Here is a 144,179-nt window from a genome sequence, read left to right as displayed (position 1 = left end):
GGCATATTGAAAATGAAAGGGCCATTTTCTCATATTTAAACATTAGCGGGTCAGAACAAAGTTTTATGAATGCAGCACCCTTGATTGACTTTCTAACACCACTGATGTAGTAGCTTTGTCTTGGTAGTTATTTGTCTGTCGGTGAATATGAATGAAAAGGCCCGCAAAAAGTGTGTCAACCTGCAAGGGATATACTTAGAAGAATTTTGAGGCATTGTAGCAACATTTGAAATAATTTCATTTTCCAGAAACTTTACTTATACTTCTTATACAAACCATGTATTGATGCTGCTTGAGCTGCCCAAATGGCCATGCTGACCCACAAAAAAAATTACTAATAGGGGGTGGTCCCATAATTACCCAACCTGACCTAGAGATGGCGGCAGTTTTTTTAAAAGTTCAACTATTAGAAAGTATGCAATCTATAAAGCATATTCTCATGTTTGAAGACGCCACGTTGTTTAGTATTTGTTTGGCAGCCATCAATATTGAACATTTTCAGTGAATTTGTGAAAATGGGTCATCGTTATGTGATACAATAATTTTATTTGATAGGCCTCAGCCCAACCAATATAAAAGATGAACTGAATTCTACTCTGGGTGAGTCTGCTCCTTCGTTTACGACAGTAAAATGTTGGGTAGCAAAGTTTAAATGAGGCTGTACGAGCTGTCAAGACTAGCATCGCATTGGTTAACGAAATGAGGTGACAACTCCAGAAACTGGTGAAGAAAATCCACGAAGTGACACTGGATGATTGTCAACTGAAAGTGCACCAGCTAGCAGACAGTAGGCATTTCAAAAAGTGCGGTGCATCGCATACTAACAAAGTTTGGACATGTGAAAGCTGTGCGCAAGATTGATGCCACATTTGGTCACACTTGAGTAGAACCAGTGCCGTAAAGATGTTTCCATTGAGTGTTTAGCAAAGTTTCACAGCAACAAAGCAGAATTTTTGTGCCATTTCATAACCATGTATGAAACATGGGTCCATTACTTCACACACGAGACAAAAGAACACTCAAAACAATGGACTCAAAAGGGAGAACCGCCTCCAAAGAAGGCGAAGACTATTTCATCTGCAGGAAGAATCATGGCGTCGGTTTTTTGGGATACGCATAGGATAAATTTCATTGACTATCTTGATAAAGGAAAAACTATCAACAGTGTGTATTATGCGAACTTAGAGTGAAGAAATCAAGCCAAAGCGGCCGCATTTGGCTAAGAAGAAAGTGTTGTTTCATCAAGACAGTGCACCAGCTTACAAATCCGTCATTGCAATGGCCAAAATTCATGGATTAAAGTTTGAATTGCTGCCGCATGCACCCTATTTGCCAGATTTAGCCCCCTTGGATTATTTTCTGTTCACATACTTGAAAATATGGTGGTAAAAGATTTTCCAACCGTGAAAAAGTGATGTCGGTAGTTAATGGCTATTTTGAGCAACAGCAGAGCAGCAAGACAGTTCTTACTGTAGAAAGGGTATCGAATGTGCTGGGAAAAGTGTATAGAGCTGAATGGAGATTAAGTTGAAAAATGAATACATTTCTCCTAAAATTTTTGTGTTTTCCTTGTTAGGTCGGGTACTTCTAGATTTACCCTCGCACATAGATACGTTGCTTAGGATAGCGGATCATGTTCACCTTTTCTTCTACGGTGGTATGAAGTTACCGGGAAAGCAAACTATTTGTAAAAGCAAAAAAGAATCTTGATCAATAGTTTATTATATGATACATACCTAATTCCTTTTCACTTGGTAGCCTTCCATAGACATTTATTTCCACCAATGCTTCAAAATTTTATGACCCAGAATTACGATTAAATGAGTTTCTAGAGGGCATCACTACTGCCTAATTAGGGCAATGCCTTGTACGCATGGTATGATGCAATAGTTTACCGCGGTCTCCACATTACATTTAGCCTGCCATTGGCTGCTTGGTTTAGACTGCTGTCAAAGTTTCAGTTATATCCATCGAATGGTTTCATTTTCCTAAATGATTCAGGAATGGGATGTTTCGGCTGGACATAGCTGATACAGCAGTGCAATAATAAATAGATTTGCTTCCCCTAAAAAAGCTCAACCTGACATCCAGCAACATAATAAACCCTTCCCAAATTGCTCATTCTTCCTTCTTTCATCCTATTCAGTATGCCTCCTCCACTACAATCCCTTCCCTGTTTCCTAATTATCCCCTATGTCACTGCGTTCAACATTGCCACTCAGAATGCTATCTAACCACCTTTCTTGCCACCATTCTAACAATCCCTTCTCCACACCCACAATTCAAAAAGCATACAATATCCACCCATCACCTTGCTTCAATGACCTCATTTCCACAACACCATGCTGCATGTAAAAGTTTAAACTTAAAATCCAGGTCATCATGTCTCTTCTACCCATGAAAGCTTCTTTGCTCAATCAAATTCTTCTTGCTCCACTATTTCTCTAGCTGACTGGAAAACTAAACCTTGATTGGAAAAAATTGCGTACTACCCCGCAGAATACATTAAACATGAAGTGTGTTTCACCAATTGTGGCATCATCAAGTACACATTGCTTTAACTTATAGCACAGGAATATATTTGCTTAAGACAGTGAAAGAGAGTTAAAAATGGCCAGAGGTTCAGGAAGGGTGGTAGGTAGGCTGATGATAGTGGCCAGAGTTATTTTGGAGCCAAAGCCAATTTTTTTTGGTTGACTTTATGTACAAAAGAAAAAAATTGGAAAAATGCCCAGGCTGAATTTTCACTATCAGCTTGCATACATTTTTGCAACAAGAATACTTCCAAACCACGAAAGGTCAGCACCACTTACATTAGTCAACACCTAAATCCTACCTAGTCAATACTAAATTATGGGCTAAGGACTAGTCTAGACTTGAAAATATTTTTTAAGAATTATAATAAACCACTTGCCTCCATCTTCTCCATCTCCTCCTGCAGAGCTTTTATGTGAGCATATTTCTCAGAATTCTCTCTTTCCAAAGCAGACACTTTTGTATTTAACTTTAAGTATTCTTCATGATCCATATATATACCATTTTTCTCCTGAGTTGCCGCTAAATCTTTTCGCAACCTCTCTATTTCCTCTGTGTATTCCTGAAAATATGAAGAGCATAAAAATATCATTAATATGCACTATTAGAAATTCATGCAACATGGGAATGTTAGCCAACTTTACATAAATTGAATATGGCTATTCAACAAAGAAATACTTCATGCAAGTCCCTGCTAGAACAACACTGTTTTCAAGACATTTTCTGCTAGTCAACTGCCACAAAACAATCAACAATGTTAAAAAAGACATATCCATGAGAAATATGAATATTGACTAGGATTTGATTATGAATAACAATTTGAGGAAGTCAAAAGTCAAGAAATCCTTTATAGTACAAAGGGTATTTTGGAGCACTACGTCACTATGAATTACGGTTAGGTAATGTTTAGCTAACTTTGACATGGTTGCCACTTATTTCACGAACAACACTTTCACTGTCATTCACTTTGAAATTCCTTAATTTTTTTAGGGTCATATGAGTCTAAAATCATTTAATCATACCCTACATTCAAAATGAAGAGCACCATGAATGTACCCATTTCAAGTATTATAGACTAAATAATCCCAATTTGCAAATTATATGGTTTTCTTCCACAGAGTGCTTTAGTCTAAGAATTTCAATAAGTTAAGAAACATTTGCAACAAATATTTACCAGCTACCATATATCAGGGAAAAAGGATTTCCACAAACATGTTACTTTTACACTGGTAGTGTTTACATATTTTTAACTTCCTAGGCAATCGAAGGCCCCATGCCGCAATCGTACATTGTGCCACCTACTTTTAGCCAGCAGAACCTCTGGCATAAAATGATAACCTGCCCCAGTTTTTTCTGCGGTATCAACACAGTATAGGAACTGAATGGACCTGTCCAAATTCAACGGATAAATTCACACTAATATAACCTCACAATTACTTTCAACAAAGAAAAGAAAAATATTGCTCATATGAAGGATAGTAATATACCACACTATTTCACTTGAAAAATGGCTTCTTCTAATCACGGATTGTTTGATGCCACTGTGAATCACCTAAATTATTGAATTCCTGATTACACACACAGGCTAGAGCAAGTTGGTGCTTTGTTTTATAAGACAAAGTAAACCATATCAGTTGTGTGCAGAAGATACAACCACAAGCCAAATTTTGTGGAAAAATTGCCTTCCAGTTTTCCAATTCATTTAAGAATCTAATGCAAATATCATCCAACCAAATTTCACCAACAGAATAAATTTGTTGACTTTTCAAGGGCTGCCAGATTTTTTAGATCAAAGGATCACTGTTTTTGAATTGGAGCAAAGCCCTTTTCTTTTTGGAATAATTAGAAAATGCTATTATTATTAGGTAATCAATCGGTTGAGGTAGGTTTTGGATGGACACAACCACCAGATTTCTTTTTTCTCTCCAAGGAAAAACAACCCAGTACCTTCCATATGCTTCCCTCCACCCTTCACATTCTGTCCAACATCCCTATCCTTTTCCTGCCCCTTCCTCCTTTTCCTAACATTCTCCCCTCTATCCCAGTCTTCAACATCCCACAGCCGATCAATTTGCATCCATTTGTCATGCCTGCTTAGGACATCTTACAAGTATATGCTCGCCTCACCCACCACGCGTAGCACTTCCTCGTTCGTTTTCCTTTCTATCCATTTCACCTCCTCCAAACCAACAATTCATAAGCCTCCAATCTATGCCTATCTTCCTCCTTCAGGCACCATGTTTTGTACATGGCTACACTCTACATCAAAGTTTAGAAGAGCCATTTCTTAACATCCTTACTCTTCGTACTACTTATCCCCATCATCAAAACACTACTCCTGAAAGCTTCTTTGCCCAGTGCAACTCTTATCCTTAAGTCCCTACTGCTTTGACCATTTTGGTCCAAAACAATTCTGAGATATATTAACTGTTCTACTTACTTTTACAGCTGTTTGATAGTAGAAATCAATACAGAAGCAGAATGTGCTATGCACAATGCAATGCCTGATTCTTCCTGTGTATTTTACAAATGGATTTCCACCAAGTATTGGTCTCAATCATTTCTCAAATTTTACTAATTAATAAATGAAAAATAAAATAAACCTACTACAAATATACTTTATACTTTCAGGCTTCCTCGGGGGAAATTGCTTGATGTGCATATTAAATGAGTGTAATTTTCAACAGACTTAAATGTACAGTGTTAAGTCCGTGGAAAATTACAAACTCATTTCACATAAACCTACTACATTCAGCCATGACATGTCAAAAACCTTGTCTCCTGAAATTTTTACATTCTCTTAGGATTGCCAATACATTAATTCTTCTCCAGAATCAGTGAACTGAGATGATATGTTGATCAACATTAGTTTTTCACACGCTTTCATCATTGACTCATTTCCCTCAAATACAAAGTTTTCGTTCAATGTGCATCATTTACTTATTCTCTCAAGATGATACAGTATTCCTAATGTTCATTCTAAGCATTCATCATTGTTGCCCTACATTCTATCATAATGCTGAAATAGTGGGAAAATATTCCGCATAGATATTGTTACATTTTTTCTTCAATGAGATTAACTAATTGCACCAAGAGGCGATTCTCATCAAGCGTGTAGACCGCTGGACTCCAGATTTGAGGGACAAGGTGATATCCCTGGGTACCCTCTGCCATTCACCCAAGCCATATGGTTTCTCTGGACAACATCTGCATGGGTGGCTCAGGGAAGGGAACTGGTAGAACCTCAACACCCTGGATGGGGTAACGCAGTACACAGGCAATGTTTTTTTTACAAAATACAATCAAACGAATTCTGTTTAAGGTCATGTATCATGATTGTTACATTAGCATGCACTCCAGCTATTTTTATCACACAAATTGTGAAATGAATGAATTTTCATAGTCTCGATCACATAAAATAATCTCAACTTATGGTATTCACTGTATGCATTGCCCTGACAATTAAGAATCATTATCAATTTTCATTCATTTGTTGTTTGTTAAATTTTATACATCTTTGTATTTCGCCATGCGAAAAAGAAACATGATCTGGTAACCAGGGAAGAGAAACAACAACATCAAAATCGCTTTAATTTCTTAGATAAATTTAAATAAATAAAAAGTAGATCTAAAACACATGTACAAAGGAAATAACATTAAAACATGAAATTACAATTGATTGAAATTGTCTGTATTATATACTTACTTTGAGACGATTTTTGGTGGCCATGATAGCTATCCTGGGTTTGCATAGATGAAATGATTGAAAAAAGATTGAATAAGCCTTTTAAAATGAAACTTATGACCGAGCTTGAGATAAACCGTTTGACTATCGCAGGAATTAAGTACACACACCTCCTCATACAGACTTCAACAAAACTATAAAAAAAGTCTGAGGGAACATTCACACTAAACAGGTCACAATTCCAACAATCACCGCTCAAAGAGACAAAGGGTCATGGAAGATAATTCTTCCTCATTCTTGCAATACACAATGCAAGGGTGAACTGTACCCTGACTAATATGCCTGCCCTACCAATCTGTTGCATGAACGAGTAGTTCTCCCCAAAGTTCAGGAGAATCGACACTTATCTAATGGTGCACATCACCGATCTCACATGCCCAGCAATCTGCCCTGTCCTTCAAAGGAATATTCACCTTCACTTCAAACAAGGAAGCAGCTACGTTTGCGCTATCAAACATTGTCAAATGCACACGTGCAAATGATGGGAGCATATTTGTTTCCTCAATACTTTTACACAACTAGTGTTATTTGAAAAGGGTTATTTAATTATTACACATACATAAGGTATGGATGATGTGTTTTCCATTTCTTTAAACGCATTTACTTCTTGTAACTTGCTTCTCAAGTAAACTTTTAATTCAAAGAGGGAGAGTTGAGAAATACATTTTAGTATTCATGCAAGTGGCGCATTTTGGTGCATTATTATTTTATTCTGAATACCCTGATTTATCTTTAGTTATTCTACACTTGCCCGATGGATATGATAAAAGGGAGTTAGTTCCCTGACTTAATCAGATCTTAATGACTTTGCTTATCACAGAAGAGAACATTGTAAATGGTATGCATGCATATACCTAATTAATAAACCAGGATTACAAAAATCAGAGTGGTGGTAAAGATAATAATAATAATAATATACTTTATTCATCTTATAATCATATTCACATATGGTAGATGTCGTCATTTAGGAACATACAGTTGTTCATAGATAATATAGTATACAGATAGAAGAGGGTGAGACTTGAAATTACCATCGAAGGTGCAGTATTTTGCCCATTTAGGAGAAAGGAGTCACATAAAGAGATTATATCCAAAAATAAGAGAAAGGTGGACTGAACCAAGATTTTTAAAAAACCGTAAGCACAATGAAAATTAAAGAAAATCTTAAGAATTGTCCAACATAACTTGAGCCACATGAGAAACATTTCAAGGCTGGTGCCATCATTCAAGTACCTCAAAGTAAGTGTTCTATCCAGTAGATGAGGAATCTAGTCACTACTAAACAGATAGGAGAGGGGTAATTGACTCAATTTGAGACTGCTAAGAACTAGAACCTGAAATAACCATTAAAAATAATAAACATTGAATTTTCAAACAGATTGGTTGCCCATCGAATATGCTTCCCCTGCAATCTGCTTTCATTAATCCCTCTTAAGTCAGCTATTATGACCTCCTCTTTAAAGCATGAACCACTTTCACTTTCATGAACTCTTTGAGCAACCCTATCCTAGTCTGTCAGTTCTCACTGGATTTAGGTGCATTGTTTGATGCAAAGCTCACAAAATTTCAAAAGCACTTTCCAAAGGCATGTCAGGAAAGCAATGGCAATAGTTTGCCTACTTTATCGCCACACCGAAGTGATCGCGATCCTCTTGCCCTCAGAATGGTGTTTTATGGAGTACTGCTCTGTCAGAATACTGTTCACCAATCTGGTCAACCGCCTGCCCAACTACTTCAGAGTTACTCGACAGACCTCTTTCTTGCCTATTATCACATCCCTTCCCTCAAAAATACAACCTATGACTATTCTCTCATCCCTTTGTATTTCCCAGCATCGATTGCTATCTGTTATGTTATTCTTACCTAACATCTTCAATGGAACACTCCGCACCAACGATCTTCTTCCTCTCTTCTCTGTTCATGTTCCCTCTCCACCAATACTTAACTTTAGCCTGATGCAGATTCCAAAATGACATCTTTCCATCTCCCAATATTCCCAATTCCATCGACTCCTTACTGCATTTATTTCCCTAACCATTTGGCATCCTTCCCTGGACCCCTATTCCTCACTCACCTCTTTCACCACCTTCCTCAAATACCAGGTAGTCATTTAGCCCTCTCTGCTAGCATATAATGCTCTCCTGCTATCCTACAGTTGTTCTTGATATTTATTTTTGTTGATTTAACACTGTCGTTGATTGCTCTCACCTCCATCTTTTTTTTGTATATTATATGCATTGCCTGTCAGCCAATATAAAACTTAGGTGCCATTTTTCGCTGCTTTGTTAAATGAAAATAGAGACAATAAAATAAACTTTTCAACAGCAACATGCAACTTCTGCGTGCAGTAATTAGTTACACGAGGTCTAAGAAACTGCCATTATACACTTAAATATTTTGAAAAAATTATTCAATCTGACGTTTTACTTATTTCCATGAAACCTATGCAATTGCATTTAATTGAGGGTACCATGTCTCTGTAACCCTTATCTTCCCACATTTCAAATTGATAGACTTAAGTAATAATAAATGAATTTAGATTCAACGTTTTAATTCACAGAAGAGTTTCAATAGTTAATTTTTACATATTTTTCAAATTAAAATCTAAGTATGGTAAGCTTTGATTATCATACCTTGGGATTTCGGAGATATCAGAGATGTATTCACAGTAATCACATGGTAGTTATTGCCTATTTTACAATGGAATCCATGAGGACCTTAGTCACTTTCACAGTAGTCACTTTCACAACTACTCCCTCAAACACCACAGTTTTCCTTTAAAACCCGAGGTGGACAAGTCAGAATGGAAAATGTCTGGAGTAAATACATTGCTGCTTGGCTAGTAAGTACTGGAAGGCAAGGGACTCTTAACCAAGGAGTTCTCACTGTCAGAACCACTTTCTTTGCTAAGACTCTCTTCTAAAAAGCTTGAAGTTAGACATTCATCCATTAAATTATGACATTCACCATTGAATCATCAAATAACATGTCCATGAAACAACTGGCTCCACTTTCCTACCCTGAGATTTCATTGAAAACCCCATACCAAGATCTTTTGCAAGAATGTTCTGAAAAGATACACTGACCCCATAGGGCTCTTCACAAAGCCATGCACAGAAAATTGTCTTGTTTTTCTAAGAAACCGTTCTTCCTCTAAAGCACTCCCCTCTTCATCTGCGCAAGACAAGATTTCAGTTGAATACATACCTTGAACTTGTAGAAACATGCACTCCATAAATCCAAAACAACTGCATCTATAGATGTATTCTTTGAGGAGGAAAAAATGATTTTATGTGGTGTGTCTATAGATACTCTCCCCATTTCAGCGTCATCTCCAGAGTGCATCTAAAAACGTACTCCCCATTCAATGGGTTAATGAGGTAGATGGGGGCTAGAGTAGAGTGACTGCTGACTGAATGATAGCAGTAAGACAGTGTAGACCATGGGCATGCCTATTGTCATTGCTAACAGCTGAAGCATAATGGTATGTCTCATTCATGGGATTTGGTCAGAGAGGGTATGCTCCCAACAGCAGGCATTTAACAATACGATGTAACCACATGTGTATGGCCATGCCTTTCATCAATTTTTACAAAGAAATCCCACATAGTAAATATATACTATATTTATTTGTCCAGCAGTCACAGTGTACAGTATTGAGAATACATGACAGGTGTACAGGAAATTTCAATGGGATATAGATCACATTACTCCCATAAAGAAATACAAAAATAGTTATGACAGGATACTTATATGAATTTAAGTTTTGATGGGCAGTGTTAGGAAGAGGTGTAAGGCAGGGTTGTCCATTATCACCAGTGCTGTTCAACGTATATGTGGAGGAAATGATTAAAGAAGCATGGGAAGAAATAGAGATAGGAATGAAAGTCGCTAGGGATTTCGTAAAATCAGTTAGGTTTGCTAATAACCAAGTTCTAGTTTGTCAGTCAGCCAAAGGGTTGCAAGCACCGCTGAGTGCATTGAAAATTCAGTGCGATAGATATGGGAGGAGAATCAATATAGATAAAACAAAAGTTATGCAATTTTCCAGAAAGAGAAAGGCTAAGCTAAACATTGAAATATGAGGGCAGAAACTACAGCAGGAGGAGTAGAGGACGTATCTCGGAAGTGTTTCGGATCAAAATGGTCAAAGTAGTTGGGATGTTAACAAAATTAACGATGTTAAGAATAAGCTCATCAAAACTTAGATATGGAGCACATTTGTGTAAGGCATGGAAAAATGGTCACTGAAGCAGGACGGTAGACATAGATTGGAGGATTTTGAATTGTGGGTGCAAAGAAGGATGGAGAAGGTGAAATGGACGGAAAGGAAAACAAATGAGGAAGTACCATGTATGGTGGGCGAGGAGAGGGGTTTGTTGGGAGAAATCCGAAGGAGGCAGGAGAAATGGATGAATGGCATATTGATTGGCAGTGGGATGTGGAAGACTGCAATGGAGGGGAGAATGTTAGGCAAACGAGGAAAGGGCAGGAATAGGATAGCAATGTTGAACGGGATGCAGGGAGGAAGGAAGTACACAGAAATGAAGAGGGACTTGTTGTAGAGTAGAATGCTGGATTGTGTTTGTTTGGAGATATTCGTTTGCTTTCCTAGCAACTGGGAGATTATCAAATAATAATTCAATCATTTGTGAGACAGTTTATAACTGCGAATTCATCTAAAATGTTCCGTTTTGCCCACAAAGTCATGTGTTTGTCATTGCTGTTCACCCCCAGAAGTTTCAGAGTAGAAATGAGGCTAAAAAGGAGATATGATGATTTTTTTGTAACAAAATGGGAACACAAAAGAGGAAAAGATTGTATTTTTCTCTTCAATATTTATGGAGTGCTAAAAAATTCTGAATATTTTAACTAATTGCCAGTATATCCATTCTGTCATTGGCAAGGTATGTCAAAAAACCACCATCACAACTGCCGTTCAGCTTCGTTGGAATAGTGGTCTTATTAACTATTACAATGAATCACTCTCTTATCCCAGACTTTTTCAAGAAGTACCCGTGGACTGTGGGGACAAAGGATATGCAATACCTAGATGGAATCAAGTGGCCACCCTATGACCTAGACCATCATGTGTGGAGAAGAACTACAACTTCCTTAAGATGACCCTGGTTCCTCAGACCATGAAGAATTTAGCATTCAAACCTGGAGTTGAAAAAATACCCCCATTACCAGTATTCAGTGACGAGGGAGACCACATTTGCAGAGTGGCGGTCACTCACAGAACTCTGGAGAATAGGAAACATCGAATTTTTTTTCATCCCTATCCATCCATGCTGGACTCTGCAGTCCATGATGTCATGGACCTTTATTGTCTCATATTGGACCTTTATTGTCCCAGTCATAACCAACATTATTTTACTGTTCTGATCACCAGAGTCAATCTCAATTTCAAGGAGGCATTGATGCTGAGAAGTTTTGAATGGAATGGTATCAGGGAATGTGACTGACCTCATTGTAAAAGTGAATCATTAGATTCTGATTTTTAATATTGTTGTTATATTATTGTGTATTTTTATGTCTGGGATTTCATTTTTCTTTATATGTTTCCCTCATATCTGCTATTGATTTCAATGATGATTTTCTTCATTTTTTAGTTATGTGTATATAAAATTCTAACTTCATGATTTCTTCAACTCACAATATTTAAATTCATTCATGAGTCTGGGATGTATGCTGTATGAAACAATTACAATGCTGCCTCTTGTGTTACTACTCCCTGATATAATTTTATGATAGCTCAAAAACATTTTTTTTGCTAATATTGCCATAGTGAGATGTGATAACATGATGCCTCCTAAAACAGCCATTTATTTGGTAAAAAGTGGGCAAAATTTGGGGAGCCTGATCCCTATAATATCCTTCCTTCTGAAGATATTGGGAAACAAATATTCTCAAATGAATAAGGGCCATTCCCTTCCAAATACCCAATCATGCATTACCAACATGCATAACAGAATAGTATAGTGATGGAATCAGGGCTCTACACACTGGTCTATACACTTGAGGGGGTACTGGACCACTTACTACAGTCTAGGCTGGAGGGGGCGGGTGAACCTATGGCATGGGTGTTCAAAGCAGCATGCAGAGCAAATATGTTGGTATGCAGAGCTGGAAGGGTACTATGGGTAATTCCACAGTGATCACTCAATGAGTTGACACACCGGAGTAAACTCATATGATGCATGTAAATGTTGGCCCTCAATCACCAAAAGATTTACCATCCCTGGTCTAGGTCAATCAATTAAATAGCATAAATCAATTATCAAACTGGTGTTCTTACAATGTCTTGGAACTCAATATTAAAAAGTGTAGCTGTATGTCATTCTATAGAAATAATACTCCTGTTTTATTCAAGTATTGCATCATGAATACACCTCTCGACCAAACTATTGAGATCAAGGATCTGGGCATAATATTTACTCACTCAATGACTTTTGACAAACATATTGATACTAGTGTTAAAAGAGCTAATAAAATGTTGGGGTTCATCACCCGATTCACCAGAGATATTTTTGATGTAACTTGCATCAAATCACTATTCACCATGCTTGTTTTACCAATTTTGGAATATGGCTGCATTGTGTGGTCACCATTTTATGAGTGTCATATTAATAGGCTTGAAAAGGTTCAAAGACGCTTTATTAGGCTATGCATGCGCAAACTTGGTGTTGACATGTACAATATTTCGTACCCAGATGCATACAAGGACCTGGGGATCTCAGTTTTATCTTCCCGGCGCATCATGGCAGATATGATGTTCCTACACAAATTGTTGAATAATAGCGTGTCCAGTCCAGAACTTTTGGAATTAGTCTCTTTGCAAACGCCTTCTTATGCTACCAGAAGCAAGTTATTATTTCACAGAGAATTTTATAGACGCAACTATATGTACCACAGCCCAATAGCTAGAATTCTGAGGGAAGGAAATGAACTTCCTCCTGAAATTGATTTCTTTGCCATGAATGCTATGCAGTTTAAGCGATGTTTGAGATACAATTTGTAATTGTGAAGAAATTTCTTTTTCTTTTTATATATATATATTCTTAAATTTTAATGGGTAATTGCCCGTGTATGTGTAATACATGTATGTATGTATGTTGTGTTGTGCAATAAAATAAAATAAATAAAATAAGGTGTTTTCATGGACATTGCAGAAGACCCAACAACACTACCTTTGCTCAAATACATTGGGAGTTAGAAATAAATGATTTTTTTGTTTTGATGCCATACCATGGCATGATAAATCTGTATTAAACTGTTCTGGTACTATTTGAGAACAAAAGGAAAAGAGATGGTCCATAAAAATAATGCAGCTGCATTGCTCTCCATCTCCTCAAGGTAGGGTTGCTGGAATAGGATAGGTAGGAGCTGAAACCAACCGTCAGGTATCTGGGATTAGCCCGAATGGTATGCAAAATACCACCAAAATATTTTCTCTATATTCTATGCTAATGCCCTCCCACTTCAAGGACTTGAAATATTTTTCTAGATTATGTATTATGTACTTTACATGAAACACATAGAGATACGGGACATTATCCCTCTGGCCTCTGGTTTCCCCATGATTGGTATAAGCATTACAGGCCAACTTGCTTACGCCCAAGGCGTAAGCAAGTTGGCCTCCTCGAGGACTTCTGCTTCATCAAAACCAATCAACCGTATGTTTTATCCAATTGGTACTCCAGCTGCATTTCTCTCCAGACTTGATCCCTTTGTATTTTCCATTATTTCCAAAGCCAAAATCTAGACATATGGATTGCCAATTTCTGATGATTAACAAGACAAGAAAAATTGTGACAAGCTATTTTTAGTGCTATCTAGCAAAATGCTTTCTAAGAAACTTTCCACAATTGGAGAAGAAGAGAACACTAACACTAATTAATAAATGCTCTATTTTTCTTTAGAGACCACTTTATTGTCTTGCACAATTGCAAAATTGAATCAAATGACACTTATAATAAAGCACCTCTGGACTAAGAGAAAAGTGGAAATTTCAGAGAGTTAAAGTTCATGTCAAGAGAATATTATAAAATCCGATACAATCAAACAAGCTTCATCTCTCAATTGAAATGAAATAATTTACTTTGTAATTCCATATACTCTATTTAAAAAACACGACCCAGGTTTCGACGTTGAATGTCATCATCAGGTGGTCCTCATAGAAGCAAACTTGGTATATAAACACCCTCTGATCAAAGGAGGGGGGGTGTTGGTCAGAGAGGGAGGGAGGTTGGAGGGGTAAAAACGCTCAAATGTAGCTGGGAAGAAAGAGAATTACATCTTTCAGTGTCAATCGTTGACTTGGAAGAGTGGTAGGTCTAGGAGTGGGGAGTGAGAGGAATACGAAATTTCATTGGCAAGTTCATCTTTGTGAAGGACGCATTTCAAAATTTCCAACTGCTCCAAACCATCGAGCCTTTGGCCTTTGTCTTCAAAATGAATAATTTTAGTCACAAAGTCACTTTTGTGGACACTTTCGATGAGGTACTTTGCAAAGAGAGATGTTATGTTCTCATTTTTTACACATGTTCGGTGTTCTTTCATTCTTTCTTCAGATTTTCGTACTGTTTGCCCAATATACTTCGTGTTTACATTCTGAGAACTTTAACTCATACACTCTACTCATCTCGTTTTTGGGGACTTGGTCTAAAGGGTGATAGATCAGATTCTTAAGGCATGAACCACTGTAAAAGGCATATTTAATTTTTTCTTTAGGAAAACTTTTAATTACTACCTACCAGCATACACTGTACATACTAAAAGTACGTGTACAGGAATTTAACCCTTAATCTCATTACCATCCACCGCAGAAATTCTGCAACGTGAAGACGTTTTTCCATCGAGCAATAACTATTGCGTACACGTTGTCTCTATCAATGGAATAAATACTGTGTTCCAAATCAATGGATACAAGAAAAAAATGAATTTCATAAAGCCAGAGGGAAATTACCTCTGAGAGAAAGTAATGGCGGATATGTAACCCGCCACTCACAAAACCAGCAAGTCACATGACCCTATGCTCCGGGAACGATTGAAAATATGGTAAGAATCTCAATAAAAAAACTAAATTCTGATTTACAAAAAGTTCGAAATATTAATACAAATGAGTGTTAAAGATTTCACTTCCGATATATATATATATATATATATATATATATATATATATATATATATATATATATATATCACGTGGACTGAGTTTGCATTTTGCATCCCACGTAGTAGTGGTAAATACCTCCGGTATTATACAGGACAATACAAATTTTGCAGAACACACTTTTGTCGGTCAATATAATAAATTGTGCTATGTAAACCGCAGATTAGGCACAAGAGAAATTATATTTCTCAGGAACAATGGGAAAGGTAACGGAAATTTTATAACATTCACAATTCCTGGAAAATGACACTTAAAAATTCGAAAGGTGTTCCGACGAAACCGTTGGGAAATTTCCAAATGTTTCTATCGTAGTATTCGAAAATTGCATCAATGAAACATGCCCACGCTAAATCCAAATTAGCGCCAAACACGCTGCTTGGGCACTGTGAAAGACCAGCTTCACATAGGATTCAATGGTTACCTGCGGGCCACACGCCCAGCCAACGTTGGTGCGCAGTCCGAGAGACACGCGGCGGGCCGTACCATTGTCGTCTCGGGCAGCAATATACGAGGTCTGTCCAATAAATATGCGAACTGGAGCCATTAAAACTTTATTTTGCAAAACCAATTTTGTTCCCTTCAAAGTGCTCTCCATTCAATGCTGTGCACTCCTTATTCCATCTTCTTTTCCACTGTTTAAAACACCCTTGGAATTCCTCGGCAGTTAGGCTTTTTAGTTTTCTCGTCGTTTCTTTCTTTATTGTGTCCAACTCTTCCCAGTGATGTCCCCTCAACACATTTTTGTATTTTGGGAATGGGAAAAAGTGGCAGGGGGCGAGATCTGGCGAATTAGGAGGATGATCAAAGATGTGATTGATTTTTTGGCCAGGAAATGGCGAACAATCAATATTATGATAAACAAATTGGCATTTTTGCAAATTTGCATGCAAAAGCCATGCATAATTCTATGCTTATGGTGAATGAATAAATTGAATTGAATTGAATTTTTCCACAGATTTATCAATCAATGCTGAATGTGCAGGTGCATTGCCATGGTGAAGGATCCATCCATCGCCTTGAGTCAAATTTGGTCAGGAAGAAATTCATAACGAAAAACACGCTCGACATCAAAGAAAACCAGGAGCATAACTTTAATTTTGGATCGTTTTTTTCTCGATTTTTTCGTTTGATTTAATCCACTTGAAAACGGATGTTTTCTTCAAAGCATTAACACCGTAAACAGCGGTCAACATTTCAGTAATTTTTTGATAACTTTTACCGCACTTCACCAAAAACCTGATGTTGATTCGTTGCTCCGTGATTTCGTCAATTTACATTTTTGATAAAAAGTAAAAACAAGGAATATAGACACTAACATAACTGGCACCATACGCACAGCTCGACGATCCGCGAAGCACATACGGCTCATTCGGTCTCATGCAACTAACGTCGCTAGAGGGCGGGGCTTTAGTCCGCGTCATTGCCCCGCCAGATTGCACCAGTTCGCGTATTTATTGGACAGATCACGCACCCTTTTTTTTCCCCCCTCTCTCTCTCTCGACGTTTGGCCCAAGAAGAGATAAACGGGACGGCTCAACTCTAAAGTATTTCTCACTCATTCGCCAGAAGCGATTCTCGAGCTTAGTTCTAGATCCTAGAGGATCACTAGTTGTCCATTCGTGGTCACAGTCGATGATACGTTGAAGAATTCGGTCCACACATTCGGGGTCGGGAATAATCGCATGTCATTTGGACAATTATGTTAACGGTTCCAGCCGAAGTACTTCCGCATGAAGTGTTTAGTGAGGCATTCCTTGAATCAGCTGATTGATAAATGCTGCTTATGCATTGAAGCACTCGAATAAAACCTGATGCCTAATTATTATGAGTGAAAATGCTTCGTCCTGATTGGTGACAGGGCAAAGGGGGCAATCCCTATCAACATTCCGCCCCGCCCCTCACCCTCCTCTCGCGTCCCACCCAATCTGTGCGGTGACACACCTCACGAATCAAGCGGAGGGAAAACCAAATATTTGTGGAAATCATTTGACTCTCGCACACACCGCTGGACTCGTAAGAGCCATTGCGGACATGAAATGGACGAAAGGGGGATTGTTTGTACATATTTCACTTATTTATTCGAGTTTCCTACAGTTAGACGGGAAAACCTTAACACCAAAGTTCCTAATCCACCCTCCTCCTATTTGCTGGGCACATTGATGATGACCTATTGGTTTTCTTTGGGCGTGGATTTTGATGCTGTAGGGGAGGTATCATCTCTGTAGTTAAAAAATGCATCTTTTAAGCGCAATTTAGAAAGTGAATGTCACGACTGTCGCACATTTTGATGAAACAAAACATTCCTGAACGTTCAATCTACCGCTGTCTGTCTCATCATCATTCTTACGATATTTTTAAGAGTCTCCTCATGACTCTAGACGTTTCAGTCTTAGACCCTAGACGCTGGTGGACTGCGGACATTTCAATCTTCCCTCAAACATCCGATGCACATTGTTAAGTACCCTTATATTCCGGAGATCATTTTCCACGTAGACACATCGACCCACGCTGATAATCAAGCACGCTTTAGGCGAGTAGGAGGCGCGGTTTATGTCAGAATGTAACAGTTTCGGCTGTTTCAACTTTGACAAAACAATGTTTCAATTTATTTAATTGAAGCCAAATAAGAGGCGTATCATTGTTAATGATAATATTGATTAACAATATTCCAATTAAGAAGGAAATAAGTATCAATAGAAAGCTGCTAACGTACCTATGTAGCGTTAGTTAAATCCCGTTATTATCCCTGTTAAGTTTATATAATTTAAAAACAAGCCATTATTTTTTCAACGTAAAACAAAAGAAAAATCTTTTATAAATACTCAATATACTATAACCATAGCTACAATATGATGCTTTTCATTAAGCTATCCAAGTAAAAAATAATAATAAAAACAAAGATAAACGAAAATATTAAATAAAACCTTTATAAATTATTTTGGATCAACTGGAAATACACAGATTCTTTGGTAAAACAGATATTTAGACCTTGTCCACCTAAAAATTCACACCACCATTGGTCAAACGAGAAAAGAAATGAGGGCAATGAAATATTTCCAGTTAAACTTTGGAATTCACGGTCGATTTATTCAGTATCATCATCGACCGTAACACGCCTCATATTTGGCTCCAATCAATTATACGGAAGCATTAAATTGCCAAAGTTTAGGTCGAAAATGTTTCTAATTTCTGTAGAAAGTAGTAGCTATCCACCAACAAAACTTTCAACCAAGAAGGCACAAATCACAGCAAGGTGGCCCAACATTCGCCCACCCTCTTGCCCACGGCTTAAGTGAATCTCTCTAGAGCCTGGAGCGGCGATTGAGTGATGGTGTCATGTTAGAAGCACCTTTGGGGAAGGCAACAAGAAACCACCTCAATAATTAACCGAAAGACAAAGATGGAAAGAGCAAATATAGATATTTTAGGTCAATGAGAGGTGAGATGGAAGGATAGCGGGAATTACTGGAGTGATACTTATACAGAATAGCGTAGCCAGTAGAGTAATTTACGAGCAGTAGCGCTCGTAAGGCGGTGGGGACGAGAGACAACTAGGGTTTGCCATAATATTGAAGAAAGAGGTAGGAATTAGCGCAGTCAACATAGAGCAAGCAATGGATAGAATAATATTATTAGTAGAAGTAAAAGCAGAAATGACAAACTTGGCAATTATTCAGGTAAACATTCCACCCAGCAACCATACGGAAGAAGAGGTCGATAGGATATACGATCAGTTAGAGGACATAATCGCGTGTGTTCCTGCGGGGAAACATTTGATAGTGATGGGGGATTGGAATGCGATGGTAGGCGAAGGAAGAGATGGTTATGAGGTCGGGGACTGCGGTTTAGGCACGAGGAATGACCGCGGGGAGAAAGCAGTTGAGTTCTGCAGGAGACAGGGGTTAGTCATTGCCACCAATTGATTTAGACACCAAAAAAGGCGTATGTATGCATGGGAAATGCCAGGTGACTAAGAAACGTATAATTTTGATTGCATTATGGTTAGGCACAGGTTTAGGAACAGAGTGATAAATTTGCACAGTTTCCCGGGAGCGGATGGGGACTCTGACCACAATTTAGTTGTCATTAAGTGAAGGGTCCGTTTCAAAAAGATAAGGCAGGAGCGGTGGTTTAAGAAATGGAATGTAGAAGCATTAAATGGATTGACAAGGAAGGAATACCAGCAGGCTATAGAGAATACCATGAAAGGGGGTAAAGAGCCTAGCACTATCCAGGAAAAATGGAAATTTATCAAAAAAGGGACATCGAAAGCCGCGAAAGAAACTATAGGAATCTGAAAAGGGAAAAGGACAACGAAACTACGGCTCACGGATGAAATGATTAGAGAGATGGATGAGAGAAGGAAAATTGGGCTAGTGAAGGATTGAAGCCTTTGAAACATGGTGCTGGAGGAGAATGCTGGAGATTGAATGTACAGACAAAGTAACGAACGAGGAAGTATACAGAAGAGCAGAAGAGGATAGGACCATACGGATAACTCTACAGCAAAGAAGAAATAGGTGGGTCGGACACACATTGAAGCACTATGAATTAATTAGGAATATAATAGAAGGAAAAATAGAAGGGAAGATTCCACAAGGAAGACCAAGAGACATGTACACAGGGCGAATTCAGAAGTACCTAAAACAGAAAGAGTAAGAAGGATTGAAGCCATTGGCATTAAATAGATTAGAATTAAGGGCTGCAATAAACCAATCCTAGGATTGAAATACTGATGATGAAGCTACAAGTAATTAGTGTGATAGGCTGCTGAACACCATTATTACGGCTTTGCCGTCAGGGTCGATTTAAGTAACACTTTATGTATATACAACGTCCTAAGACTTGAAAATGATGTGGTACATCAAAACTAGTAGGAAATCAATGTGTATTAAGTGAAAAATTCTAATAGTTTTAGTATCTGTCATTAAGCATCGAAAGAATGAGCTTGGGGGCAAGCTAATCAATAAAGAGACTGAGAGTAGATTTTATTTTTAAATTTCAAACACATACGTAAACAATGGTTGCTAGCCAAGCAAATTATAAACAAATTTGACTTAACAAAGAGAAGAGATTGGGTAACGTTCATCACATGCTGTAGTGAACAAGTCCACCACAGCATGATACGCGTACATATATGGACAATATGCAGAGTATTTGCGAGAGTGAAGTCATTTACATTTGCGCTACTATACTTTAGTCGATTGGCTTCTTCTCACGTCATAAATTGTGGTAGAGTGAATGTCTTTATGTGGGATTACTCCAGGTCTTTCGTGTTACCAGTTATTGGGGTACCGTTCAGCACAGCGTGCCTTTCGTCCGGTCGCATTCCTCCTCCCTTCCTCTCCGTCTTAACGTAAATTCTCGGTTCAACCCCGCTTCGAATATCATCACCCGCCAATCCTGACGTGGACACGAAGCCGTAAGATCCCGTCCGCCCAGTGAGACCTCTAGTGGCCTAGTCCATCCTTGGAGAAGTGACGCACTTGAGGGTCTTTTGAGTCTCCTTCAGGCGCTGACTCGCCTCCTTCAATCAGCCTCGGCACCGATCAGGAGTTTGGATGGCGCTTTCCTGCGGGAGTGTACTTTCTGCCGTCGGCCGTTCCCCCCCGTCGAAGAAGGCAGCGTTCGGCGCTGGAGGAAGCGACTCGTGCACGATAGGGCGACTCCTGTTGCATTTTTATCTCAGTTTCCCGAGAGACATATCCAAAAGCAAAGTGACGAAATGCATGCTATGGATCTTCATCTCCGTTAAGTTGCGGGGTTTTCTTCTGATCAAGAACTTGATCCAGGCCCCCGGTTGTTTGCGAAATGAGTCGAAAAAGCTTGCAACAAAACACCAATCCTGCTCTCTGTGCCTGGCAGGTAATATCCTTTAATTCTCTCTAATTGTATTCTATCCTTAATAGAAAATAATTGCCATGTTTTCAAGAGACTGCTTTTTGATTGATGTTACACAAGCAGCTCAATTTAAAATAAAAGATAAATTCAACAATATTTCTCTCCGTAGAAATTAAATGAATTTTTCTTTTCAGATATGAAGCCAACTTGGTTCCTGCATGCTATTGTGAGTTGATGAATACCTATTTTCTACGTTTTTTAGTTTGAATTTTTATCCCTGGGTGTTAATACAATGCAAAACCAACTCCACTGCCGCTGCTAGTTTCACATACATCCACACTTACAATACATATTAGCATGGCTCATTTTATGAAGTAGGTAGGCTGTATTTTTGATGACTAATCAAAATGCCCTCCAGAGAAAAGTTGGGACTAAAGGGAGCCTGGACATAGTCACATATTACAGGAATTAACCCAAGGAATGATTTGATTGGTGAGGGTAAAACTCATTTTATACCATGGCATGCAAAATTCAGGGCGAGGGTGCGATTTTTTTCCTCTGCCACCAATGGCCTCTCAGAAGTTCTGTCATCTAAATGACCACACGACATGGATGATATATCAATTGGAAGTGCCGACTGAATTGAAATAGGGAGTTCAGATAAATGGGAAACTGTAAATTTATATAACCAAAATAATTCTCATTGAGTCTTCCAGAAAAACCGTAGATTTTGGAAAATCACCGGTATTTTTTCGAAATTTCCACACTCATTAACTTTTCTGTAGTTGAAGGAAAAGGTAAATACATTGACCGCATGAATATGCCCATTCATAGAACATCTGGAAAATGAAGATGGCCTCAGGGAGTGACTCTTTGCATTAAATTGATCACAGCGGCAGATACTGCCTATTTATTGCAAATTTCTTTCCCTTTCCTTTCCTTCAGTTCATGAACCAATGTTTCATTTACCTACCAGATTGCACCCTGTCACGCCATTGAGAAGAATCTATTGCTGAGTAATCTGAAGGAAAGAAACCGGGACATGGCGTGAACAATGATCTACAGAATTGAAATGAGCAGAGATTTAATAATTCAAAAATGAATACGTTGAATATGGAATGAAACATGTGACAACTATCTAACTTTTAATATCTCTCTATGCTCCTGCGGGCAGACAATGCAGTCAGTCCGGCACCTCGGCAACCACATCCAGTTGTCCAGTCTACATCTACAGGTACATAACACCCCGCAAGCCGCCGCAAGGGCGTGTGGCGGGGGGTGTGAGGTCACCACCCGTAAAAGATAACAATGTCACATGCTCTGTGTTATTGTTATCTTTCACTCGAGTCTGCCCCAACGAGCAGGAGCATGCAGCTTCATGTTTAAGGTAACATCGAATAAATTATTTATATTATTTGAAAGTGCACTACCACCCAATTTAAGCAAGTCAATCGAAATACCATCTGGCCCTTTTTATTTATTATCCCTCATTTTCCTAATTGTTTCATAAATTTCTACGCTCGTCGTTTTAATACTTTAAGAAACTAATATTTTGTCGCCTCCTTTTTGACTCAGAGATGTGTCTACAGAATCTTTTTTGTTTACCATCCCCTTAAAAACACTTTCATACCAATTATTAAACGCATTAGCCTTTTCCGAATCGTTTATGATAAGGGTTCCATCCTCTTGTTTTTAAAGCTGTTATTTTTTCCTTGTTGTCTTTCCTTCTCCAGAGGTACTTTTAAATTTATTTCCAATATCTTTTGAGATTATGTTCTGTTGGAAAGTTTCTTTGGCTATTTTCTTTTCTCTTTCTAATGCATCACCTAATATTTTGTAATTTATGAGCCATTCCGAGCTTTCGTTCCGTTTATTTGGAATCACTCTTAGTTTTTTCTTTAAGGATCTGATATTGCGGTCGTAGAACTCTGGGTAAGTATATTTTTTAATAATTTTTTTAGGGACAAAGTTATTTAATCCCTCCTCCATTATCTCCTTAAATGTTTTCCAGATTTTTTCTACACTCTGCCCACCAATTACCCATTCCGAATACTTTTCCCTTAAAGAGGTCAGGAACCCTTCTCTATCACCGCGTTTATATGGCCATACTGTCTTTTTGTTTACTAGCCCCTTATACTGAGCCCTCTCCCAGTTTATATAAATACGCACAGCTGAATGGTCGCTTATTCCCGGAATGACCTCGACTTCCCCCACCCACTTTTTCGGTCACACAAGAATGACCTCGAGGGTGTTTCCCCCGCGCGTGGGTTTTTCCACCGCCTGCACAAAACCCTCCTCGTTATGAGACGACCAGCGATTTCTTGGCCCCCCTAGCCCCCCACCGTGACCTCGTCTGCCGACCATTGAATACCTGGAAGGTTCAAGTCCCCCGCTATGAGGGTATAATCCTCAGGGGTAGCCGAGCATTTGCCTGCTAATACCTCGACTGCGTACATCCCTTCGTTGGGGCTTCTGTGCATGGCAACTTTTGTTTAAGTTTTCCCTCCATTCCTACCTTTGACATGAACGCACATCATCTCACAATCGTTTCTTACCTATTCCAATGCACTTACTAGGTTTTTAATTGCACACATGAAAATCCCTCCTCCACGGCCATCCCTGTCCCTTCTGTACACTACCAAATTTTGAGGAAAACTCTCGTTTGACATAATGAGGTTGCTTAGCCACGACTCCTTGCCTATCACAATATCCGGATTACATGCATCAACTTACGTCTCGAAATGACATGTTTTATTTGGAATACTTCGGCAGTTAACTCGCAAACCAATTAAGCCCTTAACCTTCTTTCCTTCGATTTTGCGAGGTCCACCTGTTGTGTCCATTACAGGTTTCTACATCTACTTAATATCCCGCAAGCCGCCGCAAGGGCGTGTGGCGGGGGGTGTCAGGACACCACCCGTAATTAAAATGAAAAAAAACCGCATGCAAAAGCCACAAATTTATACCACCCACAAACAAAACATGGCATACATTCATACAAGAACACTTACACCCCACACACATGCAACTCCACCAACTAACATACACATGGACATACAAAATATACCTAATATCTTTATAATGTTAAATTTTGTTCCGACTAGTAAATTCAGTGTATTTAATATTTATAAATTGACTTTGGTTTCTTGCTATTATGATTTCTGGTTGTTCGTTCGGGATAATCCCCCTGGCATCGTCGAAGTGATTTTTAAAGGAATATTTTCTTAACTTGAAACTCGGTAAATCTAGTCTTATTGGAGAACTCCTGAAAATGTGCATTTTCCTGTAGTAATGATTGCATACGCATGTGTGAAGTATCTTACATCTACATGAAACCCCGCAAGGGCGTGTGGGGGGCGGGTGTTAAGTCACCGCCCAACATCTTTAGTCCATTATTGCCATCATATGCATCACTGAACTTTAGTGCGATATTTTCAAACAGATTAGACATAAACAGAAATCCCTTCCTATTTAAATGCACTCAATCGCGGCCGAAGGGCCTGTCATCGACACATTATATCTGGCAGCGTAGGGGCTATCCTTTTTGGTTACAGTATGCCAAATTTTGCTGTCCTTTTTAGTGATTTGTATGGGTCCTTTGCTTTTGGAGATTCAATGTCTTCCCCCCCTCTAGAGATGCATAATACTAGACGGATTAAGGAATTTAAACATTTTTCTGTTTCATTGTAAACACTTTGGCCTCTGAATAACGTAACATGTAAGTAACTTTCGATTTAAATTTGCAGAATACTAATTTAATCCACTTGACAAAATATGAAGGGGAGATCATTTTCTGCTGGGGAGAATACATTTTAAATTGAATCTGTAAATGTGGGTAATCATGCAAATGTCAAGAGAAAGAACTTGTCATAGGTTTTCAAATTGGGAGTGAATTCGAAGGCTGAATTACCATGCAAATTATTAAGGCTATCAAAGCTGTTTACTAATTATGATAAGCCCAAATTGAATTACTCGAGGAATAAATGATAAACATTAACTGAAGGAGCGGAAAGGCAATCATTCTGGGAACTCCTCTCTCCTCATCACTTGTTATGAGAAACTTTGCTCGTTGGGAAAGTCATTTTTGGAACCAAAATTTTGACCGTTAATCGAGGTTCCCCTGTGATTGCCCATTTGAGTTTACCAGATAGAGAACCAATGGGCAAACATGCAAAAGCGAAGAATTTCTGATATTCTGGTTTTGGGGCTTCAATTTGAAAGAATGATGCATGACATATCACCTACGGTACCTTTAAATTTCTCTGTCACTGTGGAATGTGTTGGTTTCCTGTTCTCAAGAACCTTAGTTGGTGGTTTGAGTGTTTGCATGTGTGTGGGGTGTAAGTATCCTTGCATGAATGTATGCCATGTTTTTTTGTGGATGTATGAATGTGTGGTTTTTTTTCTTTTCTAAATGACCGGTAGTGTCCAAACAACCCCCGCCACACGCCCTTGCGGCGGGTTGCGGGGTATTGAGTAGATGTAGAGGAGAGGTTGGAAACAGGTAAGTTTCACAACCGCGTTTCTGATGGCTAAAACAAATGGTATACTTCATTCCATGAAATTTACACCTGTTAATTATTCATTTTGCAAATGTCTGTGGCTGTTGAATTGTTTGAAAACAATTTTGGGTACGAAAAAAGTGCAATTTTGTCATAAATATTCGGGTTAAATGTGGAGAACAGTATTTTTCAGTTACATTTGCTGTTTTTTTAAAGATTGTTTCTTTTTTATATTGATAACCAGGCTATAGGGAGAAGGATGGGTGAATTGTTGCAAGCTTTTTCAACTCTTTTGCGAAATTTCGCAAACAACCGGGGGCCTGGATCAAGTTTTTGATCAGAAGAAAACCCCGCAACTTAACGGAGATGAAGATCCGTGACATGCATTTCGTCACTTTGCTTTTGGATATGTCTCTCGGGAAACTGAGATAAATATGCAACAGGAGTCGCCCTATCGTGCACGAGTCGCTTCCTCCAGCGCCGAACGCTGCCTTCTTCGACGGGGAGGAGCGGCCGACGGCAGAAAGGACACTCCCGCAGGAAAGCGCCATCCAAACTCCTGATCGGTGCCGAGGCTGATTGAAGGAGGCGAGTCAGCGCCTGAAGGAGACTCAAAAGACCCTCAAGTGCGTCACTTCTCCAAGGATGGACTAGGCCACTAGAGGTCTCACTGGGCGGACGGGATCTTACGGCTTCGTGTCCACGTCAGGATTGGCGGGTGATGATATTCGAAGCGGGGTTGACCCGAGAATTTACATTAAGACGGAGAGGAAGGGAGGAGGAATGCGATCGGACGAGAGGCACGCTGTGGTGAACGGTACCCCAATAACTGGCAACACGAAAGACCTGGACCAAAGTACAATCAATGATCACATGAAATGGCAATGAGGACAAAAGCAAGGGAAGAGAAGGAGAGAGCAATGGCAAGAACTGTTGCTGCACTTTTAAATAAGCTGGATGCACTCGAATGCTGAGATGTGAACTCCCTGATATGATGAAATACCATGAAGAGATCTCCATGGGTCCTTCGGAAGTCACCGGCAATTACGAATATAGACATCCATTCTAATTTCTATGCTTTTAATTACTATTTATCTTGTAAAAATATATTTTGTGGATGTTTAACATAATACATTGTGCTATAATTAAATTTTAGTCTAAAAGAGAAATTCCGGTTGATTTGAATTAAAAAATATTTTAAAATGAAGTCATCGAGTTTTCACATTTTTGATTGAATTAGGCCCGTTAGAAGTTATAGATAGATATTTTAGTGCCCTGCAAGGCACCGCTAGGGTGAGTGGCAGGGGATGAATACACAAAAGACTAATTTAGACCGAATATGAATCTACCGCAGTCGGACAATGGAATTCTGATCCCTTATCGTTTGAGGTCTTGAAGATGTTACGAATTAACGAAACCTAGGTAATAATAAAAGTACTCTAGAAAAAATAACAATGGAGTCCTGGTATTGATTGTTTTTTTGTGAGTAGCCTCCGATTACTTTACCCTCGGCCTGGGACGTATTCAGGATTCATGTGGGGAAGTGGGAGGGGCGCGAACCACCCTGGGGTGTAACATCTAATAAATTAGCCGCACAACACAGACGGCGGCTTTGTTTCGCAGTGCAGGTTCCAGCAAATACCTTTCCAGGTGAAAGTCTACTCAGCCAAGAGCTCTTCTCAGTGCCGACACATATTCTCACACCCAAGATGTTAGGTTGGTTTTCTCGAGTTTTCGTCTCCAGAAATGAGTTGTATTGATGAACGGATTGGGGGTCCATTATAAATCACCTAAAAATACTGGATTCACTGACGTTGGAAAGAGAAATTTAATGCTAAATGATATGTTTGAAATAGAGTTTAAATTTTCAGCAACATTTTCGAAAAAGCTTCCTCTAGATAGCTCATTCGCCTATTTCCAGTAAAACAACTCAAAACTCAAACTTATGTTCTCCATTTCTGTGTGGAATTTTGCCTCCACCATTTACACATACGCCTTCGTGAAAAAATGTGTGTAGTAAGTTACGATGAAGGCACTAAGTGATTGATCATTCAAATAAACTACAGAGAGAACACTAATCACTATCGCCACCGTGACCGAGCATTTGCCATTGGAAAATGGGTAGGGTCAGCGAATCTGTTTTGTTTTATTAATCGCTAGTTAACAAAGGCTGGCATTTCTTATAATTATTTTGAACAATAAAGCGAAAAGTTTAGGAAAAAAATTTTTATCTGCATTTAAAAGCATTTTGTATTATTCTGAAATCATATTCCTTGGACCCAATTTTTGGGGCTGATACAAACCCTGGTCTGTGGGAACCCGGTATTCGTATTAATGTCTCCCACACTTCGGACATTGGATTTCTGTGCTCAATGCCTATCGCATTTCGTCAAATAAAAAAGAAAGTTCATTATGTAATCCATGCCATTTTTTTCTTTATTTATTTTTTTAGGAGGTTTGGCCTTCAAACTTCGAAAGGTTACCAGGATTTTGCAATGGGATACTTTCGAAAGAATAGCAATAATCCCTAACGCTTCCAGATCGCTTCGGCACATTCTTGTTTCCACTATGGAACTAGCGACCGGTGGGCGAAACCAGTCCTCCCCGGCACAGTAAGAGTACCTGCAGTTATCATGGTCCCCATATCGTTAGTGTCTCCATATTCTCTAAGACTAAGCTGCTGTCAGATTTACAATTTGAAACAAATTTTGAAATCTCGTCAGTTGATTAAGCGGATATTCCAATTTACAGCGCTGATAAATGGAGCGTTGGAACATCCTTCCATCGTGAGTAGAATGAGGAAACGATCTCTGTGCACCCTAGGGGCTCAACTTTTTAGCCAGCCCGCCGCACCAAATGGTAAGGCCAGTGGCGGATGGTTGAGTGACGGCGAAAGAATTGTATTTTTCAGCGAAAGTAAGTAATTGCATTCGATATAAATCGATTAAATTCGCCCTCTCCTGGTATATGCGAAATGGGATGTTCATCTGAATTCGGTAGATGTCAATGGCCTCCCGAATGACAGATCGTATTATTGGCATTGATAGGAGTGTGACAGAGCACAAACCATCATTATCACTGAAAGTCTGGCGATGAGAAAGATCTGCGCTAAACTCGTCCGCCCGAAGGTCTTTGGACGAACGACCAAAAGAACAGAGCCATGAGTGCCCGTTTCCGAAAACCTTCTGTTACGACATCGCGACGATTTCCCAAGCCCATTACAGTCCCCCGACTTGGCCCCAGCAAATTATTTCCAATTCCCGAAAGAAAAATTTTACCTCAAAGGACACCGCCATGGGACCCTAAGCGCCGTCAAAGAAGCTTGCATACGTACCCTTAAGGACCTTCCGGAATCCGCCGAGCAGGGAGCTTTCGAGTCGTGGAAGAGCCGCAAGGGCAAAAGTGTGTCAACGCTCAAGGGAAGAAGTACTTTGAAGAATTTTGAGGCATTGAAGCAACATCTGAAATAATTATTTTCAGAAAATTTTCCCGATACCTTCATACAAACCATTTTGATTTGGAAATTGATCATCCAATCACAGAGCTCAATAAATACAAGTTAATCCTCTAATTATGGAAATTGAATCCTATTAAGCATTCATTATTGTTCAACTCCCGGATTTCATAATAAATAAAATAGAAAACAGTACCAAGATTATTATGCAAGTGTATTTAGGAGGAGGGATGATCAAAATGGATGCTTTAGAAACTGCACTGCATCCTAGGAGAGGAGGGACTGACAGCCTACATTTTACATGCATTGAAACAACGACCTCCGGCCTGTGTAGAAACATTAGGAAGATGAGGTAGAAAAGAATCAGTATGGCCAGATGGCGGCATTTCAAACGAGTTGCTCAAAATGGGTAGTAGAGCTGTTTCTAATTGAATGAATCATTTATTCAGAGTTACCAAAACAGCAATGGCCTGCCTAATGATTGCAAGAGGCAAAGGTAGAATACATATCTCCAATTTACAAAGAAGGAATTAACTTCTTTCGTTCTTTATCTGTATAGATAACCTGCCAGGTAAAATTAATCATAAAATCGGACTTTTTCCTAATTATTGTCCATCTAAAGGTGATCTAAATAAAATGGACACATAGTAATGGGATGCATATCAATGTTAGCAAATGTAAATTGAAGGATTTTGCATCATTCAGAGTCAAATGGTGCTCTCGATTAAAATGGTGCATCCATTTCTTTTGAGTAAATCTGAGCATGTCAAACATCTACATCGGCTCATCTACAACGCAAGCCGCTGCCATTGGGGTGATAGGTCACCACCCGTAAAAGAGAATAAAACCACATGCAAAACCAACAAATTCATGCAAATATACAACCACATGGGCGAATATACTCGTGCGAAAACCTATTTCACTTACACGCATGGGAAAACATAAACTATCACCGAAAATATACAGACACCTACGAATGTAGTAAAAATCCATCGAACAACGGGAAAATTTGCACACATGCTAGAGGAAGACTTGATTCAAAACTATTCAACAAACATATTAGTGATTTGTAATGCGAAAAAAGGGAATAAAAATATACCGCAACCAGTTATACGACGGGTCTCTACCATAATAAGACAAGGCATGCAGAATTGAATAGTGAGGAGGGGAAATTCTACTATCATTACTTGGACATGCAAATTAATTGTCTCCATGCCTAAAGTCACGTGTAGGGAACGTGACGCCTCGTTGTGGGCAAACAAGATACATCTTGCCCTTCAATGCTTTCGAGGACAATATTTCTGGTTTTTCCATTCATAATTGTTTTAACTTAATTTCCATTTAGGGAATTGTGAAGAAAATCCTTCTAAGGTACTCCATGCGGACCTCTTAGATGCACCAACGTGCCCAATATCTAATTGTGCCAGAGGGAAAAATAAAGTGCTCAGGTTATTTTTGTTGTTTGGTTTTTATGATCATTACATGATTGGTTACAAGCATTTTTTTAAGCATTCAAATTAACTTGTGCACAATAAAATCCATGAAATAATAATTCAGGAAATAAATGGCAAATGACTCGTAATTCGTTTCCTGGTTTGCAGACACTCCATTCCCCAAAAGCGCCGTATATCCAAATTGCAGTCAAAGAAATTTTCCGCATCCATATTTAAATGCCCGCGTTTTTTTTCCACACATCCTGTACCCTGGAGACTTTTCATACTTTCTCTGGGCACCGACCGCGGTTGGGTTCCGCGAAAACTGGAAAAGAGGAATACTTTAAATTACTTATTTCAAATAAAGATATTTACCATTTGAAGAACGTACACAGAATCATGAAGAGGGCTATAACGTTCAGTCGGAATATTCCCGAATTGAATATTAAGTCTGGACAGCCAGAGATATCAATCAGTTTATTTTCGGCTGTCATGTACTTAAATGGAAAGAAAGAAATGGCTTCCTTTTATGAGATAAATTATGCAATTTTGGGTGACCGGTTCAAATTCTGTAATAATTTTGATCAAGATACTGATATGAAAATATAATTTCGTCAGAAGGGTATGGGAACGGAGTTAAAAACTCTTATTAAGAAAAAAGAAAATCTGAATAAACGAGAATACCCGTTCCTACGAAACATATATGAATTAACTTTTACAGACTGAGTGAACAGTGACGCTTCAGAATCAATCGAAGGAGGGAATGCTGTGTCGGTGGAGGACATTGATCATCATGATTTTCATTGGAGATATCAAACAACCTATCTACATTCTTAAGTTTTGTTTCTAAGGACTCAGTGGGAAGTAGTATCGTGCAGAGCTTTTGTCCGTTTCGTGGCACTCATTCTTTGTCTCCTCTTGGTTTCCGAGGAATGTAAGGGCCTTTCGGATACGCTGCTTCAAACTAAGCCTTCGAGAAAAGATCGGTCCGCAAAGGCAAGTGTGAATAATGCACAAAAAGACGAACACTCGACCAAAATGTACCGCAAGACATCGGAACTAGAATAAAATATGAATGTATTTCGAGAAACTTTCGCAGGAAGAGTATTTCACCCGAAAGCATACAAGGAAATAATAACATAAGCGTAGAATAGGTAAAATACTTATGAGTAACGATAACTAAGGATATGTCCTGAGGAAAATACATTCGTTAATTTTTTTGGAATAGCAAATAAAAGGCTAGGATTCATGAAAAGAAGACTTTTGTTATTTCACGTTGGTTATGCCCCACCTAGAGTATGGTGCGGGTGTATGGTATCCTCATGAAGTTGGCTTAATTTTGGAACTACGAGATCGAGCGCAACGTAGAACAGCTAGGTTTGTGAAAATTTGTTATGAACAAGGTAGAAGTGTCAAGACCCTATTGGAAGAGTTAGAATGGTAAGACACTAGTTGACCGTACGTTTAAATACAGGCAACATTTACTGGGTTAATTTGACGCAGGTTACTTATTTCAAGATGTTATAGACAGATTACAGGCCCCGACTGACTACGGTAGGTCAGATCATCAACGTAAAATCAGGGAGATTTATTATAGAAACGAATAGATTTAAAATGTCGTTTTTCTTACCATTAGAGATCAAACTAAATATGACAGCAGGCGTGAAGGATACAATTAGATTTGGCAGCACATTTAAATTGAGTCGATGTCCTGCATGTTTTTTATTTGATACACGATTCTTTTTTTAACAGTTCTGCCGCATGATTTCTATGTACGTATCTTGCCATTGAAAATGCATTTATTGTGGAGATGAAAACAAAATTCGTGGAAGAGCTATTTGGGAGAGTATTCAAAGCAGTGAAACACTGAACTCAGAAGTGAATCACGGGCTCTCTATTTCCCGGGTCAATGCCCTAGTATAAGTGCATATAATATAAATTTGACTCTCTAGCACAACGAAAGGCATAGGATATGTATGGGTGAATGGCAGTGGTTGGTTTCCATGTTCCTCTCTCCGTTTCACATACCGTCATTTTTGTGCGCGCAGTTGTGGTATTCGAGCTCGCACTGGTTGGAGAAAGTTCTTCTTTCGCGTCCATTGGAGGCGCAGATGGGAGCGAAGACCCGGGGACACGAGTCGTCGCATTCGCCGGAGTTGGAAGCAGAGCTGTCGTCGGCCAAGCTGCAGCACAACACAGCCGCAAGGCACAGGGCCATCGCTTCGTGAAGGGAGAAGAAGGCGTGCATTAATATGCTTACTTCAAGTAAGAATACGATGAAATAATATAATGGAATAAAAAACAAAAGCAATCTGTCATTCAAATGATTATTGCTGGAAAAAGTCTTCGCTTTTTGGCGTGGCCTTGGTTTTGACCCTGAGGGCACTTTTGGTGCAGTTCTGATTAGATATATGAGAAGGACGGGCGGGAGAAAGGACGGGGAGGGTCGGCGATGGAGAGTTTAAAGGTGGGCATGAGGGATTGCGGAGAGAGGGGCGGGAGAGCGTGTCGGGGGCCGGGAGGAGGGGGGCGCGCGGCGGAGGGCCGGGGTCGGTCAAACGGCCGACCGACGGTCGAGCGGGCGGCGCGAAAATCACGAAGACATTACCACCCCTCGATAGTTCAATCTTAAAGAGTGCGGAAAACGAACGGCATGTTGCAAAATCTCAATGCCATGATTTCCAGACAAAAGTAACAATTTATGATGGCAATTTTATGTCAAATTCATCGCAGAAAGTGCACACTAACACGCATTGTCATAAATATTTTAAAGTTTGGTTGGTCAATGCGTCACCTTTAGTGACTCAGTAGTTGGGCAGAAATTCATTGGTGCAGCACCAATAGGACAATCACATATGTGTCACCAATTGTCTGTCTTTGACATCTGCTTCATGAACTACGAGTCGAGCGGAAATATTGAAATGTGTTTGCCAAGTGTGTGTCAGGTTTTTCGACCGGTTTTGACCAAAACTGTACTTGAAATGGGGCGAAAGAATAAAATTAAGTGTGTAAAAGTTGATACTTTGAAAAACGTAATGCTATATTGCAATGAAAATGATTACATTCCGAATTAGACTTTTAACTACACATTTCCAGTTTCATAAGCCGTTGGTGTTCAGTCTTTCGTGTACAACCCAGTATTTATCACACTACAATAAATGTCTCAAATCAATAAGAGAGTCCCACTAATCACATCGAGGATGTATTTCCTCTTTTCCCATAAATGTCTGCAAATATCAATCCCCTACCGGTGAAAATAAATCTCAAATCCCTGTTCAATTTCTTGTATGTTATTTCGGTGCACAAAGAGTGTAAAGATCAAAAGGCATTGTGAGGCAATGTACGCCCATTTTGCCAATTTTATAAATATAGAATGGCATAATAGCAGGAAGCCAAAGAGTTGGGACTGACATAAGACATTTCGGAGGAGAGAAACCTCAATGAAACAACAGCGTCGCATCCAAATTTGCATAAAGTCTTTTTTGGATCGAGAATACTGAGAGACTATGTGCTAGATGCTATAAAAATCATTTCCCCTGGCAATAAAAATGAATTTTATAATATTAGCTCATCAAGACGAACAGTAACGAGGGGTATATCCATAAAATATTAGAAAGTCCTTTAAACAAAAAATTGATGAATTTGTTTATTATGGATGTCAATCATATAAACGCAAGGTTTTTATTATGCGTTACAACATTTTCAATGTTATCAACGCAACAGACCGCAAATGATTGACAAAGAAAGTTCACTTTTTTAGGCTGTCAAAGTTGCTTCTTGAGTTCTGCAAGAGTCCATTTTAGGGCCATTGGTTCTTAATATTTGCATTGCGGACTTGACCGGTTGCCTAAAACCCGATCACGCGGATGACTGCAGGATATCAACCAATGTTAAATTGGCTAATGACTTTGCCATTTCACAGAATGATTTTAATAGTTCTTTTAATCGGGGCAATGAATTTAATGTATTCCCTAACCTTTCCAAGTGTAAAATTATCACCAACACATCAAGGAAAATGTTTTCAGTACAATAAATTCTAGATTAGCTGTTGTTCTTCTCGAGCGGATGAGTTCAATCAGACTTGAGCATTGCAATTAATGATAAGTTAAATTTTAATACCCACGTTATGTCTATTAGTTCAAAAGACTATCCTCTCTGGGGAGAGTGTTAAAGCGACAGTTATACTTCCTAATTCCGTATCGATAACATAGTACAAATATATTGCGCCGTCGTTCGGCCTGCTCTTGAATGCGGCTTTGTATTGAAGAGCCGTGTTCGAAGTGACCGTGACCTTGAATCCATGCATTTAACTTACGATATGGCTATTGAAAAAATGCGAAAACGATTAATTAAATGGCTGTATTAAAACTATAATGGCTCCTTAATTTTTCGAACTGAATTCGGAAGGGCGGAGGTCAAGGTTATATTCGAACCATTAAATGGTAAAATGACTCTGAAAATGGAAAGTTTTTTAATGGTAAAAAATGCTCTGACAGTAGGGTAAACGAGGTAGGTAAAAAAGACTAATACACGAGGAGTTTAAAAATATTTTTTCTGGCTTACCTCAGGAAAAGATATTCTACAGCTGTTTTTAAAGAAATAGTCTAACCATCACTATGAGGTTTCAGTAATTTTTTATATACATGGCCGAATATTTGTTATGCGGGATTAATTTGTTGTGCGGGGTCGTAAATATGCTATGTGGAGAGAGGAAGCTGCTAGGCGAATTTCAACCAAGGCAGAAATAAAAACTGGATCGAAAAGTTAAGAATTTACAAGTTATTAAGGGAAGTGGTCTGTTCAATGCGGCGATGGAAGTGCGGAAGGGAATACGATTGACGGAATGCACCGGGAGAGCATTAAGAAGGAAGCATTATTATTGGCCGGCCAACTAGAGGAAGCCCTTGTAATAAAGCTGTTTAGGGGTACCACACAAAACGCTGCGTCAGCAGGTCGGGATTTTACCCTCGATTTTGACATTAATGGAATTTCGGTTGGAAGTTTAAGATTAGACAGTCGTGTGTAACCGCTATCACTCATTCCCACCATAAATCTAATGCGGACCTATCTGTTATCTTTTTGATTTGATTTCAAGATGGTCTTCAAAAGTTTTACAAATAATTATTCCAGATATTTCCAGCTAGAGCACAAAAATATTTGTAAGGAAACCGACAAGGACCGAGATCATCCCATAGATCGGACACAATTTGGCCATCCGTGCTAACATGAGTAAAACCACAGATAGAGTAAAATAGGAGACAAAAGAAAAACGAGAAGCGTTCTCCTCAAATCAATGGCTATTTTTGAGTTGCATGTGTAGGTAAAAAGGGCGTCGAAAGTTCTTAAATGGTTCTCAGCGGACTGAGAGCAAGGGATCCATGATTGAAGAGGAAAGACTCACCGAAAAGTGACTTGTTCATGGCGAATCGTGCGTAGTTGTTCCTCGCCGCACTCGCTAACCGCTTCTAAGGAGACGCTTGCCGATCACCGTGATCCTACTCTTCCTTTTTAAGGCCAAAGCCGATTCTTGCTTTTCGCTCAGGTCAAAGGGGACATCATTTTATGGTACCACTTGATAAACATTACACAAAGGTCACGACTGAGACTGCAGAACGATTATGGGGCTCTTTGGGAAAATGTGATTTTACGGATGTGACAATACCACCGATAACTGCTAAACAAACAAAATTTATCAGTTTTAATGCTAATGCACTGTTAACACTAACGCTAAACAATGCCCTAGTTCCCACTCTAAGTTACCAAGTGTTAAGTTATTTTTATTTCTGTGCTTCGACGGCAGACTTCATTGACACCCTACTGGGTTCATGGAAATACGAGGGTCATCCGGAAAGTAGTACCCGTTCGTGAAATAAAGACACAAAAGTAAATATTAACAAACATAAAAAATTTTATTTGAAAGAGGATACTTTAAACTACTTCTCAACATAATCTCCAAGCAAATTCAGGCATTTGTCATAACGTGTGACAAGTTTCTGTATTCCTGCTGCATAGTCCTTCGCCGCCAGCTCATTGAGATACGCGAGGGACCCATCTTGCACAAATTTTTGCATAATGCAGATGGTGTTTAACAATTTCATGAACAATTGTTCGAGAAACATTGGGAAAATGCTCACAGATGTCATCAATTGTGACGCGCCGATCGTTCCTCACGAATTCGTCAACTGAGCTCACCAGTTGGTCTGTAATGACAGACGGTCTCTCCGAACGCTCATCGTCGTGTGTGTTCCCCCTCCCCATGTTGAAGTTGCGACACCACCGCCGAACAGACGACTCGTCCATTACATTGTCTCCATACACCTCCTTTAATTGGCGATGAATATCACATGGGCGAACGTTTCTTGCATTGAGGAATTTAATCACTGCCCTCACTTCACAACTGGAGGCGTTCTCAATTTTTTTAAACATTGTAAACAATCACAGAAACAACACAGGCAATGCTAGCGTCACGCAACTTGGCTCAGAGAAGGCAGACAAGCCACTGAAGCTATCTGACCTCGTCCAGCGGCTACTCGCGTCGTCAGCACTTCATGCGGCACGAACGGGTACTACTTTCCGGATGACCCTCGTAAGAAAGGATATTAATTCAGGTGCTAATTCATTTCGTGATTAGTCATGCGCGTTCATATTCTTTACATCTGAATGCATCGTATGAGGTATTGCACAAGCCGAAACAGGTTGGCTTCCAGGGAGTCATGGTTAATACATGCAGCATAAAAAAAGTCCTTCTTTCTTTTCATGAATCCCAGATTTTCATTTGCCATTCGAAAAATTTCACGAATGTGTTTTCCCCAGGACATATCCGTAGTTATCGTTACACCCAAGTAATTTACCGATTCTGCGCTTGTTATTCATTATAAATAAATGAAAGGACTAACTTTGTAGTTCCACACGAACGATTTATTCACACGACCCGGGTTTCGAAGTAAAACTTCATCATCAGTTTTACTTCGAAACCCGGATCGTGTGAATAAATCGTTCGTGTGGAACTACAAAGTTAGTCCTTTCATTTATTTATAATGAATCGGTTCCATAAAGTTACGCCAGAAACCATCAATGCTTGTTATGTTGGTTCCCTGTGAAGCGTGTTTTCGATTAAAATACATTTTCTCCTAAAATTTATTAAAACACATTTATTCAAATATAATTCCAGCTCCAATGTCTACGCAAACCGATGAACCGGCTAAAGAAGGAAAGAGGCAGCGACATAGATTCTAGGATTCATTCAAAGGATATTTGGGAATTATAATGAGAGGGTCAAGGAGCTTTGTTATTTCGCGTTACTTAGGACCCACATTAGAGTACATTGCGGGTGTATGGGGTCCTCATGAAGGTGGGTTAATTTTGGAACGAGATCGAGTGCCACGTAGAGCAGCTAGGTTTGTGAAAAGTTGTCATGAACAAGGTAGCAGTGTCACTATACTAATGGAGGAATTAGGATGGGAGCTTGAACTTACCTTGAAGGAGCCACCACTTGGGCTTTTTCTTGATGTCGTTGATGCTCCTTTAATTCCTAATTATCTTATAATTCCTACTTCAGCAGTGAACAAAACTGCATGTGAACTATTCTTTTTTCAGGTACAGCTCTGTTGAAAGCTGGTGGCCCATTTGCAGAGATGATTTTTGGGCCTAGAGGATACCCTTTCCAAGAAGGGTACGCGTCGGAGAGGGATGTTTCATTCTCTCTCGAGACCTCACTGTAACTACGTGCGCTTGCTTGTGCCAACCTCGTTGCTTTTTCAACCTTCGTCTTTAGTTTTACGTCCTGTCAGGTATCCTACACTTCATACCCTTCTGTCTGTTATCGGCGCTGACTGGTCGATCATTAATGAATTGAAAAAAAAGGAATCCTGGCCAAATTGAGTTACCCAATCTAGATTTAACGCATCGATGATATTAAAAAAGAGGGGATCGGGATGGTGCATTGGCTCACGTAATAGCTTCCCGCCCCTAAGGCCCGGGTTCAAATCCCAAAGGCGGCAGATATGTTTTCCACGGTATCCTGATCCCTACTTGAGGTGCTTTGTGGAGAGCACTTTGGGTTGAGTACGCCGGCATGGAGAGTAATCAATAAAAAAATTGGTCTTGGTAAGGGAAGAGAAAATCTTTCTTTTATCCCAGACACTTAGAACCCTTTATTCTTAACAGCTGTTGAAGACAATATGTTTTCTGAAAAAGTTGTTGCTCTCATTATTGGCATTTTGCTGCAACTCATAAAACGGGTGGTGGGGAAATGTAATGAAAAAGTTCAAGAGAGGTTTTATTTTGCTCTACAATTTAGACCTCATTTGGAATATTCCGCAAGTATTTGGGATCCTTGGGAGAAAATTCGGCAAAAAGAATTAGATAAAGCCCAGAAAAAAACCGCTAGATTCGTTAAAAATTGTTATGATAGGAACACAAGTGTGACAGGTCCCTTAGGGGAATTAGGCTGGGAACCACTTGAAGTACGGAGAGAACAAGCGAGGCTCAGACTTTTAGAAAGGTTCAGAACAAACGAGTTTAACTATGACACTGAAGGAATTATAATGGCCCCACACTACGTAGGTAAATCAGACCACAAAGATAAAATAAGGGAACTAGATTCTAATACAGATAGATACAAATACTCATTCTTTCCCCGAACAATCAGAAATCATAATAGTAAGATACCGAAGTCACTTTAGAAATATTGAAAACATTGAATTTGCAAGTCGGAGCAAAGTTAAACAATGCAAAGCTGTTAGGTATACTTTCAGGTGCATGTGTATGTAAGATGTAGATTGAGTGTTTGCATGTGTGTGGGGTGTATGTATTCTTGCATGAATGTATGCCTTGTTTTGTTTGTGGTTGGTTTAAATTTGTGGCTTTTGCATGCGCTTTTTTTTCTTTCTTAATTACGGGTAGTTTCCACCAACACGCCCTCACGGCGGCTTGCGGGGTATTAAAAAGATGTAGATGAACTCATCCTCCAAATAATTTAGATTTTAAATGGAATTTTATTCCCGATTGGATATGATATCGACTGCGATTTTTTTTCAATCCAACGGAAAAGAATATCTATGGTTTGTTTAATTTGCCAAACAAGGGCGGAATCAAAAATGTTATTTTTTCAGTCAAATCTGTTTTCCAAATCACAGTTCGAATTTAGATCTGGGAATTATACGATTATGGCGGTAGAGTCCATAATTAAGTATGTAATTAATGCTTTTGAAGCGAGGGAGTCCGTCTCTGTGATTTCAGTGAGGATTCCGACTGTGTTAATTATTCAATATTACCTACTTTCAAACCCAGAATATTACGTTGTCAATTATGGATGCTAATCTTCGGCTGTTTAAGCAAAAAAATATGATAATCTGTGCTTGGTCCTATACTGTTAATCATCATTACTGATGATTTGCCCAGGAATATGACATTTAAATCTGTTTTATATTCTGATGACACTAACTTTTCAAAAAAATGTCAACATCCAGAAGAAGGAAAGGGCAATATCTAGCGATGCCTAAAGAAAGGCTAAGGAATGGTTCGATATTAATCATTAAAATTTAAATGACGAAAAAATCCCAGCATGTTGCATGCAGCCTTATATAAAAAATAATTGAAACTGCTAAAATACTAGGAATTTATATTGACATAAAACTTAACTGGGAGTGTCACATCACTCGAATTTGTATTGAACTGAGTAGAGCTGTTTAGTTGCTAAGAAAAATCAACTTTCTCTTTTCAAATAATTATCTTTAATGCGCTGGCCCGCCTTCTTTCAATGTCATTTGAATCATGGCGTTAAGTTAAGGGGTCATTCCCCATATGTTAAATATATCTCGCTACCACATGGTGTTCACGGCGCAGAAACATGAACATAATGGCATGGCATTCGGCAGAAATAGGAGGCTTACGAAATTGCGCGTGGAGGATGATGAAAAAGATGAAATGTACATAAAGGAATACGACCGAGGAAGTGATAAACCCGATCGCCCGCAGGGTGGGAGAGGAGGGGGGGAGTGTTGGGAATAATTCACAGAAGGCATATCTGTTGGTTTTGATTGACAACGGGATGTAGAATTCTGTGAACATTTTAATGTTTCATTAATCAAGGGAAGTAGAACCAATAATCGATAAAACCATAAATCGATGTCTGCCTGCGTGTCACATGTTTAGTCTACACATTAAATAACTTCTGATGTTAAACCTTAAAGCTACAGGTGAATCCAAAATCACATCAATAATAAGATAGGCAACGTGTACGCAATGTTGTTTAGAGATGAACATTATTATTCAACTTAGCACCTTGAAACACTCCTCGGAAAATTCAATTGTTTCCTTCCTCTTATGTCCCAGCCAAAAACGCAACATCTTGTAGGTGCCTTGCCTGAATTCTACAACTTCTAGCAGGACAAGAGCACAGATATCTCGGCTTGTTTGGCTTCATCGGTAACACCAAATTTACATCCCTCCGCGACCTACCTGCGGGCATTCGTAAATGCGATTCATTTTCCTCCTAGTTGGGAAACATTCTTGAAGATGGCAGGGCAAGACCCGTCGAGGGGGCAGCTAGCGACACCGGCCTTATAGTTCATCAAAATTCTCGCTAGATGTCTCTGTATTTCATAAACGGTTGGGATAATTTTGAATTCTGACTGGAGCCATTTCAAATCGGACAGTGGGTGCTAGACAGTAGCGAACGTTTTGTGGAAAACTAAGCCTTAAGTTTTTCAGCGATTTTTACAGAGTTTTCGGTATTTAGTGATTTTATGTATTTTTGACCGGCTGTATGAACGAACTTCGTTATTGTTCTAATTCTTACATTGCGTATTACAGTAGCAACGTGTTTTAATTTCTTACTCTTGACTCCGAAAGACGTGTTTTATTGTTATAATCGTACGAAGATAGGATGTCTAAAATGGAAGTGAAGAAAAGAAAGCCCCAGAAGGGTACAAACCAAAATATTCAAGTATTTGTCAGGGTCAAGTGAGTTCATCTAGTTTTTAATAGAGTTATTTCTCAACTTTTGTAATCGTAGTCCTAAATTCAATCTACATAGTTAATTTGAACTATTCGGGATGTTGCGGTGGCTAACTTACAGGCTTCCCACTGAGAAGGCCCGGGTTCAAATCCTGGAGTTAATTATTTGTCAGTGGTATCCCGATCCTTACTTTGGGTGTTTGTGGAGAACACTTTGAGTGAATCTAGATGTAGATTGTGTTTAGAGGCACGTGGTGAATAATGGTTGGTGATGTTGATATTTATGTATTAGTTTGGCTGAACCTGAGGAATATATATTATGCTAGAAACTCCAGTGTCATGATTACCGCAGGGCAATTGTTCTGTGTGATTTGAGTTATTAAAGCCGTTTCCGCATATTATAGGCCAGATGATAGACATGAACACGGGAGGAGTTACCTCAACGTTGTAGAATGTCCTTCGTCCAAGGAAATTGTTGTAAGAGAGAGGCCAGCCTTTGCCACTACAAAAACTTTCAGTTTCGATCATGTGTTTGACGCGAAGTCAAGTCAGGTAAGTTATGATTACAATTTCTTCTTCAACTTTATTTCCAATGTGCAAGATGTTCCAAGGTTGCTCATTTTCATTTTTCCTCTTCAGATTGATGTTTATCGACGAGTGGTGGACCCTCTAATGGAGGAGGTGCTTGCTGGCTACAACTGCACCGTGTTTGCATATGGCCAGACTGGGACCGGGAAGACCTACACAATGGAAGGGGAGAGATCAGCAAATGCTTCAATTTCTTGGGAAAACGTGAGTGTTCAATTTGACTTGATGGCATTTTCTAGAGGTACCTATGCATGTCTCTGGAGGAAGCAAAAAGTGCCCCAATTGTGGTTGAATCATAATCATGATGAAACATGTTTTAACATTAACCTCGGTGGATCTATTGGTTCAAGAGAAGAATTTTAAATGCATGATCTGTTTTAATTTCAGTATTTGGTTTGGGCTTTCTCAATGTACATCAAAAGGTAAAATTTCCTTTATGTAATATAGGTCCTTCATTCCATTTCCTTTCTTCCCATGTCATATTCTACTTTCAAGCCAGCTTACCCATCATCCTTTCCTTGGCCACAGCTTGGAAAGCTTTGTGTGTGTTAAGATATTGATTATCCATGTTCAATATTCATTTATGCTGATGGGTACTGTGTATAATAGGTTGCATTTCTTAAATTTAATTATTTTTAGTTATATATTCTTATCAGGCGATCAGGATACAATGCAATAAGGGGTTAATTTAACATTGCATACGTTAGGCACGGCAACAGTAAGAGAAATCACCAACTACACAGAAATGCATGAAAATTTAAAACAGGTCTTACTACCAATTATCGAAAGGTTATTTTCCAGAATACTCTACTTTTGCAGTAATTCCCAGAGTTTGACATTTGCAACTGCCAACACTTTCAATTTCTTCCAGGCATTGAGGTTAATTATTAAATGATTTTTCGCCCATTGCCTGGGGTAATTTTTCAACTATGTAGTAACCCCTCCCAGCCTGCTACTCTATCGCCTAATTACCCAGTGCCGTTCACATTACCCATTACCCCACTCCTCTGCCAACTAATGGATGCCAAGCAAAACTTTTTCAACAATATATTAATTCCTTCTCCCAGCCTGCTAATTTATCAATGTTACCAATCGTCCTCCTCCGCTGCAACTCCTCTTCCTACCTCAGCCAATCCTTGCTTTCCTCCCTCCCTCCAGAGCTGTATATGCTGTGTTTGACTTGTATTTTAAACCTGATGATGTTAAACCATAACGAAACCTAGGTAGTAAATAAAAAAAAAATGTGTGGAAAAGCCAAGTGGTTTAATTTTAAGTTCAATATGAAGAATTTACACCAAGTGACGCCAGAAACTGTTTTATTTTGTGTACTTTCTGATAGTAACTAATCTAATCGTGAGATGTACATTGTCTGAAATAATTCTGCATGTGATGTCAGTAAAAATGGATATGAAAATGTGAAGCAGTCTGCGAGACCTGGTATCGCCACTCTCAGATACTAAATATGTATTGTGAAAGTCCTTCGTAATAATGGGCTGGCTAACAAATCTTTATAAAATTCCAAGGAAGTGGGGGGATGCCACAACAGTGATTTTTAATGGAGTAATCAGCTTAATTTGCATTACAATGCAGCAATTTCAAAGCATCAAAAAAGTATTAGACTTGACCGGGTTAATACGATATGAGTAATGTGTGGAATCTTTACAATTAATATCGTTGAAACTTGCCAAAATTGTAACATAAAAAGTTTTATTTCTGATACATACATATATTTCCATAATAATCAGCAATAGGGTCATCTGCCCGGGTCACTTGGATGAAAACTTGTATCCCTGCTTCTGTGTATTTTCACTCTGCTGTTTTGCTGCACCGAGTGTTCTTGTTGCAGACTTTACATAATACCTTCGTGATAATGTAACATTTCATCTGTTTCCCTGTCTTGATTCCTTCATTGCATGTAGAATTAAACTTTATATTTTTATGAATTGCAAACTGGATTGCACCTGCCTTCTTTGCCAGCATTCTCTTTTTTTCTTTGCAATGATTGACCCACCTTGAAGATTTAAATGCCCTGGCAAACGAGGTGAGGTGTCTGCCTGAGGGCATGACTAGGTGCACAAAGGAGAGAGACACCACAAGTTAGAACGCAGGATAATGGTTGGCCAGTGGGCATGTAGTGTTATATTCAGAAGATGAGGAAGATTTTTATCCCTCTGCTTGAGACCATTCTCCCATTTTAGAGTTATAATTGCTATAGAATAGGAAAACTATTGTCTTTGATTCAGTTCTTCTCTCTTGGTCTTGGTAAAAATTCTGAGGTAATTGGCAGTTTCACATAACGATTTTTTAACTCTCCATATTGCTGAATGGGGCCAGGATAATGCATTAGGTTGGTAATAAGGTTTGTGAGTTAGGACTGGGATTAATTTCAAGTCACCACAAGTAGGTTATTTTTTTCCACATAGCTTACAATCTTGGGGCTTTAGAATTTTATAAAAAGACTATATTGGGCGAAGGTATGTATTTAACTGAAATCTTGTCTTGCACAGATGGAGTAGTATCTTGGTATGAGGCTTTCAATGAAATCTCAGGGTAGGGAAGTGGAGACAGTTGTTTCATGGACATGTCATTTGATGATTCAATGGTGAATGTCATAATTTAATGGATGAATGTCTAACTTCAAGCTTTTTAGAAGAGAGTCTTAGCAAAGAAAGTGATTCTGACAATAAGAACTCCTTGGTTAAGGGTCCCTTGCCCTCCAGTTCTTACTGGGTCAAGCAGCAAGGTATTTACTCCAGCTATTTTCCAATTCTGACTTGTCCGCCTCGGGTTTTAAAGGAAAACTGTGGTGTTTGAGGGAATAGTTGTGAAAGTGATTACTTATGACTAAGGTCCTAATGGATTCCATTGTAATATAGGGAATAACTACCATGTGATTACTGTGAATACATCTCTGATATCTCCAAAATCCCAAGGTATGATAATCAAAGCTTACCATACTTAGATTTTAATTTGAAAAATATGTAAAAATTAACTATTGAAACTCTTCTGTGAATTAAAACGTTGAATCTAAATTCATTTATTATTACTTTTGTCTATCAATTTGAAATGTGGGAAGATAAGGGTTACAGAGACATGGTACCCTCAATTAAATGCAATTGAATAGATTTCATGGAAATAAGTAAAAGATTAGATTGAATAATTTTTTCGAAATATTTAAGTGTATAATGGCTGTTTCTTAGACCTCGTGTAACTAATTACTGCACGCAGAAGTTGCATGTTGCTGTTGAAAAGTTTATTTTATTGTCTCTATTTTCATTTAACAAAGCAGCAAAAAACAGCACCTAGGTTTTATATTGGCTGACAGGCAATGCATATAATATACAAAAAAAAGATGAAGGTGAGAGCAATCAACAACAGTGTAAAATTAACAAAAATAAATATCAAGAACAACTGTAGGATAGCAGGAGAGCATTATACGCTAGCAGAGAGGGCTAAATGACTACCTGGTGCTTGAGGAAGGAAGTGAAAGAGGTGAGTGAGGAATAGAGGTCCAGGGAAGGATGCTGAATGGTTAGGGAAATAAATGCAGCAAGGAGTCGATGGAATTGGGAATATTGGGAGATGGTATTTTGGAATCTGCATCAGACTAAAGTTAAGTGTTGGTGGAGAGGGAACATGAACAGAGAAGAGAGGAAGAAGATCGTTGGTGCAGAGTGTTCCATTGAAGATGCTAGGTAAGAATAACATAACAGATAGCAATCAATGGTGAGAAATACTAAGGGATGAGAGAATAGTCATAGGTTGTATTTTTGAGGGAAGAGATGTGATAAAAGGCAAGAAAGAGATCTGTCGAGTAACTCTGAAGTAGTTGGGCAGGTGGTTGACCAGATTGGTAAACAGTATTCTGACGGAGCAGTACTCCATAAAACACCATTCTGAGGGCAAGAGGATTGCGATCACATCAGTGTGGTGATAAAGCAGGCAAACTATTGCCATTGCTTTCCTGACATGCCTTTGGAAAGTGCTTTTGAAATTTAGTGAGCTTCGCATCAAAAAATGCACCTAAATCCAGTGAGAACTGACAGACTAGGATAGGGTTGTTCAAAAGAGTTCATGAAAGTGAAAGTGGTTCATGCTTTAAAGAGGTCATAATAGCTGACTTAAGAGGGATAAATGAAAGCAGATTGCAGGGGAAGCATATTCGATGGGCAACCAATCTGTTTAAAAATTCAGTGTTTATTATTTTTAATGGTTATTTCAGGTTCTAGTTCTTAGCAGTCTCAAATTGAGTCAAATACCCCTCTCCTATCTGTTTAGTAGTGACTAGATTTGTTATCTACTGGACAGAACACTTATTTTGAGGTACTTGAATGATGGTGCCAGCCTTGACAGGTTTCTCATGTGGCTCAAGTTATGTTGGACAATTCTTAAGATTTTCTTAAATTTTCATTGTGCTTACTGTTTTTTAAAAATCTTGGTTCAACCCACCTTCCTCTTATTTTTGGTTATTTTCTCTTTATGCGACTCCTTTCCCCTAAATGGGCAAAATGCTGCACCTTCGATGGTAATTTTAAGTCTAACCCTCTTCTATCCTCACTGCCACTCTGTTTTTTGTAATCCTGGTTTATTAATTAGGTACATGCATGCATACCCTTGACAATGTTCTCTTCCGTGATAAGCAAAGTCATTAAGATCTGATTAAGTCAGGGAACTTACTCCCTTTTATCATATCAATCAGGCAGAATAAAATAATAATGCACCAAAATGCACCTCTTGCATGAATACTAAAATGTATTTCTTAACTCTCCCTCTTTGAATTAATTGTTTGCTTGAGAAGCAAGTTACTAGAAGTAAATTTGTTTAAAGAAATGGAAAATACATCATCCATACATTTTTGTATATGTGATAAGTAAATAACCCTTGATAAATGAAACAGTTTCTGGCGTCACTTGGTGGAAATTCTTCATATTGAAATTAAATTTAAAATACTTCGCCTTTCCACATAAACCACTTTTATTACTACCTAGGTTTCGTTATGGTATAACATCATCAGGTAAAAATACAAGTCAAACACAGTAGTATATATAGTTCTGGACGGAGTGGAAGAGGAGGGAGGGAGGAAAGCAAGGATTGGTTGAGATAGGAAGAGGGGGCGGAGGAGGAGGAGGAATGGTAACATTGAAAAATTAGCAGGCTGGGAGAGGGAATTAATACATTGTTGAACAATGTATATTTCTGTTATTTTATATTTTCAACAATGTATTAATTCCTTCTCCCAGCCTGCTAATTTATCAATGTTACCATTCCTCCTCCTCCAATGTTACCATTCGCCCCCTCTTCCTACCTCAACCAATCCTTGCTTTCCTCCCTCCCTCCTCTTCCCCTCTGTCCAGAACTATATATACTGTGTTTGACTTGTATTTTTACCTGATGATGTTATACCATAACGAAACCTAGGTAGTAATAAAAGTGGTTTATGTGGAAAGGCGAAGTATTTTAAATTTAATTTCAATAAATAACCCTTTTCAAATGACACAAGTTGTGTAAAAGTATTGAGGAAACAAATATGCTCCCATCATTTGCACGTGTGCATTTGACAATGGTTGATAGCGCAAACGTAGCTGCTTCCTTGTTTGAAGTGAAGGTTAATATTCTTTTGAAGGACAGGGCAGGTTGCTGGGCATGTGAGATCGGTGATGTGCACCATTAGATATGGTGTACATCACTGAAGTGTCGATTCTCCTGAACTTTGGGGAGAACTACTCATTCATTCAACAGAATGGAGGGGCAGGCATATTAGCCAGGGTACAGTTCACCCTTGCATTGTGTATTGCCAGAATGAGGACGAACTATTTTCCATGACCCTTTGTATCTTTGAGCGGTGATTTTTGGAATTGTGACTTGTTTTGTGTGAATGTTCCCTCAGACTTTTTTTATAGTTTTGTTGAAGTCTGTATGAGGAGGTGTGTGTACTTAATTCCTGTGATAGTCAAACGGTTTATCTCAAGCTCGGTCATAAGTTTCTTATTCAACCTTTTTCAATCATTTTATCTATGCAAACCCAGGATAGCTATCATGGCCACCAAAAATCGTCTCAAAGTAAGTATATAATACAGACAAGTTCAATCAATTGTCATTTCATGTTTTAATGTTATTTCCTTTGTACATGTGTTTTAGATTTACTTTTTATTTATTTAAATTTTGCTAAAAAATTAAAGTGACTTTGATGTTGTTGTTTCTCTTCCCTAGTTACCCGATCATGTTTTCTTTTTGGCATGGCTAAATACAATGATGTATAAAATTTAACATGTAACAAATGTATGAAAATTGATAATGATTCTTAATTATCATGGCAATGCATACAGTGAATACCATAAGTTGAGATTATTTTATGTGATCGAGACTATGAAAATTCATGATTGATGAAAAAATGTAACAATATCTATGTGGAATATTTTCCCACTATTTCAGCATTATGATAGAATGTAGGGCAACAATGATGAATGCTTAGAATGAGTGTTAGGAATACTGTATTATCTTGAGAGAATAAATAAATTATGCGCATTGAACGAAAACTTTGTATTTGAGGGGAATGGGTCAATGATGAAAGCGTGTGAAAAACTAATGTTGATCAACAAATCATCACAGTTCACTGATTCTGGATAAGAATTAATGTATAGGCAATCCTGAGAGAATGTAAAAATTTCAGAAGACAAGGCTTTTGACACGTCATGGCTGAAAGTAGTAGGTTTAAGTGAAACGCATTTGTAATTTTCCACGGACTTAACACTGTACAATTAATTCTGTGGAAAATTACACTCATTTAATATGCACATCAAGCAATTCCACAAAGTGAAGCCTGAAAATATAAGGTATATTTGCAATAGGTTTATTTTATTTTTCATTTATTAATTAGTAAAATTTGAGAAATGGTTGAGGTCAATACTTGGTGGAAATCCATTTGTAAAATGCACAGGAAGAATCAGACATTGCCTTGGGCATACCACATTCTGCTTCTGTTTTGATTTCAACTATTTGACGCCTGTGAAAGTTTTTCCGAATAATTTCATAATCCTCTGCTCTGAGTAATATTCCAGTCTTGGTGTTGGCTCTCATGAATTTTTTGTCTACTCTGAAACATAGTTGGCAGGTAATGGACACATCTGCTGCCCCATGGATTATTAATTACTCCTTCCTCGTGTCTATGATGTTATTTTGGTCTCTCGATACTTTTGGTAATCACTAATTTTGCACAATGCCACACTTCACAAAGTAATTGCAATACAGATAGCTTTGGTGCTCTTTCTTTCCTTCAGGATCCTACAGCTGGAATAATTCCTCGTACTTTGAGCAATCTCTTCGATGAACTCCGACAGCAGGATGTTGAGTTCACCGTAAGAGTGTCATTCCTAGAACTGTATAATGAAGAACTCATCGATCTGCTCGCACCTGCTACGGATAGCATGAAATTGAGGTTTGTGGAATATCAGGATTGATTGTTTATTTCTGAAGCAATGACAATCGTGAAATGTTGAACCATGTCTCATTGTTTCTCTCCTTTGAACCAGGATATTTGAAGATTCTGCAAAAAAGGGTTCTGTAATTATACAAGGATTGCAGGAAATCACGGTGCACGACAAAAATGATGTGTATCACATATTGATGAAGGGCTCGGAAAGGAGACAGACAGCCGCTACTCTAATGAATGCATCTTCGAGGTTTGTACTAATGTGATGGTCTCATTTTGAAACGGTTGCAGAAGTGCCGGAATGATGGCATGCAATAATAATTTGTTTGCATTATTTCCCGACAGTCGCTCCCACACAATCTTCTCAATAACCGTTCACATAAAGGAGAACCTGGTCGATGGTGACGAACTACTGAAGACAGGAAAGCTTAATCTGGTCGATTTGGCTGGGAGTGAGAACATCGGAAGGTCAGGGGCTGTAGAAAAAAGGGCAAGGGAAGCGGGAAACATCAATCAGTCCCTGCTGACCCTGGGCCGGGTGATCACTGCCTTGGTGGAACGAGCCCCACACGTGCCTTACAGGTCAGTCAGTGCCCACGCAAGTCAGGGATGTGAGTTGTGGGAAGTTAGCACTGTCATTTTTCATGATGGTGGCTTTCCTCGTGAGTGTGGTTGTGGCAGTGTTAGGAAATAAGGGTGAATGAAAGGTGAAACACATGCGGGAGTTTTTGAAAAGTGGGAAACACAGGAGGACTCTGTAATATTTTCTAAAGTGTTGAGTAGTTTTTGTTGAGGTCAGTAATTAGGCTAGGATAGGGGAAAGGTAATGGAGGAGGCAATACATTGTTGGTATGGAGACGGTAGCTCTGTCTAAGTCGGCCAAATTTTGTGTTGTGGACATTTTGGCTGTCATGTTGCAGTTGGTGCTATTGTGCTTCTCCAGTTTCTCATGCAGCGAGGAGACCAATGCGATGGATGAAGCACTCATCCTCAAACACTTGCCAATTGCCTCACTCTGCCACGCCTTAGCATTTATAACCCGGGGGAGGAAGTTGGTTGCTACATTAAAGTGCATCAACCTCTATACTTGCAAGTCCCACTCTTTGCTTGCGTTCTTGGCATCCTCACCTGTACAGGAGTCCCTGGTGATGTACTTCCGCAATCTATTGCGCTGAAGGATCATGTGAGAATTGTTTTTCCAGTTGTTGTAGTTCTCAGTGCCTTCTGGATAATTTTGGCCTGGTTCACTATGTAAACCAAATGTGGGTTCCTCATGTTCATTTAGTATCCAACGATCGGATGCACTCAAAGAAATAGATCACGGTAAGCACTATGAAGATTGGTGTGGGTTTTATGAGATGCTCAGTGAATCCCTTGTGACTTTTGTTGATCTCAATGGTGTTCATGAGAATAACAAAGACATTCATCTTGTTAAAACATCTTTTGAGTGTGTTTAAAATTTAAGATTTGTGCGTAGCTCAGGATCAGGGTTGGGAATCTAACAACACATAGGGAAAGCATCAATAGTAATTAATCAAGAACAGTTTATTAAAAGTTATATTATAGGGTAAAGCAGTTAAAACTCAAATTGGTGCAAATCATGAAAGGTAGATGTATGGCAAAGTGGAAGGATTTATAGACATCGCATTTTGATATGCTGCATTCAGTGCTTGGCTACCTATACTCAGCCAACCCAGATGTTTCACTTGTTGACAAATGCTTTGAGTAAGCAGATATATTTTCCTGTAAGTCATTCACCCGGCCTGGTTATAGCATTGATGAAGTGTGGTGCCCAATTCAAAAAGATGGAAGACTGTTTAGGAAATGGAATTTGGAAGCTATATAAAAAACTGAAAGGAATAAAAGCAGGCTGTGAAGCAAATCATGAGTTAGAGAAAGGAGCAAAGTACTATCAAAGAAATGCGGGATATCAGAAAAGGGATATCAAAAGCCAGAAATGGGATTAGGGACAGTTAATATGGAAAGGGCAAGGAAACCATGGATCACGGATGAGGTTATTAGGAAGATAGATGAGAGAAGGAAATGGAAGAATGTAAACACTGAGTTTGGTAGAAGGAAGTACAAAGAGTTAAACAATAAATTGAGACTGGTGGCACACTGAGCAAAAGATGTGTGGTGGAAGATGCAGTTCAAGGATATGGAGAGTTTATGGAAGGAGAGTGGAATTGGTGTGATATACTACCTTGATCAAAAAGTTCCCGGAATAACCACCGTGTGGCGCTCCCATCGTTCCGATTTGAGTTCTGTTTTTTTTGTTAAATTGGTACATCTGTTGTTGATATTCCCTTTAAATCTTAGTGTCATAACTTGACATTTGCAAAAGTTACGTAGCCAAGAGTACATCTATCTCTGTGTGTGTTGGCGATTTTTTACAATTTCAGAAATGGATTTAAATTTGCAACAACGAACTTGTATTAAATTTTGCGTAAAAAACGGATTTAGTGGCGCACGGACGTTGGAAATGTTGGAAAAGTGTTTCGGCAACGATTCTCTAAAAACAACGGTCGTTTACCAGTGGCACGAGCGGTTCAGAAGTGGTCGTGAGTCAATCGAAGATGATGAACGCAGTGGCAGACCATCGACATCGAAAGTCGGTGAAAAAATTGATAAAGTAAAAGAAATGTTGGTCAATAACCGCAAATTAACCATCAGAGAAATAGCGGAGGACTTGAACATTGCCTATGGATCCGCCCAAGACATTGTGGTTAATGATTTGGGTTTCCGTCGTGTAGCAGCAAAGTTGGTGCCAAAAGACCTCAATTTCATGCAAAAAAGAGACCGTGTTGACTTCGCAAAAGACATGATTTGCGAGGCTGAATCCGATCCCACATTCATCAAAAGGATCATTACTGGAGACGAGACGTGGGTTTATGAGTACGACACGCAATCCAGACATCAGGCAAGTGAATGGCGTTCACCAAATGAGCCGAGACCAAAAAAACCACGTCGTTTTCAGTCAAAAAAGAAGGCAATGCTGACGGTTTTCATGGATTACAACGGTGTAGTGCATCATGAATTTTTGCCAGAAGGCCAGACGGTAAACAAAGAGTATTATTTGGGCGTTATGAGACGTTTGCGTGAAGCAATTCGCCGAAAGAGACCAGAAATGTGGGCAGAAAACTCGTGGATTTTGCACCATGATAACGCACCGTCGCACAGTGCTATCATTATTCGTAATTTTTTGACGAAAAATGCAACAAATACCATCCAACAGCCACCGAATTCACCTGATTTGGCTCCCTGTGACTTCTTTCTGTTCAATCGAGTTAAAAAACCATTACGGGGAACGCGTTTTAGCAGCCGAGAGGAAGTAATGGAAAAATCGCAGGAAGCACTGATGGACATACCGAAAACCGAATATAAAAAATGTTTCGAGGATTGGATCAAGCGCTGGCATAAGTGTGTTGCAGTCGATGGGGATTACTTTGAAGGGGACAATATAGATTTAGATGAATAAACTTGTATTTTTAATTTTCTGAATAAATTCCGGGAAATTTTTGATCAAGGTAGTACAAGAAGGTTAAAACACTTATGGGAAAAAAGAAGGGAAAATCCATGTTGATAGTTATGGATAAGCAAGGTAAAATGATAGTTGAAACAGGAAAGATCCAAGAGAAATGGAAGGAATGTATAGAAGAACTGTATGGTAGCGAACTTAGGCCTGCAAGGTTAGACGTAGTAAGAGAATATGATGTAGATGAAGATATAGGTCCAGGCATACTCGACGACGAGAAAGAAAGGGCATTGAGGGTAAAACATCAAGCAGCACTCACCAGAGCTAGAGCAATAAGAAGTTTAATCTTTTGTCCACAATTCTGCAGTAGTGTATGGGGAAATTATATCATTCTTTTTGATAAACTGAGGTAACCTTGTTTACCTTCATGAGGTGACTTAACAAGCCCTGGTTCTGCAATAAATCATGTATAGATAACACTTTGTTTTTCTCTCGATGATCAAATTTAGGGAATCAAAGCTGACCAGGCTGCTGCAGGATTCGTTGGGTGGCCGAACAAAGACTTGCTTCATTGCCACCATTTCCCCGTCTTTATCGAACGTTGAAGAAAGTCTCTCCACATTGGATTATGCGTATAGAGCCAGGGACATCATGAACAGGCCTGAAATCAACCAAAAATTGACAAAGAGGGAGCTCCTGAAGGTAAGTTTTTTTTTTAAATTTCCCTTACTTTTTTCATTGTCTTTTGCCTAAGAATTAATGGTAATTAAACTCTTTAGGAATAACCAGCAGTAATGGATCATCAGGTTATACTGATGTCCTAATCACATTCAAAATTATTTTGTTCATTATACTTTTCTAATTGACAGAATAAGTGCCATTCCAAGTGGCAGCTGATTATCAGAAGAACAAACGGCGTATATACTTCCTCTATTCCATGACCGCTCTACTGTACTGTAATCATTTTTGATTATTTCGATTACATGATTGGAATTATAATTTCAAATGATTATTATAGCAGACCTAGAATATATAAAAGAAATCAATGTTATGTAATTGCTGTCCAGAAGAGTGCTCTGGTTCTCTGTTGTTCTTACAACCAGTTTAGTACTTGAAGCCACCATTTCGGTGCTCACATCTTCAGTCCTCGTGATAGGTACAACGTTCTGGATCTGAAGCACCTCAGTGCTCAATCACAAGGGGTATGGGGAGTCTCCACATAAGTCTTAAACAGTATGTGATCAACCAGTAGACTTGTAAATTCAAAGGAAACTTTAGATAACACATAAAATCTACCATTGCAGGGCATAAGAAATTGACTGCTATAAAAAGATGTTTAGCCCTTAATTCTGATAACCATTAATGGGAACAATCCAAAGACTCTCGATCAAACTCCTGTTTAATCGAAAAGAAAATATTTAAATCTCATAAAGTAGACTGATAAATGAAAAAGAAACACTTTGTTCCAATCCACCACTTTAAAGTGGTGGATTGGAACAGTGTTTCTTTTTCATTTATTAAAATGAACTTCCACAAAGTTGAGGCTGAAACTATTGAAATAAGTAGACTGATGTTAATTTTATTTTCTTCAAACGAAGTTGATGTGCAATAATGATTATTAGGAAACAAAAAGAACTTTCAATGACAATGGACCATCTACTGCTCCATGTAAGTGAGCAAATTGTCAGTGAAATTCTCCGTAAAAGACCAAGAGGACCATAGTCCTAGCTTCTTTGATGAAGAGGACTGGCATATTATGAGGACCAGATGATGTCCAACGGAATCAGCAGATTTGTCGAATGCAGATACAGCATATACGTGAAACATTGTTGGCTGTTTGAGTGTGACTCATTTGTGTGTCAAGTGTTTTCTTGAAATCTAAAAAATGATACAAAAATATCCTGATTATGTTCGCTGTTCCCCCTTCGGCGACTTCATTACTGCTCTGGTAGAATGCTAAGTTAATGTTGCTTCATTCCATTTCCTCCTTAGTCTTCTGTTTTATCCCATTGAATGTAGTTAACCTAATTATTTTCTTGTCTTACCATAGAACGAATGGATTTTTTCATCTTAATTTCAGACAGTTCTTAATCCACCTGTATGGAGCCCCAATTCCACATTTCCCTTAACTTTCTGTATCCTCATCCTGTATTTTCCTCCATGTTTTATTTTACTCTTGTCTAATACACTCTTCAGTTTATTAGTCAACTCTTTGCATTGCCTTCCACCCAAGTATCTGCTTACATTAATCCCCTCCCTTCTCTTGTTTACCTCTCTAATCTACTCATCCATATTCAGAGTTCCTTGTCCTTTTCATATCAGCTGTTCCTTTTGTATCATTTGTGGTTTTCCTTGTGTGAGCGTATTTCTTTTGATGCGTTAATATTTTTAATGTTGTGCTCATCTCTATGTCCTCAATATTTTAATTTGCCTCTTTGTTCTCTTTCCTTTTCTTCCTGATCAATCTTGCTCCGTTCAATTTTCTTGTCTTTTTTTCTATCTGTTTATTCTCGTGAATCTAGTTATATGCATTAGTATAAATATGTAATTATCTCATTCCATATCCACATTGAGGAATCGATTTATCTTCACCAAATGTGCACATGTTGTGACCAATGTCTGCCTTGGGATGGCAATAGTTGATGCTTAAAGAGTTGGGATTGATTTCCAGTCTTAACTATGGGTATTTGAGGAAGTTGAAGGTGTGAAATAAAATGACCAAAATTACACAAGGTCAGTTTGATAGGTGATGTTAAGAGTTCGCGCAATACTGAGCCCTGTTCGGGCATTGTGAAATCCACACATTAGCAGAGTTATTAATGGGGCCAGATCCTTATTTCTCTCTGCCACTTGCAGTTTCCCAGGTAGTTCTGAAAATCAACACAAGCTCGGGTCAAGCAGAGGGTACTACCAGGTCCTTTAAAATAGTACACCAGTGTTTTTGTTGAATTTTGGCGAAAACAGTTCCTGTGATATGACATCAGAGTGGATGACTAACCTCTTATTGTGCCTTCATTGCTTTGCATGCTCAATTGCTTAATGACTGGCGCCATAAAACGATCTGCGGCCTCGCGGAATGTCGCGGGGTCTCTTGTAGATTAATTGCAGACGAATTCGGTCAATTTAATGTTTAATACGTATGCAACCAGAATTTTTCCACCGTCTCCTTTAAAACTTTCGATTGGCCACCTTCAAATTCCTGAGCTTCCCGCTGTTATTTTCGACCTTTGTAATTGGTCTAAACATTAGCCTCGCGTGCAGCACCGAGGCATGGCTATTCCATTGTTGCGCTAGTCGCGAGATCCCTGGTCGCTACTATCCGGCTTACAAAGGAAAATTCTGTTCTGTATATGTACGAGTAGAGATAACGGAAGCGCGCGGAAAATAGATGTCTCGTCCTAGTCACCGGTCTTCGTCAATCGCGCGTTTGCCATCTCCTCTGGCGGAAATCTTTGTATTTATTCAGTCCTAAAACAGCATCACGTCAATTACATTGTACAAATAGCAAAGAAAGAACTAGTGATGACAATAAAAACTAAGCGCATTAAAGCAAAAGTTGATAATATCAATCAACAATTAAATAAAAGCACTTCCTAAATGAGGTTGTTTACATGCATGAGGGAGACAGAATGATATTCAATTCGATTGTTCCCGGCTCAACTTTGTGGAAATTCATGCTAATTATAAGAAGAATACAAAGTATCAATAAAGGATAGTGGAAAGATAAATTGTATTCTGCATTTAATTAGACAGAATGATCATTGAAGGAGGTTCGAGGACGAAAAGTTGGAGGGAGTAAGAGCAGGGCACTCACTGAATGAAACTGGACTAAATACGGTGACCAGTGGCGCGAGTCTCCCATCTCTTCGTGCTCGTCCCACTTGGAATAATTAAGCATGGCGCTCCTCGGGGAAGGGTAACAGTTTGTGGTTTGAATCCGTCTTCTCCGCTCTTCGCATTCCCACTCGACGGAAATCGGGATCCCGGGTTCGTATCCTGGAGACGGCCGACCTTTTTTCAGTGCTATCCCGATCCCTAATACTTGAGGTGCTTTTTTGAAGAGCGCTTCTTGAGTACGCCGGATGGGGGGGGGGGGTTTAAAGCCGTGTTTTTAACCCCTTGGCGCCTTTCGTTAAGAGAGTTACGAGGCTAATACCGACGTCGCCGGGTTTCTCTCCACCCTTCCTCCTTTCCCACCCATCCATCCCTAATGGCGCAAATGACCTCGACAGTCGGTCGCGCCTCCCCTTATAACAACACTACTTCCTCCTCCTCCTGCTGCTGCTACTACTCTATAGTGCGCCCATGTCTGGACGTCGTAAAAAAGATGAGCGAGCAAATGCGTGTGCGGAACTAACTGAAAACGGGCCCCTCTGCAACCCCTCCTCCCCACGAGACTCATCTCTCGAGTCGCGCTCGCCGTGTTTTTATTTTATTATTCTGTGCAAATCCCCCCCTCCCCCCGTAATCTCCCCCTCCCGCTTCTTCTCTTCACCAATCGCAGTGCTCCATGGTCGTCGTTCTTTTGTTTTTATTTCGCGCGGCCGAGGAGAGAGTGCGCGCACGCGAGCGAGCGACGGAGGAAGGAAGGAAGGTTGCGTGGTGTGAAAGGAATGCTGCCCCTTCGCTCATTCGCTCCTCTCCCGCCAAACGCCGACTGCTCCTTTAAATACACGCGCGCTTCTCTCGTAATTTAAGTTTCATTCCTTCGCGTCGGAGGGAACTCGGCGTCGTCTCTTCCCTTCCTAAGGAATGCGTAGCAGAGTAGAGCGGAAGAGAATGGGGAGGAGGGGCGAGAGAGAGAGAGGTGGGGGGATGTCTATATCTCCACCCACCCCCTCGCAAGGGCAAGGTCATATCCATCGCTTGAGGAATCGTTTCATGCCGACGCTCAAACTCTTGGGACGTGGTGGTCGTCTCCTCCTGAAATGGCTGCTGCTTCTCTAAGGCCGCCCGACGAGCGACGTCCTTTCGCCCTTTTCCATCTGCTCAGTGCTGTTCCTCCAGGGAGAGAGAGGGTGGGGAGGAATTGAACCCTATGCATTCTGCGACGAAGGTGACGATTTCCCGTCCCTCCCGTCTTGAAACTCTATGCTCCCAACTGTTATGAAGACCAGTGAATACGTATCGTTCGCAAAATCTCGCTGCGGCAACTTTAATTGGGGCAAATCCTGGAATTGATTCGAGGCGGACGTTGTTTTTTTTGTATTTCCCAGTCTCTTTTCTTTCGCGATTCTTGCTCGGCTGCATCACAATTCGCATTTGAATTCTGTCTGCTACATTTTCTTTTGATTTTTCGTCTCGACCTTGAGTTAATTCTAGTGGATTAGGATGTGTCCCAAATGCGTGTGTAAGTTTTCCCTACCGATTTGTATAAGAGGAAAACCTTTAAGCGACGATAAGAGATACCTTTCACTTGTTTCTATTGGAAGTTATTTTCCTTTCTTCGTCCGCAGAAGATTACCATTGTATTGCAGCAATTATCCAGAGAGTGTATACCAGTTCCGTTCTTAAGCAAGTAAGAATCATCGTAAGAGGTCTTAACTGCGCGCGCGTTTTTGTCTGCGTGCCGCAGCGTTCCATATTTTTTCTCATTCCTCCCGGCTAAACGTTTCAACTATCATACGTCGTCTAATTTCTTGCCCTTCATATGAATTTCTTAAAGGTCAAGGGCGATAATGAACATCCTTATCTTTTACCCTGCGTTAGCCTTCCTCTTGGGCCGCCAATGGTCACCATCCTTTGCGATTTCCATGGGAATAGCATTCTATGGAGACGATGATGGAGAGTTGGGAAGGGGAGGACTTCCGTCATTGTTGCAGTATTCCAATTTGCGATTTATTCCCCTCGGTGAGTTTTTTCTGCTATTCCGCGGAGAAATTAAGGTGGGTTGTTCTTTTTCATTTGCCATCCCATTAGCTATACAAATTGGTTCCTTTCGTTCCAAATTCGAATTGATGTTCGCTGTGGCGCTCTTAATTTCTATCGTTCGGCACTCATTTTGCGGATGACCAGCCTTCTACCTCCGCTCCCGAAAATTGGCTTCAAAGATACATCCCCTGGTGGCTCAGGATACCCTCTTATTTTCGGGTCACCAAGATGACCTTGCCACACACCTTGGTGGGTGGTCCGAAAATGGTTCTCGGAACTATCCACTTGTGGTTTGTCCGTGCCAGTTACGGGCGTTAACACCATCACCTAGGTAACAAGAAATATCCTGGTGTCCTCATCTAAGAATTGGTACTGAGGTAACTGTTCTCAATTACTTGGCCCAGTGAAAAGGATGATTCAACATTTCCAATGTTTAGCGCCAATATCTCGGCAATAATGTCCTAGTTTTGACCATAGATATCGCCAGCTCGGGAATAGTTGAGGCAATCGTTGGTTAGGAATTCTTACGTTGATGCCGGTGCCTGAAATTAATGCCAGAGGCAAGGGCGTCCAGCTTCTATCCCTGGGCACTGCCACCTAGCTTAAGTTAACGCATCATCTTGCCCCGCGTTACCCCCATGTCTCACGAGTGCATAGCCTTCGTGTTTGCGTGCTTCTTAACTTTGTTGTGGTGAACTAGCCTATTCCTTTTTTCTCCTTGTGTGACAGACAGTTTAAGGGTTTGATATAAATGCAACGAGAGATCCACGGCCTGCTGTGTCGGACCGTTCCTCCGTTAGAGAGGTCGAGGGCCTTCGCAAACTACCACCTTCCCCCACCCCTTCCAACCCTCAACCGTCGCCTTCCCAACGGAGGTTCTCTCCAGCAGCAGCGGGAACCCAACGGCCTCTTAAATACCCCTCTTGGCTTTCTGATCTCCCGTAAAATCTCACTTTAACGGATATACTTTTCGAAGAATTGTCACGCGTTTCGCATTTCAGGCAATGCGATTTGTTAGACTCCTCGGCGGATCTTAGTTCTGTCCAGAATTTTGCCCCCATTTTTCCTAACTTTCAGGCTTAAGGCAATATGTCCTATTGATGTAGGGGGATCATCCCTATATTAATAATAGTTCGGCTTCATTCGGACGAGATTGCGACTGTGGCCGTCGGTTCTTCCGTCTAGCCCATCGTCGAACACATTCAATGAAAATGTGACTACGTTTGAGTGCTAAATAACATGAAAAAGAACTTGATAATGACAGTCGATTTACAATGAACATGCTCGAGTAGAAAAAAATGCAAAATTGTGGGGAAAACATAAGGAATAACGCTTTTATCCTTGACGAAAAGACCCACCCACATAATCGGATGGCCAATCAGACGACGGGTGCATTACGTAATGCGTCCGTCTGATACACAGGTGAACTGAGACTTCTACAGTTTTTATAAAAAGTTTCGGAAAAATAAGATTTATTTCATATAATTCCGCAGTGCTTCAAAATTCTTCCAAGTGTACGTCCCTTGAGCGTTTTGCCGGAGCGGTTTTTCCATGACTCGAAGGCTCCTCCCTTGTAGGCGGATTCCGCAAGGTCCTTAAGGGTACGCGCGCAAGCTTCTTGGGCGGCTTGACTTAGGGTATCATGGTGGTGGTGGCGTCCTTTGAGTGAGGGAGGACTTCAATTTAAGGGATGGGAAATAGTCCGCTGGTCGTGTATGAATAGTATCGGCAAAAATAGATTCAGATGTTGCTAAAATGTCTCAAAATTATTCAATTCGGGTGAGGAAGCGATGCCGCTTCAGAAGGTCTTCGCAAGCAGACACTCTTTAACTCTATTCTTTTGGTCGTACGTCCAAAGACCTTCGGGAGGACGAGTTTAGCGCAGGTCTTTCTCATCGCCAAATTTTCAGTGTTAGTGATAGTCACTGTCATCTTATCAATGCCGATACAATCCGCGATAATGCACACAATTAACAGACGGTCCAGACGGACTTCAGGGCTTCGTGCACACGTCAGGAAAAAATTGTTAATACTGATACTTCTTATGCAAGCCTTGTATATAGTGCTCAATCTGGAGCATGTTTTGCGACCACCAAACTGTTGTACCGAGAGCGTATTATCATATTTGAACTCATTCCTTATTCACCAGCCAACCAATTGCAGATCACCATGTCACCTCGCTGTTAAATCTCTCCTCCCTCCGGTTGATAATATTGTTCAATTAGCGTCTTCCTCGCCTCGGGAAAATGGGGTTTCTGGAACTTGCAATCGGAGTAGTTGTACGCGTTTTTTTCGTTGTTACACTTTTGAATAACTAGCATTTAGGCACCTTCTCTGAATAGTAAGTGTACAAATATCCAGACGTAGGAAATAATTATGTATTTATTCATTATGCGTTTTGAGTCAACAAAGTCGCTATATGTTGAAGGAAACACGGCCTGGGATATCCCCCCAAGGGTAGCGAGTCCGACTTCAGGGAGCCCGAGGGCATTTTCTTAATCACCACTCGTAAGTTAATTTCAATTAATTCGATTGCATGCTCTCCGAAATTATCTGTGAGCTTTAGTGAATGCATCCCACTGTGACTACTAAAACGATAGAAATATTCAATCGCAGCCATTTAACAAAGTCCTTTTGGGAATTCAAAGATACTTCTTGGGGGTATGGATAACATTCGTCTTAAAGTAGAATGGTAGAGAGTGTCGGCTCTTTGTTTAGTTATTCTGCAATGGTGGATGGGAGACACGACGGGATGGACTGCAACTTCGCCCGTTTGGCCTCATTTAAAATATGCTTCTAGCATAAATGGGATCCTCATTAAGTTGGATTGACTGCATATTTGGATCGCGGGCAGCGTAGAGGAGCTAGATTTGTAAAATCTACTGTTGTTGTATTGTTTTTGTTTAACTTGGTATGGAATACAATTAGAGGAGCTAGGTTGGGAATCACGCAACGGAGCGCAGGGTTGAATTGCGGGTTAAACTCTTGCATAAATTAGAAGGAAGTCTTTATCAACGATGTTGAAAATGTTATTACTACGGCAGGAGAGATCGTGTCGATAAAATTAGAGAGATAGTGTAGAGCAGATGGATTTAAGATGTCATTTTTCCGCGAACGATAAGGGATCGGAATAACGTTAAAAAATCAAAGCAGGGTGAACTGTTCCAGCTTTAGAAAAATTGAATTTTCTGATGATGGTCTCCATGGGAATGAGATGTCATCCTGGGAGTGACTGAGATTGAATCGGCCGGAGCCGATTAGTATTGTTGGCGGATGCTCACATGGGAGACGATCGTATAATTGCAGGAGTGGTCGTAATTCTCGAGAAGGAATGAGCTAGAGCGAGTCGAATCCGGCGGGCAATAAAATGAGAGGAATTTGATTGCTATAGGGAGAGCCTTGGGGCGCACTGCTGGTACTGGAAGTGTGGATGCCAACCACCGAGAAGAAGAGATGGAAGCAGTATACGAACAGCTGGATTATGGAGAGAGGGTGAAAGGAAAGAACCGAATTGGAGTAGATAGGTAATCGTCTTTAATTTGGCAACATAATGGGTTGGAGAGAAGGAAGCGTGGGACAGTTCGCATTGGGAGAACAAATCGTGTTGCAATTAGTTTAAAAATGCCTGTTTTTTTACGCAAAAATTGGTTTATCTGAACTCCCAAGGTGGGCATTTATGCCGTAGTGCCGTAAGAATGCTGCATCGCACACTACCCTTCCATTTTATATTGCTTTGTAGGCGGTTGATTGGGATCGGACCTTCTTGGCCCTTTCCCTTAAGGGCTTTGGGCCATGGGACACCCTCCTCCGATCCCACGTTGTAACTTTTGTGAGGAGAGGTTCAGCGAGTTTCTCTCCTACCTTGTCAATTTATCATGACGAGCTGTCTGCTCAAAATGTTTCGTTCGTCGAAGTGACAGTATCGGCCGTCTTGTCGTCGTGATTTGAAATGTTGTGATCATTTGGTATATCAGTGCCTACTCTTAGTCGCCTCTCAAAGTATATCGTCAATGTCCTCTGCTGTTAGTACATTTTTTCCATATTTGTAAATGTCTGTGAAACTCTTCGATAACTGCCGAATATTTCAAAACTTCCACATTTTTCATAAATTTTAAATTCAGTAAAGGTTGTTTCATTCTTGCCACATTGATTCTGTGAAACCGTATAGGTACTGACTGAGGCTACTTCGCCAAAAAATGCGGTTAAAGTAAAGGAAAACTAGCGGGTGTGCAAAGAAAAAACACCCAACTAAATTCCCAGACGAGGCCCTTGATTTATGAAGAGATAAAGAAGCAAAGTATAAATTCCATCATTCCTCAAAATATTAAAATTAAATGTAATAAAAAATTGTCCTGCGCGTTCTCGGGAAATTTCCACTTTCACACAGAAGGATGCAATTGGGATTTGATTTCCTCGAGATTATTTGTCGCAAAAGTCGAGAGTACAATCCCTCGTCCCTCTCCGCGGGGGGAAATTTCTGCTACCTGCAACGTTGGGTCGCATTCCCTGCCTTTTACAGACTCTTTGGGGGTAGAGTGTTTCATGGTGCATTTTCATGTGGTGTTTCAATTTCTTGCTTGTTGTGTCCTGGCTTCCGTGTTGTAGGATGGCTTTCGTGCTGCATCATGGGGTGCAGTTTTTTAGTTGTTTTGCGGTATATGTGTTTGCATGAGTATTGGATGAAGGGATTTTTGCATGAGTGTGTGCGCTGCTGTGGGTGTAATTTTCCGTGTTGTTTTTTTTGCATGTGGTATTTTTCCTTTTTACGGTTGGTGACCTAACACCCCCCGCCACACGCTCTTGCGGCGGCTTGCGGGGTATTATGTAGATGTAGACTAGCAAAGTTATCACGGTACTTTAAGTGCTGATATTGCAGTACAGGTTCCGTCGATCATCGAGTCATCTCTGAATCTGTTCTGAGACAGTTACCAGCTTACTGCAAGGCTCTTGTTATTATCTCTCGGCGTGACTTCCGTCGTAGATATAGATTAAAATTACCTCACAAGATAGGGTAGCTCCCCACATTAAAGAACGAACTAGTTTTTGGGGTGTGTTGCAGGACACTGTATCCGCACTGGGCCAAAGAATGGACAAGAAAAATTACGAAAGGCTAGATTAAAAAAAAAGAAATATTTTCTCTCGAATTTTCAAGGGAATTTAAAAGTGATTTCTTCAGGGAATCCCAGCAATGGCGGGCTGATTCTATTTCTACCTTTGTTCGCCACCAAGGAAATTCGCGGACAGAAGTAAATGGGGTGTGGAGGGGTAAAAAGGTTAAAATTGTAGGTGGGAGGAAAAGAGAATTACATCTTTCGGTGTCAATCGTTGACTTGGAATAGTTGTTTGTCTAAGAGTGTGAGGGATACAAAATTGCGTTAGGAAGTTCATCCTTGCAACGGACGCATTTCAAAATTTCCAAATGCTCGAAAGCATCGAGCTCTTTTGACCTTCATTTTCAAAATGAAGAATTTTAGTCACCAAGTCACTTTTGTGGTCACTCTCGATGAGGTGCTGCGCAAAGAGGGATGTTATGTTCTTATTATTTACTCAAGCTTTCTATTTTCCTTTCTTTAAAATTTCGTCCTGTTTGCCCAATATACTTCGTGTTACCCTCGGAGCACCTTATAAGACAATCACCGAAGACTCACACTAAAGACGAAGTCCCTAATGACAAGAGGAGTGGTGTTTTTTTCAATTAATTACTCTTTTCAATGTGGGTCGAGAGGAAGATACGCGACATAATGGGGAACGGTGAAAATTTAACATTTCTGCCAACTGAACAAATGCCTTAGGATACATAGCAGCCGTTTTAACCATTCCGAGAGTTATTTGGTAACACTGGGGTAATTGTTGAAGTAATCGTGATGTGCGAACGAGCCAAGTTGTGGCCATTTTATCAGTCTCGTGTGTCAATGGTCTGTGTTCATAATTGAAAGGGGCGCGGAATAAAATCGTCTCAGCATTTGCTGCTCGAAAGATGCCTCTACTATGAATACCTCGTTCTCAACTTGTGACCACTTTGCTGGAGCACGGCAAGATATCGAGCGATTGGATAGTTTAGAGAGTATTAACCCGCACGCGATCGAAGGTTGTGGTTCCCCGGTTTGAGGAACTGGTCTTCGGGCACGCGAGTCCCAACCGCTATGCGTGCGTCTCCGCTTAAGCGCCAAAGGGGCGGACGGGTCTTCAAACATGCCACTCTTAGAATTGGACCAATTTTTCGCTCTCGCGAGGGGCGGTGGATGTCCACATGGACGCGGATGAGGGGCGGCGATTGTTTTTCTCTGGGCGCTGTCTCCTGCCGGCGGTCGTCGCGCGTGGGACGATGACCATCACACGGGAGGTCGGCTGGCTTGCAGAGAGGGGGGCGGTCGGCGGGGGACCCCCCTCTCGCCCTCCCCGCTGGACGAGAATAAAAACGCCGGCGACGAATGGAGAGGAGAGGGAAGAGAAGTCCTGCGCGCGCCTCCTCTCTTCCTCCCCTAACCCCCCGAGCTTTCCACTTCCCCACTCCGTCAGGTGCCCTTCCTTCCAGCCCGCCCCTGCAGAACGGTCTCCGCTGCTGGAGGCACGCTGAACCCGCGTTTGTGAGTCAAACCAAACCGCCTCCCGCCCGCCCTTCCTCTCCGGCAAACACGCGGCGGCGTGGGTTTAGTGCGTATTTCGCCGGGGGAGTGCCAGTCGGTCCGTCGGGGGTTCTCCGGGCTGTGACGGAGGTTTTGACCCGAGAGGATCCCGTGTGCGAGTGCGTGCGAACGTGTTTTGTGTGTCCCATTCCGCTCGTGTCCGTATTCCGTGCGTGTTCAAATGCGGCGGGTCGTCCCCTTGGTCTCTTGCTTTCGTCGCCCGAGAGTGTCCGTCCTCGGGCGGGCGGTGGTGTTGATTCGACGTCGGTCGTGACCCGTCCCTCGCCGGGGAACTATGGAGACGGGTCTAGAATGGGTCGGCTCTCCTGGATTGCTGGAACGGCGGCATTCGTCACTTTGGCCTGGCTCCTGCTCGCCATGACTCACCTCTCCAAAAAGGTACCTCCCCCCCATTACCTCTTCTCTCCACGTTTCTCGTCGTTCGTCGCCGCTGTGAGTTCGGTGCTTTATGTGAGAGAGCACGTCTGCGTTTTGAGCATCGGTCCCGTGGTTCCGATCGTCGACGTGAGGCGTCATGCAGTGGAGGATGAGCGCGTGGACCAACTCATCCTTTCGTGTAAGGCTATTTTCGAAGACTTGTTTTCTTCAATAAAAGTTTCTGAAGACAGATTAAGAAGTCACCTTCAACGGGCTTAATCATAGGAATCACGGCGTGCCGTGCTTAATATCTATTAAGGAATTTCCTCGTTAGCTCTTTCAAAACGAACTTCACGAAGATAGAAACGATAACCTTGTGTGGGATTGTTGCTTCTTCGCCGTCCACAATGGTCGACGCTATCCTTGGCGCGTTTATTTATTTAACGACTCTCAGCGTGATACGATTTTTTTCGGGTAATGATTATGTGTGTCGCGGAAGTCCAGGGATAGAGCGTAGGACTACTGACTAGAGGGCCAAGGTTCGATTCTCAGGCACGCCTGTCCGGGCACTCTAATCTCCATTCAAGCTGTCAAGAGTTTTTCGGGTGCCAGACCTTCATGGGAAACCGTAACCGGCATAGGGAAGTGCACCCCTACTACACTGCCAATAAATATTGGAATTACCCACGCCGTCGGTCTCAGTATTGGGTCAGCCCAACCGCCATCAATGAAACTGATCGGGTTGGTCAGTAAGTTAGTTTTCGGGTTTTTTGAGTAAAAATATCAGTATTACCAGGCTCAGTACTCTGTAGCCGGAGGCCGGAACTTTAGGGGTAGCATAACAAAGGTCCAGAATTCTTTTCGAATTGCTGCATCACGCTGTCTCACCTAAGCTACTCGGTATTGATGGCACTTGCAGTTCTGATGGAATTATACATTTCGACAGACGTATTTTCATTATTCCTCAGCAATGAGAATCAATATTAATAAAAACAAAGGTTATGCGATTTTCTTGAAAGAAAAAGGCCAAGCTAAACAAAAAATAGGAGGGTAAAAACTAGAGCAGGTGGAACAGTTTACGTATCTCGGAAGTGTTTTGCACCAACACGGTCACAGTAGACGGAACTTAAGGAGAAGAATTGCGCTAGGCAAAGAGGCTTTCACAAGAAGGGAGTTGATGACAGGGACGTTGAGTAAGGATGTTAAGAAAAGACCCCCAAAAACTTTTATATGGAGCGTAGCTATGTACGGCGCGGAAACGTGGTCATTGAAGCAGAAGGGTAGACGTAGACTGGAGGCTTTTGAAATGGGGGTGTGGAGAAGAATGGCGGTGAAATGGACCGAGAAGAAAACAAATGAGGAAGTCTTTGGTATGGTGGCAGAAATCCTATGGAGGCAGGAAAAATGGATGAGGGGCGTATTGATCGGCAGTGGGGTGCTTAAAACTGAAATAGAGGGGAGAATGTTAGACAAACGAGGGAAGGGCAGGAACAGGATAGGGATGTTGGAAGGGAGGAGGTACTCGGAGATGAAGTGAGTGGAGTAGGTTGCTGGATTTTTTTTTGTTAATAGTCCCAAAATATCTATTTGGTAGTTCTGTCCATCCATAAACCTACCTTAACCGGTAGATTACCTTATAATAATTCCTCAGGAAGTAAAGCATTCGTTCGATGTGGTGTTCCCGCGTAGAAGTTACCGTTTCTTCTCCCCGTTCTGCCTTCGTCGTGTCATGCATTGGTCGTGTTCTAGGGTCATTATTTGGAGGTTTTGTCGAGGCTGCCTTATCTCCGTAACCGACAAGTCAAGCCGTAATAATTTAAGCCGACAGATCGCCGACGTGATATTTTTTCTTTCGTCTCGTACTTCGCGAGGTTGCTCCATTCATCGTTGTCAAGTGACATAACGATGTTGACTTGCCGTTTATTTTAAAGTTTTCCCGAACGACCTACATGGTGGGCCGCTGGAGTCTTTAAATCTGTTCATCCTAATACTGTCTCTGCGAAATGTACGTGGTTTTTATAAAATGTTTCGGAAAAATGGATTTCTTTCAGATATTTCTTCAGTTCCTCTAAATTGTTAGGAGTACATACCTCGAGTGTCAACACACGCTTTTGCCAACTGTTTTTTCGAAGACTCGGCTCCGTGGTAGGCAGATTCCGGCTAAGGGTACACTTCTTTCACGGCACTTCGGGTCCCATGTTGTCTTTTGATGGAGGCAGGATTACACTTGTGGCAATAGGAAATCGTTTGTTGGTGCCAAGTCGGGGAGATTGTAAGGGTCTTGGGGAATCGTCGCGATGGCGTTACTGGAGGTCTTTGCAAGCAGACACCCTCAACTCTCTGCTTGGTCGTCCGTCCAAATTCCTTCGGGAGGACGAGTTTAGCATACATAATTCGCAGTGATAATGGTGGGTGCAAATCTTGTATCAATGGCAATCTGCGATCATGCGCACACTTAACCGACGGTCTGAATTCAGCACTTCACGCACGCGTCGGGGAAAATTGTTACCGACACTTTTTATATTCAAACCATTTGTGAAAGTGATCGCGTGAATTATCCGCCGCAATGTCTAGTGCAAAGTTGCCTGTCTCGGATAGTAAAGCCTCTCCACGTCATGGCACGTTAGTGGCATCCATTTGTGGCACGTTTGAAGTAATACCTTCCCCTAAGGTAGTTCCAAGAAAGACCCATTCTCCGCAGTTTAATACTAGATTGTTAATGGGAGTGCATGTCGAAAAACCGAGAGAGGCGTCGAGTCTGCTTTTCAATGCCTAGTATTCTGAAATAATTTTGATTCATTGTGGGGCAGAATGTGCTGATTCATGGGTGGGAATAATATTAGAAAAATGGTTAAAGACAGCGGGCTACGTATTGACGGTATGTGTCGGAAACTTAATTTCCGGTTTGTTTGGTATAATGGGTCCCAGTACCGTTGTGAGATTAGAATAATATCTAGTGGTGGTGTTATGCAGCCCTTCAAGACTGTTTAGCTGTACTTCAACGAGGGAGCTATCGGGTGAAAACGTCTTTTGTCTCACCATCAAAATTTCCATGGGGGAAATCCGCCGAATAATTGTGGACCTTGGAATTTAGCAGAAATGTAAGTTTTGAAGTGTTAGTCGGGAGCATATAATATGTCGAGGATGCAATCTACCTTTAAGACCTGATCTCGCTGAAAATTTATTTTCAAAACTTCCCACGTTAATGTGCCGCCTGGACCTTCCACGAAGACCATGAAGATGGCATAACAATGTGGTGCCACGGTCATTTCAGTCCCCTCAAAGCCACCGATCGACCTCCACGACACTTACCACCCTCGTCGTAAACGCCTCCCCGTGTCGGGGGTGTTGAATGTATCGATATCCGTGAAGCGCGGGAAAAATGATTCTCGTGTGAATGTACTAGAAACGCACGGGAAAATTTAAAGCGATATGTACATGCAAAATCGTAAACACATGTATTTTACATAAATAATTTAATGCCAGCAGATGCTATATTGTTTTTAAAAATATGGAAATGCGTGTTAGTAAGAGAATACTAAACGATGCCGTTATTTAAATCATCACCATCTAGTTTTGATTTTATTCTATTTTACGGGTGGTGACCTAACATCCCCCGCCACACAGCCCCGCGGTGGCTTATGGGATATTATGTAGATGCATAATAAGCCTTGGAAGATCATATGGAGTCCACGTGACGGCGAAGAAACTAATAGACCGGTATTTCCGCAGTTATATGTGCGATAATACGTACCGGTGAGGAAATATCCACGTAAAATTTCATGATATCGTATTTTGCATGAAAAGGAATAAAATATTCAGTTTTAACTGTGCTAACTCTCATTGAGTGGTTTTGGGAAAATTGAAATCATTAATATCAGTGAGTAATTCTTTTGGAAAGGTTATGCCACCATATACTGGTGCCTGAATTTTAACACTTAGAAATTAACGAGAAAGATTGTATTTTTTTAAAAATGAAAGTGGCCTTTGAGTTTGGTTTGGAAGATTAAACTGTGTGTCAGCAGACAAGAAGGCAGCATTTTCACCAAGGGTGGTTGCCAAGGTCGAATGCACCAGGATGTTTGTATCTTGTGGAGTTGGACGTCCTGTTTATTTGCTGTAGGTTTGAAAGGCGCAGGGAATGTAGGGAGGAAGGATGTGGAATTTTTTATATAGAGTGAATTCCTTCAGGATCTGTAATATTTTGCCAAGTGGGTGGTGATAAGGTTGAGGCTATCAGGACAGTGTGTTGTTTTGGTCTGAGGACTTAATTTGGAAGTGCAGAAGGAGAATTTTGCAGTTTAAACTGATTTATCAAGGTGTTTGGAAATTTACTGGTTATCTAGGCAATCAGCTTATTTCTCTTGAGGGGGCATGATTACATGTTGCTGCTGCGGAGAGAAGAAATATGATAAAAGAACATTTAGTGTGGGACGTATGATAACTGCTGAGGTGTTGTTCATCGTTTCTGTGGGTGCAAGAAATGAGCAATTTGAAAAGAGTGAATACTTTTCTTGCTAGAGTATTGGAATGAGAAGTTGTCCTCAGTTTACTTATATCGTCAAAACCTGCTAGTCTATTTTTGGTGAGAAGGGAGCCATATGAGAGAACAATTTAAACATGTATCAGCTTCCAGATTTCGCTTGTGTGCAAGATAAATTATTGAAGGGTCGCAGAGGAGACTGCCAAGTTCTTTGACTTTTAATTACTTACCCAATGAATTGCAACTTGTATGCGTGCAAGTTGAAAAGGTTTTTGCATGAATATATGCGTCACTTTGGGTGCAGGTTTGCATAAATATGTTGGTTTTGCAAGTGGTTTTATTCTTCTATGGGTGGTGACCTAACACTTCCCATTACACGCCCCTTCCAGCAGTTTAGGGGGTATTATGTAGAAATGTGGATGAAACAAAGACTCCTCCATTGTCTGGCCCTATTATGGACAGGTAGAATAAAATGTGATGAAGAGGGAATACCTTCAAAATCCCTTTAGTTGTATATGCCTTTTGCAGAATTAGTAACGGATGGCATTGGAATATTTGTATCAATTTCACTCTTTCTCTGCCTACTTTAAGGGTTACAATTTATTTGTGAGAAAGTAAATATCCCCTTCTTTGAAGCTTACATTTCACTCTCACTTGTCAATTTTATTCACTGTGACAAAATTTCCAATCACAAAGTATATGAGTTGATTGATAGGTTGTCTGAAAACAATCTTGAATGTGATGTAAAACATTCAACTTTGTGCACACTGTCTAATGTGGACTGGAAACAAGAAAATTTCTGTTTTGGTCGTCTCAATAATTTCACTTCTCATTCCATGCTGTAAGTCAGTATTTCTCATGAAACATTTCCTGGCACATTTACCCAATGTAGAAGTGCTGGTACTATCTTTTGATTTGATTTCTGGAATGGTATTTAGTCCTCGAAGAATATTTATGTTGACTATTTGAAGTTGCCTCAATGCAAATTTGAGGTCTATTTCCGAAGTTGAATTTTCATGGATAATCAAAACTGTATCATGCGATGATGGATCATCTCCTTCTAGTGCACTAGCACTTCTTAATGATTTGTGGTCGGTTGTCATGCCAAACATCAACCAAAACATTCTTTCTCACAACTGTTGTTGTACCATATCTTAAAATTCTGTCGGAAAACAACGTTTGGTATCCATCGATAGGGTTGACAATGATTTTTAGGAAATTTAATTGAATTGTTACAATTATATTCGGATACTTTTTGGCAAGGTCAGTGGCACATAGTCTAAGAGGAAGAACATGCCAACATTCAGAAACATCATGGAAGAAATCATCCCCAAGTTTGTTTTCATCAATTAAATGACCCACTAAAATGAAACTACTTTATTGACCGGATATAGATGATTTGGAGGATATTTGAGACTTGAATTATTTAGCTGAAGACTTGAATAAGTTCAAAAACACAGATATGGAAGTCTGTACCACTGGTTTGGTGATTTTCTTAATGATAAATAAGAAGTGAATGTCGAATAAAATACTTGAATTGATAATGCAATGCAGGATGGCCGAAGAAAAATGGACAGCGGAAATGAATGAAATTATTTGATGTCCAACATTATTCTTTTAATGCACGTAATTAGAAGAAATTGCAGGTTCCCTAGAAAATGAAACCTTATGGCACCAATAAATTATAACAATAATTTCAGTCCATACAAAAATGAAATAGAAAATGGGTGTGAAATTTGCACATCTTGCATTGAGGAATGGTTTGAACATTAAGCGTAGAACTTAAGACTGAATACTGCCAGGAAGAACTTGGAACCCCAAATATTTCCAAATTAGAAATTTAATATCCAATTAGGAACTTGGAAAATAACCTGGAACAGATGTGATTTCTATAAAGCTTTTGAAAATCATAGATGAAGGTAATGTGTGCATTTTTATTGCATAATATTTTAGCAATTTATAATAGATTGAGGTCTCAAGGGGCTGGCCTCTGCTGTACCTTCACTTCCATCTCCCAAAAAGATTTAAAACTAAGAAATAAGCTAACCTTCTATGAAAGTAATCTAGGGAATGTTGTACCATGGGAAGACCAGAAAGGGAAGTGTGGATTGTGAAGTCTCCTGTCCAACCGCACCACATACGGCGACCCTTGCTTCCTATGCAGAATCTGAGGTCCCAGACCATTTATTTTAATCAGGAAAAATTCCTTACTTTGAGGGGATTCCTATGAAACTCTCACTTTTTTCAGTGTTTAATGGTTTAATACAATGATTTTGGACATTAATTTGATTTTAATCTAAAAATGACTATGCCTACTTTGAATCAAGATTAAATGGTTAATCTTTTATAACAGGGACTTGTATAGCATAATAAAAAACAGCATTGATTAATTTTGTCTTATCCTTACTTAACGTAATTGTGCTTGCATCATAGTTAGGCCCCTATATTTAGCCAGGTTGTCTTATTCTCTTTTCTGCTCTTCTTCATCTCCTATTCTGGTTTTTGTCTCTCCTTTTATATGTCTACTCTCCTGAGTATTGTGATTGTGTTATTCAGGAAACCTTTTCAATTGGTTCAGCATGCATTGGAGCAAGTCTGCTACTTTTCTGCCAACATTTTGTTAGTTTCCATGTTCTGCCAACCTGCTTGTTTAAATTTTGAGGTTGATAATATGGTATCCAAAAGTCTATGGTTCCACATTCTCCATAGTTTTCTGCTCTCCTAATGGATTTAAATATCCAGACAGTATTTTAATCATCTTATTGTTCATTTGGGGTTTGTGATAGTCCAGGGGTAGTGTTTTGGACTGCCGACCCGAGGGCTTGGGTTCAATTCATAGGCCAACCGCTCTGGTCACACTCAGCTCCACCCAAGCTGTTTTTTCTGGTACCAGATCTTCCTGGGAAACCATAACCGGCACAGGGAAAGTCACCCCTACCCTAATGTGTGAATTTCACATACGGTATAGGGTGAGCTCTTCCATCACGTACCAAACAAGCCTTTGAGATGATTACTGTGCTTATGGCTTTATTGTTCATTTAGAACTTAAATTTTGACTAATTTGTCATTGGAAATTTTTTTCTGGTATGGAGTCCATATTTGCTTGTTTCCCAATCCTCTAATGAAGTAATGTCACTGAGCTTAGCCTAATTTTGTGCACTTTTCTTGAAATATTTTCTGCTTCACTCTGGCATCCAATATATGAAGCCTATGCATTTTAGGTGTGAAAACAAAAGTGATTCTTTCTGGAACCCGATATTTTAATGGAGGGAGGCTTACAGTGCTGGCAACAGAACATGCTAAAGGATTCTTTGAGGTTTGTCAGAGTATCTGTGATTAGTCTTGTGACTCCATGTTTTGCAGCCATGTGTAACAGTGTGTGTTGCAAACCCCATCTTGGATCCTCAAATGCCTTTCAACCATAGTTATTTTCCACAATCTAGTTGCCTCTTATTTGCTATGAAGTTGTGTACTTGGACTCAATTTTTCTTTGAGGGCCACTCATAGATATTTAGTGGATTTCATTATTTTGATATTGTTAGCATTTCTCATTTGATTTTTATATTGTGTGCAAAGAACATATAATGTTTTATTAGTGGAGACTATTACACTTCATTAATAATGCTGAATCTTGCATTATTTCCACATGCCTCTTTGCTAGAATTCTATTTATCTTGTTGAATTAGATGGAATTGAATAGTCATCATCTTTAGCTATTACTGGGCAAAAATCTGGGAAATTGTTTGTGTTAAACCTGGTTCAACAAAAGATTACAAAATAGTGGTTCTAGGACTGAACACTGGGGTCTTTTTTTAACTGTTACTCTTAAGGACGTAGGTTTAAATTCCACAATTCCATTTTCGTTAAAACTGTCCATTAAATTTATCAAGTTTTATGAATTTTCAAGGATATCTTGTTTGTGGACTGAGATCCACCATAGGGAGTCAAGGACTCCATATTTGTCGATAAAGGACTAGTGGTTTATGTACAGTTATCATTGACATCCTGGCGTAGGTGATGAATGGCTAGAGTAGAATTGGAAGTCCAATTGAATCAGTATTGGTACTTATGAAACAGAATTTTTTGGTCCTAAGGAATTCTGTTCTTTCTCTAAAGATTCTTTGGAATATTTTTCTTGGTTGCAATTAGTTATTGGCTTACGGGAGCTGGGACCTGATGGGTCCGTATCTTCACACGTTAGATTTCCTTTAAAGTTCACTAATTTCCATATTTTATGAACATGTGGAAAAATTAGCCACACATTGAGAACATTGTTTAAAACATGTGATAAAACTTCAGCTAACTGTACAAGCATGAGGCTGTGGATACAACCAAGTCCTATGACCTCTGATTTCATAAATGGCTCGTAGACTTCCTGGGAGGTGAACGGATTTTTATTGGCAGTTATAGGTGGTCTGAAGAATAGTTTTTTCTCTTAATCCGGAATATTGTCCAGAAACTGAGTGTGAAGTGTGTTTTCCATTCATTCCTTCGTTAATAGGCCAGCGTTGTCTTTATTGACAGAGTAACCTTCGGATGTTTTGTATTTTTGATTTTCTTGAGAATAACTTTAAAATTCCCCGTGGCATTGTCATGGAAATTCATATTGTTGAAATTAATCCAGGGTTTAGTTTTGGATTTGGAGATTACCCCTTTGGTTTAAAGGATTTTACATTATTATATCCCTGTTTGAGGATGGGCTCATTCATGGGAATACTATTCTGGGTGATCCTTTTCGCTCAAATCCCGGAGATAGCGAATATTTTTCCTCCATTCTATTCTTATATTCTCCCTTATCTCTACTACTCCGCCCGCTCTACATGGTCGATTGCCATCTCGTATTCCAGGAAGTGCAAAAGACATCCTGATGTTTATTTTATGTTACTCACTACCAATCACTGAAATGGCATCACATTCCACTCGAATCAAATTCACTTTGTACAATTCCACTTTCAAATCTGAAAAACTGATCTGAGAATAGGAAGTTGATTTGCAACATTTTGTTATCTTCCATTGGTAATTAATAAACTACTTGTACTGCATTTGAAATTGTTGCCCAATCGGATGGTGGGGTGGCTAGCGTACTGGCTTCCCAACCAGAGGGCCCGGGTTTAAATCCTGGAGGCGGCAGATATTTTTCAGTGGTATCCCGATTCCCTCTCGAGGTTCTTCGTGGAGAGCACTTAAAGTGAGTGCGCCATCCGTCGGATTGGACGTTACACCTGCGGACCCCTTGGCGTCTTTCGTTAAGAGCAGGCCAATGCCGACGCCGGGTTTCTCTCCACCCTCCTCCTTTCCCATTCATCCCTAACGGCGCAAATGACCACGGCTGTCGGTCGCCTCCCCAAAATCAGATCTTAGCAACACCTAGAGATTACACAATTTAACTTGGGAAGGTCTTTCGGAACGGGAGAAGCCATAATTGCTTTGCATGTGCTGCTGCAAACATACCAAGATCACAGGAAAATATTTATAATGGCACATTATGGCGACGTGATGCATCAAAAATTCCTAAATAATAAGCGTTAGACTAGAATAAATATTTGGGCGTTACCCTCACTCTCGACCTCTTCTGGGTGAAACATGTGCGTGGAATACGTGGGGTAGCTAACAAATAAGAATGAATTGCTCGTATCAGAGAAACGATTTATATTTTTGAAACGTTATTACGATGGACCGAGTAGCGTTTCAAAATTATTATATAAATCGATGTTGGGAGTAACTCGAGGAGCGAAGGTTAAATTAATCGATAAATTGGATGTGTGTTTTCGATGATGTTGCATGTATTATTAGTCCCATCGCACTGCGGTAGGACATCGTGTAAATAAATTGGAGGGATTTAGTGTAAAACGGGTAGATCTAAGAGATCCTGTAAGATGTCATTTTTCCCGCGAATTAAAAGGGATCAGAATAACGCTATCCGACAGCGCTAGGATGGAAAAGTACTTTGTGTCAAATGTAGTATGGTGTGTAAGCATCTCCTGCCACACACTCGAGTGGTGGGTTGCAGGGTACCACGATTTGTCTATTGGTATGTCAGTAATCCAAATTAGGCTGGAAATTGGATGTAGAGAATATTGAGTGGCCGTGGAATTTTTTTAAGATAGCGGGGAGAACGTAAAGGAAGCGATAAATAGGGATGTTAGACGCCGGTTAACATTACGAGGGGGATTTATTGCGTCCTGTTAAGCGAGCCGTAGAAGTGTAACATTGTACATGGTCTCAGAAGAGCATGCAATTGTCCTCGATCCCATCAATAAAAAGCTCGTGTAGGGAGTGGGCTTCGGTTAGAAATGCAAAATGAGTTTTCGAAATTCGCGTTAAACATTCAGTGCCAACACACGCATTACATTACGCAAGAGTACATTATTTCCCGTGGCGGGATTATGCATTGCATTCCGTGAACATTTTCAAATGGCAAATGTCTGCCTGAGGAATGGAGCCATTCCCGGAGATGGTTATCGGGATGAAACTCCAACGGAAGCAGCGACCTCGCGTGGACGTTTAGGGCTCGAGTGATCACATTGCGTGCGTGGCGGGGGAGGGCAATTGCTGCAATTTCATCTCTTAATTGAACTAGGCACTGTTGGGCGGAGGGGGGGGGGCATTCCCTTCCCTTAACCCGCCCCGCCGTCCCAACTCTCGGCCGGTCGTCGTCCCCGCCACGCAACACGCCCGTCCCAGAAACGGAGTACCACCGTTTAAACGTACACTACTGGGGTGTAACTGTTATTCCCTAGTGCCTAGTGACTACTGCGCGGTTTCGAGGGGTTACCCTGGATAGAAATTAAACTTGGGCATCACCACACCTCCCGTCTTCCATTATCGAAGACACTGCCGCAACCACGGCCTTGGAATCATTGCTACGGCCGAGCTCCCCTCCCAAACTGAAACCCAAGCTACTGCTCAACAGTTCCATGACCCGTCCTCTCCTATCGTATGCCGCCTCATCTAGGGCCCACGCAGCTCCAGCCCACTCGCAAGGAGTCCAGTCAGCAGGCAACAAAATCCTCGGGAAATTTATCGGTGCTCCTTGGTTCATCAGAAATTCACGGACCTCAGAAAATACATGAATGTTTAACCCCTGTTCTGTACGGCGGCGGGGAAGATGATGACGCCTCTGGGGGCAGCCGGTGGTATTCTTGGTATTGGAGGAGGGGGGAGTTTGGGACGGCTCGTCTCTGTTTTCCGTGGTGAATCATTCGAGCGTCGAAAATTAAATTGAAATACTGGAGTTGAGCGTGGTTGGTGTGGCTGGATGGCATTCGCACGTGAATTTCCCTCCGAAAAGAGTTGGGGTGAGTTAACGTCCTTTCGTTCCGCCAAAATTTTCAATCGGTAGCATGTTCAGGTTCTTTTCACTTCAAATTTATTAATCGAAGGGAGGAATTCTTAACGGTAGGTGCTGAATAGGTGTGTAGTTTCGCTCTCTTGAAGAAATGTATTTTCTTAATCACCACTCGTAAGTTAATTTCAATTAATTCGATTGCATGCTCTCCGGAATTATCTGCGAGCTTTAGTGAATGCATCCCACTAGGACTACTAAAACGACAGAAATATTCAATCGCAGCCATTTAACGCAATCCTTTTGGGAATTCAAAGATACTTCTTGGGGGTATGGATAACATTCGTCTTAAAGTGGAAAGAATGCTAAAGAGTGCCAATGGGCCCTACGCTCTTGGTTGCGTTTACTGCAATGGTGAATGGAGGACATGATGGCATGGACCACAACTTCGCCCGTTGGGCCTTAGGGTTAAATTGCGGATTAAACTCTCGCATAAATTAGAACGATTTCTTTATCAAAGATGTTGAAACGTGTTAATATCCCGTCGTAATACGGTAGGAGAGATCATGTCAAAAAAATTAGAGAGATAGTATGGAGCAGATTGATTTAAGATGTCATATTTTCCACGATTGATAAGGGTTCGGAATAACACTGCCCGTCCGCGGTAGAGGCAAAAGAATTCTGGTGAAAATTAGTCTGGTGTGTTATCACCCCCTACCACACACCCTAGCGGGGGCTTTGAAGTGTACTGAAAATACCAAAGCAGTGACATTTTGAATGATTGTACATTACGTTCTCGCTTTGGGCAAATTGTAAAAATTAAATAGAATGTGTACTATATGTTGCGACAAGGAAGACTTTGTGAAAACGATGGCAATGAATGAAACCCTGCTCCCACCAACCTCAATTTTTAAAAGAAAATTGAATTGGCTGAGCTAAATGACGACCATAAATTGATAGGAAATAGTAAAGGTTGCTGGAAGTGTTTGCTTTAAAAATAGGAGGATCGGGGATCGCAGTAAGTGGGGCATGAAATCGGAAGTGGATCGGATGACCGACGCGAACAGTAGGTGCTTTTGTTTTTTTTTTTTATTTTGAGTGTGTTGTCAGCGATAATGAAAGTCAAATCGCGGAGTGAATTTAGGAGTCGTATGATTTCGGGATGAGTGGGCGGAGAAAGGTTGAGTGTCCTCGAAGAGACTTCCGTCGCGGTGTTTTAAATATATCGGGGAGGAAACAAACCGCATGTCACATTCCTACGAATGTCTTTAAGAGGCAGGAAAAGGTCCCTTTTCGAGGATGCTGTAGTGTCGAAGAAGGGAGTGGCTGTGAGTTTCCAAAATCGCAGATTAAAAATATACATCGTGGACTGTTCCGGCCGCGAAAGGGAGTGGCGTGCGAAGGTCGTAAATGGTTTCCTTGAAGTTGCGAGCGGGGCGTTTGTAGATTCGTAAGGCAAGATGCCGTGTGTGTGAGCGCGTGGTGGAAATCCATGACGGGGGGGAGAGGAGGGGACTGGCGCCGGGGTGGGTCGGGAGGGAGGGCGCTCCGCCGAACACGACCGCTCCTTTGGACATTCAAAAAGAAACTGAAGTAATGACATTTGTCAAGTGAGCTCTCTACATCACTTCATAATTTAAAATAGATGAGCGGAACTCCATTCGAGAAGTGAAATTAAGTTCGATTTGTGCCCAATGCCTTAAATATGAGAGGAGCGGGGGGGGGGGCGTGTTTCGGTGTTAGCTGTTGGTGAGCCTGGGTTAGCCCGGGCTCTTCTGGAGAGCCCCCTTATCCCCAAATGTGCCCCCCCCCCCTGGGTTCTCACCACCGTTCTAATCTGGGAAGAATTCCGTTATTGCAAGCTTGAGGACTGATTTTTGAGGATGCGACGTGGTTCCATGTAGTGAATATTTCCGCACACATCGTGCCATTTCCTAAACGCAATGGACCGCTCATTTATGTGTATTCGCATGGATCTCAGAGTATTTTACGGATTACCGAAATGTATGCCCTATGTATTTTGAGATGAGCAGCATTTGTATAGTTTATAGGAGTACCAAGTGTTTCTTTGCGGTCGCACCGCAAAGGAAAGCTTTTTCTTTTCGTAGGAGGTCGACGGGCGCCAGGAAGTGGGAGTGGGCGGAGGGTGGCGTTTTCCGTTGACCAGATGATGATTGCGTCAGAGTCGCGCGGATCTTCTCAATTTCACGGGACTGCGCCTTCGGGAGGTTATACCCATCCACCCACCCCACTTCCTCCTCTTTTCCTCCCCTTCCCCCCCCATTCATTTCATTTGTCTACCGAAGATGTCCTCCCCCGCTGGGATTGGTTTCCTTTCTTAAAGAGATTTGGCCTGTACCCTGTCTCCCGGTAATTATTTTCCTCAATCGTTTTCCTCAATCCTCTCTCTCTCTCTCCCCCCCTCTCTCCTTTCTTTTCTCTCATCCCTTCACACGCATCGTCCCATGCCGTCTATTCGCTCTCCTGATCGATCCATCCATCCATCCGTCCGTCAATCAGCCTCCCAATTGATTTCATTTGCTCCACTATTTCCAAGGGCTTGATATTTTTTTCTTTTCGTTTGCGGCAGTAAATATGCCTTTTCGCCGCGAGGCCACGCTAAACTTCACCGCTTAATTCTTAGTTCTTGCCGCCCGGTTTATACCCCCCCCTCCCCCAATTCGTTTTTCCCCGAGCCGGTTACTCGCCCTTCACGTTGAAAAATTTCCTGTTTACTCTTCCTTCAATTTAGGCCTCCTCTTTTAGTTTATTCGGCATTTACATCATGGGCTGCTTGATCTGTTCCCTGCTTCTTTTCCGTTAGTTCTGTGCTGTTACCTCGCCACTTACAAAAAGACTCCCTCCCGAGTTCCCCCTTAATCGTCACTTGCTTCTTTCCCTGGAGTTTTAGCGGTCGCCCCACAACTCTCATATTCGCCGGATTCCCCAAAAAAATGTTGACGTGTCCTCTCTTATCTCTGGTGTCTCCCCTTGCCCATGTTTGTGACTCTTGAATAAGGTTCGAAACTCCTTTGCGGCAACTTTCACGGTATGCTTCTTTTTTTTAATGTATTTTAGCGAAATTTTTGCGCGCGCAGTTAAAGTGATTCCCAGGAACATCAACAAAAGGATGAAGAGCAGGGCAAATGAGTGCATGATCAGTTGTGGTTCAGGAAAGGGGAGAGGCACGTGTGATGCCATGGCCTAAATCGGTCGCCAGCGGAGAGGAACATTGCATGCAACCCGAATGTATTTCTAGTTTTCGGAAAGGCGTGTGATCGAGTGAATTAGGCAGAATTGATTGAATATATGCATTACCGAAATAGGAGTGGGCTAGAGGGAGAGGAGACTCATCCGCAACCTGCACATGTCACGGGTGCGAGTGGGGGATGGACAGTGTTAAGATAATGAGAAAAACAAGGGTGTCCAGTATCGCATATGCCTTTCAACTTGTATGTGGCGTAAATGGTTAAAGAGACATGGAGAGAACAAAGGATGGGAATGGAAGTCGGCGAAGAATTGATAAAATCCTTTTAGTCAGTTGGTTTTCCGAACGATCAAGCCTCAAGTGGGCCAGTCAACCGAACATTTTTTAATATCATTTCTAAATACGGCGCCAGCTCCGATGATAGCTACTTCAATGTACGAGGTGGTATTTGATCGGACCCAGTCGATTCGTTGGGGTTAATATTTTTGATTTATGTACCCTGCAAGCCGCGGCTTGGGTTTGTGGTAGGGGGTAAATACACACCACGCTAAATTTTGACCCGAATATGACCCCACCGCCGTCGGACGAAGTTATTCTGATAACGTTGTCCGACATTCATATAACGGTCTAGTCCACGATATGAAATCTCAATTTTGGCCTTCGGTAACATTTAAGTTGGCCATTGGAGACAATTAGTGAGACGTTGGTGAAAAAACTCTTCGAAAGAAAGAATAATTCGATAAGGTGGCCTACTCGAAACTGCTGGTTACCCATTCGCTCTGTTCGATTTTGAGTGAATTGAGTACCCGCAGGTCTTTTTTGCTAAACACTACAACCGGATGAGACGGCCCTCGAGAGCGGGATAGGATTCCAAGGGGTTTCGACCCCTCGCACACCGCAGGGTCTTCCTTGGGTCCCCTTGCATAGTAGGAGGGGAAGAGGGTGAGGGACGGATGCCCCCGGGTCCAACTATGGGTCCCTTCGTCTCCCTATAAAGACACGAACTCGGTCGTTGGGACGTGTAGGTTGACAATTACGAGTGGCCCATGGGGTTAAGTCACCTTCAGCTGTCGTGGGCATGGGAACAAAGGGTAAAGTGCAAAATGGTTTGGAGTTAGGGCGTGAATTTGGTTGGTACATCGACTTAGGGATCGAACTCCTTACGGCAGCGTTTTGCGTTGAGCATCATTCATTCCAGCGACGACGACGACGATAATTTTCGGCGGCCTTTTCGCCATGCGGCAAACCTTGGGACGAATCCATTCCTCCTCCTTCGTTTACCTGTCAAAACGTAATGTTGAAATAGCAGCTCCTCTAGCCATTATATTTTCAGGCGCGCCTGTCTTGTGGCAAATTCTCATTGTTAGCGGAGCGTCCGTTGAGCGAATGGTTAATGGACGGTGCCGTCAGCATTTCTTTAGCCTCCCATTAATTATTGCCCCCCCCTCTCTGAAGGGTGAGTCACTTTGGTTTATTATTTTCTAACCGTAACTAAATTTATGCGAAAGGCGTAAAAGTTTGGATCTCCTTTCTGACCTCCCATTCTGGGTGTTGCCTCCAATTGGCTGGCCGTTCTAAAGATTAAGTGTGATTGTCACCGTTTATTCTTGCCGTTTGAGTCTTTCCCCCCCCCCCCCCCACCTCCCCACACACTCTTCACCCCTCGGACCCAAATGAGTCTCTCGTCACATTTCCACGACGAATCCTGCCACCAACCGAGCTCACATCTGGAAAGCGAGAGGAATAATGCTTTTTCAAACGTCGTTCTGCCGTTGATTTGTTCATCTTTCGTTCATTTGATCTTAAGAATGCTCAAGTCTCTCGCGCCGATTCACTAATCGGGGTGAATGTTGTCCAAAAGGTGCCATCCGTGCATTACCCCCTACCATTCTTTTAGACTCCTCTTGCAGTACGCCATACACAGTTTCCTCCCTCCCAAAAATTACGCAACGCTCGGCTCTTCAGCCCTCCGGTTGCTTCAAAATTTTCATGGAAAGATTTTGATCTGAGTGGGTGACTGTCGGAACTTGACGAGCTGGTCCCTCGTCCTCACCCCGATATACCCCCTAAAATATTCGTAAGTTTTCTATTTTACGTGCGAAAAGGCATATCCTTTGAAATGTGTGATTTTGTATTGAAACAGAGGTTTATTAAATATCTCTCAAATGAGTGAACTGTCAGGACTTTCAGCATTGAGAGACGGGCCCTGGGAGTATGGGAGTAATATTTCATCGGTTCTATTTCTTTTGTGCCTCTTGAAAAAGTATAAGCTAAGTATGCAATGGGGTGCACGTAGGGCAGAAAAGTGACCTGCAAAATAATTGTTGTGGGGGTATGGCGCCCGTGGCTCCGAGACGCGTGGATCGATGGAAGAGACTGAAGAGGTCTTGGAAGACGATGCTGGTCACTAATTATGAAATTAGGAAAGAAATTTATTATGGAGAGGATGGAGGGACTTAAAGCACAATGAGGGAGATAAGAACCAGTTGATGTACCTCGGCACGAAGAGAATTTGTTATTAGAAGGGAAGCCGCCGCTGTGACACGCCCTTCGGTCAAATGCATGATTGTTTGCCTGACGAGCGGCTTACGAAGGCGTAGTGGTTCGGAGGGATGCTAACAATCTCCAGATGGAAATCAGAAGAGGATCACAATAATGCCGGACCTAATTCAGCGCTGGTAGCAGTAGGTGCCGCTGTCATGCACTCGAAACATTTTACTTAATGACGTATTACCGAGAGTGGGGATTGTTGGATTTTGTAAACATCGCGAAGCAACGATGGTCAAAGTTTTGTTTCACAATGGATGGAAAATTTCGGTAATCATCTTCTATTATGAATTTAAATTATTAGCGATGGTGAAATTGTTGTAATTGCGATTTAAAAAAAGGCACACCACGTTGAGGAAACTGAGCAGAAGAAACAAAAATTGTGCTGAATGAGGGAACGGCGTAAGCCTAGAGTGGTGCTAGGATGGCCAACCAGCTCTGGAATTGGTGAAAGGACGGAGCAAGGTACTCGGAGAATCAAATCTCAAATGGCGACGGTGCTTGGGACGCTCGTCTCTTCTCGCAGCTGCTTCGTGGAGGGCCTCTTCGCGCATTGCATTAAGACTATGTTTCTAGCCTTGACGGCTGGCTGTTGTGCGTGGCCTCCTGTGTCGCCTCCTCCGACTGCGGCGAAGCCACCGCTGCTCCCCTACTTCTGCTCCCATGGTCCCACTTCCGACACAGTGGCGCCGCCGTCGTCACGAGCATTGTGGTAACTGCTATTGGCGGTGGTGTCGCCCCTCATCGAAATCGCAGACTTAACTCGTTACTTGGACGTCCATACATTGCGGTACTGTTGTGGAAAGGGGTGGTTTGTTTTTGGTTGCATCGAATTGAAGCGGGCTGAAGTCCGGAAGATAAGAGTGAAACTGGTTTTCCGGCTGACAATTTAAATAATAATTTACATACTTGTAAATCATTGTAGGTTTAAACCCATTTTGTTTTTAAAATGCACTCGTTAACCAGAAAACTAGATGAATGGATATGTATCTTGGAATTGTTTTGGACCAAAATGGTCATAGCAGTAGGGACTTAAGGATAAGAATTGCACTGGGCAAAGAAGCTTTCAGGAGTAGTGTTTTGATTATGGGGATGAGTAGTACGAAGAGTAAGGATGTTAAGAAACGGCCCTTCTAAACTTGGATGTAGAGTGTAGCCATGTACAGAACATGGTGCCTGAAGCAGGAAGATAGGCGTAGATTGGAGGCCTATGAATTGTTGGTTTGGAGGAGGTGAAATGGATAGAAAGGAAAACGAACGAGGAAGTGCTACGCGTGGTGGATGAGGCAAGCAGATTCTTGTAAGATGTCCTAAGCAGGCATGGAAAAAGGATGCAAAGCATATTGATCGGCTGTGGGATGTTGAAGACTGGGATAGAGGGGAGAATGTTAGGAAAACGAGGAAGGGGCAGGAATAGGATAGGGATGTTGGACAGAATGTGAAGGGAAAGAGGGAAGCATATGGTAGGTGCTGGGTTGTTTTTCCTCGGAGAGAAAAGAGAGATCTGGTGGTTATGTCCACCCGAAACCTACCTCAACCGACTGATTACCTAATAATAATAGCATTTTCTAATCATTCCAAAAAGAAAAGGGCTTTGCTCCAACATGATAGAACCTATGTACATAGTTTGTTAAAAAAAACTAGTTAGTTGAGCTTGAGAGACTGTTTTCTGAATGATTCTCACGATTGTAATGCATTGAATTCCTCTTAAAGGATGCTCATTTTTGTGTTAACTGAAGTCAATCAATTTTTCACTGCTCGAGTTAAACTTAAATATAATTTTCCTTGAACAAGGGAGTCGGAAGAAAAATAATGGATTACCTCTCAAGGTATGGGTTATAAATAGGGTTGTGCATGTTACTTCAATACCTAATGTAGCCGTACAGAATGCTAGGTATTTAAAGATGCATTCCATAGATGGAAATTTAATTTGAGTGGATTATAGACTGATTATGTCCTCAATTTGCTCAATATTTATCTTCCTGCTTGTACTTACCAACTGAGCTACTAAAGAACCAAACGTGGTCGGAATTTCTATAAAGTGATTCAAGGAGTCGCATTACCTTTTGTATCTAATTCATGTAATAATGAGCCTAGTTTCCCTATTTTGTTCCAACTACTTAGCCAATTCAAAAACAGTGATCCTTTAATCTAAAAAATCTGGCAACCCTTGAAAAGTCGACAAATTTACTCTTTTGGTGAAATTCGGTTGGATCATGTTTGCGTTAGATTCTTAAATGAATTGGAAAACTGGAAGGTTACTTGGTGATATGGTTTACTTTGTCTTAAAACAAAGCACCAACTTGCTCTAGCCTGTGTGTGTAATCAGGAATTCAATAATTTAGGTGATTCACACTGGCATCAAACAATCCGTGATTAGAAGAAGCTGTTTTTCAAGTGAAATAGTATGGTATATTACTATCCTTCATATGAGCAATATTTTTCTTTTCTTTGTTGAAAACAATTCTGAAGTTATATTATTGTGAATTTATCCGTTGAATTTGGACAGGTCCATTCATTTCCTATACTGTGTTGATACCACAGAAAAAACTGGGGCAGGTTATCATATTATGCCAGAGATCTTCTGATCGCTAAAAGTAGGTGGCACAATGTAAGATTGCGGCATGGGGCCTTCAATTGCCTAGGCAGTTAAAAATATATAAAGACTACCAGTGTAACACTAACATGTTTGTGGAAATCCTTTTTCTCTGATATATGGTAGCTGGTAAATATTTGTTGTAAATGTTTCTTAATTTATTGAAATTCTTAGACTAAAGCACTCTGTGCAAGAAAACCATATGATTTGCAAATTGGGATTATTTAGTCTATAATACTTGAATTGGGTACATTCATGGTGCTCTTCATTTTGAATGTACGGTATGATAAAATGATTTTAGACTTATATGACCCCAAAAAAATTAAGGAATTTTGAAGTGAATGGCAGTGAAAGTGTTGTTTGTGAAATAAGTGGCAATCATGTCAAAGTTAGCTAAACATTATCTAAACGGTAATTCATAGTGACGTAGTGCTCCAAAATATCCTTTGCACTATAAAGGATTTCTTGACTTTTGACTTCCTCAACTTGTTATTCATAATCAAATCCTAGTCAATATTCATATTTCTCTTGGATCTCTATTTTTTAACATTGTTGATTGTTTTGTGGCGGTTGACTTGCAGAAAATGTCTTGAAAACAGTGTTGTTCTAGGATGGACTTGCATGAAGTATTTCTTTGTTGAATAGCCATATTCAATTTATGTAAAGTTGGCTAGCATTCCCATGTTGCATGAATTTCTAATGGTACATATTAATGATATTTTTTTGCTCTTCATATTTTCAGGAATACACAGAGGAAATAGAGAGGTTGCGAAAAGATTTAGCGGCAACTCAGGAGAAAAATGGTATATATATGGATCATGAAGAATACTTAAAGTTAAATACAAAAGTATCTGCTTTGGAAAGAGAGAATTCTGAGAAATATGCTCACATAAAAGCTCTGCAGGAGGAGATGGAGAAGATGGAGGCAAGTGGTTTATTATAACTCTTAAAAATTATTTTCAAGTCTAGATTAGTCCCAAATTAGCCCATAATTTAGCTTTTGGTGTTGGCTAATGCAAGTGGTGCTGACCTTTCATAGTTAGGAAGTGTTCTTGTTACAAAAAAGTATGCAAGCTGATAGTGAAAATTCAGCCTGGGTATTTTTCCAATTTTTTTTCTTTTACACATAGTTGACCAAAAAAATTGGCTTTGGCTCCAAAATAAATCAGGCCGCTATCATCAGCCTATCGCCCTTCCTGAACCTCTGGCCATTTTTAATTCTCTTTCACTGTCTTAAGCATATATATTCCTGTGCTATAATTTAAAGCAATGTGTGCTTGATGATGCCACAAGTGGGTGAAACACACTTTACGTTAAATGTATTCTGTTGTGTGGTACACAATTTTTTCCAATTGAGGTTTAGTTTAGACTGTGACGTACGGGAGGGAAGACAATGAGGAAACAGGGAAGGGATTGTTGTGGAGAAGGCATATTGAATAGGGTGAAAGAAGGAAGAATGAGCAAATTGGGAAGGGTACATCATTGTGCTGGATGTCAGGTTGAGCTTTTATAGGGGAAGCAAATCGATTTATTATTGCACTGCTGTATCAGCTTTGTCCAGCCGAAACCTACCTTGGCTAAGAGCATTAATGATAGCTACATGGGATTTTATTTGTTACATACTAATTTCTAAAGGTCAGGTTGGACCCAATTTATAGTGATCGACAGAGGAGAAAGTATTAAAATACAGGGGAGCTTACATTGAACATTGCTTCTTGTTAAACAATCGCAGGTATAATAAATCTAATTACACAAATTTCTTTGTTCTTAGACCTGAAGTTGATGTTGAACATCGAAACCCAGGTCATATCGAAATAAATTTTCCATCAAATCACAAAGTTACCATTTTTCATTTCCAATGTGAATCGATTGCATAAAGCAATACACCGTAAACCATCAATTATTGAACCTCTTTCACGTGACTAGGATATAGGTTTTGTATGCAAAAGAATGGAGAGTAAATGGCTTTTACCTCTCATTATGGGAACTTTTAACTGCCCAAGCTTCAATCCCAATAGCTAATTCACTTTCGTGCATGATCTGCAACATTCTGTAGTGATTTATCAGTTATTGTGTGTGTGCTTCTCTTCTAAATGTTTGTCACTTTTGTTGGCTGTAGGAATTATGTTCAACATTGAATTTGGAAATAAATGAAAAGCAGAGCGAATTGATTCAGAAAACTGAGGTCCTCGTGGATACTGAGGATTGCTTGGAGATGACCAAGTCTGTCTTGGTGTCCACTGAGCTGCAGAAAGTGTTACAAGAGCATCTTGTCAATTACCACGAGGACAAGCAGAGACTCCTGAATGAACAGGCATCTACGATTATGAAGGCAGCAGATGTATCATCATTGGATGCTGCCCGTTTGCATGATAAACTATCAAGGAAAAGGTATGCATAGTTCCTATCCACCAATCACATTGCTCCTTGTTTGTGCAAGCAAAGTTGTCTTGTGGCATAAAATGAGGCAATGCATCTCGAGTCCACCTTCGATCTAGTCAGGGTTTTCAAGCCTTTGTGTCACTAAGGCTCCCCATCCTACATTTTAATCGGCAGCCACCGTCTGTTGTACTTGGTGGGCCAGGGGCAATGTTCCCTTGAAAAACCCTTGAGGTCTCCACAATTGAAAGGACCTGCATGTCTGCCAATGTATGTCTTCAATTATATGCCACAGATGTAGTTCTTTGCTTGCATTACCTTAACTTGCTCCTTCAATCTGCTTTTCTTTTGAAAATAGGAAAGTAGTCTTGAAGGGATCATTGGCGAAGATATTTTTCATTGGTGATTAATATTTCAACCAATATTGTCTCCTGCATAATGGTAACTCTGGGTGATATTTGCATGAATAAATTATCAGGATGAATTGATATTCAGCGGGTTCACAAAGTTACCATTTTTTCATTTCCAATATGAATAGACTCCATGAAGTTATGCTGGAAACCATCAAGAATATAATAATATAACACGATTAACTAATAAGATATACATGGTCCATGATGCAAGTAATTCGCATGGTCATATTTCTCCGTTAAGTACAAGGTTTATTGATCGTATTTGAACAAATGCTTAAAAGTCTTCCAAATTCTCTACCCCTGCATGAATGCACTTGCGTAGATGTCGGCCACGTCTGTAAGGCACCCTGAAATTGCTTGACGTAAACTTCTCTCGGGAACATCGTAACATGCTTTTTGATGTTTTCCATGGCCTCCCAATGCTTTCCTTACACCTCTCCTCAGTCGGTAAAACAAAAGTTGCACAGAGCCAAGTTTCGACTGTAATGGGGCCGAGAGACCACTGGGCCAGGAATAGGTAACACTCGTCTATATACTTAAATTCTATTTAGCCTCATTGCCAGAAAGAATGGCTCATTAATTGGTAACATGAAATTAATTACCCATATCAAGAGGCATATTCCTGCCACTGCTGGCCTCGATCTTGAAAGCTGTCTGCCTGCACTGTGACAATCTGAATGAATATATGGTCCCCAACAGTCTTGTGCTGCACTCTACATTGTATTGGTGCCTACATGGCCTGAGGATTAAGTCGTAGGTTACTCCTGATGAAGGCATAGTATTTATGGCTGAAATTTAGAACTAGACCACACACATGGAAAGTTAGTTTTTGAACCTGAATCCCTCTGTGGAATTGTAATTATCTTCCAGAGCCTTCCCTGCTGTTTTGTTTAGGATTTCACAATTCTCATCTGCAGTTATCTCCTCCCACCGCATCCATTTGTATGTAATGGCATGGTAAAAATCCTATGTTTTGTACTTGACAATGTTGACTGTTAAAAAAAACCAGATTCAGTGAAACTTCATTTTTATTTTTCAAATTTCCTCATTCATATTGTTTAACCTGGTTACTGGAGCAATCCCTCTGCATCCCATGGACGGGTGTCATGTACACCTTTCATGTGTTCTCAGTATTGTACTTGGGCATCCGCTGGACGAGCAAATATAATATACTATAATAAACACAGGGGGATATGCAATGGAAGGGAAGGGGGCAGCAAAGCATGATAGTTGTATTGGACAAAATCATGGAAAGGAAAGCAGTAGACATTGAGCAGGTGAGTGATAAAGATAACTAGAGATAACAGCTGAACCAACGAAATTGATCATATTTGCGTGCCAACAATTAACTGTAGGGGGAAGAAATAGGCATGATATGCAACCAATTTGTGCAAAACTTGTAGGTGTCGCTGGGAGAAGACATTTAATGGAGGAGGATGATTGTAACACGGCAGGAGACGAGGTGAGAGAGTACATACGAGGGCGGTTCAATAAGTACCCGTGTTTTACGACAAAAGGCATTCCTGAAGGAAGTTTGTTATCATCGTGTGCTGCCATCTATCAAACAGCGGCGAAACAAATTTCAGACTGATTTAAAGGTCGGTTTGGATTTGGCAGCCATTCCAGTAAGACATGTTTCGTGATTTTCGCTAAGATGGCAAAAGAGCAGTATCGTTTGGTAATTCGCGTTTTGTTTTTGGAAGGGAAGAAATACGAGGAGTTATAAAAGCAAAGTTGGATGCTGTTAATGGGGACACTTCGCTGTCTATGACCACAGTGAGATAATGGTTCAATGAATTTAAACATGGGCAAACATCTGTTTTTGATGAGAAGCGACCATGACGCCCGGCAGATGTGGTTACTGAGGAAATCATTCAAAAAGTCCACGCCATGATTCTTTGGATGTTGGATGCTGTTAATGGGGACACTTCGCCGTCTATGACCACAGTGAGATAATGGTTCAACGAATTTAAACATGGGCAAACATCTGTTTTTGATGAGAAGCGACCATGACGCCCGGCAGATGTGGTTACTGAGGAAATCATTCAAAAAGTCCACGCCATGATTCTTTGGATGTTGGATGCTGTTAATGGGGACACTTCGCCGTCTATGACCACAGTGAGATAATGGTTCAACGAATTTAAACATGGGCAAACATCTGTTTTTGATGAGAAGCGACCATGACGCCCGGCAGATGTGGTTACTGAGGAAATCATTCAAAAAGTCCACGCCATGATTCTCGGGGAAATCGCACTAAGTAGCAGAGGCCATGTCGACCGAAATGGCAATAAATATTTTACATGATAAGTTGGCGATGAAAATATTGTCGGCCCGATGGGTGCCGCAATTGCTCACGGTGGACAACATGCTGATCCGGCTGTCAACTTCGAAAACTGCATGAACTATGTTTGAATTGCTGCCGCACCCCCCTCCTATTAACCCGATCTGGCTCCCTGCGACTTTTTCTTATTCCCTGACATGAAGAAGACTCGTAGGGAAAAAATGTGGCTCAAATGAGTAAGCTAACGCCGAGACAGAGGTGTATTTTGGAGAGTTCGACAAATCCTATTTTTTGGAGGGGTTAAAAAAATGGCCAGAACATTGGTAGAAGTGTCTTCCTAAAATGTTGAAAAATAAAATATTTTTGAAAAAATGGTTTCTTCATTTCTAACACTTCACTAACTAGCTAACTAATCACTTTTTGGAATGAAGTCCTTCAGTATATTTGGTAAAAGTCAGTGCATAATAACCAGTAGAACATGAGAGCAGGTAATAATTGCTTTTGTAAACCTGTAGGGGTGTAATCAATGGTTTTATTCTAGGGAAAACATTGGTGAAGGTTCCCAAGAGCCTTTCACGATGATTAATGCCTTGTTGGTTGTTTGGTTAGGAATTAATGTAATACCAGTGATGGCAGAATGTTATTTCTTTCCAGATCTATTGAGGAGGGCAACAAGAACAGAGGCGAGCAATTTCGTGATAAATTCCGGAGGAATGTGAGCCATATGGAAGATTCCCTTGAGCAAATGGTTTTGGAGCATTCGCAGTTCTGTGCTAATTTGAGGACTAATCTGGGTGAGTACTGAAACAATTTTGATGCAAATTGGGAGCCATGGGCTTGTAATGCCATGAAATAATGATCTTATATGGGTCATTTGATAAGTCCTTATGGAAAAATAAAACAGCAAATTGTTTTTATGTTAAAAACATATTCTTTTGGCTAATTCTATTTTAATTTGTATTATTTTCAGTGTGGCTTTTTAACTTTTGTCAGTAGTCTAAAAATTAGGATTGCTGGTGGATTGAAATGAGACATTTTTAAGTTAAGGGAAATGAAAAAAAATGTCACTGGGGCCAAATATGGGGAATGCAGCGGCTGTTGTAATAATTAGATATTACATTCCATAATTTTTGTCATTGAAACTGCGCTGATTTACATCCTTGTTGCACACATGCATTGTCCTGATAGAAGAGAATTGTTTTCTTTACCTAGTGAGGATGGTTTTTCTGAACTTTTCTCACTCACTGGTGCAATAACAATGCTTAATACTCTCCACTTATTGTTTAATGTTTTTGGATCTATTTACTGCGGCCATCACCTTGGCGACTCATTTCACAGTCATTGCTTTTTTTTTTGAGTCGGATCACCCTTAATGTTTCACTGTTTTGATTTACTGTGTCGATAGTAGTAGTGAATCCATGTTTCGTCCACGTTTATGTATGAATGGAGAAACCTGTTTGCCCCAAACGAGCCTCAGATTGGATATTTTCTGCTGAGAGCAAATGCAGCCCTTGCTGTGATTATTTTCATGTCCATTTTTTGTGCAAAATTGAAAACACTGTACATTGTGATATGCCTGCGGCCTCAACTATTTCGCAAACTTTGATTCATTGATCTCTCGAAACAACATAACCATGAATTTTGTAATTCATTTTGGAGGAAGTCCCTTTCACTGAGCATCCCAAACAATGTTCATCATTTGCCCCATCTAAACTCATTTACTAATTGTAAACAGTTGCAGACACCAGAGCAGATGCACCATGAACTTCATTAAACTCAGCTCTGTTCTCTGTCGGTGTTAAGACTTTTTAATAGAAGTGTTAAAGTACTCCACGAAACTCATTCCATTTTTCAATAAAAACAGAAGTTCATGGTTTGAATCATTTAGGAAAATGAAACCACTAGATGGATTTAACTGAAACTTTGACGACAGCCTGTTGAAGGCAAGCAATCTCTTGGATTATCCAAGGACTTCCTAAAGGGCCCATGGGTTGAAGGCATAGTAGAGACCTGTGTAAAACATAGCTAAGATCTTAAGCAATTGAAAATGATTAAACTCCTTAGGGTGAATTTTAATTTTTCAAGCCAATCTAATTTTTGCTGGGTTTGGCAAATTTTGTATAAATTCTTTGGGGCCATTCAAACTGAAGCCGGAAATACATTTTCGAGCAGGTGACCTACAAGAGCAGAAGACATCGGAGCTGACTGTAATGAGTGAGCACCTCACAAAGCAGGTGCAGGTTTTCATGGACCTTCTGCATGGCATGGAGATGATGTCGGCTGATGCAATGCGCAACGCCCAGCACTGGATCCAGAATCATCTGGGTTATGTGCGATCTAAGGACACTTCAGTGGAAGATCTTCGGGCATCCATCACTGAACTCATTGAGCACCCTCTCCAAGGCATCTCAGAGCAACTCCGGAAGGCTATAACAGACCTGCAAGGCCTGTCCAATGAGTTAAATGATAAGGTATGGTGTGCTGCTCTTGGTAGTTTTTCTGTGCGTTATATAAATGTCTGTGTACTATGCATACACATACATGCATGGCAGAGGATATGCTTGGCATTGTACCATGTATTTATACAGCTGTAACTGGCACTAATCCTATTATAGGCCTTTTTATGGGGGGAGGCAGTTTCTTTGCCATAGTGAGCGCATGCGTTTGGGGATGCTTTGCACAAATGCGATCTGATTGCATAGGTCTTGGAATCTACCCTTAATTTATCCTAATGATTCCTCTCAACGATTCTCCCGCTCCTCACATACCATACCTAGCCATTTCTGATTTGTTTCCCTTTGTCCACTTCACCTTCATCCGACTCTACACCCACATTTCAAAAGCCTCCAATCTATGTCTATCCTCCTCCTTCAGTGACCATGTTTCTGCATGGTGGGACCTTCGTGCCCAATAAAATGACAAATACTTTCAAAAGTAATCATTGTGTATGAATCCCAATGACACTTAAAATTTAATTCAGCAATTTTATCTCCAAAACATAAAATTGTAGCCACCAACTACGTATGGGGGCTTACCAGGCAGGGTTTGACAGCTGGAAGAAACGTTGGCCAACCTCAGCCAAGGCATGTATTTTGAGGGCGATAAGTTCCATTAAGCTGTATCCATTGAAATAAACCTGTTATGAAATCAGTCCTGTCCTTTTTTGATCTCACCTTGTATGTATTATGTTAGCTCAAATACAGTAGAAGTTACTCCAGGTGTTCCCCAGGGAAGTGTAATTGGACCTCTTTTCATCCTCCTCTACGTTGACGACGTTAACTCCGTAGTCTTATTAGTTAGTAAGATTTGCCGTTTGTTTGCCAACGATGCAGTTCTTTAAATAGATATCCTTAACCCCAAGAGTAAAATAGCAATGCTATACAACGTTGGTACGATATATATATTTGACAATTAGAATTAAACTTCACAAAGTGCATAGTGATAAATTTTTGGAAAAAGAGCCCTCCAGAATGCCTATTGCATCAGGAAAACAAAAATCGAATGTATAAGTTTGATTAAATACTAAGGCGTTACCCTCACTCGAAACCTTCCTGGGTAGAAGAGTAGTCCTGGATAAATGTGATGAAAAGGTCAAATATAAATATTATCTTTCACTGTTTAGGCCTCATTTATAGAATACTACCTTGATCAAAAAGTTCCCGGAATAACCACCGTGTGGCGCTCCCATCGTTCCGATTTGAGTTCTGTTTTTTTTGTTAAATTGGTACATCTGTTGTTGATATTCCCTTTAAATCTTAGTGTCATAACTTGACATTTGCAAAAGTTACGTAGCCAAGAGTACATCTATCTCTGTGTGTGTTGGCGATTTTTTACAATTTCAGAAATGGATTTAAATTTGCAACAACGAACTTGTATTAAATTTTGCGTAAAAAACGGATTTAGTAGCGCACGGACGTTGGAAATGTTGGAAAAGTGTTTCGGCAACGATTCTCTAAAAAAAACGGTCGTTTACCAGTGGCACGAGCGGTTCAGAAGTGGTCGTGAGTCAATCGAAGATGATGAACGCAGTGGCAGACCATCGACATCGAAAGTCGGTGAAAAAATTGATAAAGTAAAAGAAATGTTGGTCAATAACCGCAAATTAACCATCAGAGAAATAGCGGAGGACTTGAACATTGCCTATGGATCCGCCCAAGACATTGTGGTTAATGATTTGGGTTTCCGTCGTGTAGCAGCAAAGTTGGTGCCAAAAGACCTCAATTTCATGCAAAAAAGAGACCGTGTTGACGTCGCAAAAGACATGATTTGCGAGGCTGAATCCGATCCCACATTCATCAAAAGGATCATTACTGGAGACGAGACGTGGGTTTATGAGTACGACACGCAATCCAGACATCAGGCAAGTGAATGGCGTTCACCAAATGAGCCGAGACCAAAAAAACCACGTCGTTTTCAGTCAAAAAAGAAGGCAATGCTGACGGTTTTCATGGATTACAACGGTGTAGTGCATCATGAATTTTTGCCAGAAGGCCAGACAGTAAACAAAGAGTATTATTTGGGCGTTATGAGACGTTTGCGTGAAGCAATTCGCCGAAAGAGACCAGAAATGTGGGCAGAAAACTCGTGGATTTTGCACCATGATAACGCACCGTCGCACAGTGCTATCATTATTCGTAATTTTTTGACGAAAAATGCAACAAATACCATCCAACAGCCACCGAATTCACCTGATTTGGCTCCCTGTGACTTCTTTCTGTTCAATCGAGTTAAAAAACCATTACGGGGAATGCGTTTTAGCAGCCGAGAGGAAGTAATGGAAAAATCGCAGGAAGCACTGATGGACATACCGAAAACCGAATATAAAAAATGTTTCGAGGATTGGATCAAGCGCTGGCATAAGTGTGTTGCAGTCGATGGGGATTACTTTGAAGGGGACAATATAGATTTAGATGAATAAACTTGTATTTTTAATTTTCTGAATAAATTCCGGGAAATTTTTGATCAAGGTAGTATGCCTCCAATATGGAATGGGATCCTCACGAAGTTGAATTAAAAACTGAATTCGATCGAGAGCAGTGTAGATGAGCTAGATTTGTAAAACGTTGTGATGAACCTTGCAGCGTGTCCAGTATAGAAGAGGAGCTAGGCTAGGAATGACTAACGGAGCGAAGGTTGAATTAATGTATATATTTTATGGATGTGGATTTAGAAATGTGTGGTAAACTTGAGATGGGATATGATGGATTAAAACTGGTGGTATCTCGCTGCGACAGATTTTAGTTTCGATGTAAGAGGGTCATCCGGAAAGTAGTACCCGTTCGTGCCGCATGAAGTGCTGACGACGCGAGTAGCCGCTGGACGAGGTCAGATAGCTTCAGTGGCTTGTCTGCCTTCTCTGAGCCAAGTTGCGTGACGCTAGCATTGCCTGTGTTGTTTCTGTGATTGTTTACAATGTTTAAAAAAATTGAGAACGCCGCCAGTTGTGAAGTGAGGGCAGTGATTAAATTCCTCAATGCAAGAAACGTTCGCCCATGTGATATTCATCGCCAATTAAAGGAGGTGTATGGAGACAATGTAATGGACGAGTCGTCTGTTCGGCGGTGGTGTCCTTTTGGTGTGGGATGACCCTCGTATATGATGATGCACCTCTCGAAATAAGTACGCAGGTTTACACGGTGCCCTCGTAATGCCTTATTCATGTGACAAAATAGCACACATCGTACTTGGTTAAACGATGCGTTTTTTCGTTGATGAAACTCATTGGCATAGATACGCGATGGAGGTCTTTATGATTCTCTTAAATATTGAGCTATAATGTTGACGAATATTTCGGCCCTTGCGCGTTTCTGATCATTTCATGAGCACGTCCAGTTGACATTATAAACTTACTTGCATTTCCGTGGAAACTTATGAAATATATGAGTTGTTTATTGAAAATCAAGTTTGGAAGTAGAAATTCTAATTTTACTGGAATTTGCAAGGTTATTCCATTTTGCAGGACTCGAAATAGCTCAACCCGTTCTTTGCAATGCTAATTCGAAGTTGACTCCCATCTACTTCAGCATTTGTGTCCGAAGCACTTGTTTGGATTCACTAGCCTGTACCATTTTTGAGGCTGCATTGAACGCCCCTCTACGCATTGGTTGAATTACAGATGAAGCATTAGTCTATTAATGCCCTCTATTAGTTACGTCTACCTGGCATGACAACTTAGTTTTTGCATTGATGGCCGCCTTTGAGGGATTTGGCCCCATTGTGTGGCTCCGCGAGATTCAAAGCCACCAATTATAATCAGCATTATTATTAGAGGTAATCTATCGGTTAAGGTTGGTTTTGGGTGGGCACAAGTATCAAATAAATACCTTGTATCTCCTAATAAAACACAACCCAATATCCTAATCTACAATCAAGTCCCTCTTCATCTCTGTGGACTTTCTTCTTCCCTTCATCCCGTCCATCATCCCTATCCCGTATTGCTGCCCCTTCCTTACTTGCCTAACATTCTCCCCTCTATTACAGTCTTCAACATCCCACTGTGAATCAATACACCCTTCATTTTTCCTGCCTTCTTAGCATTTCTCCCAACAAACCCCTCTTCGCCCTCCATACCTAGTACTTCCTCATTTGTTTTCCTTTCGTTCCATTTCACCTTCTCCACGCCCACATTTCAAAAGCCTCCAAAAGGCATCCATTGAGGTGAAATCTACATCTATCCTTCTGCTTCAGTGAGCATGTTTCCGCGTCGTACATGACTACGCTCTTCTTTTACGAGTCTTTTCTTAATATCCTTTCTCAACGTCCCTCCCATCAACTCCCTCCTTGAGAAAGCCTCTTTGCCCAGCGCAATTCTTCTCCTTGCGTCCTTACTACTTTGATCGTGTTGGTCCTAAACACTATCGAGATATGTAAACTGTTCTACCTGCCCTAGTTTTGCCCTCCTATATTAATGTAGCGTAGCCTTTTTCTTTCCGGAAAACTGTATAATCTTTGTGTTTTTTACAATTATTCTGATTCCATATCCATCGCACTAACTTCCCAATGCACTCCATAATGCTTGCAACCCCTTGGCTGACTTGGCAAACTAAAGCTTGGCAAACCTAACTGATTTTGAAAATTCCTAGCAGACTTTCATTCCTAATTTCTATCCTTCCCATGCATATTTAATCATTTCCTCCACATATATACGTTGAACAGCCCCGTTGACAATGGACATCCCTGTCTTACATCTCTTCCTAACACTGCTCATCCAGACTCTCCGTTCCTCACTTGCACACACAAAATTATTTTTTTCAGATTAAACATTTTATGCTATTTTGATTGGTGCCATTTGAGATAGCACTGTTGTAAACTATTGTAAATGACTGATATTTATTTTCAAACCCAAAATTGTTTTACATTTTAATCAAACACATTTCGAGATAAATGGATTTTTCGGTGTTAAAAGGTTAAGGTGGCAGTCTCATGCTTGAAATTCATAGCTAAAATTTTCACCAAAAATCCAAGGCTGTGCTGTTTTAATTTTTTAGTTGTTGCTAATAAAAAAGTTATTCTTTGCCTGACAAGGCCTGAATCATTTTCTCCATATATGTTTGCTACTTAGAGTAGCACCAGTGATAATTTATTACCAACCCTATTCCTCTTCTTTACACAGCCCATGTGGACTCAACATCTCTCTCTCGTAGTTGCGCGGTGTGTGGCCTAAACAGGTTTAGGCGACACACTGCACGAGGATTAGCCTCCTCTCTCTCCAATCTATTCATATATTTGGCAGCAAACTCTTTATTTTTTTCACATTCCCTCTTTCAAATGCCTTTTGATTTTTTTTGTTCCCCAATTTTATCTTCTCTCATTCTATGACATTGAAACAGTGGAAGCTTTCCTTTCATGATAACTGAAACAATTTGATGTCTATACTGTTGAGGCAGAAACTGAGATTCTCCTGCAGTAAGTAGTGTATTAAGAGGTTAAGGTGCTGGATACAGGTTGTCTAGACCCTGATATTGTCTACTTTGGCCAACTATTCCCCATGGGCACCACTTATAATCCCAGAGTGGACCCAGTTTTGAACTCCTGCTTGTATGAAAGTCTTTCAATCTGTTATATAATCATCAAATATATTGAGGAGAAATAGTCGTAAATGTTCTCTGTGCCTTTAGTCTTTTTCAAATGTCTGTGTGTGTCATTGTTAAATTGCTTTCAGTTCAATCTAATCAAGGTTAGAATCAACTATGGGAGTCTAATTATAACACTGGGTTATTTGGTACTTAAGCCATTGTATTTTAAAGACTTAAACAGAAGTCACATCGGTTTGTCTTTTTGTTGATATTCAGGTAAACGATAGGAAAATGTAATGCTAGTTTATACATCTTTTCTCTATGTCACCTTACTCTATGGACTAGACTTTCAATTATCTCAACAGAAAAAGCTTTTCTGATATTTCTCTCAGGATAATTGGCAAAAATACTCTTTCGAACCAACTTTGTGGCATTGAAAGTGGTCATGTAATTCATTTTATATCTTATTGTTCCTCTCAGATGCTTCAGTCTTGAACCTGGGGCATTCTTTGAGTGTAACTCTTGATGTAGAAAAAGTTCCTTTGAAATGATCTTCTGATCCATGTCCATAAGGAAAGGCTCATTTTTTTCTTTCCTTCCCTTGTATTTTATAGAGTATTAACTAATTTGTCTAATTTTTCCCACTTGACACTCAAGGAGTGGCTTGTAGAGTAGTTAGTGCAAGAATTTGTGTTAAAATCATTCGCCTTGACCAGGATCAGGTCAAGGTGAATAATCTTTACACTTGGAAATTATTGCATTGAATGCATATTAGCAGATCACTCCGTTAAAATTACTATTGTGAGAGTTGTTAGTGGGCTGCTAGAAGGGAAAGCCGTGTAACAGGAGTTTTACTGGAGTTAAAGGTGACAGCTGTCACAAACCATCGGGGGTTGGGCGGAGAGAAAAAATATTCTAATTGGGATGTATATAATTCTCACTTTATTTGCTAAAAAGTGTTGGATGGTTTTTCGCATACACTCGTGTACTTTCTTAATTATTTTTGTAATTGATGCTGCTTCTGAAATATATAGGTTCTTTTGGGTGTCCTCATGTATTCCTTTGTTATTTTTTACAGATAAGGGACAGAGATTATAGAATGGAGGTGTACTCTCTGGAGGCAAAAGATGCCTTAAATGGTATGGAAGAGTGTCTTACTAACTACGTCTCTCAGAGAAAGCAGGAATCAGAAAGGATTGCAACCATTCGTCGGAATATGGCTGAGGACTCAGAGGCTGAGAACATGGTAAGCACCTTTGAATGTTCGAATTTTCATTGCCATGGCAAAAATAGGTGAACTAAGAGACGAATTGTTGCCACACCTGCCTTATTTGCCTGAGTTTTGCTTCTTAAGATTTCCATCTCTTCCCCAACTTCAAATTGTTCCTCGGTGGGCGGACGATTCTCTTAAAGCAAAGAACTAACAGTTGATGTAGACTGGTATTTTTGAGGCCTGAAGGAATCTAATTTTCAAAATAGGATCAACACATTTGAAATATCACTGGACCAAGGGCATTAGTGTAAAAGGAGACTATATTAAAAAATAAAAAAGTTTCACTGAGGTAAGTCGTTTATTTCTGTTGTATTCCAAGAACTTTTAAATGACCCTCTTATTTAAGGCGAGTGCATGGGTCGAAGTTTACTAGAAAAACCAGCATCAACTGAGTTGTGAGGCATTGAAGCAGCAAGCTCAATAGTCAATGGAAGCAGAGAGCATCATCGGTGACTTCAGAAATTCTTAGATTCTTGTGAGGGTAACCGGCCTAGGGTTTTTAATTGTGACGAGATGGCTCTCCTCTGGAGGAAGATACCAAAGTGAAAGTAGAGTAATTCCACTCATAACAGTAGCAAGTATGGATAGCTCTGTTGCAAGCCAATCAAAGGCTATCCTATGCTGCAATTTTGCTCAAATTCAAGCGGCAACTTTGAAATTAAATCCGTGCTTGTTGACTTCTCGGAAACTGCCATGGGGCAGTAAGAAGTGTCACGTCTGAAACAGCTGGCCAAATGAGATGTGGAGATTGCGGTATGCATAATACCGTGCATACAAGGCATCACCCCAATAAGGCAGTGGCGATGCACTCCATTTATTTAATTTTCATTCTATTGCATTTTAATGAATTTGGAAGTGCTGGCAAAAAAATTCCTAGAAGGCTATTTAGTAAGAAGACTCGTTTGCAGCCGCAGCAACTTGTTAAAAGAGAATGTTCTACTAAACAAACAGCTTTGCGTTGTATGGAGGGAGGGATATGATGTTAGCCATTTTGTCTTATGGATGTTATGCAGTGTTGTTTCAGTTCAGTGTTCTGCACTATGAGGACTGCATATAGGAAATATAAAAATTGGCTACAAATAAATGTCAATTTTTGAATGTTGGAAAAAGGTAATATTCCCTTCAGGTTTTTTTTTCAAAATTTTCGCGCAAAATCTCATTTAAACTCCACTTGCTGGGAAGTAGTCCTTGAAAATCCTTAGATCTTGGATGTAAATTTGATCAAGCCCAAATCCAACTGGTATTAATTATGTTCATCAACTGAGAATTGTTTTCATTAACACAAGCTGCATACTGATATTCTTGTTCAATGGAGTTATAGATTTTTACCTGCTTTTTGAAAAGATAGTTTTGAACAATTAAAAGCTGCCTGGAAATCTGGATTCCTGGCAGTATTATGGTACTTTTGTATTCAAATCTCAAATTGATTTGCACCCGTAATAGTTTACCAATTTGTTTCAGGAAACCCTAGCTTATTTAGTAGCGCACAAGTTTCCATTTACATTCATTTTGCCACCTCAAAAATTAAATTACATTGGAGACCTCCAAAATTCTTTATCTTTGTACTATGAGCAGAGATTACAGCTTTCATTGTATTTGATAGTTAAAATTTTTGTTGCAAAACCTCAAAAAATTGCTTTTTATGCATGAAAATATAAAGTCAGGAGCTATGCAAGTCTTGACCAATGCATTTACATTGTTTGACTCTTTAATATTTTGAATGTTTCAGGATATGCTGTCACAGCTGCGATTAATAAAAGAAACAGTGCAGAGGATGGAGGAGAGGGTGGAGGCTAAACAGCAGAAGGCCAGCGAAAGTGATGAGTTGAGTGACAGGTTGATTCACAGCGATGCAGTGACTGAGAACTTTGCTGGAGAAATGCATAAGACAACTGGGTCTCTCAAAAAGAAGCTGACAAAATTTGTGACTGCAGAAAAGCAAACATCAGAGAACCTGCAAACGACATTACGTGGATTTGTGGAGAAGGTGATATAATGGCTGCAGCGATATTAGAGACAGTACTAGTTGCCCAAATAATAAATTGCCTTGTGAACGCACTCTTACTTGCGCTCGCTTTTCCCTGCTACTCTCTTGTTGCCCGTCTGATCTAACGATGCTTTTTCTCTTCCGGCCACAGCGAACTGCTGCAATATCTCACATGGAGCACCTGAGGGACGAAACAGTGGCTGGCTGTTGGTCGGCATTGAGCTCCCATGAAGAGCAGAGAAGGCAGTATTATGAGACTACTGAAGAGCAGCTGCGGGATCATTCCGAGATGCTCAAGAGATATCTGCAGAGCGAACAGGAGCAGACTCAGGTGAGTAAGTGGGTCATTGCACACTAATAGGAGCAGATAACGCTCAAATGTTTACATTTTGTTTTTAATGGCACAAGTGAGTTTCATGTTGATCATCCTTTTTGTCCGTCAGAAACAAATCCATCCCCAAAGCAAAGTTTTAAAGTTGGGGAGCATAAAAAAATTGCTCGGGGGGGGGGGGGGGGGGGTCAGATGGTGTGAATACGGTAAGTGGTCAACCAATTTGAAGTGCAGTTCGCTTATTTTAGCAAAGACGACCATGGAAGTGTGAGCAGGTGCATTTTCCAAATGAAAAAGTCTTTCTCTTTCGTCTTCAAACGTGGTTGCTCTCCTGCAATTTCTGCTTGCTGCTTGTCATTTAATGGTGGGCAATACTCTCCCATTAAAGTTCACCTCTCTGAAGATAATTGATGAACCCAATTCCGTGAATATCCCTAAAAACAGCCGCCATCATCACCTTCCCAGCCGATGGAACCACCTCTGCCTTTTTGGGAGCAGGTTCACCCTTTTGCAGTCCTCTGCTGCGACTGTTCTCTCATCTCAGGAGTGTATTGGTGGATCATAACTTCATCCACTGTAATGAATCAATGCAAAATATCTACTGCACTTCCTTTGAACTATTCCAACAGGGTCTTGAAGATGTTCATTCGAATGAGTTTTTGGTCCAAAGTGAGCAAATGCCGCACTTAATGAGCAGATAGGCTCAGCATGTCCAATTCTTTCGTCTATACAACAAATGCCTTATTTTGGTAATCCCATAACCTCTGCTATCTCTCTAACGTTGATTCGACGGTCGTCTGGTACCATGTGTTGAACCCTTTCAATGCTATCTGTCATTGTTGCAGTTATCAGCCACCCTGAACACTCATTATCAGGCAATGTGGTATGGCGACCTTTAAATTCAGTTGCCCAAACTTTCCTGATGGTAAATGATGCAGCAAAGTATGCCGAATTTACCTCTTTGATTTGCGCAAGCGTGTTGCCAAAGATCGCTCGTGATGTCGTTTTGTCCATGGGCTTTCCTTACAGGAATATTAAGAAAAGCTACTAATTTTTTTTGTGTGATGTTTTTCCATTCCATTCTACTATGGAGATGATATTAATAGTATTTTCCGCCCACTCTAGCTGCTTCTCCATTTGTTTCAGTGCATGCAAGTTATAATATGTTGGGCATCGTGTAGAGTTAGAATGCATTCCTCATTCACTCACTTCCTGAAATTTTATTTACTAGTCGAGAATTTGCACGTACTACGTTTTGTACCATTGCGTGTTCACTGTGAGATGGCTATGATGTTCCATTTGGGAAACTAGTAGTCAATTGCTAACAGTTATGGCTGCATTATACTAATCGTTACAATAGTGGCTGCATTAATGTTCACTATTTGCTTTTTTTTTTTAGTGATCGCTGTGATGTAATTTTTGCAAATGTATATTCCATTACAGGCTCTGTCGACAAGGGTGAGAGATATGGCAGAAGTTCAGGAGTCTTCCCTAGAATCTGGGAGAAGCAGCTTTAGGAAATTCATGCAACAGAGGAGAGATGAGTTGGAGGCGGAGTGCTCGACGGTGCATGAGAGGGGGCAACTGCTGTCAGACGAACTGAAGCAGAGAAGAATGGAGGTGGGGCATTACTTCTCCCATGACTACATGGAGGATAGTCCCACTGGTTAGTACGCCAGGAAATTTATTTGGTTGACTTCACTCTCTCCTTGCTCTCCAAAAGTTAGTGTTTTATTTATGTAATGACCTTATTGGGGTGAGATGGAGACTTTGTAGCCCCTTCTTCCATCTAACCCCTACATACAGGGTCGCACCCTAAAGTTGTAGGACTGATTTTTTTACAAGAATTTTATTGACGATATACTTACATCGACTTAATAATCTTCAAAGTATGCTCCTTGAGCTGCTACACACTTAGTATAACGTTGCTCCCATTCCCCGTACGCCCGCTAGAAATATTCTTTGGGGATGCTGTTGATGACCCTCGTCGAAGCCTCTTGAACGGCCTTTATCGAGTCAAAACGTCGTCCCTCGAGCTGTCTTTTCATCAGGGGGAAGAAGAAGTCCGGTGGTGCCAGATCGGGAGAATAGGGCGGGTGCGGCAACGTGGCAATGCTGTCTTTGGCCAGGAGCTGTCTGACGACGAGCGCGCCATGGCAGAATTTTCGGCACCATCTTGGCGCACACCTTGCGCATGGCCAAATCCTGTGAAATAATGCGTTGGATGTTGGATGGAGACAGACCCAACTGGTCTGCAATTTCCTCACTGGTTAAGCGTCTGTCTGTGTTCAGCAGTGTCCTCACTCTGTCCACATTCGTGTCTGTTCTTGCCGTCGACGGCCACCTGGAGCGATGGTCGTCTTCAACGAGCTCCCTACCCTTTTTAAACAACTTGTGCCACTCAAATACTATGGAACGGCTTAAGGCAGTGTCCCCATAAGCCTGCTTGATCATATCGAGGGTCTCAGTTGCCGTCTTCCCGAGTTTCGCACAAAACTTCACAGAATAACATTGCTCTAAAATCAGATTCATTTTGTTTATCGACGTGGACAAAAAACTTGCTTCCTCCACCGCTCCGTTCGTGCCAGAGAAAATCAGTCCTACCACTTTTGGGTGCCACCCTGTATTTCATGAAACGATTACATATAACCAAACGCTAGGTGGAGAAAAACCCACCTAGGCAGGAATCAAACGTGCGGCCTCTAGGTTGTGACAGGGGAGGACGTTATCCCCTGCCACAGAGGTCGGCAAAGTGTTGTTCTTTTTAGGAAAAAATCTAATTTTATTTAAGAGTCCAGTATATGAAACCAAGTGATGAATTGAGTGTAATTGGAAAGCATAACATTGGCATAGATTGTGTAACGCAGTGGTACAAATGTGTATCCAGTCATTAAGTGTCAAGCAAATTCATGTTGATCAATTCTAAACAAGGCACCCACATGTGAAATCCAAATGAACATGTTGACGTTAATAATCCCCACACCCTGTACTTCTGCTGTGTGTTATGGAGGGTCGGTCAATGGCATTGGGGTTAGAAATTTGTTTGTGAAAAGACCAATGAGGAAAAAAATTAAATTTCACACTTAAATAATATGATGTCCTGGGGAGAGATGTTTTAAAAATGTTTTCTGCTTAATAGATAAAATGTTGCAAAATATTACAATGAAATAGAAAAATAAACATTGTTTACACAATCAGATCTAAATGAAATAAGAAGGGCACTGAAAAATTTAAAATAAGACTTCCTAGTAAAGGGATGTTACTCAACAATGTATGTGCTTCTTGTAGAATTCCAATTAAAATGATTTAATTTCTTTTTGAAACAATATTAATCATTATTAAATGCAATACTGCTTAGCTGAACTCAAACAGTATCTGTGATGTTAACTTATGCGGTAAAAAGACTGATACCACTGGTTAAGCAAATAATAGCAATTCTACTGCTCAGAGTACCGTGCTGGTGGAGAGCTAGTCCAATGGTCAACTATCCGTTCACTGTAATTAACAAATAATTGCCAAAGCTATCCTTGAATGACAAATATATGTGGTATAAACAAAAAATATAGTAAAAAACTTAATCTAGGAAAAAATGATTTTATAAGGGACTCATCTTCAGTGAAATTTTTTGTAACATTCTGTGTTCTGGAAATGTAAAATATTTGGATTGACTGCATTGGTTCATATTAACACCTGCCTGTACCATTAAAAATGACTAAATTTGGGGGTTCTGTGAATTCATGACCCGTAAATTTTAGGTTTCAATGGAGCTTGATCGAAATTGTCTGAAATCAAGTCTGGAACTATACTGATCAAGTTTCTCTTGATATATTTGGCTTGAGTCATGAGTGTTTGATGTATTTCAGGGTAGCTTCTAATTATTGCGCCTCAGTCTTGGGAATGCCTCAGGTGATGGCAACCCTCGCACTACTGAAAGTGCATCCTCATTAGAGTAGAATGGGTGGTGGCTCAAATGATCAAAATAGTAGTGAATGTTATTTTCACATGTATTCCGCAGTAATTTGCTTTCATTTTTATATGCACTAAAACTCTTATGTGATTTTTACAGTCTGCATTGACTATTGAGTAATCCTAAATTGTTGCTAAAATAATTTTGAAAATGCCATAGTTTAATCAAGCCACTCCATCCTTCCTCGATTCTATGCTTCAGTTTGTGAAGTTTCCATCAGTGATACAAATAATATGGGTGTGGTTCATTTCACTTTGATATGTACGTGTGTGGGGGTATCTTGTGTCACAGGGGTAGGGCATCTGGTTGGTACGAGAGGGTCCCAGTTTGATTCCCAGGCATGCCTCCCTGGGCACCCTCAGCTTCACTTGAGCTGTGAAATTTTTCATCTTCCAGAAATTACTGGCAAACCATAGGTGGCACAAGGAAAGGGTCCCCTCCTCCCACCCTGATGCATGAATTTCACGTGCCGTTGTTCGTGGCATTGGGTGAATTTTCCCTCTCCCATCAAACAAAACAAAGCTTTGGGTTCATAACCATGTGTATGGTTTGTTTATGTGTTCAGGCTGCATGGTTTTTCTCCCCTTCAGGAGAAAAGAATGACCATGGTTAAAGCTAGTTGTAAATTTGATCCATGTCCTGTTACCAAATGCCATTGCTGCTGCCGAATGACTGTGCACCTCGTAATTGTGGTTTTCGTGTGCCTTATTACTTGCAGGTGAAACTCCTCCTCGAAGGGACTACCATTATCCTCGAAAGTTGATTGTCAGTTCTCCAAGAGAAGTGGTCATCAAGAGATTTCAAGCTCAATTGAATCAGGAGGATGTGTTAAAATCTCTTGAAGACAGATTGCACGAAAAGGTACTTACAACTTTCATTTTTGATATATTTCTCCATATTCATTAAAGGTTGCAGAAAAGTCCCAAGTGGTTTTTACTCCTGGGTCAGGAATGCAGCTGTTGACATTTCGATAGCCGACTCGGTTATTTTCCTCGGGGCATTGAACCTGGGCATCAACACCTTGAGAATGGTGACAGAGTTAGCCCTTGAAACATCGGCGGTAGAAACTCTGATCAGGCTGAAGACCTGTGGAGACTTCACTGCTGCCATTTACCTGGAAAGTGCCAAATCTTTTCAACAGATTCAGGCGAGATGTAGTGGAAGTTCGTCATTATGAGAAACCAATTTGCACCTTTCCACTGATTCATTGTAATGTAACAACCTGTTTCATTTCATCGCACCATCTTCAGGTACATGACTGTCCTGTACCCGAAGATGGTTCGATGAACTGGAGCGTTACAATAAATTTGTGGAAAATTGCAAATTTGCTTCTCATAATGCCAAATCTTTAATAGAAGGGAGATTGCCATGAATAATGAAAATATTTTCCTGTTACATATTTGTGCTGACCTCCACTTTTCTCAGTGTTGCCTTTTTTATCCTATTTTCAGAGAGCTCTCCCTAAATTATCCAGCTCTAAGTCACTGCCAGAGATCGAGAGAGAGTCATTGTTGGATCAACTTCCTCAACATGGGCTTCCAGCTAGGGCCAAATCAAATTTACCATTAGAGGTGGACAATTCTAATTTGGGAGACAAGGTAAAGAATTCTTAGTTGACAAATTCTGCAGATATTTTTGACAGTCATAATGCCCTCTGATTTAGACTTTACTGGTAAAATCTCGTGAACCAGAAGGAATATTAAACATGCGGCTGAAAGGCTAGAATGACTGATTGACTTGTTTCTTGGTTCTTATGGGACCTACAGGAACCGAAGAGAAAACATGAACAGCTTAATTTGAAAATATGTTTAGGTCTGCATTTTGCTTTTGGAAAAACTGTGTGTGTGGACTCTTGCTCCCAGTGATGGCAGCATCAACTATCCAATAATATTTTGGATGCATAGAGATAAGCTTGTTATTAGTTGGGTGGAATGCTTTGAACAGATTTTTAAGGGAACAAAATTAATGCGATGCAATACCTGTTGGGACACTGCTCTGCTTGCCGACACATTACTCTAGTGAAAGCGGTAGAGGCACAGAAATTCACTGAATAAATTGTGGCCAAGTTCATACCATACTTTCTGTGAAAATCGAGAACTAATCATTGTTTCCTGCATTTATAACAGCATGCCAACAAATGCATATCCCTCATAATAGCCCTTAATCAATTGCTATATAAGATGCATAGCATGCAAAGAAAGCCAAAGCACAGTTCTTATCGGAATGGTATTTCTAAGTTCACGATAGATGCCTGGTGACCATCACAAGTCTTGATCCTACTCACATCAGCATCCACCATGGCATGGACTCAGGTTCTCATCTATTTTTGCGGGGAAGTCAATTGCTCATCATCCACCCTCTTCTCAGTTGCTGAAGAAGTGCAAGGGTATATGACGACCATTTGCGCTTCCTGTAATGCTGTGTAATCAAATAATGGTTTAATATCTTTATAAAATTGGATAGCCATTAGTCAGTGGTGGGATGACTGGCTCCTATGTGCTCTTGAAGTAATACCACATCCTTCCTCCAATGCCGCGCACCAGAGTCTGGTATTTCATACTTTAGACCCGCTGTTCAATTCCTTATTTTGCCAGCACCTTTGATCACTTTCATTTTTTTACTCCCCATGAAAGTCTATCCCTGCAGGATGGATTCCATAGGGTCAGTAATGCCTCTGGAAAATACTGATACAGATGGGACGAGTATCCCAAACAAATGTCTTGAGGTAGTTTACAGTAAAAGTTAATGGGGTGGGGGAAGGTAACTGACAGCTTAGATTGGACTCATTTATAAGTAAGCAGGATCAAAATAATGATTCTCATTGTAATTTTGGAGTCTAGGAATTTTTTGGGCAAACATGGAACAGCTGTGAAATTCATGACTACAGGGAATTGTCTTTGCTGACTACCATGACAATGGGAGTGATGGCCATATCACCTTTAAGTTGAATACCAAACCAATGGAATAAGAAGTATTGCATTCCTGCTTCTTTAATTTGAGGTGCACTGTTTGTAAAAAGTCAATGTGAACATATGGGTGAAGCAAAATTATACTGATCATCACTTGGCCTAAATTTTCTTCCTGGAAATGTATCTCTAAATTCTGCAGTTAATTAGAAACCAGGGAAGTGCTATCTGACTTGGTTTTTATAAAGATATTTTTTGTCGACATTTATGTATGTATTACCAATGAGAGAGAATATCCTAACCAAGAGGTGATTATGTGTACAGAAACTGAAATTGAAACACTTCCATTACTATTTAAGGCATTAGATTCACTCTTAACTAAGAATCGTGGCAATATGCTAAGCACAAATCGTACCATGTTTGGAGGGGTTAGGGCAATCATAAACTATTGTATCCCCGAGATGCCAGTGATTTGGCTTTAAAACGTTCTGGCAAAAATAGTTAAAAATGAAGAATTTAAACTTGCGATGGAAAAAAAGTAAGATGCAGATGAGTGTGAGTGAGCAGTGACACCAACTACGGTTTCCCCACTTGTTGCCAACACATTTTTTGTGGGGAAGCCAATTTTATTAGAGGCTTGCTCAAAAAGAAAGGCCCATTTGATGATGAAAACGTATATTCATTAGAAAATGTACCATTGATGATTTTAGTTTCCTGCAAGCCTAGTTCACTTTCCTACATAATCGCAGCTCACTGCTAAGCACTATTCATTATGCTGCGTCACTTTCCTTAATCCATGAGCGTAGAAGTTTGCTGCCTGGGAAGTAAACTGGTTGACAATGGTGATCCTGAGTTCCTCAAAGTCTTCAAACCGTTGCCCACTACTATTCAGAGTGCAATAAGAGGAAATGGTCACTTGGTGCGAGGTTGGCACTGTAGGACGCACAACCATAAGGTTCATGATCGAAATCCTGAAATTTCTTCTTTGTTCGGGTAGCAGTTTTACGACGAATGTGGAGTAAGACTATTCCAGGCAACAGTTTCAGTCGATGTTGGATCTTATATGCCATTTTAGTCAGTTTCGCAGTTCATGTCAGCGGTAATTATGGTAACATGTTCCAAGACATACCCCAAAAGATTGCTCTTTCGTCCCAGGAAGAGGTAGCCATAATTTTCTCACTTGAGTAAGAACATTGCTTGATTTTGTTTGCTTTTGATGAAGTTGCATGGTGCCACTGCACAAAACATTGCTTTGTTCATGCATTGGTGCAGGACATTCATGTCTCATTGCCTGTAGATATGTGGGGAAGCAAGTCGTCTCCATCGTGCCTATGGTGATCCAGGAACTTTCATTCACCTACATTCTTTGCTCTGTGTCTTGGGCAATAAGCATTTTCGGTCCCCACTTTTCACACCATTTGTGATATCCAAGCTTCTCCACAGCATATGCACAAATAGTGGTGCATCCAACAAGAGGAAATTTGAGATGGAGTACTATTCGTCATTCTTCTATCAGATTGCAGTCCCTAGTCCTTTTGTAGAGTAATAACCTCAGTCTAATCTTTCCCTCACTCAAAGCTGTAAGTCCATGAACTAGGCACAACTAAAAGATAAATTTGGGCAGCTAATGATCCTTCTACATGCAGGAATCTAATTACATCACGCACTTCACAACTGCAGGGAACCAAGATTTTTGCGGACCTTGTCATTCGTATTCACAGACAGGCAAATGACTACCAAGATAAAGCTAGTGGTGTTAGAAAGTCAATCAAGGTTGCTGCATTCATAAAACTTTGTTCTGACCCGCTAACATTTAAATATAAGAAAATGGCCCTTTCATTTTCAATATGCCCATTTAGTAGTTTGGGTTTGGGATGTCAATTAAGTTTTCTCAATTTTGAGGTATTAATGCACGCATCCGACAAGTTCACTCTGTTGGTATGCATCCCCTCTCTCCATTCCGTTCTTGCTTTTTTGTTTTTCCACATTCTGCTAATTATTTTTTCACTTTCATTTCAGCTTGAAAATCAGGAAAACCTGAAGATTACGAGGAAAGTGAAATCTCGTCTAAAGGAGCCCAGGGTGATGGCAAAACTGCAAGCACCTCTGTCTGAGAAAAATGAGGGCTAGTGTATATTTTTTATGGTTGTTTTATTTCAAAGGCTGTTTGAACCTGTGTGAATTCTATTTTAATTTTAGGACAAGCATTAGCCTTGAAAACCCTGCACTTTTAATATTTTAAGAACATTTTTATGTATATTTATGCGTTTTCTTTGTATTTCACCATTGAATCGGGAAAACTGTCTGAGAAAAATGAGGGTTAGTGTATATTTATGGTTGCTTTATTCCAAAGGCTGTTGGAACCTGTGTGAATTCTATTTTAATTTTAGGACAAGCATTAGCCTTGAAAACTCTTACACTTTTATTATTTTAGGAACATTTTATGTATATATATATGCGTCTTCTTCATATTTCACAATTGAAGATATTGTCTTTAAATCGTCTAATCTCAATGTTGTTCATTCTTTTGTGAAAAGATACATTTAAAAATAATTATGAAATATCCTTTTATTAATATTTTAGTATTGAAATAAATAATAAACACAATTCCTCCAGAATTGGTCTCAAAATTGTTAACCTCTTGTTTTCAAACCCCCTCCCCAATTGACCTGGAAAGGAATGACATTTGGCCGTCACTGCTATTATATACCCTATTCAAACTAAGAAAAGCTATCAGCCATTATTCATGAGTGACTTTTGAGACTTAACGAATGTTTTTCATAGCATGTAACCATTAACTTAAATTACGCTGCACCAGGTTTTCAAAGGCAAGCATTACCTGCTCTGATGTTTTTCTTTTTGGTGCATACATGGACTTTTGTCAACTTTTATAAAGGAACTCATCCCCACATTCCTTGTTCAGCTACACCATGCTGGCCTCGAGTGTTATGAATACCAGCCCAGCAGTCATTTTAGAAAGTAAATAACAATCAATTCTGTTCCTGGTTTGACCTGGATGTGTGTCTGTATGTAGATGCACGAGTGTTTGTGTGTACATAATGGACTGAAAAATGTGCATCATTTCTTTGAGAGGCATTTAAGAATAGAACTTATTTCAATCATTATTATAATCCTAATTATATTAACTATTAAATTTTAAGTGTTATTTATTACCAAATGGCTATGGTTTTGGATATTTTCAATGGTATTTTCATTTCTAATATCATGGCAGTTTCTTCAAGAAATATTGGGTGACCCATTCGAAACTCCCAACTTCTAGGGTGGCTCCAAACTAGTAACAACAATGATGGTGGTTGGGAACAAGATTTACCTCTCCCTCAAATGTTTATCTTGCAAGAGCGTAGATCCAATGATGAAATATCAGTGGCCCTTGTTATTTAAATGACCTGCTCATTCAGCTGTTTTTCTTTGTCCTCGTGATAATTGACAAGATGGTCCTGGATAACCTTCCTTTGGCTTAAATTTGAAAGCATACATTGGCGGACGTGCAGGTCCTTTCAACCATGGAGCCCTTAAGGGTTTTTCAAGCAAACAATGCCCCTGGCCCACAAAGTGCAACAGGCGGTGGCTGCTGAAAAGTGTCTGATTGGAAGCCTTAGTGACACAAAGGCTTGAAAGCCCTGACTGGATTGAAGGTGAACTCAAGATGCATTGCCTCATTTTATGCCACAAGACAACTTTGCTTGCACAAACAAAGTTGGTGGTTGGTAACTGTGTGTACCTTTTCCTTGATAGTTTATCCTGAAGGCGGGAAGCATCCAATGATGACAGGTCAGCTGCTCTCATTATTGTGGCTGCCTGTTCATTCGGCTGTTTTTGCTTATCCTCAAGGTAATCAATCAGATGTTCTTGTAACACTTTCTGGAACTCGGTGGACACCAAGATTGACTTGGTTATCTCCAAGCAATCCTCGGTATCCACGAGGACCTCAGTTTTCTGAATCAATTCGCTCTGCTTTTCATTTATTTCTAAATTCAATGTTGAACATAATTCCTTAAGCAAACAAAAGTAACAAACATTTAGAAAAGAAGCACACACACACAATAACTGATGAACCACTGCAGAATGTTGCAGATGATGCACGAAAGTGAAGTTCAAAGCTCCCATCCTGAGAGGTGGAAGCCATTTACTCTATTCATTTGCATGCCAAACCTATAGCCTAGTCCTGTGAAAGTTTCCATAATTCATGGTTTATGGTGTAACTTTATGAAATTGATTCACATTGGAAATGAAAAAATAGTAACTTTGTGATTCCCTGGAAAATTTATTTCGATACGACCTGGGTTTCGATGTTCATCACCTTCTTCAGGTCTAAAAATAAAGAAATTAATGTAATTAGATTTGTGATACCTGTGAATGTTGAACAAGAACCTATTGTCAATGCAAGCTCCTCTGTATTTTAATACCTCTTTATGTCAAATAAATGTAAATTGGGAAAATTACAGAATGGGAAATAATATGTAACAATTTAAATTCCATGTTGCTATCATTATCGCTCTTAGCCAAGGTACGTTTCACGCTGGACATAGCTAAAAAAGTAGTACAGCAATAAATTTATTTGCTTCTCCTAAAAAAAACTTAAACTGACATTCAGCAATATGACTAACCCTTCCTCAATACCTCGTGCTTCCTTCTTTCACAGAGCCAAAAATCATTCCCATCAATTGAAATTAAAAGCACCTGTGAATTAACCCATTTTAAGACTAAATAATGTGCAGATAGTATGGATTTCAATCACCTTGTGCCAGCCAATTTTACTGAATTAAGGAATTTCAGCAACAAATACGAGTATTTACTAGCTACCTTATATTGGAGAAAAATTATTTCAACAAATAGTGTGTGTAGGCTGAAAAGTAATGCACACATGCTTGTGGAAAGGAAACTAATAGCAAGATCTGGCAAAAAGTAAGTTCTTAAATTTCGAAATCTTAGATTTATTTTTCAATATTGTCACCGTTAAGGGTCGAACATTTCTCCCCGTGTGTTGCAAGTTTTCTCATTCCGTCACTAAAAACTTCCCCACTTATTTCGTATCCAAGACTTAACAGCTGCCTTCGCCTTACCGTCGGAACTGAAATGATTTCTATTGAGTTAAGGAAGAAATAAATACACGTGGCAAGATAATTGCAGCCTTTGACTATAAACTTTTTCTTTCGGTATTCCAATACGCTTATGAGTGATTCGCCGGTCATTTTGAATCAAATCTTCGATGAATTAGCGATATTTATAGTCTGCGGCTAGTTTCATCAACAAATTGGGGCTTTTCCAGGCTCGCAGCCACGAAATTTTACTACCCATCGCTTTACAGTAGATCTATCAACGGCATGGTCACCCTAAGCAGCCTTTAAATGATGATGAATCTCTGTAGGAGTTAGTTATTCAGCAGTTAAAAATTTGATAATAGGACACCTTTAACTCACTTCGACATAGCACTAGAATAAGTCTCCATGCTTCGCTTTTCAAAATACATTGGATGAATGAAACAACCTCAATCTGTGCTTGTATGTCGAGGGTAATGTTCCGCATGCCACCAGGAGAGCTTCTGAAGGTCATTTTTTTGTGGACTACGAGCACGTGTGCGTAAGTTTTCAGCCTTCCTGAAATGTTACTTTTACACTGATAGTCTTTATATATTTTTGACTGCCTAGGTAATCAAATGTGAATATATACATCGTGCCACCTACTTTTAGCAAGCAGAACATCTCTGGCATAATATGAAAATCTGCCCGTTTTTTCTGGAGTATCAGAACAGTTTAGGAAATGAGTAGACCTGTCCAAATTCAACGGATGAATTCACACTAATATAACATCAGAACTGCTTTTAACAAAGAAAAGAAAGATGTTAGGGTGAAGAATATCAATACATATATTTAACACTTGACTCGAGAAATAGCTTCTTTTAATCACGGATTGTTTGATGCCACTGTGGAGCACCTATATTAGTGAATTCCTGATTACACACAGGGTAGAGCAAGTTGGTGCTTTGTTTTACATGACAAAGCAAACCGTTAGAGATCTGTGCAGAAGATAAAACCAGATTCCAATTTTGTGAGAAAAAGGTCAATGAAGCAGAAGTGCAGGTTTTTGAAATGGGATGTGGAGAAGAATGGGAAATGTACTAAAAGGAATAAGTAGACGCTAGGTATGGTGGGAAAGGAGAGGGAATTGTCGGAGAAATCGAAAGGAGGCAAGAAATATGGATATGAAGCATTCAGATGAGGTTTGGGATGTTGAAGGCCGTGATAGTGGGAGGATATTAGGTAATCGAGGCAGGGGCAGGAATGGTCCGTTGTTTTTCAAATCCCTAAAATGAGAAAAGTTAAGTAAATGATAAAATTTTACTGCCGTTTCACCCCTAACGAGGCAACCCTTAAGTTATAGCTCAACGAATACTCTCGGGAATCGAAGATGAATGCTGACGCCCCCATTTTATGGACGAAGATGCAAATTCACTTTTTCATTGCTTACAAGGATCGTGGGAAAAAATTGATATTAGCTACTTATTTTTACTTTTACTCCTGGGACACAATTAAAAATCCGAAGGTTGATTGGATGAATGGGGATAAAGCTCGCCTATAACTCACCCTTTACCTTTCAAATCGAGATTCGAAGAGCAAATGCTACCCAGGACTTCATACGAAAAGATAACGGACATTAGATGGAGACAGTTTATAAAGTAAATGTTCAGAAATAACGATATTAAATTCATATACATATATGAGTCGGTATCAATTGCGCAGGTGTTCATTTTGCTGCAATTTTTCACTTAAGTTACTAAATTGATCATGGCGATTCACAATTTTCAAATGCCACCAATTTCTATCTAATGTCACGTGGCATTCCGTTTAGTTGTGTTTTCCACATTTCATCGTTATTCTTGTTTGAATGAATGTGTTACCTACATATCTAAACCACGGTTGAAAGAGCCGGCCATGGGACCGTGCCCTGTTAATAAAAGCATAACGAAAATATATTTTTCGTGTTGGCAAGTAAATGATTGTGTAGAATGTCGTTGTCCCCTGAAACATAAGTAAACATAACGTAATGCCTCAATCGAGGCGCTTACTTTTTGGCATAGATGGAAACATATGGCTGGAAGTCTTAATTCGTGCAGTTTTGTCGATCCTGTTTTTGTAAGATATTTCACTCAAGATTAAAGATGTGTTTGTTGGAAAAGAATTATATAACCACCGTGCTTTTCATTTTTCTGAATGCTTCAGGGAGCTGGAAGGTGCTTCTCCCTTCGTGAGGGTTATTCAGCCAGATGAGTTGTGGCTCTACAAAAACCCTAGGACAAACAGCCATGTTCCTAGTAGTGTTCTATGGGTAAGGGCATGTGAACTTGTTAGAACTCAGTGCTATGCCAAATTGAAACCTGATGGTTCAATTTCTGTGTAAAATTCTTTAATATAAGCCCATCATGTGATTTTTCTTGCAGCCTTTGGTGTTCTTCACGCCAACTGTTGTGATAATGATTGTTTTTCTCATACAAAGAGACAAGACTGACATTAGCCAAGCCATTCTCGGACTTTCGTTGGCTCTTTCATTAAATGGAGTTTTGACGAATACGATCAAAATCATTGTGGGTATGTAAATTTACGAAAATTCTTTATATAATATGATTTTGATTTATATTTGTCTGAATATTTTGTACCACTTAACGAGGGGGTAGCTACGAAGTATGTATGGCAGCATAATACTTGGTAGCATAATTTCTGCTCTCCTCCCAGTTAGCGTAACAGGTAAAATCAACCCCCTTAGTGCTATATAAATCATTCATTAATAAGCTTTCATGGACGTTTTATTTCGCTGGAAACAAGAATGACGTACTCTAGGTTATTGTAGAAGTATACCCAGAGCCAAAACATAACCACTGTCCTTTTTTACAAATTTCATGGAATTGGTCTATTAATCCAATGCATGTTTCCAAAGAATCTGTTAGTATGTGTTCAGCAAAGATTTAATCATTGCATAAGCATGTGTTGTTATTGGTTGAAACTCCTACGGACAAGATCAATTATTAAAATAATTATGTTGGTCATTGAGTAGGCTTATGTTAGACCTCGTGAAACTATAAAATGGGATACATTCGAGCATCAGGCATGTAGCACATCAGAAATTCATCAGTTTTTAAAATATGGCAGTTCTAGTTCTAGCATTCTGCGGAAGTTTATTAAATAATTGTATATCAAAGTAATGCTTTGATTTGGTTAATCTGTAGCTACACTGGAGATGTGATCTTTTAATTGTGATGCTATAGTTTTGTCCTTCACGTCTTGTGGGAATCAAATGTAATTTGTCTCTAATACGCTGTTCAAGAAAGCATAATAAATGAATCTTAAGTGCTCTGTAGGGGTTTAGCATGGTAAGTTTTCAAAGAAGATATATTGCCTTTCGAGATGAAGTCCCAATCAATCAAATAAACTGAGACAAGTTCCTGTGTATTTATGATTTATTAATTTTGTTGACCTATGTTTAATGGCAAACTTACTTGAATGAAATTGTAGGAATGATGATTGACTTACATGGATGAAATTGTAGGAATGATGTGTGAAATATAGCATATTGCAGCTAAACACATCTAGGTCTCATAGGTTTATTCAAAGTGTCGTAAATGCCTTATATATATCTCCAGATTCATTCGTAAAACTGCAATATTTCCGATGTATGTCGAAATTGTTGCTATGTCCCAAAAAGGGTTGTGTAGGATGTCTAATGTGATATTTTGAGACATCTTTTGCAGATTCATTTTGTGGTGTATATATCAAGGGTATTTTGAGGCTAAATAATGGTGACATAAGAAGAGCAATATGTGTTAGAATTTACAGTTAAGCCATACTGATATTTATGGGAGAATTAGTGTTGTTTGTGCTACTTAAGTTGTAGTTGTTAAAAGAAAAAGTGAGAAATGGAATAGTCATTAGTTTATCTGCATTTTCCCTAGTGGAAATGTTGGTGGAGTCAGTGGAATTCTTTGTATAAAATGTTTTGATATGTATTTGTCTGAATATTTTGTAGCTACCACTCAATGGGGTGGTAGCCACAAAATATTTATGGTTCTATAATTCCTGGGAGCATATTTTCTGCTCACCTCCCCAAACTGATTTTATGAATTCATCACCGGAATTATTCTCACCTTTGTGGCTGCCCATCAAGATAATATCTTGATGGGTGCAAGAATTATCTCTCCATGAAAGAAGGCTACAACAAAACTGATACTTCCATATGGGTAGATAATGAATGAAAAAGGAGTTATGACCAGAAGAAACAGCTAAAGAAATATATTTATAGAAAAGGAAAAGAAATAGGTTGAAAATTGACTTCATAAAATTTAATAGTGGATGGCGGTAGTTAAAGGTAGAGCGTTGGACTTCTGACTGGAGGGCCTGGGTTTGATTCCCAGTCAAGCCACTCTGGGCACCTGCAGCTCCATCCAAGCTGTGACTTTTTGGGTACAGATCTTCCTGGGAGACCATAATTGGCACAGAGAAAGGAACTGGCCCCCCTACCCAGATGTGTGAATTTCACATGCCATACATATCTTAGTATTGGGTCAACCTTACATATCATCACTTACCAAACTGACCTTGGGGTTGATTGTTAATAGTTTTTTTTAATTAAATACTCTCCATCCAAAGTGGGTACAAGTTCATTCATTCAAAGCAATCCATGCATTTACTGTAGATACATGAAATCAATTTGCACAGCTTTGAAAAAATCCTGTGATGAAGCCAGAATAACAAATAGTAGTATTTAGGGAAGGCGGCGGACAGCTAAGGTCATTGGTGCAGAATAACTAGTCCTTTTTGTATGGTGTTCGTGTGAAGAACCTGCAGAAGAATGCTGGCTGCAGGAGTGTCAAAGCTCTCCTGGTGCAAAGGGAGTAAAGTTAGTTACTTTTGAATTAGTTGATTAGGGAGGGACTCCATTTGCTATTTGAGAAGACGGAGGCTTTATCAATTAGACAGGAGGGTCAAACTCATTCCGGGAACTGGATAGACTTCCCACAAAAATGTGCAAATGATTCCGCAGAATGGTGAAACGGTAGAAATTAATTGAATTAGAAAATTCATTGCCATTCTTTTGATAGTATTGCAGGGAACTGAAGAGCCATTTCCCCCCATGAAATTGAGGGATAGCATTGTCTTCTGCCCAAAATGCGTTTTTTGTTCTTTATGCATGATGAAGAGTGCAAGTCAATTTGTAAAATGACTCACACAGATTGCATACATTGTATGTGATAATGATTGGAATTTCTTTGAACTGGATTAAATGTTAAGCTTTGTGGTTTTTGTCTATATTTGGAACCCGTATAAATTGCATTCTCATTATTATTATTTGTATTCATATTACACAATTTAAGGAAGGGTTATGATTGACATGATTAGAGCAACAATATGCGACAAAACATTTCTTAGAATTTCCTAGCAAAACACAATGTAGAATCGGGAACTACAGTCATTTCTGCATTCTTAGCTCTTCCCTTCATTCCGTCCAGCATCCATATCCCCTATTTCTGCCCGTTCCTCATTTTCTTAACATTCACGCCTCTATTACAGTTTTCAACATCTCGCTTCGATCAAAACACCCTTCATCCATTTTTCCTGCCTCCTTGGGATTTTTCTGAACAATCCCCTCTCCTCGCCCACCATTACTAACACGTCCCCATTTATTTTCCTTCTGGTCCACCTCATCTTCTTCACATCCATATTTCAAAAGCCTCCAGTTTATGTCCATCATCTTGCTTCGGTGGCAATTTTTCTGTACCATAAATAACTATGCTCCATATGAAAGTTTTAACGAGCCTTTTCTTAACATTTTTACTCAACGTCCCTGTCAATAACTCCCTCCATCTTGTGAATGCCTCTTTTCCCCGCACAATTCTTCTCCTTACGTCCCTGCTGCTTTGACCCTGTTGGTCCAAAACACTTCTGAGATACGTAAACTGTTTGATCTTGACAATGTCGTGGAACGAGTGAGAATTCTTCTTATATAAGTATCCTATTTATTTATGTCTGTTGTCCAAATGTCCGTCCCAAATTCCTCCTCAGTTAGTGACCTCATAACTGCTCTAGCAGCACATGTTCCTCTCCCCTTCTTAGAACCAAGCTGATCATTTCCTAAGTAGTCATTTACTCTGCTTTCCACCATCTTGTTGATGATCCTGAGAATCACTTCAGCGGCATCAAAATTGAAATCAAAATTATTGTTCCGTACCCCTCCAATATGGCCACCTTTACCTTTTTTGGAATTAACACTGATCCGACCAAACTTCTTACTTTTAAATGCTATGAATGAACCCATAAAAAGTCTTTTTTCCACATTTTCCTTGACTTATAAGTGGTTCTCTAGGGATGTTTTCTATCCCCTTAGCTCTATTTAATTTCATGGTCCTTAAGCCTTCTATCTCACCATCAAGTATGCCTGGTCCTAAGCTGTCCCCATCTCCCTATTACATTCTTTTTCTTAGCTTGCTGGCCAAATGTCTTCTCCATAGATATTCACCATGCAGTCATTCGATCTTTGTTGAATCTTTCCTGGTTCAGGCAATGGCTCCTCTCTATGTTTGATATTTTACTTGGATATTCCTCTCTCTGCAAGAGAGTGACTGGTGGGTCAGTAGTGTTGGGAGAAATCTCTCATATAGTAAGTCCTGTGTGTTTGAATTTCTTGGAATGGGCAAGAGCCAATGCTACCTAGTAAACCTTAGCTAGAGTGTGTTTTGTTATCTTATGTTGGTTCAATCATTTGTTCCATCCTAACCTGCTGTCATTTTTTTGTTTAAGTTAATTCCATTTTTTTACTCTGAATATTCATCACCATATCCTTCGCCCACCATTGAGAGTACGGCTGGGGTTGATCATTCCCATAATACGTATATGGCCGTAGTTACCGGTCCTGTTAATTCACAATTATTCTATTGGTCGTCTGCTCTCATATGTTCATGGTTCTTCCTTCCTTTCTATTCAATATGATTGCACCCCCTCATGGTCTCTCTTCTCCCCTGCCCTATATTGTTACTCTCTCTCTCTTACTACAGGATTCCTCATTATCCTTCCATCTCACCTCTCTCAGCCCTAAGATACAGATCTATGAGTTGTGTTCAAGAAGTAAGGTGACTTTATTTTTATGTAAAAATATTTATTTATTCTTCAATCTTCAAGTTGTCCCCTTCAAAGTATTCCCCCCCGATGTAATACACTAGTGCCAACGCTCCAATCCTCGAAGCAATTCTGATGAGTACTTTATGGATTAGCCGTGAGCTTTTGCACTGATGCAGTCTTTATCTCCACAATTGTTGCAAATTTCCATCCTTTCATAGGTCTCTTCAGGTTGGGGGACAGGGAGAAGTCCTAGGGGGCAAAATCTGGTGAATATGGTGGTTGAGCAAGTGCATTATCATGATGCAAAAGCTATGAATTGTTTTTCCACAATTCTGGATGTTTTTTTAGTATTGCTTCTCGAAAATGGTGCATAACTGAAGGGTAATACTCCTTATTGACCGTACAACCTCATGGTATTAACTTCTGATGCACTACACCCCAGTAATTGAAGAAAACAGTGAGCAAAACCTTGACATTTGATCGAACTTGGCGTGCTTTTTTTGTTCAAGGTTCTCCTGGACTCTTTCGTTTAGACGATTGGGCTTTGGTTTTGACGTCATAACCAAATACCCCCAATTCGTCACCAGTTATGATCCTTTTGAGCAAATTAGGATAATCATAGACGTTATTCTACAGCTCCGATGCTCATTCGACGGTTCTTACGGTTAAAATGAAGCAGTTTCGGAATGAACTTCACTGATGCATATCTCATGTCCAAAATATCCAAAAAAATTGTATTGCACGAGCCAACTGAATTACAAACATCCTTAGCAACTTCTCTAATAGTGATTCAATAATTTTCATCACTGCTTCAACGCTTTGATCTGTTGTTGACGTGCTGGGGTGTCCAGAGCAAGGTTCATTATTGGCATTTTCTCGGCCATCTTGGAAGAGCTTGTACCGCTCATAAACATATTTTTTACTCAGGGCAGACTCACCGTATGCCACTGTCAACATTTCATATGTTTTGGAGCAGGTAATTCCATGTTGTACACAAAATTTTATGCACATTGTTTGATCCATTTTTTTTATAGTTGTAAATCGCAGAGCAAACCAAAACACGTCTAATTATATCTGTCATCAAAAAACTAACTATACTATATCGTTGAAACTGTAGAAAAATGTTTGGGACATGTTTATCAACGCAACAAAACAAAAAAATCAAATGCATGTTGCCCGCAAAATTTGAAAAGTCACCTTACTTTTTGAACACACCTCGTATTTATCCTCTTTCCATCTCCCACTTTATATTCTCCTATTCCCCTGTCCACAAAATGGTCCGTATGTTCCGTGTCCCTGTTCTAACTGGTTCAGTCTTCATCTGCCTAAAGACTGCTGGAGCCTCGGATGTTTACTCTTATTATGATCTATGTCATCACAATAGTTTGGGATATTTAATTGCGTTGATTTCCAATTGCCTCCCCCAATACTGTTTTTAAGGTGACATAAATGGCTGCCCCACTGGGGTCTTGTGCCTCGCTGAGGAACAGATTCCATAGAATAGCTTTATGCCCGGCTCCTTCCGTTTGATCCATATTGAAGGGTTGACCATGCCAGGAGCAATTATCCTTGCTCCCGCCAGCTAATCTCTTAGAGGTCATTGGAATGCACCAGCCTTTCCACCATGACAAGGTTGTAGGTGGCCGAGGGGAGGGAGCTTCATTTTAGTGAATGTCTTTTCTTTTGTCTCTCAGCTGTTTATTCCTAGTTGATCATATGAGGTATGCTAATTAAATCTGAAATAAAATGTTGACATGTTACTAACTGCATCTTTATTTACAATACATCGGGGAACTAATGCTTTGCAAATGTATTTAACATTTGAGTTGAGGTGTATAAAATTTACTTTCTCAGCAATGAAAGCCTAGATGTGGATCAATCCAAATTGGTGTGTGCACTTTGTCGATGCTCATTATTAAACTATTATTCATATATACCATTCTGCTTTGTTTGAAGAAATATTTTGTTTATAATGTAGACTAGAAGGGGGTTGCATATTATATTAGTTAAGAATGTAATGTTACAAGAGTGGAAATTCAACCAGCCTCAAAACCAGAAAGCCTAAGTCTTAAGGAAATGTGTTACCGATTTGGAATGCCGGGGACAAACTTATAGTGGAATCATTTTGCACTTGGTTTGATACTTGTTGTTTGCCATGCAGGTCGTCCAAGACCGGACTTCTTCTGGCGCTGTTTCCCAGATGGGCACTCGAACTTGGAGATGGAATGCACAGGGGACAGTGCCACCATTGCCGAGGGCCGCAAGAGTTTTCCCAGTGGCCACTCCTCCTTTGCCTTCACCAGCGGTGGGTTCCTGGCATTCTACCTGGCCGCCAAGCTCCATGCATTCAGTCCATTTGGATTCAGTAAATCCAAACTGCCGGCAGCTGGCATTGAAGGGGCCAACTTGGGCTGTGGGAGTATGAATGAGCTGGCTTCACTACTGTCATTGGGTGGCAACATCATTCGGCGTGAGAGGACAGCCTGGCGTCTTTGCCTGAGTTTGCTTCCTTTGGTAGGAGCCCTGTTGATAGCGCTGAGTCGAACCTGTGATTATCATCACCATTGGCAGGGTATGTCCACGTTGCTTGCTCTTCATATGCATATTTCCACTACAGCAGTTGGGAACCACCTTTGGAGGCATTGAATACAGGGCTAAGGTACCTGAATTGACAAAGTAAAACTTGTGTTTATGTGACAAAACACAATGTGGCAGGGTTAAAAAACTTGATGCAAAATTTGTCGGCAGCTGAATTGTGGTATTTGAGTAAACTAATTAGAACGGCTCGACCTGTGATGGAAAAGCAGCATTGGTGGAGCCGGAAATTAACTGTAGTATATGTAACTAGTTGAGGTCGCGGTAGTCCAGGGGATAGAGCATTGGACTACTGACCGAAGGGCCCGGGTTCAATTCCCGGCCAAGCCACTCTGGGAACTTGCAGCTCCACCCAAGCTATGTGATTTTTCAGGTACCTGATCCTTCTAGGAAACCATAAACAGCACAGGGAAAGGAACTGGCCCCCCTACCTTGATGCGTGAATTTCCCATGCCGTAGGGCGTAGTACTGGGTGAACTCTACCATCACCTACCAAACTGACCCTTTGGTTGATTACTGTGTTTATGGTTTTTTTATTTAACTAGTTGAAACTTCATCATCACAAATATTCAAACTGTGTTTGAATAACACCGGATCGCTAAGTTATCTAGCACTATTTCAGTAAGAACTCTGTCTTATAAATTCAAATTCTAATTTGTTTGTGCATCGGTTTAGTGTACTAGTATTCAGTTTAGCAAATTACCCATTCAGCTACTTAATATGAGATGAAAAAATTGCACATCAACAGAAGGTATCATTTACGTATGCAGGTAGGTTTGTCAATGGATGCGGATGGATATGCCAACAAGAGTGCCTTTTGGGTTAGATCAGGCTCTGATTTGGTGGCTAGTGTACTGGCTTCCCAACAAGGGGGTTTAGGTTTATAGTGTCCAGTGGATGAGTTTGTTGGTGGTATATCAATCCTTACTTGGGATATTACTATGTGGATAGCACTCCCCAAGTGTGGTATTCTGCAAACAATTTGATGTGACTAGAGGGGGAGCAATATACCCCAAGTAAAACAAATTCACAATTATAGCAGTTTCAATTACAAGCTGCACATTCCAAGAATAGTTCATTTGTCTAGGGCACCTTTATCTGACATACAGCCAAAGCCACATTTTCATTAACAGTAATAGCAAGACCACCTGTTTTACACTTAGAATGGGAAAAGTTGGATAGAGAGTAAAAAGCACGTATTTTAATTGGACTTATTTCTCCTTTACACATCCTTTGCTCAGAAAGGCACAGGTAATCAGGTATGTTGCCTGGAAAGTATACTTTCAAGTTCGTATACTTTATTTCTGAGGCACTGAATATTCAATGAATGCATCTCAATTGAATTGACTTTCGTTAAATCTGTCTCTGTGTATGCCGAACAGTGATTAGGGTGTCCCAGTCCTGTGGCTTTTGGATTTCCATCGTGCGTGGATTCATTGATGGCAGTGGATGCTGAGGCACAGACAAATCAGATTATGCAGGTGCTGGAGTGATATCCGCCCATATCCTGGCATATGGTGACGTCCATAGCTTCATTATCTCTGATTTTTGCCTTTTCCAAATGGAAGAGTTGAATTGTGACACTTATAACTCCATTGGGCCAAATTTTTTATTGTTTTAGATAATTTATAATATAAATGTGTGCTCTGACTTTGAGAACAAACACTTCCTATAAACGTCATGGTTTTCGAGTAAGGCTCTTAATGATAAATCATTCATCCCCATAAATTTAAGATTAAACATAAGGAGACATAAGCCACGAAAAACGACTATTCTGTTTGATTTAAATAATAATTTGCAGGAGCTACACACTCTTAAATCCATTGCATCCACCATCTTTTGGATTATCTCGGCTGTCAGATATGTTTATGTTGGGTATGTTAGCTATGTTGACAGGTACAGTATTGTTGGCCATTGAAATCCCTCCACAAATAATATTCGCATATATGATGAGAAAATGCAAACACATTGAAATGAGTACAGAGTACAGAGTCCCATCTGACAGACAGCTGGCTCACTCAAAGTGCTCTTCACTGAGCACCTCAAGTAGGAATCGGGATACCACTGAAAAATATTTTCCACCTCCAGGATTCAAACCAGGGCCCTCTAAATGGGAAGCCAGTACGTTAATAATGCCACACCCAATGTAAATATATTAAGGTCTTTTCACCAATGCTACTACACTTTTTGTAGATATACTATCTTTCTGTCCACTGCCCAAGAGGAGATTTTCCCTAAAACGTAGGTCCTGATTCATCAATATTTTCATATTATATTGTTGTGACAGTTATTTCTTCTGCTCCTATTACGATTGTGGAATAAAAACCTTTAAAATTGAAAAACTGAGCTGGCACATTGTCATTTCTGTCGCCAAGAGAGACCCTGATGCGAAGGAACATCCAAAAGCCTTAAATATTGTGGATAAATATAACTGAAACCTCAGTTGCCAGTCATGTGTTATGTTTGGAGACTCTTTTGTGGCTGTATTGGCATAATCCACAGGAGTTTGATGTCATTTGGTCACTTTGGACAAGGCATGGGTACATCACTACATGCCTGAAACCAAGGAACATTCCAAACCATGGGTTACCCCCAGGGAGAAGGCTTTTGGGATTGCTTTGTGGGATTCACTGGGAAACAATCCTCATTGAATATTTTGAAAATGGTCAACCTATATAGGTGCATACTATGCATTATTATTTTACCATTTCAAAACTGTGTTGAAGGAAAAATATTCATGATTGGCCCTCAAAAAAGTCCTTTTCCATCTCAACAATTCACCCCCTCTGCAGTTGTGACAATAAAATATGTAGAGTTACAACTCCCACTCATCCCCCCATATTCTCCCGATTTGGCGACTGCAGATTACTCACCTTAATCTCCAATATGGAGAAATTGTTGGTGGGGTGGAGATTTTATCCAAGTGCCGATGCCTCTTCCTCTGAGTTGGAACAGCCTCGAAACTTGGAAGGAATCAACAAAGTGGAGCAATATTGAATGAAATATATTAAGCTTAAAAGGAGACTATGTTGAAAAGTAAAAATGGTTTATCCCAAAAATATCAACCAGTTTTCAGTTTTGCAGAGTCTTCTCAAACCACCCTTATGTAAAAGAAACTAAGAAAAGGGAGTGTTTCCCATGATAACCTGAAACCTTGAGTTTTATTTGCTGTGATTTTCTTAAAAGAGTGAAGCATTAAGAAGGGTTTTGATATGTTTCTGTGCTTGCTGTTTCATGAATAGGGATATTGTCTGCCTTGTCATTGTTAAGGAGTTTAAGCAACGCACTGCATCACTGTTCATCATTTTCATTCATGAGGTAATTTATTCATATGTGTTGAGTGATTGGTGCTTCTGAAATAATTGAAATTTTTTCCTTGCTTGCAGATGTTGTGTGTGGCTCGCTGTTGGGTCTGTTGATATCCTACCTTTGCTACCGCCAGTATTACCCTTCCCTCTCGTCACCCCTGTGCAGTCACCCATATATATCTCTGGACATTCGACCTCAACGACCTTGTGCTGTCCCTGTCTCTCCGTCATCCTCCTCCACCCAGGATGGCTTTGAGCTAATTCCTGAGCAGCAAGTCAAATGGATATGATTGGCATTCTCAGAAAAATTGGGATCTCAATTGTTAAAAGTTTCATTTATGACATTCCAACCATGACTCCTGTCTGGTATTTTTCTGTGGCTTCCCCAAAAGATTTGTTATCCAAAAATCTGTAATGTTGAAATTATCCTGTGTCGGTTTATTTGTTCAGTTGTTTAAGTGCACTGTTTTAATTTAATGGGTTTGCAGCAAAACTGGTTTGCTAGGTCCAAGGTGTGAGTCATTCGAGTTTACTTGTTTGCCAATTCGCTCAAATTTTGGAGCATTTCCTAAGTCAAGGATTTCAGTTATTTTTGTCACCAAGTTTTCCTCTTTCTCTAACATTCCATAAAGTAAAAAAATAGTTTACTCTCTGTATTCTAAAGTGATGGTGCTTAAATATCCGAGTGAGTCCATTTGCAATCCACTTTGGAAAATTTCTCAAGAATGACATGCAGATGTGATTTATAGTTTCTAAATTCAAGGTAATTGATTCTTTCTTTGGATGCACTTAGAAACAATCATCATGCGACATTGGTTGCACTAATGTGTACTTATTATGTTTTTCTTGCTGATTAGTGCGTTATTTATGACCGAAAATGCCAAAGATGTTTAAATGGATCTTGTTTTTATTACATCAGTACATACGTCATTCATCCATACATTAATTACATCCAAACTGCTCCATTGTAGCATTGTTGGCCTGTAATTTCTGCTGGTGTTCAATGCCAGTTTAGATTATATGAAGGATCTAGTTAACATTTTTGGTTGCCTTGAAAATACTAACCCGAAAGAATGTTGCAGGATATTAGAAATGGTTTTCCTGCCCTTAGCCAAAGAAGATGATAATAATCAGGAACAAAAACTTTTTAATGTTTCCGGGAAAAGAAAAGTGGAATATGTAGCCCTTAAATAAGGTAATAAGATAGATGTGATCTAATGCACATTGTTATGTAATGTTATTTGTTCTTCAGCCATATTGGCTGTCTTTTAAGATGGTGACAAACTGTTTGCATTCCATTTTTGCTTTGTGTATAGCCAAGATAATTTCATTTTAATTATTGAATTTTTTTCTGCATAATGATTTTGATTGTGAAAAGATAAGCCTATGTATTTTGTTATTCAGTCATTATCTTGGATTCATTTTGAGCAGAGATAGTGTGTCATAGTCTTCAGAATCACTTTTTCCATTTATTTTAATATAATTTGTTTGGTTATTCTTCAATTCCATTGCTGTTTGTATACCAGGTTGGCTTATAGGTACATTTAACCATGTTTGTGGGTATCTATTGACACATCTAACACTTTTTGTTAAGAAATATTTATTGAAGTTGATTTGAATTTATCATAGAAAATATACATGGGTAAGAATTTTACTGGTATGGCCTTGTTCTTATTCTCCTTGGTTTGATTGGTACAGATGCACCGTGCAGCCTAAAATGTCAGCCTAATTACTTTAACCATGAAATTTTTTTATCCTCCATGCCAGGTGCAGGGTGCGGCCACATAACTTCTTAATTTCAAATGCAAAACGCATTCTAAAAAGGAAGTTATATTGCTGAACTGTGTATAATCAATTATATTTTTTTATTTATAGCTAATGGATTTTTTATATTGGTTATATATTTTTTAAATTATTTATAAGTTATTGGATACCCATTGTCTTCCTCATTATGACCAACTTTAGGCAGGTTGAAGGGCAAAAAATAAAAATTCTAATAAGGAATGGTGCCGAGTATACTTGGAAAAAAAATTGGCGCTGCATCTGTCTGGTCTGAGGTGGAAGTCTGTGGATGTTCAGCAGTCATGTATAGTACTTCAGCCTGTTTAGTCTCTGACAGTAATTAGTGCTGTTTAATTTCATTGAATCAATTGCTTTGAACTTAGTACCCTCACATGTCAAATCACAGAATCTCAATGCTGCTTTGACATGTAGGAATTTGTTCTCTTGGTGTGTGCAGCCAAGAGGATGAAAGGTCTACTGAACAATGGAATTCGTTCAAGCCAGGCTCAAATTACAAGGCTGCAGGGAAATAGATTTGGGGTATTACAGCATTTCCAGATTGGAAAAAGAAACTTGTAATTTCCACATTTTTTATTAATTTCATGACTTTGGTATCAATGACTACTTGAACCATCGATCAGGTAGTCGAATTCAAAAGTCAAAACCCAAGTCATTTATGTTGAAAAAACAGTGGAAGTTAAAAATATTTTATTCTTTACTCGTTCCAATTTGTAAAACTTAGCAAAGTGAAGCCTGTTACGAGGGTAATCCCAAAAGTGCCCGACCCAACAAAGAAAACAAAAATTTTGGACAAAAATGTATTTATTTTTCAACATAATCTCCTTTGAGCAGGTGACAAACTGTTTGCATTCCATATTTACTTTGTTTATAGCTTATAGCTGTACACTTTTCCCAGCGATTTTCAATAAGTTCGATACCCTTTTTATAATAAGAAGTCTTGCTCCTCAAAATAACCATTAACTGCCGATATCACTTTTTCTCGGTTGGAAAATCTTTGACCACAGAGAGCCATTTTTAAAAGTTTGCGTACAGAAAATAATCCGAGGGGGCTAAATCTGGCAAATAGGGTGCATGAGGTAACATTTAAAACTTTAATTCATGAATTTTGGCCTTAGCAATAATGGATTTGTGAGCTGGTGGATTGTCTTGATGAAACAACACTTTCTTCTCAGCCAAATGCGGCCGCTTTTGCTTGATTTCTTTGCTCAAGCATTGCAATAAATTTGCATAATACTCGCTGTTAATGGTTTTTCTTTTTCAAGATAGTCAATGAAAATTTACCGACATGCATCCCAAAAAACCGACGCCATGACCTTTCCAGCAGGTGATAGGTCTTCGCCTTCTTTGGAGCCGGCTCTCCCTTTTGAATCCATTGTTTTGATTGTTCTTTTGTCTCGGGTGTGAAGTTTTGAACCCATGTTTCATTCATGGTTAAGAAACGGTGCAAAAATTATGTTTTATTGCTTTGAAACTTTGCTAAACACTCAATTGAAACATCTTCACGACACTGGTTTTGCTCGAGTGTGACCAAACGTGGCATCCATCTTGCACACAGCTTTCTCATGTCCAAATATTTAGTAAATATGCGATGTACCGCACTTTTTGAAAACCCTACTATGTCTGCTAGCTCGTGCACTTTCAGTCAACGATCATCCAGTATTACTTCATGGATTTTTTTCACCGTTTCTGGAGTCGTCACCTCATTTGGTCGGCCGATGCGATGCTCGTCTTGACAGCTCGTACGGCCTCGTTTAAACTGCTACCCAATATTTTCCTGTTGTGAACAAAGAAGCAGACTCACCCAGAGTAGAATCCAGTTCAGCTTTTATATTGTTTGGGCTGAGGCCTTTCAAATGAAAGTATTGGATCACATAACGATGACAAATTTTCTCCATTTTCACAAACTCACTGAAAACACTCACTATTGATGGTTGCCAAACACATACTAAACAACATACTAGTGTCTTCACGTGAAACATATGCTTTATAGCTTGCGTACTCTGTAATACAGTGATATTTTTCAAACAACCACCGCCATCTCTAGGTCAGGCCGGGCACTTATGGCCACCCCCTTGTACTCTATGATTTCCAGTAGTGGAAAATTATCAACTGTATTTTTACTTTATTTCAATTAGATGATTCCTTTGCTATAATTTATAAACAGTAGAGGTACATTTTGGTTTCAATAGTTGAGGGTAGATGTCACATTGAACTTAGCATTAGGATGGTGGCATACACTTAGCTGCCCCACACAATGGCACCGCTGAGTGGTGGACCTCTCCTCAGCCGGCGTTTCATGGGCACCGAAGTATTTTAGGTGGCATGTGAAGCACCAGTGAATTTGACAGTGGCAAGTCCCCCTACCATTGGTCGAAGGATTCAGAAGCACATTCCACATTGGTGCATATGATGTGCTGTGCTCTGCATTGGCCCTGCAGTGTGTGGTCGCATATTTTTAAGTATTAACTTTACGTATTAACTGCAACTCTGGTCTGCCCTCTGTGCCGCCATCTCTGACATTGCTCTGTAGTCTTTGTACCCTTATGGTATGTGAAATCTACAGATTCAGGGGAGGTTGGGGTCCAGTTTCTTTCTCGGTGAGCAATTCGGTTTCCAATGACTTTCTAGCAACTGGCTCACTTTGATGGGGTTTATCCGAAGGTACATCACCTGGGCATGAAAAACCATGAACCTCCAGTCAGTATCTGGATGCTTCATCCTAAATTAAGGTATCTCCTGCAGTTCCTTGGAATTTGCCAAAGGTAAAATACCCCTTGCGTGTTTAAAGCTGACTTTGACCTTGTGGACTGTGGCACTTCATGCACGACTACAAATGCCTGTGACTTTGTATTTACAGAATTTCGTCACTGCATCTTGTTCCTTTAAATCCCCAAAATCTCGGAGTGTAACAGGACGACTCAATAGCTTAACTGGCTAAGGCACTACCCGGCCGGGCATCAAGGGATCCGGGTTCAAATCCTGCTCAAGGCAAATGATTTTTACACTCTGAAATTGTTGCATTGAAATGCACATTTAGCTGATGACTCCATTAAAAAGTAACTGTTGTGGCATCACCCAAAGTTTCGTCAAACTGCATATAAAGAGCTGCAATGCCCTTTTAATTATGTCTTTCACATGTTAGTAATAACATGAAGGGGTGGCTTTTAGTAGGGGAGTGCTTTACCTTGTAGTTTGTTGTATGGTGTGTGGAAAAATTGTAATCATTGCAGGAGGCCATTCTTGTGCTTGCCTACTGTCTTCCAGAACTTTCCTCAGAAAGCTCTGGCCCGCAGAAAGTTGTGCGTATGCCATGGATCACAGCAGGGAATACCTCGAGTCAATGCCCGGGACCCTGTGGGTACTAACCTAATGGTCTTTACCATGAGCTGTCTTACTCACCAGATTTTTCATAATAATGGGTTGCAAATAAATGAAATAAATAAAGCAGCTAAAACGATCCAGGATCTAAATAAATATGGCAACAAGTGCTCTGTCCTCACCACTTGCACATGGCCAATTATACTTTGTTGGTTCCAGAACTGGAGGTCATTCGCAGATGGGACATTAACAAATGAATGCTTTTTAATTATGCCATTTTTTTTGGGGCATATCTACAAAAAACTAGTCAAATGTGGTGGTTGGATTTGTTTTGAGGAATTGTTGGCAAGACTTGTGTGCTGAAGAGGTGTTTTTACCTTTGTTTGTTGTAACTTTGCTGTAAATATTGTCAACACAAATCTAAGGGATAATTAAGGGCATCCGATGCAAACTCTGGTTTTATATGTGTACGACAAAGAAATCATTAACTTCCTTGACAACATAAAAAATGTTTTTTTGATGAGGGGCCATAAAGAACAATTTTCTATTTGATAGTGGGATGGTTTGTCATCAGGTCATGAGGCATTGAATTATTGTTATAAATGATGGGGAACAAAGAGATGCAGTTTCCTGGAGATTATTGGCTGTGTTAGGGTACATCCAGAGAAAATATGCATCAACCTGTAAGTGCCCTTGTGTATGAAATGCATATTATTCCCACTTCGTTCTTGTTCCGTATCATTAAATTAGCAACAACTTTTTAAAAACTTTTGAAGAAGAAGATCTTTCAAGATATGGATTTCAAATAATTAAGAGGTTCTATTTTCCAATGAAATGTATCTGCAGAATGAGGGTCGTCAGCGTAGGCGTTCTTGGTTGTTAGACTTACAATTTCAGAATTTTCACAATTTGATCGAATTCAGGTGCATTCCTTCCTTGAGGGAATTTTTCTTCTTGGATTGTGTGCAGCTTTTCATGCCCACTAGAGGCTTCAAATAGATATCAAGTTCTTGCAATTCCTTCAAATAAATATGCACGTTTACGAAGATTGCCATCATCAAGAATGGCAAGGATTTGGATCAAGTAACAGGGAAAAACTGGGGTTGTAAATAAAAAATGATCTTCAAATAATTTGGATGAGAAAAGATAAAAGTTGATTGCTTTATGATGTTGTTAGGGAGTTCTGATTATAGTAGTTGAGCACAGCATTGCTAGAATCATCTTCTTCAGAGACCGTTGTTGGAATATTGTTCTCAATGGCAAGAACATTTTGGACTAACTTTTGGTCATCTGTTGGTATGTAAAAAGGTAGGTTTGACACCCTGCACTTTTTCATGGAATTAGCGTGACTGTTATTGGGTTGGTATGTTAATAGTGGAGAGATCAAATATTGACTGGCTCTATGTCTAGGATTCACTCCTCTGTAATTAGACTGGCATAGGTGAAGAGCGAACAAAGGTTGCCTTGATGGCAGCGTATCCATGCTGACTGATACTGCTTGGAGTACGGGAAAGCCTTTGCATCCTTTAAGCTGGGATCCACACTTATCCTCTTTCCAATGAACTCTTGTAGAGCACCACAGTCCAAAAACTAGTGTTCATCCAGTCTGATGGTTGTGAATGATCTCATAGTGCAACAATTTGGAACTAACATGGTATAAAACTTTTTACATTATATTTCAACATCATTTATTTACTTCTCAATGTGACCAAAATTCTGCCTCAATGCAGATATGAATGACTCGGTATCATGAAGTATGATGTTACATGATATCAAACCTTCCCTCGTGTATGCTTTGAAGGCATGCTAGGGGCCAGATTAATATTTCACCTTGTCCCCCATTGTTTTCATTGAACAATATCTTCACATCAGGCAAGGTAATAATGTTTGGCATAGTACCTTAGGGAACTTGCAATCTCTGAAAGGCTGTGTTTTGCTACCTTTTCATTCCATAAATATATTAGATTTGACATTGCATATGCAGAACTAAAAGGGCCACTTTTCCCTTATGATGCCTAGCAATTTTATGATAATTACTGTACACCAGTTGTGAGTTTGGGTGTCAGCGTTACTTTTGGAGACTAATACAAAGTGTAACGTTCCTTGTGTCTGTTCAGTCTTTCAGAGGTTTCATGAGAGCGTTTGCAATTTCAGCATGTTTCAAGTGCAAGTCCTTTAATTTCAACTGATTACACATCAAAGTCACTTGAACACATTGTCATGAGTCACCTCACCATAATCAATGCTCGTAGGGGAGCTCTAAGTCCCCACTGAGCTCCTTACTACATATACCTCTTTCATATCTATTTATACCTGGCTCTCCAGCCATTCTGCTGGTAATAATCTCTGGGTGCCCAAAATTTTCAAATATTACGCTGATATTTTCCATCCACACGAACGAGGTGGTCCCATTTCATGAATAGCAATACTAGTGAATAAGAAATACTTAGTTTTTCCACACAAACTTTATTTTTACGACCGGGTTTCGACGAGGATCGTCATCATCAGGTAATTATTTCAGAAATATACACACATATATATACCCTTGCAATGCTGAACATATGAGGTGAAGGAGTAAGGGACAGAGTTATTGGTCAGTATGGCTAGGGGGGGGAGGGATTACGGGGTGTAATTTGGTCGGAGAGTGGGTGGGGACGGTTAGTCCTTTGGGCAGGCAGGTAGAAAGAGGAAGGAGAACGGGGGGGGGGTCCCCCTTGTTCTCGGGGCTGTTGGAGGGAAACGGTTGATGTGGGAGTGAAAGGTCGAGGAGAGGAGATCTGAAGGTGTATAATACGTCGTTGACTATTTTGCACTTGGTCCTTTCACTCTTGATGATTTCCATCTGTTCGAGCGCGTCCATCCGGGGTCCTTTTCTTTCCACATGCATAATTTCCAGCTTAAAATCACTGGAATGTCCGTTATCCAAAAGATGTTTTGAAATTGGGACGCACCATTCTTGTTTCTGAAGGAAGCTTGGTGTTCCTTGAGCCTTTCCTTGAATTTCCTTCCCGTTTGCCCCACGTAAACGGCTGAGCACTCACAGGAGAGTTTGTATACTCCACTCTTCTCTAGATCTGGGATTTTTTCCTTCCCGTTGGTTATTAAGTTTTTTAAATTTGTTTTATTGTAAAAAGCGGGTATGAATCTATCCCTTGGTATCCTACTGGTGACTTTCAGGGACAGCTTTCCTAAAAAAAGGAATCTTTGCCATTTGGCCGTGTTGTCTCTTTCGGGGGCGGTGCTATAGATTAATTTTACAGCCCTTTTCTCCATTTTCTTTTTGTACAATTTATCTACTAACTGAGTTCGGTAACCGTTATTGTGGGCAATGCATTTAATTATTTGGAGTTCTTTGTTTACATTTTCCTGGGTCATGGGGATGTTTAGCAACCGATGTAGCATCGAATGGAAGGCCGCCAATTTCTGAGGGAAATGATGTCTGGACTTTGCGTGTATGATTTGATCGGTTTGGGTGTCCTTCCTGAAAATGGAGAAATCTAATTTTCGGTTCCTGCTAGAAATTGTTATATCAAGGAAGTTAAGGACTCCGTGGGTTTCCTTCTCCATGGTGAATTTGATTGATTTATTTCGAAATATTGAATAAATTGAAAAATTGAATTGAAATAATTACCTGATGATGACGATCCTCGTCGAAACCCGGTCGTAAAAATAAAGTTTGTGTGGAAAAACTAAGTATTTCTTATTCATTATGAATCGTTTCCACAAAGTGACGGCGGATACTATACAGTATAGCAATACTAGGTTTAGAAGTTATAGTGTTAGCTGACCAGAGCCTTGTTTTCTCACCTGACCTTCCTTTTCTTTTTTGCTTGAGTACATTTTCATGCCTTCTATTTTTTTCCTGATGCTAGTTTTAATAACCAGGTTGTCAAAGCTGAACAATTCTGTCACTGTCATCCATTATCAGTTTTTACTACCAACCAAAGGGAATATAATCAATAGTGAATGTAATTAAGAGACCTTTAACACTCCAGCTAACAATCTGTCAATAATGATACATGAAAGACTCGTAATCCCCTTTCCCTTGAGGCTCATTGGGTAATGATGGAGTTATTGTCGTATGCAGGTTTCATGCTCTCTGTCAGCTGGCGCATATGTTGCAGTGCTTAGTGAATTCCCTGACAGTTTTGTGATAATGGCGAGCCAGACTCACTGCAAGGACTCACTCCAACTAAGTGGGACTAATATCTAAAGAAAGTAAGAAGTAAAGTAAAGAATAGATCCTTTTGGGCTCTTGGTGGACACTAGCCCTTGTCAATGCTTTGTATGCATCCACTATGGCCCCATACAAAAACATTGCTCATGATAAGCAACTGAATTGGGGATTGGCATTTACTGACTTCCATTTGAAGGATTTTAAGTGATGACTGCTTGCTTGGTTTTACTAATACCTGCACAAGCAGCCTTGGGGTAAGGTCTCTGAACAGTTACATGATTACCTATTATGAGGGTAATGTGAAGAGCTCTCTGAAAATATAAAAATAAATTCTTTACCTCAGGAAAACTTTTCCAATTTTCAATTAAGTCTCCCTGTACGCTAACGCCCAGTCTAGCAATGTTCCAACGTCTTGATACCAATGCAACAATGTGATATTGTATATGTGGTATTTTGTCAGAACATCTTGTTCCTTTAAAGCCCCCAAAATTTCAGAGTACAAGAGGACACTTCAATAGCTTAACTGGCTGGAGCACTCAACCGGGCATTGAGGGACCCGGGTTCGAATCCCAGTCGAGGCAAATGATTTTTACACTCTGAAATTGTTGCATCGAAATGCACATTAGCGGATGACTCCGTTAAAAGTTACTGTTGCCGCATCTCCCGCAGTTTCTTTGGATCTTGATACCATCTCAAAAATCAGATTCCTTCAGGCCTGTACAATACCTGTCTACTTCGGCTGTTAGTTCTTCGTTTGAACTGAATTTCCAACCCTCAAGGAACATTTTGAACTTTGGGAAGAGCTGGAAATCTGATTTAGCCAAATCATGCAAATAAGTGGGGTGTGGCAAGAATTCATATCTTTTGCCATGGCAACAACAATCGTGTATGGGCGTGCATTGTCTTGATCAAATATATCTGTCTTCCTTGCCAAACCTGGCCTTTTTTCATGTCTCTTTTGCTGTAATTGGCCCAGGAGGTTTGCGTAGTATTGTCCAGTAATTGTTTGACCAGTCAGCAGATAACCTATCACCAGAATCCCCGTATCATCCCAGAAAACTGAAGCCTTCACCTTTCCGGCCGACCGTATGGCCTCTGCTTCCTTTGGTGGTGGTGAATCAACATGCTTTTACTGATTTGATTGCTGTTTTGTCTCTGGGGTATAGTAGTGGAACCAAGTTTCATCTGTGGTCACAAGCCACCACAGAAAATCTTGTTGATTTTTCTTAAAATGGGTGAAACATTTCAGTAGTTTTAGGGGTGATGTGTTGGAATTTGAGTATATTAAAGAACAGATATCAGCAATCTTCCACTTGATAAGTTTTCTTGTACAACCGGTTTTCAATGCATGTAACATCAATATGATGATGTAATACATGGAAACTCAGTCGTACAATAAAACTTATCGGGGGAATATTGCTAATATCTGTTCTTTATTTTGGGTCAAACATTCTTTGGGAATTTCCATTCAGATACATTTGAGATCCTGTGTCTAGAGTTGTGGCAACCACCTCGCAGATCCCACAGTTAAATTGTGATATGTCTATTCAGATAACATCCCTGCAGCTTCAGCAATTTTTCTCACTTTCAGTTGGCAATCCTCAATGATCATTTTATGCTCTTTTGCAATAATTTCTGGGGCAGTGATATGTTTTGCTCGATCACTATGCAGATAATCGTCTAAGCTGTCCCGACCAAACTTAAGCTTGTTTGTCGGCATGGCAACAGTTGAATATGACAGAATCCCCCAGAGTGTTCTGAAAGTCAGCATTAAATTCCCTTTGCTTTCACACCTTTCTTTACGAAGAATTTCATCCCTGCTTGAATCTCAATTTTTTTTATCTTCGAAAATCACTACACAGGAACATCAACAGAGAGGCATCTGCACAACAGATCTCTTCCCAGAGCACTGATGCGCTACGCCTTTGGTCGTAAATGATGAAACCTATTACTATATGGTAAACTCGTTGTGCTAGCTCTGACATCTGGTAGTGATTCTGAGAGCCTATCAAACTACACTCGTATCTAGCACCCATCCATTGGGAGTTACTGTTGCTTCTCCACCATCACTGCAAGAACACACACACAGATCATGGAAGGCAAGGGTATCCCTTAATAATGTAGGAGTGCCCATGCCATGGTGCTGTTGCTGTTCTCTACTCTTTGGTGTCCCTGTGCAGAAAGGACAATAATTGAAATAATAATGTCATTGTTAATTGGGTCAACCTGAATTCTATTCATTCATTTCACCCATGAGAATGCAATCCCTTGAGTGATGTGCTTCACTAACCCAGTTAGAGCTCAACCACCATTTCACCTCTATATCTGTCATGTCCATACTCTTCATGTGTTATTCAAATAAAAATGAAATTAACTTTGAAAATTTGCAATTGTATCTAACAAATCATGCAATTTGAATAAATATGATCACAGTCATTTCACCTTTTTGCTGGTAGACCATCAAGTGTTCTGATTTGGCAACTCTTGACTGGTAATAGAATTTTAAGTTGTACAGTATGCATGAGAGGAGTGTGTTTACTTAAAAGATGTTCCGCTGTTGCAGAATCTTGGATCCAAAAGATAGCATTTTCAGTATTTCCCTGGTTGAAATTCCATGTCAGCTTTCTCACAAATGACTGAAAAGACAAAACTACAGGTAGGATTCCTCAATCCATTATCTTTCTCTACATTAACAGCATTTGCTCAATCTGTTTTCCATGGATTCTTGCCATCATGTTCATGCCTGAGAATTACATGATTGTGACACTTGTTAGTAAAAATAACAGATGTCCCTGAATTACTAGTTTGTTCCAGCTTTAACTCCATTCTGACATTTTTCCAGCGTATAGGCCCTCTTCCAAATATAAGTAGAATAATTTGAGGAAAAATATTCATTACAGATCAAATTGCAAATTAATAAAATTCTTCAAAATAGCACACCCTTGTTTACCTATGCCAACACTTATGCCATCTGCGGTGCACTTCTCAGAAGCATAGCTGGTGGGAATCTTGTTTTCAGGTATCTAGTCACAGCCTCTGATTTTATCCAGCATTCCAAAATGGTTTACTTTCAAGCTCCTTTTTATTCTTGGGAACGAAAAGAAGTCTTGCAGTGCCTCATTTGGGCAGTATGATGGCTGGGGAAGCATTGCCCCACCTCATGCATGGTCAGGTCACGAGGACGGCTGTGTGGAACTAAGACACGTTGCCGTGGTGCAGCCTGCAGTTGGCAAAGATCTCCTTCGAAATGCATTGCACTATTTTCTGCAGTCTTTTGAGTACTTCCAAGGAAAACTTACTGTTCATTGTCAGCCCCAGAGGTACACACTCTTTGTGAATAATGCCTTTTCAAAAAATTAGATGAGAAAAAGGCTACTTTTTTATTTTTTCGGCAGACCCCTTTATGATTCCATGCACTTACCTATGACAGTTGTGCTCTTTCCTTGGAAGACTAGATTATCATCTTTATCCCTGCAATAACTTTTTACGATGACCTTTTGGTCTGAATTGGTCCACATTTGGTCTGAAGCATTGTTTCTGACTATTGCAATAGCATCATTCTCTTGTGGTGAAGTAAGTAGCAATTGGTATGTAACCATCCTCATTGGTTCCTCCAGCTTATCTCCAGTGGATTTCAGCTGCCATTTGAGTTTGTTAAACTTAAGTGAAGAGCCTCTTGCAAGGTGATGCTTACTATCATTTGGTGGTAAGTGATGTTTCTGGGTGCAAAGTTAGCAATGCTCATCCTTCGGAATGAGTCCTATAGTTCCCTCTTCAAATCTCACCCTTTTTATGGATTCCAAATGACTAACAATGAGTATCATGTTATGTAGAAGTCCCTTCACACTGCCTGTGGTGATAGTGATTTGCTGTCAGTGGTGTATTCAGTGCGTGCATTAGATTTCTCCAGCAGATTTGTCTTTTTTATCCACGTGATTAGATTTTTTATCCACGAGCGTTTCAATTGGAAATTTTCAGTAGGTTAATCGGATTGATCAAAAAGTGAAATATTGCTTTTGTTTTCACTATTTTCCACGATTTTCTTGTGTATTCGAAACTTCCAGATATTCCTGGCATAATGTTATTCCTTTCTTAATTTGTGCTTCATTGGAAAAACTATTATTTACTTCTCTCGGAATCTCATATAGCTATAATGTATGGATGGATGGAATATAATGAGTAATCAAACTTCAATGGTCTTTTGATTTATATTTATTTCTTTATTACAATACTCAAAGCAGCAGCTATGAGTAAACACATTTTTAAAACAAAAGAAAACAAAAGACAGCTTTTTGAATGCTGCTTTCAACAACACCAGAGAGACTACTCGGCAAGAGTGCAAGTAACTTCCGTGGAGCTCCATTTTGGGTAACTCAAAGAGTTGCCTGCAGGATGCTTCTCACTGGAGGGCCCATGTCTTCTCAATGCATGTCCTTGCCAAGTGACATTCGAAGAAACCTATAATGCTTTACAGCTTATGGTGAAGGGCTCAGAAAAGAAACAATTTGCCACGTTGTGCTTGCCCCTCATCTGATGCCAGTGACTTTGCTGTTGGTTGAGTAGAAATGGAGTGGCCAAACTGGAATACAAGGAGATCTATACTTTCCTACAAGGATGATTTTTTTAAAGTGCTTTTTGAGGAAGTTAAATAAGGGCATTATATAACATAGGGAAGCAATTGAAGTAGAAAACTTATGCTAGGCAGAAAGGTGATGCAGACTCAGGATTATCACCATATATCCTGTCCAAAAGGCCTCATAATTCTGCCTCTATATTCCTATGTCCTATTGGTCATTATTTGTTCTTGTGTTTTATAATTGTTTTTCTGTGTGGTTCTTCCTGACTTGCTCTGTATCTGTTGGCTAACTGATTGAATAAAATGATTATTATTACTATTAATGGCAATTGCATATCACTTCCTGATAGTAAAAATATTAATTTACATGTGTGGCTGGAAAAACAATCTTGCTTCTTTCAGAAGAATATCTTTTTAATTTTTGACACAAATCTATTATGCTCTCTCAACAAATACAATGATTTTCATTCCTTTCATCATGATGACCTCAATTTACCTTGAAAAGCAATTAGGATGGCATAAGATAAGGAAGATGAATAATTGAATTGCATTTTTGAATATGTATTGTTTTTGGTTTATGGTATAATGTGGGAGCCAGGTGGGAACCTGGCTCACTTATTGAAACTCAATTTTGTTGTGTGTTGGCTTATTTTGAATTATAAAAATTCTCTTTTATTTTATTTATTTAGTGGCAGGTTTTAAATGTAATTTTTTGGTAGACCGGTAGGAGAAAGTCTGCCTGTGGAGTCGAATGTCGCTGGTTTAAATCCTTTGTTCGGCAAAAATTTTTTAGCTAAGAAAAAATTTGTTTATGGTGTTTCGGAACGAGATGAGAAAAACAGACTTCCACTGAGAAGCTACCCTTAACCTATAGTGAAAGGCAGCAGTTTCACCATTAGGCACTGGTGGCGCAGACCGAGTCGGCATCAGCTGCCACAGCTGCAGGCGTGAGTGAAGTTCATGGTACTGCGATGTGCAAGGCGATGGGAACCCAGATTATCCTCCTAAGAATATGCAGCATTCAGATATAGTAGGATGGAGGGATGCTGTCCTAATTTAAATCCGAGGATTGAAATACTGATGATGATGTCACTGATTAGACATGCTTATGATATTTATAAAGAATGCAAATTCAGGAAACAACACATTTTTAAGCGTAAGTAGGAATTGAATATGCCTAATGGGTATGCCTGTAATTCCTTAAAATTAATACATCAATCATACCCTATTACTGGGCATAATGAAGTTTGGATCAGTTTTTCGTAATAGATTAATCTCAGTTAATTGGTGCATAAACCTTCATAAATAAACATATCTATATGCATAGAGATTGATATTGTTTCTGTAACCATTACAAAATAGTTACCTTAACCGAATATTACCTAATACTTGATCTAACTCACTTATTAATTTCAGGTTAAATGTAAGCCTCAAGGCAAGTTAAGATGGAGGCTGAATAAAGGCCTGCATCTTTGTGCATTGTAGTTTTTGTTGTTTCAACTTATGTCATTATCTCTTTGAAAAAAAGTGCAATTGGTCACTTGTTAATGTTAAGTGAAGATTTAAACAGAAGTTGGTCAATCGGGTAGTTGGAATGAACATATTACCAAAAGAAAAATGTTACGATGGTAACCGAAAATAACTTTTTTCGTTATTTGGTAACAGTTGGAGAGAAAACTTATGTAAGGGGCTCATTCAGCAACTTGAGTCGCCCGACGATGACTCCGTTTTAGGCGAGACATGTGTATCTATTCGGATCCTATTCTGCGACGACGAATTTTCTCGCCGTAGGAACCCAACTGCGAGATGCCTCTCACGGTGGTGCGAGAGACGATTCACTCCGACGCTCTCCTGATGCTAGCGTGTTTGCTATCCGTCAAGTTGAAATCGAGCGAACAACAGATTGGAATGTGAGGAGAGCTGTGTTCTCTTGCGTACGAGGATTACTTGACATCAAGAATACGCATATGTCCACGCACCCTTTCCCAAAAAATGCCCCTCCATAACGGATCTTTCAGCAGTTGCTTTCACATCGAAATATACGTGCCCAGAAATCTCCCCTAATCCACAAGCAAGATCTAGGTGAGACTGGAGAGAAGGCTCGACCACCCCTAAGGAAATCCTTCCTCGATCTAGGGATTAATGAATGTGGTCCCATCAACACCCCCTCCCCAACCTCCGCACCTCAGCTAAAAGAATTATTATATTACTCGACGGCCTGAACGGAATCAATACGCAGAAAGAAAAAGTCCAAGGGCCGTAATAACATTGAAATCAAATGTGGAAGGAAGGGAAGATTGCGCAGTGATTCCCGGGGAACTGAATCTCGCGGCAGGGAGCAACTAACGCATAAATGTATCCAAGTGCTCGTATGTCCCTACTTTACTATCCCCTACTCCCTTCGACCCCTTACCTTTCTCTTCCCCACCACCCACCCTTGATCAGAGAAAGATTCCTAATGGGCATCGCTACTCTCTGTCTGCAGAAGGCGACATGCTCACCGAAACACGGCCATCAGGGCGACGAGCGATTGCTGTTGGTACCGGCATCAATATTCGGTTGCTGCGGTGAAGCGCTTAACAATGCCTTGGT

At 40.0% G+C, this 144,179-nt stretch overlaps 2 protein-coding genes and 1 long non-coding RNA gene across 4 annotated transcripts; all 3 read left to right on the top strand.

The window, feature by feature from the left end:
- Window positions 1-21,263: 21,263 nt before the first annotated feature.
- Window positions 21,264-22,723, top strand: LOC139694423 (uncharacterized). Its single transcript, XR_011702135.1, has 3 exons — window positions 21,264-21,323; window positions 21,494-21,525; window positions 22,474-22,723. It is a non-coding gene; the product is annotated as an uncharacterized lncRNA (long non-coding RNA).
- Window positions 22,724-41,545: 18,822 nt separating this feature from the next.
- Window positions 41,546-114,137, top strand: Klp61F (Kinesin-like protein at 61F). The gene is made up of 18 exons (XM_071592712.1): window positions 41,546-41,653; window positions 42,052-42,199; window positions 42,287-42,439; window positions 49,513-49,670; window positions 49,765-49,914; window positions 50,010-50,246; window positions 53,649-53,841; window positions 86,876-87,058; window positions 88,253-88,524; window positions 91,861-92,000; window positions 93,379-93,677; window positions 100,300-100,467; window positions 102,224-102,481; window positions 102,633-102,812; window positions 104,256-104,478; window positions 107,498-107,640; window positions 108,231-108,377; window positions 111,705-114,137. Exons 1-18 carry the CDS (start codon window positions 41,577-41,579, stop codon window positions 111,813-111,815), a joined length of 3,240 nt encoding a protein of 1,079 aa, XP_071448813.1. The 5' UTR covers window positions 41,546-41,576; the 3' UTR covers window positions 111,816-114,137.
- A 2,458-nt stretch (window positions 114,138-116,595) lies between these two features.
- Window positions 116,596-129,367, top strand: LOC139694257 (phospholipid phosphatase 4-like). 2 transcript variants are annotated; one of them, XM_071592714.1, is made up of 5 exons: window positions 116,596-116,839; window positions 116,927-117,032; window positions 117,201-117,292; window positions 123,972-124,382; window positions 127,792-129,367. In XM_071592714.1, exons 2-5 carry the CDS (start codon window positions 116,971-116,973, stop codon window positions 128,001-128,003), a joined length of 777 nt encoding a protein of 258 aa, XP_071448815.1. In that variant the 5' UTR covers window positions 116,596-116,839; window positions 116,927-116,970; the 3' UTR covers window positions 128,004-129,367. The 2 variants fall into 2 exon arrangements, with proteins under 2 accessions (XP_071448815.1, XP_071448814.1); XM_071592713.1 differs by having other exon boundaries at window positions 116,597-116,839; window positions 117,145-117,292.
- Window positions 129,368-144,179: the final 14,812 nt, after the last annotated feature.

Source organism: Hetaerina americana, unplaced genomic scaffold (assembly GCF_022747635.1).
Source record: "Hetaerina americana unplaced genomic scaffold, ioHetAmer1.1.p SCAF_5, whole genome shotgun sequence".
Classification (NCBI taxonomy): Eukaryota; Metazoa; Arthropoda; class Insecta; order Odonata; family Calopterygidae; genus Hetaerina; species Hetaerina americana.
This window is presented reverse-complemented; position numbering and strand designations above follow the sequence as displayed.

Coding starts and splice junctions, on each gene's coding strand:
- Klp61F (XM_071592712.1), top strand. CDS start 41,577: ATGTCTAAAATGGAAGTGAAGAAAAGAAAGCCCCAGAAGGGTACAAAC. Junction 42,440..49,512: donor CTTCAATTTCTTGGGAAAAC/GTGAGTGTTCAA, acceptor TCTTTCCTTCAG/GATCCTACAGCTGGAATAAT. Junction 93,678..100,299: donor CCAATGAGTTAAATGATAAG/GTATGGTGTGCT, acceptor TATTTTTTACAG/ATAAGGGACAGAGATTATAG.
- LOC139694257 (XM_071592713.1), top strand. CDS start 116,751: ATGCCTCAATCGAGGCGCTTACTTTTTGGCATAGATGGAAACATATGG. Junction 117,033..117,144: donor TTCCTAGTAGTGTTCTATGG/GTAAGGGCATGT, acceptor TTTTTCTTGCAG/CCTTTGGTGTTCTTCACGCC. Junction 117,293..123,971: donor TACGATCAAAATCATTGTGG/GTATGTAAATTT, acceptor TTTGCCATGCAG/GTCGTCCAAGACCGGACTTC.